This window comes from Stomoxys calcitrans, chromosome 1 (assembly GCF_963082655.1).
Source record: "Stomoxys calcitrans chromosome 1, idStoCalc2.1, whole genome shotgun sequence".
Classification (NCBI taxonomy): Eukaryota; Metazoa; Arthropoda; class Insecta; order Diptera; family Muscidae; genus Stomoxys; species Stomoxys calcitrans.
Genome location: NC_081552.1, coordinates 216773411 through 216898408, shown reverse-complemented (window position 1 = coordinate 216898408; position 124998 = coordinate 216773411). Strand labels below are relative to the sequence as shown.

The 124998-nt window shown below is 38.7% G+C and overlaps 3 protein-coding genes and 1 long non-coding RNA gene across 5 annotated transcripts in view; 1 reads left to right on the top strand and 3 right to left on the bottom strand.

Moving 5' to 3' along the window:
* Positions 1–8428: 8428 nt before the first annotated feature.
* On the bottom strand, positions 8429–28954 carry LOC106086184 (uncharacterized). The gene is made up of 3 exons (XM_013250750.2): positions 28790–28954; positions 13569–13652; positions 8429–9176 (listed from the first exon to the last, which is right to left on the bottom strand). The coding sequence occupies exons 1-3, from the start codon at positions 28833–28835 to the stop codon at positions 9016–9018; spliced, it is 291 nt and encodes a 96-aa protein (XP_013106204.1). The 5' UTR covers positions 28836–28954; the 3' UTR covers positions 8429–9015.
* Positions 28955–34398: 5444 nt separating this feature from the next.
* Positions 34399–56255, bottom strand: LOC106086177 (uncharacterized; the record flags this gene model as incomplete). Its single annotated transcript, XM_013250731.2, has 2 exons — positions 34399–36763; positions 56112–56255. Coding segments are annotated over 2 exons (2463 nt in total), but the record flags the coding sequence as incomplete, so codon positions are not given.
* A 49051-nt stretch (positions 56256–105306) lies between these two features.
* The window catches only part of LOC131994171 (uncharacterized), a 113151-nt gene continuing 93459 nt past the window's right edge, over positions 105307–124998 (top strand). Inside the window, exon 1 of the long non-coding RNA XR_009396506.1 lies at positions 105307–105407. This is a non-coding gene — a long non-coding RNA (uncharacterized LOC131994171). The remainder of the gene's footprint in view (positions 105408–124998) is intronic.
* The window catches only part of LOC106086176 (dynein axonemal heavy chain 3), a 430123-nt gene continuing 416831 nt past the window's right edge, over positions 111707–124998 (bottom strand). For both annotated transcript variants that reach the window (XM_059360617.1, XM_059360618.1), the window contains 2 exons: positions 122511–122721; positions 111707–112190 (listed from right to left, as the gene is read on the bottom strand). In XM_059360617.1, coding sequence (XP_059216600.1) covers positions 111864–112190; positions 122511–122721 — 538 coding nt within the window. In that variant the 3' untranslated portion in view covers positions 111707–111863. The remainder of the gene's footprint in view (positions 112191–122510; positions 122722–124998) is intronic.

Sequence of the window (124998 nt, the reverse complement as noted above, 5' to 3'; positions counted from 1 at the left end):
CATAAAGTCTTTTGTTACTACTTGCAACCTATAAAAACCGATCTCCAGAGTTGACTTGTCAAGAACCTGGAGAGTGCAGTTTCTATGTGATGTAAATACAATTTTAGTTTCAGCTTACAAATGTATGAAATTCAAAGAACAACAATTCCTTGGTGGAGAGTGTATAAGGGCAATCAATTTTGGAGCAGAAATGGTATTAAATACGCACACTATCCGTCCAAATGACGTGCAAACCAATTTTAAACAAGTAAAGCGTGCTAAGTTCGGCTTGGGAACCCACCACCATGGATTCTGCTTAAAATTTATACAAACTAAATTTGGTTGAAGGGCATAATTTTATTCTACTAACCATACTTCTGTCAAACCAGCAAAAAATTAAAGCTTCTGGGAACCGGGCAAGGATAATCGAAAGACCGGACCGTACATGGCACAGTTGTTGGAAGTCGTAACAGAACACCGCATGCTCAATTTCAAATTGCGGCTTGTGAGGACTGAAGAAGTCAATTCGGGAGATCGGTTTATATGGGAGCTATAGCAGGTTTGAACCGTACTTGGCACAGTTGTTTTATATGGTCGATTTATCCATATCTGAGCCAATATGGCCCATTTGCAATCCCCAACGACCAATAGTAAGTATCTGTGCAAAATTTCAAGCGGCTGGCTTTACTCGTTCGACCGCTATCGTGATTTCGACAGACAGACGTACAGGCAGACATGGCTAGATCGATTCAGAATGTCGAGACGATCTAGAATATATGTAGTTTACTGGGCCTTAGACGAACATTTCGAGGTGTTACAAAGGGAATGACTAGATTAGTATACCCCCATGGTGATAGGTTTACAAATTAATTAATCGACTTCTGCGATGATGTTAATTCCGAATATATCAGGTAATCTGGAAATCCAAATTTGTTAGAAACGTTTAGAGTCGGCTAATGCTTTCGATTTGGCATTTTTTTTTTTTTCATTTTATGTCGTCAAACCCAAATCTCTTTTCTTCCGACAATCAAACAAGTAAAAGGCATTAAGTTTGGCCACCATTCCCCATCATCCGGAGGAAAATGCATCATTTATGAACCCATGGCTGATATATGCAAATATGGTCCGATTTCGACCAAATTCGACATGGACGTGGAGTGGTATAAAAAAAAATACACTATTCAAATTATTAAAACAGAATATTGGTCAATATGGCTGCTATATCCAAATATGGACCGATCGGAACCATTTACACATGCTATCACTTGCCTCACCGATTTTGCATAAGTGAGCACGTAGTCTTATGTGTCCCGTTAAGACACCAAAAGCTATATGATGTCCTTCTTACTTCCTTTCAGTAATAGACTCGTCCTCTCACCCCATAGGACTGTTTCGCTGTTCCACAGGGTTGCATGCGCATTCGTCGCCCACACCCTTAACTTGGACTGCATCGACCCGAAAGGCTTCGGGTTAACCAACTTTATTGACGGCAGTTCTCTGACCTTCAAATCCGCATCCAAACTTTGCGGATTTTGCTATCCTCAGAGAAGGCGTTAATCTCCTTCTTACACTGCAAGACTGTTCGTGACCTTACCCTCCTGGCTGTTATTGCCCTTATGGCCATTTTGCCAAATCAATCAGGTCATGCAAACTTTACTTGAAAAGTACTTCGAAACGCTTACAATAAATACGCTTGCAAAATAAATTCAAATTTTGCCCATAAACATTCCACTAAGGAACAAGGGCAAACTTCTCACATATCAATGAGTGCAGTCCCATTCATTTTTATAGCAGAGTCCGAACGGCGTGACTCATATTGATATCTGAGAGCCACTTGAAACTGAGCTTTCGTGAAATCATTATCAAGAAGCTATTAAGAAGTAACTGGTGTTCAAGGAATTCAACTTTTCGATCAGTAACGAATTTTGATGGAAAGAGAAAACAAGTAAAAACGTGTTAAGTTCGTTCGTGCCGAACTTTGGATATCCACCACCAAGGATATAATAATCATCAACCACTACTATATCAATAGTTATATCTAAATAGGGGCTGGTCTCGATCATATTTTATTCAGATCCCAAGAATTCATATTCAACTAACAGTTTCAGCGAAGAAATCAGCTATTTATGGGATTAAGACCCAAAATTAGAAGATCGGTATGACAGCTATATCAGTATAGTCTGATCTGATTCAAATTTCGGTCGGATGTCGGGAGGCTTAAAACAACTGACTGTTTCAAATTTCAGCGAAATCGGGTAATAAATTCTGCTTTTATGGGTTCCAGATCATAAAATTCGACATGACATAATTTTAAGTATGCGAATTTGTGAATTTGTATAAAACACCAAAAATGTCCAGCTACGCTATTGCGCTTGGCTAGTTTAGTCCACGACTACACCTCCAAAAATCCATAGGTCCTGAAAAAGAACAACATGAAATGCCTCTGCCAACAGATGGCCATCCGAAGCGGCTAAAAAATGGTGGAGATTTATCTGCAGAAAACGGATCATAGTCAGGATTCAGATTTTTCATCACTGTTGCGTTAGCCTCCTCTTCTGAGTGCCGGGTCTTAACTCAACGGCTTCCCTTCTTTTTCTGATCGTGACATGGGGATTAACTATTACTACTTAATTTCCCCTAAACATTCCATTTAGGAACAGGCGATACTTTTCTCTTATCAATGAGTGCAGTTCGATTGATGTTTAAGCTCAATGATAAGGGGCCCCCTTTTTTATGGCTGGTCCGAACGGCCAATTCGAATAAGAATTGTGCTCTTTAGGGGCTTAAAAAGTAAAATGGGGAGATCTGTTTATATGGGTGCTGTATCAGGCTATAGACTAATTCAGACCATACTTGACATGTGTGTTGAAGGTCATGAGAAAAGCCGTTGTACAACATTTCAGCCACCTCGGATAATAATTGCGCCCTCTAGAGGCTCAAGAAGGCAAGATTCCAGATCGGTTTATATGATATATTAACCATATTTGGCACAATTGTTGGAAGTCATAACAGAACATCGTATGCAAAATTTCAGCCAAATCGGATAAGACATGCGCCCTATAGAGGTTTAAGAAGTCAAAATCTAAGTTCGGTTTATATGACAGTTATATCAGACTATGACCCGATATTAACCATATTTGGCACAATTGTTGAAAGTCATAACATAACACGTCATGCAAAATTTCAGCCACATCGGATCATAATTGCGCTCTCTAGAGGCTCAAGAAGTCAGGTTATGGACCGATTTAACTCATATATGGCAGAGTTGTTGAAAGCCATAAAAAACAAGTCATGCGAAATTTCAGCCAAAGCGGATAAGAATTGCTCCCTCTAATGGCTCAAAAAGTAAAGGTTCAAGATCGGTTTATATGGCAGCTATATCAAAATATAGAGCGATAAGGCCTATTTACCATCCCAACCGACCTACATTAATAAGAAATATTTATGCAGAATTTTAAGCGGCTAGCTTTACTACTTCGAAAGTTAGTGTGCTTTCGACAGCCAGACGGACGGACGGTCATGGCTAGATCGACTTAAAATGACATGACGATTAAGAATACAAATACTTTATGGGGTCTTAGATAAATATTTCGAGGAGTTACAAACGGAATGACAAAATTAGTATACCCCCATCCTATGGTGGAGGGTATAAATGTTAAGCCACAAATAATGTACTAGGTATTTGGAATTTGGTAACGTTTCATTTTACCCCCTTGTTATTGTTAATAGCAAATACCTTTTTAAGTAATCTAGGTGTTTCTCATACCTTATATACCTGTCATGTGGTCTAATTGTCCTACAACCTTTCTCTCTTTATTTTCACCTCATTAAACGACGACCTCTCGATAACCGACATTTGGTTAATATTTAATGCTCTTTCACTTCATCTGGCCGTATCGCCGACCTAAATGATGAAAATCGTCTTCCCACCTACTCACCTGCCCACCTACATACCCACTACACCTGAGTTAAATAGAAAACTTTGATGTTGCATTGTTGGCATCGAAGCCCATAAGGTTAAGCAGAGTTTGTTAATTAAACATTTACAGTGTGCACAAAGGGATGAAGGAAGAACTTTTTGCCTCAAAAACAAGAAGAAAAAGAACTTTGAAAAGTCGTCATCCCACACATACCAGGGTATTACAATAACAAAATTACCAAAACTCAATTTTAAACAACAGGAGAGAAAAAAAAATAAAATAAAGTTAATTTTTGTTGTTTGTTTCAAATTACAAAAAGAGAGCACGAATATTGAAGAAGTTCACACAACGCAACACAACAGAACAGAACATGGATGTGCTTTTTGGCCTCGTTGGCTTATCTTGGGCATTGGCCTTTATCCTGTTTCAGAGCAAACGATGAACTTTTCGCAGAAGTTCAACATTAAACTGTTCGACCAAAAGTTATGTTAAAGGATGCCTTGAAGGTAGAACTCACCGACAGCTTATCGCAATGAAAGAAAAGTTACCTCTTGCTGCAACTACCACTTGCTTAGAGCAAATGATAATCACCACCTGGTTGTTGATGTCAAGCAACGGGAAGGCTACTGAAATTATTTCAAATTAAAAGCTTTACAATAAATTGAAATGTTTTATAACAATACTAGCATTGGATGGGGATATGTATAAACATTTTGTAATTTTGTTTGTCAAGTTAGGAAATATTGGTTTGTGACAGTTTAAGGTTGATCCTTGAAAAACTTTTTGGAGTAATCGGTGTGCCTGTCAATTGAAATCATGTCTATCAATGATGCTTTCTAACAATGAATTGCTGCAATCGCAGTATTGTAGCATCCTATAGTCATGCAGATCAAATATGGGCTACCTCCGACTATAGGCTGTTTTCGACCCGGCGACCCCTTATTTTACTTACAAATCAGTAATCAAATAAAATCAGGTGATGTTCATTCTCGTGGTCATTAGCTCGAATCAGTCCCCTTTGTGTGAAATAACGTGAGGTATAATTCATTGACCAGTCGTGATAGGCAACCGTGATAAATCAGACAAGTAAAAGCGTGCTAATTTCGGCCGGGCCGAATCTTGGGAACCTACTACCATGGATTCTGTAAAAATTTTATACAAAACAAATTAAATTGAAGGGCATAATTTTATTCTACATACAAAACTTCTGACAAACCACCAAAAATTAAAGCTTTTGGAATCAAATAAGATACTAAGTAGACCAGTTTACATTGGAGCTATATTAGGTTATAGACTGATTTGGACCGTATTTGGCACAGTTGTTGGTAGTCATAACAGAACAACGGACAAGTCAGCCACATCGGACAAACATTGCGGCGTGTAAGGACTCAAGAAGTCAAATCGGATGATCGGTTTATATGGGACATATATCAGGTTATAGACCGATTTGAACACTACTTGGCACAGTTGTTGGAAGTCACATGCAAAAATTTTGCAAAATCGGACAAAAATTGTGGCTTCCACGGGCTCAAGAAGTCAAATCGGGAGATCGGTTTATATGGGAGCTATATCAGCTTATAAACCAATTCGGATCGTACTTGACACAGTTGTTAGAAGTCAAAACGAAACACCACATGCAAAATATCAACCAAATCGGACAAAAATTGCGGCTTGTAAGGGCTCAAGAAGTCAAATCGGTAGATCGGTTTATATGGGAGCTATATCTAAATCTGAACCGATATGGCCCCCGACGACCTACATCAATAATAAGTAACTGTGCAAAATTTCAAGGAGCTAGCTTTATGCGTTCGACCGCTGTCTTGATTTCGACAGACAGACAGACGGACATAGCTAGATCAACTCAGAACGTCGAGACGATCAAGAATATATATACTTTATGAGGTCTTAGACGAATATTTAGAGACGTTAGAAACGAAATGACCACATTAGTACACCCCCATCCTATGATTAAAGCGTGCTGAGTTCGACCGGGACGAATCTTGGGAACCCACCACCAAAATTAGTTGAAGGGCATAGTTTTATTCTACATGCCAAACTTCTGTCAAACCAACAAAAATTAAAGCTTCTAGAAACCGAACAAGGATGCTCGAGAGACCGGTATATATGGGAGCTATATGTGATTATAGACCGATTTGGACCGTGCTTGGCACAGTTGTTGAGAGTCATAACATAAATTTTCAGCCAAATCCGATAAAAATCGCGGCTTGTAAGGGCTGAAGAAGTCAAATCGGGTGATTGGTTTGTATGGGAGCTATGTTAGGTTCTTGACCGATTTAAACCGTACTAGGCACACTTGTTGAAAGTCATGTTCAAATTTTCAGCCAAATCGGACAAAAATAGTGACTTACAGGGGTCAGGAGTCAAATCGGGAAATCAGATTATATGGGAGCTATATGAGGTTGTAAACCGATTCAGATCGTACTTAGCTGATCTGAAACCGATATGGCCCATTTGCAATCCCCAACGATCTACATCAATATTAAGTATTTGTGCAAAATTTCAAGCGGCTAGCTTTACGCGTTCGAACGCTATCGTGATTTCGACAGACGGACGGACACGGCTAGATCGATTCAAAAAGTCGAGACGATCAAGAATATATATACTAGTTGGTGTCTTAGACGAATATTTCGAGATGTTACAAACGGAATGACTAGATTAGTATATCCTCATTCAATGGAGGTAGGCATAAATAGATATTTGATCCCATATTTTCCCAATCGTGTGTATATCCATTCGGTGTGGTTTGGGCCGTAATGGCATTGTAACGCACGTCTTGGAACGCATTTAGCAGATGTCCTATATACAGAAAAAAATCTCGAAATATTTTTCAATTAACAAATTTATTGAAAATTAAAATGTTTTCAATTAAAAAATTTATTGAATCAATAGTTTTTGAATTGAATCCGGATTTATTTTTTAATAACGGTCGTTATTGAAATTTAGGCAAAATTCGGGCGCAACCGACAATACAATACCCTACACCTAACCTACAATTATAAATTCGGGCAATAGGTATATGTATATGAGAGCTATATCTAAATCTGAACGGACTTTTTTTTGAACAGATCGGTTGAAAATTTAAGTTACTATGGCCATTTAAGTGCAAATCATCCGATACATAATGGGAGCTATATCTACATCTGAACCGATTTTGATGAAACTTTGCAGATGTATTAAAATCAACTATTCGTGCCAAATTTTGTACGGATCGGTTGAAAATTGTAGTTACTACGGTCATTTAAGTGTAAATCGGGCGATACATATATATGGGAGCTATATCCAAATCTGAACTGATTATAATGAAATCTTTCAGATTGGTTAAGATCGGAAACAAAACAATCTGTGCCATATTTTTTGTGTGCAAAACGGTTGAAATTGTAGTTACTACGGTCATTTAACTGGAAATCGGTCAATAAATATATATGGGAGCTACATCCAAATCTGAACCGATTTTGATTAAACTTTGCAGAAACAGTAAGAAGTTTTATACCTCATAACACAGGACACAAATATGGTTCAGATCCGACTATATTTAGATATAGCTGTCATATAGACTATTCTGCCGATAAAGGGTATAAAGCCCATAAAGGCTTTATTTATTATCCGATTTCGCTGAAATTTTAAACAAAGGGTTATCTTAAGCCTCCTGATATCTGACATAAATATGGATCAAATCGGATTACATTTAGGTATAGCTGCCATATAGACCGATATCCAGATAAAAGGTCTAAAGCCCATAAAAGCCCGATTTTGCTGAAATTTGAAACAGTGGGTAGTCTTAGTTCTCCCGACATCCGTTATAAATATGGTTCGGATCGGATTATATTTAGATATAGCTGCCATACAGACCGATATCCCGATAAAGGGTCTGAAGCGATTAAAGCTTTATTTTTTATCGGATTTCGCTGAAATTTGAAACAGTTAGCTGTTTTAGGCCACCCGCCATCCGATCCAAATATGGTAAAGATCGGACAGTATTTAGATATAGCTGTCATATAGACCGATGTGCCGATTAAGGGTCTGAAACTCATAAAAGCTTTATTTCTTACTCGATTTTGTTGAAATTTGAAATACAAAATTCAACAGTGACTTATATTTATTAGACCACTCCATATCCGTGCCGAATTTGGGTCCATAAGTTATCCAATTTTCACTGGATTGTGACGAAAATGGGTTTTCATATATACCCGAGGTGGTGGGTATCCAAAGTTCGGCCCGGCCGAACTTTATGATTTTTTACTTGTTTTTTGCTCTTTTTCAGCTGCTTGGCTAATCAATTAGCATTCGCCTAGTTTTACTATCGTTTGGTACTTTAAACTAAAGCATTATATACCGTGTAAAAATTTACATTTTTTCCGCATCAAACCTACCTTTTGTATCATCTGATAGTATGTGGTGTTATTATTGCCGCCAGTTTTTATTACAACATTTTATATATAAAAAAATACAAACATATAAAATATAGAAATGAAGACACACATCCAATGTAAAAGATCTTAGATCTCAAATGGAAGTACGTTTCTATGTCAATGGATAAAAAAAAAGCAACAAACACATAAAAAGTTGACAAAGTTTTGCTGTTTGTTATTTTTAATAAAATAGTTTTATATTTTTTTTGTCTTTGTTGTCGTAGTCTTCTCATTCTGTTGCATTACTGGTATTGCCGACGTCGGTGTGATGGTTTATAGAAGTGGGGAGGATGGGCTTTGTTATTATTGTGATGTTTTTTTTTTTTTGGTTTTCGGCTTAAAAGGTCCTTACAGAGCATGGTGTTACTGTCTGCTTTTGGTTTTTGGTCGCTGCTGCTGGTTTTATTATCTCAATGCTCTTTGTGTTTGTTTGGCTAAAATGTTTCAGAGTTTACAGCAGGACATGCTGATGATATTGCTTAGATCCTTCTTTTCTATGTGTTGGATGTTGATTCTGCTGATGCTGCTATAACTGCTACTGTATTGAGTTGTCCTTCGTCTGTCTATCTGTATTTCTATTTGTGGTCTGTATTTCCATTCAGTGCCACCACCAACCGCCCGCTATTCGTTTACCATCTCTTACTACTTAACTTACATGCTGCAACTGCCCCTCACCCACACACCATTTATACCTCATTTGTTGCTGCTGGTGCATACGTATTTGTGGTCGGTTCATAGTCCTTCGTAAGAACGAATTTGTAGAGGACAAAGTAAAGTACGGCTCCAAGCAAAAGTTCACTAATACCAATCAGCGTAACAAGTGCCCAACCGGGTATGGCCAAGCCAGCTGCATACACCGCACAATGGCGAAGACGATGAGTTGGATTGAAGAGTAGCGGGGAAAGACAGTAGCGTTAAAGGAGGGAGGGGGGAAATAAAGAAAAGGAAATGTTTAAAGTTTAGTGTGGATGTGTGTACAATTCTAGGAGTTTTGCACTGGTTGTCATTTTCTAGCAAACAAATAACAAAATATTGAAATAGGACATATACAAAGGGTGTTTCGAAGGAATAGAAGGACTTTTGAATACTCATGACTATAGACTAATTGCGAAACTTATATACAGAGATATGGAGAATAGAAAACCATAGATTTGATATATTTTCAGCACAAGCGTTTTGTTGCCTAGACAACAATACAAGATAGTCCTATAATGTTGGACTTTCTGAGATTCAAGGTTCCACAAACTAACTAAACCGCCCCTACAACGCTGGTGGTTATAAAAATCAAGCAAAAAACTAGCATAAATATTTTGTCAAAGGAATGTTTAAGGATTCCATAACGTTACACACACACATACACACACAACAAAGAAACAAAATTGCTTCAGAAATGGTAATAATAAAATTGTCTAAATTGGTTTCGAAACTTATGAATGCAATTTAAAAAGTTGTTTTGGGGTAGTTTTTTCCAGTCAAAAAAAAAATGCAAAAATGACACAGCAATACCCGTTCTGGGAATTTTTGTGTTGAATTGCATGCAAAAGAGTGAAGGAAGTGAAAATCAGTTAGCCAACATTTGCAAAGCCAAATAAGGTCAATCGACAATACAAAATACTTCCGTTTTGTTGCTACTTTTTTTTTGTTTGCAACTTGGAAATGGCATCTCAGTAATGAAATTGTGGTCGCAAGGCAAATGTATCAAGTTTTTATTTTGGGTGTGCATTGACATAACAAAAGAAAAAGTTTTGAATAGTGTCAATATAAAAAACTTTCCTTCGAAAGAAGAAAAACAAGTAAAAGCGAGGTAATAGATTCTGCTAAATAAGAGAGCTATATCTGGTAATAGACCGTTTTTGGATCGTACACGACACAGTTGTTGAGAGTCATAACAAAACGCTATATGCAAAATTTCAGTTAAATTGGATAAAATTCGAGGCTTGTAAGGCCTCGAGTTATTGGTATTCATAACATTATTGGGAGTCATAACAGAGACTCAGGAAATCAAATCGGGAGATCGGTTTATATGGAAGTTATATCAGGTTATAGACCAATATAGACCGTACTTGGCACAGTTGAATGTCATACCACAACACTATGAGCAAAATTTCAGCCAAATAAGACAAAATTTGCGTCTTCCAGAGGCTCAAGAAGTCAAATCGGGAGATCGGTTTATATGGGAGCTATATCAGGTTCTTGGCCGATATGGACCGTACTTGACACAGATATTGGAAGTCATAACAGAACACTATGTGCAAAATTTCTGCTTAATTGGATGAAAATTGAGGCTTTCAGGGGCTCAAGAAGTCTGGTCGGGAGATCGGTTTTTATGGGAGCTATATCAGGTTATAAACCGATTTCAACCGTATTTGGCACAGTGCTTGGAAGTCATAACACAACACCATGTGAAAAATTTCAGCCAAATCAGACAAAAATTGCGGCTTCCAGGGGCTCAAGAAGTCAAATCCGCAGATCGGTTTATATGGGACCTTTATTAGGTTCTTGACCGATTTGGACCGTACTTGGCACAACTTCAAGCGGCTAGCTTTACGCGTTCGACCGCTATCGTAATTTCGACAGTCGGCCGGACGGACATAGCTAGTTCGACTCAGAATGTCGAGACTATCAAGAATTTATATACTTTATGGGGTCCTAGATCAAATTTTCGAGGTGTTACAAACGGAATGACTAGATTAGTATACCCCCATCCTATGGTGGTAGGTATAAAAAATAATGGAGAAAATTTCAAAATGGTTAATTTAAAGAGAAAATTCCTATCAACAATTTTTCGAATTCTAAGAAATTTTCACAAAAGGCAAAATTTCTAAAAAAAAATGGACTTGCTTGTATGTATATTCGATATAGAGTCAAAAACAGCTGAGCTTCTTTTCATGAAATTTTCACATATGGTGCAGAATGGACCCGTGGTGAAAATAGGATACTATATTTTTTGATACCTGAGGGGGGGGCGGAACCTCCCGCTTGCCCTTATTTTCAGAATCGCCAGATCTCGGAGATGGGTGGTGCGATTTAGGCGAAATTGTGTGTGCTCTCTTATAAAGTGTGATTTTTTAAGAGCTATAGGAAAGTTTTTCAAAGTAACACATACAATTCAGAAAAATGCTTCAAATCGTTAAGTGAATCGATAGTACGGTTCATTATTTCATGCAAATGTTGACAGTGACATTTCGGCCGGTATCTCACGAATAAATACTTCAATGTTGTCTTCCAATGCGTCAATTGAAGCTGGCTTGTCTGTATAGACATGAGCTTCACCATAGTCCCTCAAATAATGGTCTAAAGGCGTTAAATCACACGATCTAGGCAGCCAATTGACAGGTCCCGAACGTGAAATAAATTGTTCACCGAACTCGCCTCTCAATAAGTCAATTGTTACGCGAGGTGTGTGGCGTGTGGCACCGTCTTGTTGAAACCATATGTCATGCAAGTCAAGCTCTTGCATTTTGGGCAAAAAAAGTTGGATATCATCTCACGATAGCGCTCACCATTCACAGTTACGTTACGATTCGCATCATCTTTGAAGAAGATGGGTCCAATGATGCCACCAGCCTAAACTGCACAAAACTGTGACTTTTTCTGGATACATTGGTAGCTCTTGCAATGGTTCTGGCTGATTTTTACTCCAAAATCGACAATTCTGTATTGAGCCAAAAATTAGCTTCGTTGTAAAATGGAAAGCGCGCTGAACTTTTCTAACAGAGCACGCATTTTCATAATAAAATTCAATAATTTGGAAGCGTTGTTCGTTTGTAAGACGATTTATGGTTAAATTATAGTCACAACTGAAGATGTTTGACAATGAAACAAAACACGAAACGTGCGTGAGCTGTTTAAACCAGTGTTGCCAAAAAGATAATAGCTGAAAATTTTCCTTTTAATATTCAAAAAAAAAAAAAAAAAATTGGTATCCAAATTTCGGATAGGGCGCTTGTATATAAGTAAATGTATATATATATAGGCAGTATCAATTTTGAAGATTGCATAGCACAACAACTGCTTTGCATGAAATCACCGCACACATTTGTCGAGGCTTCAATTAGCCCGGGCCATGTGATAGAATGGTCCTCGTGGCACTGTACCTACCGAAGGCATTCGGCAAACTATTTGAGGACATCGCCAACACGTCCCTCCAGCCAGGCCGGAAACGCAGGGTCGCGAATTATCTGTGTGGTCACCAATCATTTGTGGAATTAAAGGATAAACGAACTTGTCTCATATTTCACTGCAAGAGAACAAATCTTCAGCCACATTGAACTGATGGTGATGGTAGATGGAGAAAAAATACCTGGGTTCATATTTGATAACTCTTAAACATTCACCCCACATGCCACAGCAATTTTCGATAAAGTCAAAAGTAGAAGCAAGGTCCTCAAGTCACTTGCCGGCAGCACTTGGGGTGCTAACAAAGAAACTTTGTTGACAACGTACAAAACAATTGACTGGTTTGTGGCAAGTTATGGAGCGCCAGTTGGGCCTCGTCTGTTTTGTAAAACACAGTGGAATAATATTTAGATCTGTCAGAATGCCGCCCTTCGAACTGCGACGGGCTGTGTCCTCAGTTCCATGTGCACCACCTCTATCAGGAGATAAAGATCCTACCAGTGCGAAGATATAACTACATGCTGTCTAAGCAATACCTTTTGGGCTGTTATCGCAGAGACCACCGCCCAAAAGGCTCTGGTCTCTTTTGAGAGGGGAATGTGGAATACCCATACATAACGCTGTCTGTTTTTGCTTGAAACAATTTCAGTGTTTCTATTTACTGAAGGAATACCTCCATTTCCAAGCTCTTGCAGTCTCCGACTATTTCCCCTGAATTTTCTACTCAAGGGAGAATTTTCAATATCGTAATAAGCAGTAATTTCCTATGTAATAGTGCTAAAGGATTGTTGGCATATCAGCAAATCTCTGGAGGAATCGACAAACGCCAAAATGTCTATTTCTTTAGCTAACGAGGCTTACAAGCATTGCCGATCTTCTTTAGACATGGGTTCCTGTCTATCTGACCTTACCTAGCTTCCTCATATATGTATATGCGGGAATTAGAAATCCTTGAATTATCCTTCATGTTTCGCTATTGCTATTAATGTCATTAATGTTGAAGAATTATATATAAATTTTCTAATAATTGAAAACCTTTTTTTTAATAAACAACACTCATTCTCTTACCGCCTCATATTAAACCCTTAGTAGCTAACTCATTTCCCCCCTTTGTACTTACAGAAATATCTGCGTGTCAGTGTTCGACGACCACGCATCACCCGACGCAATCCTTCCGTTTCCTGGGTGCAGCAGGTAAATATAACTAAAAATAAAAACAAAGAAAGAGAAAAAAGGAAAAAAAATTAAAAACAATTGATAAACGTAAAGTTATGTACGGAGAAAAAAATATTATCGGTATTCGTCTGGTTAGAGTAAACAATAGTGTTTTCAGCAAATTCGTCTCCAACCGCAAGAAAGAGAGACAAACAAAATCATAAAGTGAAGCCAAAAATAAGAAACCAGGAAAACAACTTTTTAATGATATTTAAATACAGGATGTACAACAATGCAGCTGGTGTCTCGAAAGGCAAAATATGCGATAGTTTGGTATATTCAAAGTTGTTGCATGCAAAAAATATTCCATAAGTGTATGTAATTATGTCCACATGAGTTGCTTATTTTGCCCCAACTATGCACAGGCATTGGTCACAGTACACAAGGCATAACACAAAGGGCTTGGGAAAGATTTTAACGATATACATATTTATAATGCATTACAGTCATCTCAAAGTAAGTGGTATAAACACATTGAACTTAAAGAAACAAAGTTAAAACGTGCTTAGTTCGGCTTGGCCGAATCTTCGGAACCCACCTCCATGAATTCTGCTAAAAATTTATACAAAATAAATTTAGCATAATTTTATTCTACAAATACCAAACTTCTGTGAAACCACCAAATATTAGAACTTTTAGGAACCGAACAATGATAATCGAGGAGCCGGTTTACAAGGAGCGTTATCAGGTTATAGACTGATTTGGCACAGTTGTTGGAAGTCAAAACCGAACAACTTTTGCAAAATTTCAGCCCAATCGGACAAAAATTGCGGCTTGTAAGCACTCAAGAAGTCAAATCGGGAGACCGGTTATATGGGAGCTATACCAGGTTATAGACCGATTCGGACCGTACTTAACACAGTTATTGAAAGTTGTAACGGAACACCGCGCGCAATATTTTAGCCAAATCGGACAAAAATTGCGCCTTGAAAGGGTTCAAGACGTCAAATCGGGAGATCAGTATATATGGGAGCTATATCAGGTTATAGGACGAATCGGACCGTACTTGGCACAGTTGTTGGAAGTTATAACAGAACACTATATGCAAAAGCCTTATGGGACAAAAAGTGCCGCTTGTAAGGACTCAAGAAGTCAAATCGGGAGATCGGTTTATTTGGGAGCTATATCAGGTTATAGACCGATTCGGACCCTACTTGGCACAGCTGTTGGAGACCATAATAGAACACCACATGCAAATTTTTAGTTAAATCGGCAAAAATTGCGGCTTGTGAGAGTTCAAGAAATCATATCGGCAGATAGGTTTATATGGGAGCTATATCAAGTAATGGATCGATTCGGACCCTACTTGGCACAGTTGATGAAAGTCGTAACAGTAACTCAAGAAGTCACAATAGAATGTTGGAAATCACAATAGAACACTACAAGCGAAATTTCAGCCAAATCGGACAAAAATTGCGGCTTGTAAGGGCTCAAGAAGTCAATTCGGGAGATCGGTTTATATGGGAGCTATATCAGGTTATAGACCTATTGGGACCGTAATTGGAACAGTTGTTGAAAGTTATAACAGAACACCACATGCAAAATGTCTGCCAAATCGGACAAAAATTGCGGCTGGTAAGGGTTCAAGAAATCAAATCGGGAGAACGCTTTATATCGGAGCTATATCAGGTTATAAACAGATTTGAATCCAACTTGACACAGGTGTTCAGCGAAATCGGTTTATAAATGCGCCTTTTATGGGGTTAAGAATTTAAATCAAGAGATTGGTTTATATGGCAGCTATATCCAAATCTGAGCCGACCTGGGCCAAATTGAGGATGGATGTCGACTGGCCTAAAACAACTCACTATCCCAAATTTCGGCGAAATCGGCCGATAAATGCTCCTTTTATGGTCCCAAGACTTCATCTATATGGCAGCCATTTCTAAATTTGGTCCGATTGTAGAATACGAATATCCAAATGTGGGATTAAGTATTTGGGACACAGCTCTTACCCCATAAACCCCCCATAGGGTAAAAATTAGCCGACCATGCCAATATGTGACTCAAATGATAGGTATTTGAGATTAGAAAACTAATTTGATAACCAATTTTGGGGCCAAATGTTAGGGGGACGCCTCACTCTATAAGCTCTAATTAAACCAATGGCAATATGGGGTTTAAATAAATAACATTTTTCACAAGATCACAGGGCCAAGTGTCTAGGGGAAAACACTCCTTAATCGAAAACACTTCTTAATCGGACATCATGAGAATGTCGGGCGGAAACAAAGTCTTTTTAGAATGGCATTAAACCCTCCGAGTGAATTCGTGGTCAAATAAAGATCATATGGAATTCAGATAAAGTCACTTACATTGTTATACTGTTAGTCAAGCGTTATGCATATACTATTCGTAGCATGGTATTTCACGAAAAAAAGTATTCAAAGGATAATTTTGTTCCATATAATGTAAAAGAAAACGCAGCGGATCGGGCCCGGTTCAGCTAGTAAATCAATAAGAACAGTTCATGCAAAATTTCAGGCGGACACCTTCATTCGTTCGAACGCTTAAGTGATTTCTCTTACGAACGGGCGGAAGGACATGTGTCAATCGACTCAGAATGTCTCGACGATCGAAAATATATTGGGTTGCCCAAAAAGTAATTGCGGATTTTTCATATAGTCGGCGTTGACAAATTTTTTCACAGCTTGTGACTCTGTAATTGCATTCTTTCTTCTGTCAGTTATCAGCTGTTACTTTTAGCTTGCTTTAGAAAAAAAGTGTAAAAAAGTATATTTGATTAAAGTTCATTCTAAGCTTTATTAAAGATGCATTTACATTCTTTTAAAAAATCCGCAATTACTTTTTGGGCAACCCAATATATACACACATACTTTATGCGATCTCAGATAAATAGGCATTAAGTTTGGCCTAGAAGAACTTTGGAGATCAGCTTCTAGGATACTTGTTGAAATCTGGGCTCAAGAAGTCAAAACTTAATATCGGTTTTTGTGAGCCCTTATTAGTTGGTATTTGAGAATTTAGATCGGCAAATCTTTTTCCAATATTGCCTGAGCAAAACTCGTATTGCAATATATGTTGTCATAGATTTATGGTCCTAAAAATGAACACATTTTTTAACGCATTCACATTTTAATATGAATTGAATCTTATCTTCTTTTTCCTCTATCTATATTTAATGGCCGTGCCACTCAAATGAGACAAGTCGAGGCAGCAGCAATAAATCAAAGACAACTATTTGCCTTTTACCGATAATCCATCAGCCCCTAATTGGATCAATTAATCAGGCACGATTGTGAACGTACGCCATAGAGATATGATCTATTGTCTAAAGGTGTGTCAAAGAGATCGGATTTCATTGAAGTTAAGCTTGCTATTCATACTTTATGGGCGCCATCCGCATATCACCTACATAGCTTTGAATTCTCGTGAAACAATCGTAACAAAAAAGATTATGATGCCTTCATTTGAGCATACATAGATGATTTTTGTTTTTAGTTTTTTTTTTTTTTTTTGGAAAAAAGCTTCATTCAAACGTCTCTTATAATTGATGGTTGATATACTACAATGATTATAATGTTGCTGTTAATCAACCCATAATTGACCACAAATGAAGATTTGGCAGCCCGATCAATTTTTCGAAATTCCGAGGTGACCAATTTGAGGGGCCTGCTAAGACGAGCTTAGACCACCTAGGCCCTGAAATTTTGAATTTCTAACACCTCAGCTCCATCCATTCCAAATTTCAAAGAGATTTCTCTACCCGTTCTCAAATGGCGTATTTTTTACAAGTTTTTTTTCGATTTTCTCCCACAGTGCGTTGTCTTGATAAAGCTTTAAAGACTTAACTCTGGCCATTTTGTAGACGTAGTAGAATGCGAAGAATAACTCTTGTCTTCATTCTCGGAATGCTCAATAAATTGACGATTGAACAACCTAGTACTTTTCTTTTAATTATTGTAGTTACTGCTACACTGCCATAGGTGACTGAAGTCCGAGTTCAGCTGCCGGATGCCTGACCTCCGCCTGCATATCCGGTCACGGAATGCGTGAGATGGTACAATGTAAACGCAATGAATTCGAGTGTGAATAACTTTACGAAGAGTAAGTGGGTCATTAGCGTTCTCTAAGTATGGACCAAAATATCAAAGAGAGCCTGATTGTAGAATGCCGCTATTTTAAATTTTCACCCATGAACATTCCTTCAATGGGTGCAGTCCGATTCAAGTTTAAGCTCTATGATAAGGGGCCTTCTTTTTATAGCCGAGTCCGAACGGCATGCCGCAGTCCGACACCTCCTTGGGGAGAAGTTTTTACATAGCATAGTACCTTACAAATGTTGCCAGCATAAGGAGGGGAAAACTACCGCTTTCAACTTTTCTTCTGATTGTCTTGCCACGATTCGAACCCAGGCGTTCAGCGTCATAGGCGGACATGCAAACCTCTGCGCTTTGGTGGCCTCCAAGACGCTTTAGTCTCACCTAACCTAAGTACAAATTCCAAGTCATTTTATGCTTCACAACCAAAAAAATAAAATGCGATTCATAATTCCAGCGCCTCATTTTTCGATGCCCTTACAACATCCTCGTTTGCAATTATTTGCATGAATAAATACAAAGTAAATGAATGTTTTGCCGTTAAACTAACCCGATTACAATCACCTACAAATATGATTATATTTTAACGCCGAATAATTTCCACGATATGCATGATATTTGGCAGTTCAATTATTTCCGTTTCCAAGCATACGTTATTGCAAGGGCCACTGTAAATAAACTCCAACTTATATCCTGTATATATGTGATATATGAATATATGTGTGTACTTATATACCACATGCCATAATGACTTCGCATACATACATATACACTGCCATACACACACACACACAAGCACTCACACTTCCTATTCGTAGTATAGACAAATGGGTGAGTATTGCACACATAGGACGTGTGCGTCGTTCTCGCACTCGCATGCATGATGAAGCACCTTAATTAATCACAACTTAATTAGTGGCAGGATATGTTTGTTTAACCTGCTAAAATTGCGTCAGGAATCTGGGTAACATAATATAACGAACAATTCTCAAACAAAACTATAAGTGTTGGAAATTGAAAAAAAAAATAAAATAACAAAAACATTTACCATAACGACCGGAAGTCAAATTTCCTTGTACGATACAGTGTTTGATAGCATTGCTATGAAATTCAATATCTGTTGAATTTTTTAAGAGAGCAGATGACAATTGTATTTTTCATAAACATGGAAGGAACATCTTAAACGTATGTCCGTGACATTTTTTCAGTTTCAATTTGAATTTTATTGAGTAACAAATTGTTTCCATACATAACAAATAATCCCCGCGAAGCCGTGGCTTGTATGCATGAAGCATATTTGTATACCCATCAAGATTTGATAGCATGGTAAACTAACTTAATAATAAGTTTCGTTTGTAACATATCAAAATAATCAATAGCAACCCTAAAAAGTATAAATATTCTAAAATTGCGTAGAATTCAAAGACGATCAAGCATTGTCAGTACATCTCTCGGTGGTAATCACGCAGTACAGTCTTTCAAAATGAAATCATTAAGCTAAAACTTTGCACACATAACTTATTATACCCACCACCATAGGATGGGGGCATACTAATCTAGTCATTTCGTTTGTAACACCTCGAAATATTCGTCTAAGATCCCATAAAGTAGATATATTCTTGATCTTCTCGACGTTCTGGGTCGATCTAGACATGTCCGTCCGTCCTTCCGTCTGCCGAAATCACGATAGCGATCGAACGCGTAAAGCTAGCCGCTTGAAATTTTGCCTAGATACTTTATATTGATGTAGGTCATTGGAGATTGCAACTGGGCCATATCGGTTCAGATTTAGATATAGCTCCCATATAAACCGAACTTCCGTTTTGACTTCTTGAGCCCCTGGAACCCGCAATTTCGTCCGATTTAAATAGCTAAAATTTGCCCATAGTGCTCTGTTATGACTTCCAACAACCGTGCTTAGTACTGTCCAAATCGGTCTTTAGCCTGTTATAGATCCCATATAAACCGGTCTCTCGATTAACCTTGTTCGGTTCCTAAAAGCTTTAACTATTTCTGGTTTGACAGAAGCTTGGTATGTAGAATAAAACAAGTAAGAGCGCACTAAGTTCGGCCGGGCCGAATCCACCATGGATCACATTTGTCGAAGTCTTTGCGAAGTATCTCTTTTTAGGCAAACAAACAATAATGGGTACATTGTTATGCTATCGGAGATATATCAAATTACAGTCCGATTCGGACCATAAGTCAATTGAATGTTGAAGGCAATAGTAAAAGTCATTGGCAAATAATTCAGTCCATTCGGATAAGAATTGTGCCTTGTAGGGGCTCAAGTAGCATAATCGGGGAATCGGTTTATATGGGAGCTGTATCAGGCTATAAATCGATTAAGACCATTTTGAACACTTATGTTGAAGATCATGGGAGAAGCCGTAGTACATTTCAGCTAAATCGCATAAGAACTGTGCCCTCTAGAGGCTTAAGAAGTCAAAACACCAATCGGTTTATATGGCAGCTATATGAGGTTATGGGCCGATTTGAACCATACTTGGCACAGTTGTTGGAAATCATAACAAAACAATTCATGCAAAGTTTCAGCCAAATCGAATGTGGATTTCGCCATCTAGTGGCTCAAGAAGTCAGGACCCAAAATCGGTTTATATGGCAGCGATATCAAAACATAGACCAATTTGGCCCATTTCCATTCCAAACCAACCTACACCAATAGAAAATATTTGTGCGAAATTTGAAGCGTCTAGCTTTACTACTTCAAAAGTTAGCGTGCTTTTGACAGACGGTCTGACGCACAGACAGACGGATGGACTTGGCTAGTTCAACTTAAAATGTCATGACGATCAAGAATATTTATGGGATCTTAGAGGTGTTTCAAACGGAAAGGCGAAATTAGTATACCCCGCATCCTATGGTGGAGGGTATGGTTATGCCCTTCAACTCAATTTATCTTATATATAAAAATCAATTTGTGTTTGTTTGTAGATTTGTTTGTTTGTTTGTATGTTTGTGTGTTCCTTATAGACTCAAAAACGGCTGAACCGATTTTCTTAAAATTTTCACAGATGGTGCATAATGGCCCCGTGGTGAAAATAGGGTACTACATTTTTTGATATCTGAAGGGGAGGTGGACCCTCCCCTTACTCTAATTTTCAGAAACGCCAGATCTCGGAGATGGGCGGTGCGATTTAAGCGAAATTTTGTGTGCTCTCATATAGACCCTAAAAATAAAAATTTGGTATACAAATTTTGGATGGGGTACCTAGGGGGGCTGCCCCACCCTAAAACCTACCAAACATTTATTTAGACCAATCATGACAATATGGGACTCAAATGAAAGGTATTTAGGATAAGAAAACGTATCTGATATCCAATTGTCGAACCAAGTGCTAGGGGGACCACCCCAAGACCCAAAACACCCCTAAATCGGACATATTTACCGATCATGGCAATATGGGACTCAAGTGAAAGGTATTTGAGAGTAGAATACGAATCTGATATCTAGATGTGGGATCATGTTTCTGGCGGTCCACCCCTTTCCCAAAACACCCCCAAACAGGACTTATTTAGTGACCATGGGAATATGGGGTTTAAATTAAAAGTATTTGAATGTAGAATACTAATCTGATATCCAAATATGGGACCAAGTGTTTGGGGGCCATCTCTCACCATAAACATCCCCCAAAGGGGAAAAAGTTACGACCATAGCAATATGGGGCTCAAATGAAAGGTCTTCGGGAATAAAGCAGAGGGTTTTTAAAATGGAACACGAATCCGATATATATTTTCAAGGCCAACTCATTGAGTGGCCGCCCATCCCACAAAACACCCCCCAAGCCGGTCATGTTTGCCGACTTTGGAAATATGGGGCTCAAATTAAAGGTATGTGGGAGTAGACCACGTATCTGATATCAACATTAGGGGTCAACTGTCTAGCGGACGTCCCACCACCAAAACAACCCCCAAGTAGGACGTATTTGCTCACCAAGACAATTTGGGTCTTAAAGAGAGTAGAACTAAATATTCATAGTTTTTAGGGCCAAAAGCCCAAACTGAACATATTTGCTGACTTTTGCAATTAGAAAACGAATTTGATATCTAATTTTGAGGGCAATGGCAATATAGGATTCAAATAAATGTTATATAGATATATGAGAATAGAGAACGTTACTGATATATCTTCCGGGCTTAGTGTTTGGGCGACCACCCCAATCCCCAAAACACCCCTTAATCGGGCATATTTACCGACCATGACAATGTGGAGCTTAAATGATAGGAATTTGGGGGGTAGAGCAAGAATTGATACCCATTTTCGGGACCAATTTTCTGGGGGTCTACCCCTTTCCCAAAATACCCAACATACAGCAATTTTTTAGTGACCATCGCAATATGGGGCTCAAATAAAGGTATTTGGGAATGGAATACGTATTTGATATCCAAATTTAGGACCATGTATTTAGGGTATCACCCCTTTCCCAAAACATCCCCACAGGAAAAAAAACCATGCCAATATGTGGCTCAAATGAAAGGTATTTGAGATTTGATAACCTATTTTGGGGCCATGTGTTTGGGGGACGCCTTATCCTGTTAACTCCTCCTAAGCCAATGGCAGTATGGGGTTTAAATAAATTGTATTTGAGAGATGATATTTTTTCAGGGCCAAGTATCTGGGGGACCACCTCTCCCCCGAAAACACAACTAAATCAGACATCATGAGAATATCGGGCTGAAATGAAGTATTTTAAGAATGGAGTACACCTTACATCCAAACTTAAATTCGTAGACCAATAAAGATTATGCGGGATTCAGATAAAGGCACTTATATTGTAAAACTGTTAGTCCAGCGATATACTATTTTCGTAGCATGGTATTTCACTAAAAACTCTTTAATTGTCAAAAATAAATATTCCAAGGAAACTTTTGTTCCATATAAAGTAAAAGAAGGCGCAGCGGAGCGGGCTCGGGTCTATCGGCCATAAAAACCATACGAAACGTGGAATGTTTTAATTGTAATAAGGTTTCCCTGGGAACTATTATTCGTAGTTTCATACGATTTCTCTCACTATTTGTGTTTGTGTGTGCGTTTGGTTCATCGCACATAAGCGAGAGGATAGTTCCTGTTTGGGTTTCCACCCTCTCGTTTGTTTTCTGTCCCGTAGGTTTTTTTAGCTCTGCTATGCGGTGGTATTCAAATATTTTTGCAATCTTCCCTGTATTAATAGTTGTTTGGCCAACAGTAACCCCTGAGGTGGGGGAGTTTCAACTCTATGGCAAATGGGGCTTTCTATAAAATGGGTAGAATGAAGGTGGTGGCTGCCGGCTTTTGATAAAAGTTTTGTACAAATATTAATAAAGCTAACCATGGAAACTTGGAGCGTATATTGTGAGGAGAGTTAGAAAAAAAAAAACAGATGTTTAATTAACATTTTTCCAACATAGTGTTTTGACTAACACACGAACATGAAAATAAGCATCAAATTCAATTGAATTACAGGGAATTTTATATTTGGAATATTTTTTTCACGACAATTGGCAGGGCTATTTATTTCAGGAGGCATTGATGAAATTATTAATTTTGGTAGTGTGGTTTGAACCATACTTAGTACAGATGTTGGAATTTATAAAAAAACACCTTATGCCAAATTTCAGCCAAATCGGATAAGAATTACACTCTCTAGATGCTCAAGAAGTTAAGATCCCAGAACAGTTTTTATGGCAGCTATATCAAAACATGATCGCATTTAGAATCCTACCTTACCTACACCGATAAAAAGTATTTGTGCACAATTTTAAGCGCCTAGCTTTACTCCTTTGAAAGTTAGCGTTCTTTCGACAGACGGACGGACATGGCTTCATGGGGTCTTCAAATTCAAATTCAAATTTTGCCGATTAACAATCCACTAAGGAACAGGGGCAAACTTCTCACATATCAAAGAGTGCAGTCCGATTCAAGTTTAAGCTAAATGATAAGGGCCCTCCTTTTTACAACCGAGTCCGAATGGCATGCGGCAGTGCGACACCTCTTTGGAGAGAAGTTTTTACATGCCATAGTACCTCATAAATGTGTCAGCATTAGGAGGGGAAGCCACCGCTGAAAACTTTTTCTGGTGGTCTCCCCAGGATTCGATTCCAGGCGTTCTGTGTCATAGGCGGACATGGTAACCTCTGCACTATGGTGGCCTATGGGGTCTTAGACGAATATTTCAAAGCGTTACAAACGGAATGACAAAAATATTATGCCCCCATTCTATGGTGGAGGGTATAAAAAGAGAATTTTCCAGTGGTCGTGATCCTTTCCTTATTCTGGCGAAATTGGTAAGTCACTACCAATTTCCTGACTCCTGACGTAGCCCCATATAAACTGATCGCCCGATTTCACTTCTTGAGCCCCTATAAGCCGCAAACTTTGTCCCATTTGGCTGAATTTTTGCATGTAGTGTTCGTTTTGACTTCCAACATCTATGCCACTAATGGCCCAAATCGGTCTATAACCTGATATAGCTCCCATGTAAACCGATCTCGCGATTTGACTTCTGGAGCCTCTGAAAGCCGCAATTTTTGTCCGATTTGGCTGAAATCCTTTATGTAGTGTTCAGTTATGACTTCCAACAACTGTGATAAGTACGGTCCGAATTGGTCTTTAACCAGATATTGCTTCCGTATAAACAGGTCTCTCGATCATCCTTGTTCGGTTCCTAGAAGCTTTAGTTTTTGCTGGTTTTACAGAAGTTTGGTATGTAGAATAAAATAATGCCCTTTAACTAAATTTATTTTGTATAAATTTTTAGCAGAATCCATGTTGGTGGGTTCCCAAGATTCGGCCCGGCCGAACCTTTTACTTGTTTGTTCTCGCCAGGATTCGAGCCCATGCTCTTAGCGTCATAGGCAGACATGTTAACCTCTACGCGGATCGCTAATTATCCCACCACCGAAGGATGGGGGTATATTAATTTAGTCATTCCGTTTACAACACATCGAAATATTAATTTCCGACCGTACAAAGTATATATTGTATATTTCGGATCGTCGTAATATTCTAAGATGATTAAATGATATCCGTGTGTCAGTCCGTCCGTCTGTTGTAATCACCATACAGCCTTCTAAAATTGAGCTGAAATTTGGCACAGATACGTCTTTTTTATGCTCGCTGTTCTTGAACGTTCTCAAAGGGTCAAATCGGACATGGTGGAGCCCATAAATGCTTTATTTTTTATCCGATTTTTCTGAAATTTGAAACCGTGAGTAGTTTTAGGCCTTAAGACATCTGACATAAATATGGTTCAGAACGGACTATATTTAGATAAAGCTGCTTTATAGACCGATCTGCCGATAAAAGGTCTAAAGCCCATAAAAGTTAATTCTTTCATCAGATTTCACTGTGAATCAATGAATTGTTTAAAGCCTCCCGCCATCTGAGCTTAATTTTGTAAAGATCGGACGAAATTTAGATATAGCTATTAAGGGTCTGAAACCCCGATTTCGTTGAAATATCCGACCCAAATATGAATCAGATCAGACTATAGAGATATAGCTGTCATATAGACCGATCTTCTAATTGTGGGGCTTAATCCCATAAAAACCGTATTTCTTGCCTAATTTCGCTTAAACTGTTACTTGTATATGAGTTCACGGGAACTGAATAAAATACCAGATCTCGGAGATGGGTGCACTGAGCGAAATTTTGTATGCCACCTTATGGTACCCCAAAAACACGAAATTGGAATAAAATTTTTGGTTCAATTAACCTGGGCAGACGCCCAAAACCCACCCGGACGGACATGTTTACCGATTGGGACAATATGGGTATCTAATGAATGGTATTTAAGAGTAGAGTACGAACTTGGCATAAAATATCGCCCAAAGTGTTCGAAGGGTCCCCCACCCCCAACAAAAATCTTTTATCGGTTTGGGCAATATGGGTATCAAATGAAAGGTATTTAAAAGTAGAGTACAAATCTGACATAAAAATTTATTTCTTGGTGGAACTACTTTGCGACCGCCCCACCCGAACGCCCGCCAAATGAAAATTTAAACCAATAATGACAATATTAGGCTCAAATGAAAGGTATTTAAGGCAAGTGCACGAATCTTATACTTGGGGGTCCACCTAACACCCAAGAACACCCCCATACCGTACATATTTATCGACCATACCAAAATAAGTCTCAAATGAAAGAAATTTTGGAGTAGAGCACCAACATAATATCCACATTGGGGTAAAATATCCGAAAGGCCGTATCAGCACCCCCAAACAGGACTTTTTGCTGATCATGCCAGCATAGTGTTCATAAAATAAGAGAGTAAAAGAAGCGCAGCGGAGCGGGTCCTGTCCAGCTATATAAAATTCGATTTGTGTTTGTTTCGTATAGACTTAAAAACGGCTGAACCGATTACCTTGAAATTTTCACAGATTGTGTAGGCTGGTCTCGAAACATAGGAAACGTAGGCTATATAATTTTTTGATATCGGGAGGTTGGCGGACCCTCCCCCTTACCCCAAAAGCTCTACCCAAAAATGAAAGTGGACCGATCGGGACAATATGAGATTCAAATAAAAGGTATTCTAAGTACCTGAGGGGCCGCCCCAGTCCCAAAACCTCTTAAAATAGGTTTATTTGACGACCATGACAATATGGGACTCAAATGAAAGGTATTTGGGAGTAGATTACGAATATGATCAGGAAGGACAAATGTGCTTTATAATTTGTTGATATCGGAAGGGGCGGACCCTCTCCGCTACCCCAAAAATACCAACTAAAATCAAAAGTGGACCGATAATGACAATATGGATATCAAATGAAAGGTATTGAAAGGTAGAACACGAATATGTTATAAAAAATTGGGTTCCCAAGAAGTTGCCCTAACTCCAAAATGTCTAAAAGTAGACAAATTTGTCGTCAATATCAATATGGGCTTAAATGAAAGGTATTCGGGAGTAGATTACGAATCTGGCATACAAAATCAGATCGAAGTAATTTGAGCCCCAATGGGCATATGACCCATCATGACTATATGAGACTCGGTTTGTTTTTTTGTTTTGTAGAATCAAAAAGTAATGAAAAGAATCCTTCAGTAGATTACAAATATGGCATAAAAAATTAGGTCCATGTAATGGACCACCCACCCCAAATACCCCCAAAATGGGCATATCAGACGACCATGGCTATATGGGATTCAAATGAAAGATATTTGGGATTAGATTAAAAATATGACATTAAAATTTGCGTTCAGGTCAAGGTGGCGCTTTTCCTCCTAAAAATACGTCGAATAGGTTAATTGACCCATTATGGCAAAATGCACCTCAAATGAAAGGTATTTGAGAGTAGAAAACGAATTTGATATCCAATTTTGGGGGTACGCCCCAAATCACCCCTTAAACTGAAATTTATTTGCGACTATAGCAATATGGAGCTCAAATTAACGGTATTTGGAAGTAAAGAACGAATCTATTTCCAGGGCAAAGTGCCGGTGGCCGCCCCAGCCCCAAAGCAGCCTCCAAATGGTTCTTACCATTGGGGCTCAAAATAAAGGAATTTGGGAGTGGACACGAATTTGATATCCATATTTAGGTCGAAATGTCTCCCCCAAAAAGCATTTCTTATTACACTAATTCCAAAAATACCAAATCACGGAGATTGGTAATGCGTTTGTTCGACCAATCACGACAATATAGAGCCATGTGTTTGGGGAGCCGCCCACCCCAAAATACCTCCTTATTATATAAAAGATATTTGAGGTGGAAATTTATTGGCCGTCAATCACAACTTATTTACCGATCATGCCATTATGGGACTCATATGATATGTTTCGGAAGGTAGAGCACGAATCTTATATTTACTTTAATGGCCAAGTGACCACCCTCGAAATACCCCCTAAACCCGAAATATTTTCCAATACGGTAATATGGAACTCAAAAGAAAGGCATTTGGAAGTAGAGTAAAAATTTACCCAGAAACTGAGCAGGAGAAACTTCTCACACATCAATGAGTGCTTTCCGATTCAAATTGAGTTTATCAACGATAAGGGACCTTTTTTTATAGCCAAGTCCGAACGGCGTGCGGCAGTGCGACACCTCTTTGGGGAGAATTTTGTACATGACCATTCATGGCATGGTACCTCGCAAATATCGCCAGCATTAAGAGGGGATAACCACCGCTTTAAATTTTGTTCGAGGTTCCTCCAGGATTCGAACGCAGGCGGTCAACGTCATATGTGGACATAGGCTACATTAGTACGAATTCGATATCCACATTCAGGGCGAAGTGTCCCCACCCTTAAAAGATATTAAAGAGTTAAAGAAGCCGCAACAGAGCAGGCCCTGTCCAGCTAGTTTATAATAAAATAGGATTATTATTATATCTTTGGTGGTGGGTATCCAAAGTTCGGCATGGCCGAAACGTTTTTACTTGTTATCATTCATTTATTTCTGTTTATTGCGGTTAAGTTATTACAGTTCTTCGTTCAGGTTACCTTTGCAAACATTTTCTTGTTTTGGCTTTCATTATTTATGAATATAATTTCCTGTCCGATTTATTTGGTTTGAATCATCAACACAAAATACAGATGATTAATACAAAATACAGATGTACACTTTGCCATGAGTAACTCGCTTATCTTATCTTGTGAGGAAAGTATTGCCATAGGCATAACTTTAAGATAAGCAAAAGCCCCCTTTTGAGAGTTTTCTATCGCCGCATTGTTCTTGTAAGTCACAAATTGGTAAGCAAAAAATTTTTTTTAATTTTGTAATGACACAAAGCATTTTGTTGTATACATTAAGGGCCTTATTCACAAAACTAAATGTTGATTTGATATAAGGCTTACTTGACAGTTCTGTAAAAAAAATGGATCAAATAAAACTATTTCAAATCTACATTAAATTTTGTGAATACCTATGTAACTCTATAAATGTAAATTACTGTAAGTCTATAATCTAAATTTGTCTATTTTATAGTATTTATTTAATTTCACTCTGCATCCACAAATAAACCTGTAACTTTTTGGTAGCTTCCATTAATTTTAACTCCACATATTGAATGTCACTTCAGTCTATTATATGATATGATAGTTTTAGATTCATTTAGTTTTAGCCTTACTAAGGAGGATCACCAGGGTTGTTGAGCTATTCTTGATCAATTTCATTTTAAATGATATAGATTAACTGGTAAATGTTGCAATTTGCTTTTTGTTAAATAAAAAATGTGTCGTTCGTTTTGTTGGCGGTAATTGTAGCCGATTCAAAGTCGTTGTAATACTGAGCACTTTAGATATGCGTACAGTTCTGTGTCTTCATTTTCTTATCGCTGTATACGTTCCTAGTCTTATCTTCATTGAGATAAGATTAGATATTGTTAACTAGGTAAAAGCGTGCTAAGTTCGGCTGTGCCGAATCTTGGGAACCCACCACCATGGATTCTGCTAACGATTTATATAAAATAAATGTTGTTGTAGGGCACAATTTGATTCCACATACCAATTTCTGTCCAAACAACAACAATTAAAGCTTCTAGAAAGCGAACAAGGATGATCGAGAACGGTTTACATGGAAGCTATATCAGGTTATAGACTGATTTGGACCATATTTCATAAATCGGACAAAAATTTCGGTTTGTAAGGGCTCAAAAAGTAAAATCGAGCGATCGGTTTCTATGGGAGCTATATCAGGTTATAGACCAATTTAGACCGTACTTAATTTCAGCCAATCGTGCAAAAATTGCGGCTTGTAAGGGTCAAGAATAGTACACAGTTGTTGGGAGCCATAACTGAATACTACAAGCTCAATTTCAGCCAAATCGGACAAATATTGCGGCTTCCAGGGGCTCAAGAAAGCAAATCGGGAGATCGATTTATATGGGAGCTATATCAGGTTACAGACCGATTTGGACCTTACTTGGCATAGTTGTTGGATGTCAAAGTAAAACACCATGTGCAAACTTTGAGCCAATTCGGACAAAAATTGAGGCTTTCAGGGGCTCAAGAAGTCAAATTGGGAGATCGGTTTATATGGGAGCTATATTCAAATCTGAACCGATATGGCACATTTGCAATCCCCAACGACCGGCATCAATACTAAGTTTGTGTGCAAAATTTTAAGCGGCTAGCTTTACGCGTTCAACCTCTATCGCGATTTGGACAGACGGACGGACGCACATGGCTAGATCGACTCAGAATGTCGAATCGATCAAGAATATATATACTATATGGAGTCCTAGATCAATATTTCGAGATATTACAAGCGGAATGACTAGGTTAATATGCCCCCATGAATGAACTACGATATCGGTTGAGTTGACCATTCCATCTCCAAAATTTTAAGCGGCTAGCTTTACGCGCTCGACCGCTATCGTGATTTCGGCAGACGGACGGACGGACATGGCTAGATCGACTCAGAATGTCGAATCGATCAAGAATATGTATACTTTATGGGGTCCTGGATCAATATTTCGAGATGTTACAAACGGAATGACTAGGTTAATATAGCCCCACGAATGAACTACGATATCGGTTGAATTCACCATACCACCGATGGACACTGGTCCTTGATGAAGCTTATTCGCCTAAAAGTTAATTGAGTCCATCGATGCACTGTTATTGAGAAAATCCATGTCGAAAGTTTAAAAAAAATAATCGCACGAAAATGTTTACGATTTAATTCCATTTTTTGGGCAAGATGAATCTTTTATGTTACTGTAAACAACATGAATAGCGCTCGTATGTCAAAATGTTCTGAGTACGTATAACCTCAAAAATGTCTAGCTTAACGATAGAGCTGTCAGTTGGCAGATTGTAGCTCAAGTTTTGTCCTATCCCGAAATAGAAAAGGCAACCCTCGTATTAACAAGTATTTAAAAGCGTGCTAAGTTCGGCCAGTCAGAATCTTATATACCCTCCACCATGGATCGCATTTGACTTTTTCAATATATATATGAGCTACATCAAGTTATTGACTGATAGGGACCGTAGTTTTCATGGCTGTCAGAAGTCATAGATTGGGAGATCAATTTATATTGCAGCTAATCAGGTTATCAACCGATTAAGACCATACTTGAAACAGTTGTTGTTGTCATACCAAAATAACATAAGCAAAATTTCAACCAAATTGGATAAGAATTGCGCCCTCTAGAAGCTCAAGAAGTCTCATCGGGAGATCGGTTTATATGGCAGCTATATCAGGAATTAATATTCTTATTTATTGTAAGTTAATTGTATTTTCATGAAGATTTGAAATAAATGTAATGTTTTAATTAAATAGACGTATCCCCTGAAGATGTCAACAAAAATTGACGAAACTTTGGGACAAATGAAATAAAAAGGAATTTTATTTACGGAACTTATGGCTAATGAGCTTAAGATAAAATGTAATGCTTGTGCAAAATTTCAGCCAAATCGGATGAGAACTGCGGCCTCTAGAAGCTTAAGAAGTCTAATCGGGAGATCTCTTTATATGGCAGCTATAGCAGGTTATGAACCGATTTAATCCATACTTAGCACAGTTGTTGGAACTGATTCCGAAACACCACGTTGAAAATTTAAGCCAAATCGGATAAGAATTGCGTCCTCTAGAGGCTCAAGAAGTCAAGTTCCAGGTCGTTTTATACGGCAGCTACATCAAAACATGGACCAATTTGGCCCATTTACAATCCCAACCGACTTACACTGATAAGATGCGTTAGTGCAAAATTACATGCGGTTATCTTTACTCCTTCAAAAGTTAGCGTGCTTTCGACAGGCAGACGGACATGGCTAGATCGACTTAAAAAAAATTTTATGACGATCAATATTATATATATCTTATGGGTCCTTAGACGCATATTTCGAGGTGTTTCAAACTGAATGACGAAATAAGTATATCCCCATCCTATGGTGGAGGGTATAAAAAGGGTCATCGTTATTGTAAACAATAAACAGCGCACATGCGTCGTAACCATTAAACAGGTATGCATACTTATGCGGTATTTCCCTGAATAAAATACCTTTGCACTGATGTTGTTCTACTTTACTACACACGGAAAATGAATTAAGGGGAAATATCAGAAAAACCAAACAAATGGGAAAATACTTTTTCATGCATTGCACACACACTTAGGTAAACCAAAAAAATTGTTGACACAGCCAGATTTAAGAAAGTTTTTGAATGAGATATTGATCAATACGCAAATGGAGATGTGTGTCTCAGTGGCTGTTTGCATTCCACACTGCTTTTTTATACCCACCACCGAACGATGGTAGTATAGTCATTTTGCTATTCCGGTTGTAACACATCGAAATATCCACTTCCGATCCTATAAAGTAAACGAGCATATATTCTTGATCGTAGTAAAAATCGAAGACTGAAGACAGACATAAATAATAAAAACAAAGCATTTTTCATTTCAGCAGATCTTTTTCCAGTATTTTAGCAGATTTTTGTAATTAAAACAGCAGGTTTTATTGGCTGAAATAGCAGTACGAAATGCTTGCGTAAACAGCAGCACTATCTTTGCTGGAACAACAGTAATGTCTGTTTCACTTTTTTCAGCAAAAACAAGTAAAACCGTGCTAAGTTCGGCCGGGCCGAATCATGGGACCCACCACCATGGATTCCTCTTAAAATGTACCTTTATCAACCGAGTTTAAATTTAAATTATTTTGGTCTCAAGAAATCATATCATCGGTACTTAGGGAGGCCTATATCACCATATTGACCGATTCGGATAAAACTTGGCACTGATTTTGTAAGTCAAAAGATAGGGTTTTAGGCCAAATTTCAGCTAAATCAGGAGAAAATGTTGGCTTCTAAGGTTTGATCCGGGGATCGGTTTATATGGGGGCAGTAGCTGTTTATAGACTGATTCTGATCAAACTTGGCATGGATGTTGGAAGTCATAATTCAAGTCTTTGTTCTAATTTTCAGCAACATCGGATGAAAGTTGAGGTTTCTAAGTGCTCAAGAAGTCAAATCCGGGGATCGGTTATTATTCGGATCATATTTGGCATGGATGATGAAATTGTCATACAACAAGTCTTTATTCCAAATTTCAGCCAAATCGGATGAATGTTGAGGTTTCTAAGGACTCAAGAAGTCATATCCGGGGATCGGTGTATATGGGGGCTTTATCTGGTTAAAGACCAATTCGGATCATACTTGGCATGGATGTTGGAAGTCATAATTTATGTCTTTGGTTAAAATTTCAGCCAAGTCGCATGAAAATTAAGGCTTCTAAGGGCTCAAAAAGTCAAATCCGGGGATCGGTTTATAAGGGGCTTTATCTGGTTGAAGACTAATTTGGATCATACTTGGCATGCATGTTGGAAGTCGTATCTTAAGTTTTTGGTTTAAATTGCAACCAAATCGGATGAAAATTGAGGCTTCCAAAGACTCAACAAGTCAAATCCTAGGTTCGGTTTATATGGGGGCTATATCTGTTTATAGACCGATTCGGATGATACTTGGCATGGATGTTGAAAGTCATAACTTTAGTCTTTGGTTTAAATTACATCCAAATTGGATGAAAATTCTAGGTGCTTAAGTAGTTAAATGGGGGGGACCTTTTTATATGGGGTCTATATCCAAATCTGAACCAATATGCCCCATTTGCAATCCCCAATGACCTATATCAAAAATAAGTATCTGTGCATAGTTTCTAGCGGCTAGCTTTACACGTTCGACCACTATCGTGATTGTTATCCCCTCCTAATGCTGTCGACATTTGTGAGGCAATATGCCATGTTAAAACTTCTCCCCAAAAAGGTGTCGCACTGCGGCACGCCATTCGGACTCGGCTATAAAAAGGAACTTAACGTTTGAATCGGACGGCACTCAATGATATGTGAGAAGTTTGCCCCAGTTCCTTAGTGAAATGTTCATGGGCAAATTTGCATTACAAATGGTATGACTAGATTAGCATACCCTCACCCTATGGTGGTGGGTATAAAAAGTTATCAAATCCATATTGGGAAACCCGATATATCTTCTCAGACAACCCGGCCATTAAGTCTCGAAAGAATATATTTCTAGATTCGAAAACTCCCCTCGACTATGGCAGATTTCTCGCATCCCGGGCTTCAGAGATATCCCAGGGAATTGAAGAACAGACGGGCTTACGAGAATAGAGAGACTACCTTATACATTCCAATGGAACTTAAAGCTGTTGGTATATCTTTAGCGACATCATGTAAGCTAGGATCAAACCCGAATGGCAACCAATGACAAATGATCACAAAGTGAGGGTTGTGAGCTCTTAAAAATTATGTGGCTCAATTTAGACTTGAAGACTTTGCTGTCGCTGGCTAGAAGAGACGTCTCAGTCATTATCTCTGTCATAATAGGTCAGTCTGATCGGAAAACATGCTGCCAGACTGAAGGTTGCAAGTAACGACTTCTGAAGAAGATGAGAGGAAATCGAGGAAAAGGGTACTATAGAACATCTGCTGGGAGGCACAAGGAGCTCCACTTTAAGCTCTCATTTCTTTTAGAACATATCTAAATGAACGCTTGAGGATCTTGATGATTTGATAATAGGAAGGGAAGGCATCTTCCCTCTCCTGTTCCTATGGTATCACAATGGATGAAAACTTCTTAGTGAGTCTCATTGCAGATTTCCACATAAACCTAACCCATTAAATTTCCAAACACCTATTATTACAATTCTTTAGGTTATTTTTTATTATTTACTTGAGGTAATTCAATACGTCTTTCATTTCAGTCAGTTCTCATTCATTTCTTTCCTAATTGACTTAAAATTAATTCAACAATTCCTATTTGGTTAACACTAATGGCGTCTATGCTTAAGTCTGTGAACAGCCTTGTAACGATAACCATCATCGGCTAACACCGAGGTCTCCTCGGGCTCTGGGACCACACTGATGAATTCTTGGGTTTGGGCTTCGGTGGGGGGCAAATATTTGTTGAGGGGAAGTTCGCTAACATCACGACGATAACGGTACCGGATGCGGCGGAGAGTCTTGTAGCGATAGCCATCATTGGCCAAAACCGCGCTGTCTTGGGAGGCAGCTTCAATGGGGGCAGCTTCTTCTACAACAACGGTTTGTTCAGGGGCAGCTTCAACAAAAACTTCTTCTTGTTGGGTGGCAGCAACTGGCGGCAAGTAATCGTTGTTCACCAATTCACTGACATCACGACGGTGACGGTATCTAATGCGACGCACAGTCTTGTAACGATAACCATCTGAGGCCAAAACGGCACTATCTTGAGAGGCTAAAGCTTCGACGGGAGCTTCAACAGCAACAGCATATTGCTCTGGGTCTGCTTCTTCTACCACGGTTGTCTGTTCGGGAACAGCTTCAACGGTAACTTCTTGTTGTTGGCTGGCGGCAACAGGTGGCAAGTATTCGTTGTTAACCAATTCGTTGACATCACGACGATGACGGTATCTGATGCGACGAACAGTCTTGTAACGATAACCATCATTGGCCAAAACAGCGCTATCTTGAGAGGCCACTTGAATAGGTGCTTCGGAAACAAGGACATCTTGTTCGGGAACAGTTTCAACAACAAAGGAAGCTTGTTCGGGGGATGCATCAACAACTACCTCCTGTTGTTGGGTGGCGGCTGCAGGGGGCAAGTATTCGTTGTTCACCAGTTCATTGACATCACGGCGGTGACGATATCTGATGCGACGCACAGTCTTGTAACGATAACCATCAGAGGCCAAGGCAGAGCTCTCTTGAGAGGCAGCTTCAACGGGAGCAGCTTCTTCTACAACAACGGTTTGTTCAGGGGCAGCTTCAACAACAACTTCTTCTTGTTGGGTGGCGGCAGCAGGGGGCAAATATTCGTTGTTCACCAATTCATTAACATCACGACGGTGACGGTATCTAATGCGACGCACTGTTTTGTAACGGTAACCATCGGCGGCCAAAACAAAGCTCTCTTGGGAGGCAGCTTCGGCAGGTACTTCGACATTAGCAACTTCTTCAATAACATTGTTTTGTTCTGGGACAGCTTCAACGACAACTTCTTGTTGTTGGCTGGCGGCAACAGGGGGCAAGTATTCGTTGTTCACCAATTCATTGACATCACGACGGCGACGGTATCTGATGCGACGCACGGTCTTGTAGCGGTAACCATCATCGGCCAAAACAGCGCTCTCGCTCTCGTGAGAGGCAACTTGAGCGGGGGCAACAGATTCAACTTCTTCAACAACTGCGGTCTGTTCTGGAGCAGCTTCGGCTACAACGTCTTGTTGTTGGCTGGTGGCAACAGGGGGCAAGTATTCGATGTTCAACAATTCATTGACATCGCGACGGCGACGGTATCTGATGCGACGCACGGTCTTGTAGCGGTAACCATCTGAGGCCAAAACGGCACTATCTTGAGCGGCAATTTCCACGGGGGCAACTTCCTCAACAACGGCGGTTTGTTCTGGGGCAGCTTCCACTACAACTTCTTCTTGTTGGGTGGCGGCAGCCGGGGGCAAGTATTCGTTGTTCACCAATTCATTGACATCGCGACGATGGCGGTATCTGATGCGACGCACGGTCTTATAGCGGTAACCATCATTGGCCAATACAGTGCTATCTTGAGAGGCAAATTCCACGGGGGCAACTCCCTCAACAACGACGGTTTGTTCAGGGACGGCTTCAACAGCAACTTCTTCTTGTTGGGTTGCAGCAACTGGAGGCAAATATTGATTGTTAACTAATTCACTGACATCACGACGGCGACGATATCTTATGCGGCGCACGGTCTTGTAACGATAACCATCTGAGGCCAAAACAGCACTGTCTTGAGAAGCAGCTACTAGGGGAGCTTCAACCATCACAGAGTCTTCTGTAGCTGCGGGTGCTTCCACCACTACAGCTTCTTCAGCGGAGGGAGCAGCTTGAGCTGGTGGCAGATATTCGCCAGTGGGCAATTCGCTGACATCACGGCGATTTCTCAATCTGAGCTTACGCACAACTTTATAGCGATAGCCATCATCGGACAAGGGTGCTGGTTCGGCGCTGAAATCTGGTGGGATATACTCCTTTGTTAGCAGGCTATTATCCTCAACCGGAGTCAAATATTCACTGGATATAGAAGCTGCAGAGGCAGCTGCTATGGCAGCAAAGGCAAAAACGAAAAATCTCTGAAAAATAGAGAGGAAGGGAAAGTAGGGTTTTTTAAAACAGTAAGGAAGGTTTAGTTTTAAACAAAGCCTTGGTAGTGGTCTTTTCTATAGTAGTATTAAACAAGGAGTTCAAAAGCGGAACTAGCATATTTTTTATACAGCGCCATCTGTTAGAGAGTAGAAATGAAACAAATTTTGTCATTATCACTAGTTGACTACTAAAATCATGCAACTTGAATTTTTTGGGAACCTTAAAACGTTGGCAGGCTGACTATTAATGTGGTCGTTAAGATACTGATTAAGCAGAAGATAAAGGACTTAAAAAATCATACTTACAACTAAGAAGGTTCTCTTAAGGTTTTGATTTCACACATACAAAATGAAGCCTTGGTAGATTGATTTCATATAAAGATCTTCCGGCACTGATGATGTAGAAGACAGTAGATTTTAAACTAGGACTTTGATTTAACACAAACAAAGCAAAACTTTGGGGAATTTATTGCAAATATAGCCCCAGAATTTGTGATCCTTTTGAATCACTCCATAATTAAATACGACATGCATTGAGTTGTCGTTGTTGCAAGCATGTTAGCCTTTGATACTGAACACGCGATGATTCTCTTACAACCCAATGCGTTATAATCGTTTGAATGAGTCATGAAAAACTCTTCAAGAATATCATTAGACAATCCATTGCGTGTGCGGAAGTTTTGGCAACCCTTTGCGACTATCAGAAGATTTGTTTATAAATTGCCTGAGTTAACTTTTCGCGATTGCTTTTGTTTTCATGACTGCTGCGTTTAGGACTTGTATTGAATTATGTTATTCGATGTTTTGTTTTGAGTGAACAACTTTCACAACACCAAACAGAATTCTCACTTGGTTTATATGCCCATTGGTACTTAGCATGAGATGTAATATGAATTTTTTTTTTTAAGTTTTCCCATTGTTATTTTGTTTTCGATGAGAAAACAAATCTTGATATGAATTTTCAGAGGTTAGCACGTAGCCCAGAGGTTAGCATGTCCGCCTATGACGCTGAACGCCTGGGTTGGAATCCTGGCGAGACCATCAGAAAAAATTTTCAGCGATGGTTTTCCCCTCCTAATGCTGGCAACATTTGTGAGGTACTATGCCATGTAAAACTTCTCTCGAAAGAGGTGTCGCACTGCGGCACGCCGATCGGACTCGGCTATAAAAAGGAGTCCCCTTATCATTGAGCTTAAACTTGAATCGGACTGCACTCATTGATATGTGAGAAGTTTGCCCCTGTTCCTTAGTGGAATGTTCATGGGCACAATTTGCATTTGCATTGATATGAATTTTTAGATCTTCCATGCCAATAACACGCAACTGTTAATCTTTCTATTATATAACAAGTAGAAAAGCACTAAGTTCGGCCGGATCGAACTTTGAATAACCTCCACTTCGGGTATATATGTTGTTTAAATTTATAAAAATATACTTTTCTTCTCTGCTTATAATAGTGGGAGCCAGCGTTGACTGTTCACTGTGAGGCCGCGCAGAAAGTTTAAATTTCCCAAACATACTTATTTCAAATGGTTAGAGTTGTGTATGTTTTCCAACCTTTTACGACTCATGTTTCCATAATCGATATTTAATAGAATTTTAATCCTAGGAATTTCCCGTATAAATATCTCAAAATGAATTATAGCGTGTTTGCGTGCTGCATATCATAACGCGAGACGATGAAAAGGGCTTATTGACCCACAAAAGACATATCCACGAAGGTCAAAACCATTTGGAAAAGGTCACTGCAATCTAGCCTTATTTTCTGTTAACCCATTTTATAGAAGATAAGAGTTGCTAGCTTGGGGCTAGGCTAAGAAATAGTTTGTAAGATAGCAAGTAAGAAAGAATTATTACCAAATAAATGTAGTGTGTCATTAACCGCAAAGCAGCGCGCATCTCATTCTTAATATATGTTAACCACCTTTCGCCGCAATTCGGAGAAAACTGCATCACTTATAAACCCATTGCAGCTATATTTAAATATGGTCCAATTTGGACTAAACTCGGCACGGACGCCCAATGATCTAATAAAAACAATTCACTATTCAAGTTGTTAAAACAGAATAATGGTCAATAAGGTAGCTATATCAAAATATACACCAATTTTAACCATATAGGGCACGGATGTCGAAAAGCTTAACATAAGTCACTATGCCAAATTTCAGCAAAATCGGGTAATAAATGCGCCTTTTATGGGCTCAAGGCCTTAGATCGTAAGATCGGTCTATATGACAGCTATATCCAAAAATAAACCGATGGGGGTCGTTTTCAGCTACTTTTGCGGATCCAAGGACTTAAATCGGCAATCGGTATAAGTGGCAGCTACATCCAACTTTAGACCGATTCGAACCATATAGGAAACGGATGTCAGAAAGTCTAACATGGATCTTTGTGCCAAATTTCAGCGAAATATAGGCCGTTGGGGAACATACTAAACAACGATGTTGAAGGGTCTAATACAGCTTATGCGCCTTTTATGGGCTTAAAAACCTAAATCGGGAGATGGGTCTATATGGCAGCTATATCCATATATAGACCGATCTTACAGTACGAATGTCGAGGAGCCTAACGCAAAACACTGTACCAACTATCAGCGAATTCGGATAATAAATGTGACTTAAATGAGCCTAAAACTTTAAATGGGACGATCGTTCTATGTGGGGGCTATATAAAGATATAGTCCGATATAACCCATCCTCGAACTTAACCTGCGTATGGACAAAATAAGAATCTGTGCAGAGTTTCAGCTAATTATCTCAATTTTTAAGGCCTGTAGCGTGATCTCAATAGATAGACAAGGAGACGGACGGATATTTCTACATCGTCTTAGATTTATACTACTATCAAAAATATATATACTTTATCGAGTCGGAAATGGATATTTCGACTTGTTGCAAAAGGAATGACTTAATGAATATGACCCATCCTTCGGTGGTGTGTATAAAACTGGCTTTGTTTGTTTGTTTCGAATGGACCGAATAGCTGCTGAACTGATTTTCATGACATTTTCACAGATGGTAGAGTTAAGCCCCCGGTGAAAATAGAGTACATCGTTTTGTGATATCAGCTAGAGGAGCAGACCCTCCCCCTAACCACAATTTTAAAAAATGCCAGATCTCGGAGAAAGATCTATCGATTTAAGTGAAATTTTGTATGGCATCTTATGGTAACCCAAAAACAAAAAATTGGTATAAAACTTTGGGGTCATATAAGCGTGCGGGACGCCATACCCCAAAACCCACCCAAATGTATATGTTTACCGTTTAGGCAATATGGATATCAAATGAAAGGCAATTGGAAGTAGAATACGAAATTTATATAAAATGTGGGGTCAAGTCCAAGGGGGCCGCCCCATCTAGAAAAATTAAAGTTTCTAGGAACCGAACAAGGATGATTGAGACCAGTTTACATGAGAGCTATATAAGGTTATAGACTGATTTTGGCCGTATTTGCCACAGTTGTTGAAAGTCGTAACAAAACATCGCATGCAAAATGTCAGCCAAATCGGACAAAACTTGCGGTTTCCAGGGTCTCAAGAAGTCAAATCGGGAGATCGGTTTATATGGAAGCTATATCAGGTTATAGACCAATTTAGGCTGTACTTTGCACAGTAATTGGATGCCATAATAGAACACTACATGCAAGATTTCAGCTAAATCGGACAAAAATTGCGGCTTCCAGGGTCTCAAGAAGTCAAATCGGGAGATCGGTTTATATGGGAGCTATATCAGGTTATAGACCGATGCGGACCGTACTAAGTACAATTGTAGGAATTCACAACAGAACTCTGCTTGCAAAATTTCAGCTTCATCGGACGAAAATTGCAGCTTGAAAGGACTCAAGAAATCAAATCGGGAGATCGGATTATATGGGAGCTGTGTCAGGTGATAGACTGATTTGGGGCGTAATTAGCACCATTTTTGGACATCACAATAGGACACTACGTGCAAAATTTCAACCAAATCGGACAAACATATCGGCTTATAAGGGCTTATGTAGTCAAATCGGGAGATCGGTTTATATGGGAGCTATATCAGGTTATAGACCGATTGGAAGTTATAATAGAACACTATATGCAAAGTTTCAGCCAATGACAAAGGATTGCAGCTTGTAAGGGTTCAAGAAGTCAAATCAAGAGATCGCTTTATATGGAGCTATGTCAGATTAGAGACCGATACCGACCGTAGTTGTTGGAAGTCATAACAGAACACTACTTGCAAAATTTCAGCCAAGTCGTACAAAAATCGCGGCTTGTAAGGGCTTAAGAAGTCAAATCGGAAGATCGGTTTATAGGGGAGCTATATCTTAATCTGAACCGATATGGCCCATTTGCAATCCCCAACGACCTTCATCAATATAAAGTATCTGTGCAAAATTTCAAGCGGCTAGCTTTACGCGTTCGACCGCTATCGTGATTTCGACAGACGGACAACTTCCAACAGATGCACAGAATCATGTGTATACCGTGGGAGTAGTGTAATTTGTGTAGACAACAAATCTACCATTACACAAAAACACATGCATTGGGAAAAAGTACATCTAATAGACAGGGTTGTCGAGCGTGGTTAATATGGTATTTATATCATACAGGCGTTTTCGCAATAAATTCGGTATAAGTACAACATACCAACGTACGGCTCTTAAAGTCTTTACACCTAATATGGCTGATGAGTAATTATAAACCAAATTACGAAACGCGTTCCATAGTGGTTGGTGTGTATTGCGATCTCTGGCCCTTAAGCTCTTACCTCGAGCTAGTTATTCGAGATAAGAGCTTAGGGGCAATAGATAAAACATATGGTCATAAATTGTGTGCCCAACTTTTGCGTCCGTCATGACAGTTCACTGCCGTATTGCTGATTCACATGCTGATGGACTAAACGATGACAGTAATGGTTTCTGCAGAAGTTGTGAGAACGTCGATGTAGAGGAAACTGTTGAACATCTGTTGTATGCGTATTCCGCACTGGCAAGCAGTAAAGAATTCCACTTTAAGTGGAACCTTAAAACCAAAATAAAGGAGATGTAAAATCTCAGGGTGTTGTTACATTCCTCGCCGGACTTAGAGTCCCTTTAAGTTGTGTATTGCCTTCCTATGCTATGAAACAAGGGTGTTGGGATTTCAGAGCACTGCTTGATAAGACCATCATTGCAGTTGCTTGCATTCTAAAGCAGACCAATCTTGTTAATATTGAAAAGTCTTTTAAGGCTTTCGGCAATATCAAGTTTTATCCCCGATCTGGCCATTTGGGGTAAATCCGGTACTTTGGAGATTACACCATAATGGTATATGCATTGTTATTACATTGCATCATAATGTTACATGCAAAATATAGAGCCTGTACGAATCCAGAGGCCACCGTCAGCATGTCCGCCGAACGCCTGGATTCAAATCCCGGCGGTAACATCAGAAAAATGTTCAGCTGTGATTATCCTTAACTAATGCTGGCTACATTTGTAGGGTATCCTGCCATGTTAAAACTTCTCTGCCAAGTGATGTCGCTATGCGGCATGCCGTTCGGACTCGACAATGAAAAGGAAGCTCCTTATCATTGAAGTTAAGCTTAAGTCGGACTGCACGCATTGATATGAGAGAACTATACCCTGTTCCTTAATGGAATGTTCCTGGGAAATTTAGTACGAATCCAAATATCAGAATGTAAATATTTAAGGGGCTACCTGACACCAGGTTAGCAGACGATCCAATATTCTGAGGAAACATGTTTCCATTCGGCGGCATAGTTAGTTTTTTTTGTTCCTCAATGAAATGATTGTTGATAAATATGCATTGCTTTATCAGTAGTTTTCAACGTTCCGACATGTTTAAAGAACTAATGGGAGCGGTTGTTATATTTGACAAAAGTTATATTTTAATTTTTTAAACTTCACATATGAAATAAAGATGGCGCTTTATGGAATTCTTTGTATTGTTAACCACTTATTAAAGTACTCTTTGAGCTATTGGCATAAACTGATTTGATTTTTAATATTGCACTTCTGAATATTGTCCACTTTTGGGTTCTCCTTACACTTTTTTTATAATTCTTGTAAATATTTTAAATTTTCTCTTAAATTTTGTTATATTTGTTTTATTTATGTTTTTTCGTTTAATATATTCCTCTACGTACCATCCTATTGAGATTGAACAACTTAAGCAATGAAAGACGTTTTGTGTTATGATTTCCCTAACGCATAATCTTAAATATTTATACGCAAATTTTTTTCGCTTTACATAGAGCTCAATTCCCAAACGATTTCACATTTTGATCGATTTAAAACCGGCTGCTTCATTAATTTGACAGCAGATATCTTACCACAAAATTTGGCCCAGTGAAAAAAAAAATCGCCAATCATCAGACAATCACCAGCCAAAAACAACGAAGATGTCCATTTAAAAATTTTCTATAGTTGTTCAATAAAGACAGACGGACAGACAGACTTTACCAAACAATATAAATCGCAATGTTTTTGTTAATTCTTTTCATACCGTTCTTTGTTTTTCTTTTTCTGACGTTTTGATTTGGTTTAAGCCAAGTGTGGGTCTTCCTCATCGTCTCGTGGGCTATTGTCATGTTTATGATGGTGATGAATTTTGTGCTGCCGATCACTTATGAATGATGGTTCCAGACAGATACTTTCAATTATAGCCGGAAATCAAATTCGTTTTTATTTATTCGAACACTTTTCATTCATACCAAAAAAACAACAAAAATTTTACAAATGTTTTCAAGTTCAAGTGCGTTCTTTGTCTACTGTATTTTAAAATTAGCCATTCGATTTTTTCTATGAACGATGGATGTTTAACTGCGCATGGATTTAAGCTTTTATAAAAATACGATTTCATAAAAATAAATAATCTAAACATGGTGTCTTTGAACTTTAATATAGTATTACTAAACAGAGGTCTAGAAATTTTGAAAATTTATAATTTAGTTGATAATATATCTTTGCAACAAACTGTTGGGTTAAAGGCTTAAGTAAATAAATAAAAACAAGTAAAAGCGTGCTAAGTTCGCCCAGGCCAAATCTATTGTAATATACCCTCCACCATTGATCGCATTTGTCGAGTTCTTTCCCGGTATCTCTTTTTAGACAAACAAAGGATATAAGAAAAGAATTACTATGCTAATTGAATTGAGTGTTCGAGACCAAAGTAGAAGTCTATATATAAAATGTCAGCGAAATCGAATAAGAATTGGCCCTTTTAGGGGCTTAAAAAGTAAAATAGGGAGATCGGTTTATAGGGGAGCTGTATCAGGCTGAAGACCAATTCAGACCATATTTAACACGTATATTGAAGGTCATGGGAGAAGCCGTTGAACAAATCGGAAAACAATTACGCACTCTTGAGGCTCAAGAAGTCAAGATGCCAGATCGGTTTATATGGCAGCTATATCAGGTTATGGACCGTTTTGAGCCATATTTGGTACAATTGTTAAAAGTCATAGCGAAACACGTCAATTTCAGCCAAATCGGATAGGAATTGCGCCCTCTAGTGGGTCAAAAAGTCAAGATCCAAGATCGGCAGCTATATCAGGTTATGCACCGATTTACACCGTACTTGGCACAGTTATTGGACGTCATAACGAAACACCGCATGCAAAATTTCAGCCAAATCGGATAGGAATTGCGCCCTCTAGACGCTCAAGAAATCAAGACTCCAGATCGGTTTATATGACAGCTATGTCAGGTTATAGACCGTTTTGAACCATAATTGGCACAGTTGTTAGAAACTATAACAAAACAACCCATGCAAAATTTCAGCCAAATCGTATAAGAATTGCGTCCTCTAGTGGCTCAAGAAGTTAAGATCCCAGAACGGTTTATATGGCAGCTATATCAAAACATGGACCGATATGGACAATCCCAACCGACCTACACTTATAAGAAGTATTTTTGCAAAATTTTAAGACGGACGGACATGGCTAGATCAACTTAAAATATAATAACGAGCAAGAATATACATAAATACTTTATGGGGTCTTTGACGAATATTTAGAGGAGTTACAAACAGAATGACGAAATTAGTATACCCCCATCCTATGGTGGGGGTATAAAAAAATATTTTTGCATCTTTTAGTTTAGTTTAGTGCGGAGGAATGGTTCGTGGACTAAGAATTCCTGGATTTAAACTACTCAAGGGCACGGGCAATGAAAGACATAGATACCGTATTCTTGCAAAGAGAAGTCTAAATGTTTTTCTTCTCTAGTCGATAAGCACTGAGGGATCAGTAGCACCCAGCCTTGAAATAAATAAGTCTCATTACTGGCTGCCTTTCCTATATATGACACACGATTCAGAGATGCCGGCTTGAAGCCTTAAGTTGCTTGTTGACGCCGCTTCAGCAGGGACAAGGAGCCTCATTATAGGTATTGATGCTAACGCACATCACCAGATATGGGGAAGTTCGGGTATCATCGAAAGGGGTGAGCTGCTTATCGAATATATTATAAGTTGCAATCTGGCGATTTGTATTAAAGGAAATAGACCGACCCTTATTACCAGGAAGATAAAAGCCGAAGGATATTTGACTGGGAAGTGTTGGATGATCACAGCTTCTCAGATCTTCGTTCTTTTACTTTCAGCCTTGGCGAAAATACTGCAGAAGTGGTCCCTAGCTTAAACGGAAGAAAGACGGATGGGATACATTTCGGCACACATTCTGTACGTCCTAAACCAGGAAAGGACGTGGAAACTGCGGAGGATATGGATATAATGGTCCAGCGGATCACGAAGGCCCTGAATGACTCGCTTGTGTCAGAATGTCCTAGTGCCAAGCCAAGGGGCAAACAGCGACCGCCATGGTGGACCCCAGAATTGGGTGATCTTAGGAAGAATTGCAAAAAACTCTTCAGCAGAGTAAAAGCCACAAGAGCGCCACACCATTGAGACATCTATAAGGGTGAGCAGAGAAAGGCTCAGAAAAAAATTCTGGGTAGAATTCTGCAGCTCCTTTTACGGTGGGATATATTCAGAAGGCCACCGCAGCGCAGACGTTAGCATGTCCGCCTATGATGCTTTACGCCTGAATGAATATTTTCAACGTTGGTTATCTTCTCCTAATGCTGGCGACATTTGGGAGGTAATGTACGTTTTGGTATGGCAGCCGTGTAAAAACTTCTCCACAAAGAGGTGGCGCACTGCTGCACGCCGTTCGGACTCGGAATTAAAAAGAAGGCCCATTATCATTGAGCTTAAACTTGAATCAGACAGCACTCATTGATATGTGAGAAGTTTGCCTCTGTTCCTTAATGAAATTTTCATGGGCAAATTTGCATACGCGTATTCAAAAGTCAGAGAATGTATGTAGAATCTGTAGTGAGAAAACACTAGTACTACTCGTCGATACACATTTTCGGGGAAACTCTGCTACAGAAAACGTAAAGCCTAAAGAGGAAGTTCTCTGGTATGCATTTGTCGGAGGTTATTGAGGAAATTGTGTTTGAGTCGAAAATTCTTTGGACGATAAAAAGTTTTGACTCCCTTAAATTGCCACGCGCCGATGGTATATCACCAGTTGAATTTATGCTGAAGATTCCTGAGAGGTTGATAGAACCATATAATAGAGCAAAGATCCCTGGAGATATCCCTTGTGGCAGAACTATGCATATAGCAAAGGCAAATCCATTGAAACAGCCCTTCACGACCTAGTTGGTTACATAGAGGGTTCTCTCGCTATCAGGGAATGGTAGCATTTCTCTCGACATTGAAGGTGCTTTCAATAATCTAAAACCGACGTCAATCATGAAAGAGTTGGAGTATCTAGGCATCAACTCTGCCGTAAGAAAGTTTATAAATAACTTACTTACTGAAAGATGCATTACGGCAGGCTTGGGATCGGTGGATCTAAAAAGATGGGTCAGCAGAGGAACACCTCGAGGAGGTGTACTGTCTCCTCTACTTTGGAATATAGCCAACACAATATATCATTGTCTCTGGAAGAAAATGGCCTAAAAGCGGACGCGTTTGCTGATGACGTGCTACTCTACTACTATTCCTGATGGAGCCGACTGGAACTACGATATATCTGGTAAAAGAAGTTATGTAGACTTCAATATGGATGGTTCCAAACTAAACGACTAAGTGGGCTTCGGGGTGTAGAACACCTTTAGAGACTTAAGATCTAGAACTGGTCATACCGAAAACGTTACCCGACCACTGCAGTGTGTATCAAGCGAAGATTCTTGCAGTTAAGGAAGTGGTGAAATGGCTAAGATATAATGTCATAACGAGGCATAAATATCTTCTCAGACAGCCATTAAATCCCTGGAGAACGTATTTTTGAAAACAAAAAACCGCCCAACGAGATGGCTGAACAGTAAAAAATTCACCTGTTCTGGGTGCCAGGCCACAGAGATATTCTAGAGAATTGTAAAGCGGGCGAGCGGGAAAATATGCTGACAGACTGAAGGTTGCCAGCAACGACTTTTGTAGAAGCTGTGAGGACATGACTGCACTGGCAGTCAGAAGGAGTTTCACTTTAGGTTCTCATTTCTTTGAGAACCTGTCTGAATTAGCGGATGTGAACATACACAAATTGTTGTGCTTTTTAAAGCGAAATGGATGGTTCAACGGTAGGAACTAGAAAGCATCTTTCTTCTTCTGTTTCTGTGGTATCACAATGGACGAAAACGTCTAAGTGAGTCTAATGGCAGACTGCCACTTTAACCTAGGCTAACCTTATATCAAAAGTGTATACTCAATAGAACATTAACATCCGAACTTCCCTATATCTGGTGATGTGCATTAGCATCACTTTCTGCAATGAGCCTTTTCTTCCCTACAGAACCGCCTTCAACCAGCGACTTAAGGTTTGAAGGCGGCATCTCTGAATCGTGTGCCATATATAGGGAAGCCAGCCAATAATGAGACTTGTTTATTTCAAGGCTGACTACTACCAAATCGTCAGTGCTAAGCGACGGAAGAGAAAAAACATTTAGACTACTCTTTGCAAGAATACAGCCTCTGTGTCTATCATTCCCCGTACTCTTGAAAAGTTCAAATCCCGGAATTCATAGTCTACGAACCATTCCTCCACACACCCATGGTTCCTGGATAAGAACCACGTAGTATCGCCGAAGCGGCCTTACAATGGTGGAGATTTATAAAGGGTGATTTTTTGAGGTTAGGATTTTCATGCATTAGTATTTGACAGATCACGTGGGATTTCAGACATGGTGTCAAAGAGAAAGATGCTCAGTATGCTTTGACATTTCATCATGAATAGACTTACTAACGAGCACGTGATCTGTCAAATACTAATGCATGAAAATCCTAACCTCAAAAAAATCACCCTTTATGTAGAAACCGGACCATAGTAAGGATTTAGAACTTCCACCACTATTGTATTAGCTTACCTTCAGACTCCACCAGGAGTTCATCCTCACAAGATTCGTTAGAAGTTGTCATGATGAGCTTCCGTACGCATCCAGGGGCAGAGACCACACTTCCTCAGGACACTGGGCACTTGCGCTGTGGACGATTTTTCCTTAGATTCTTCACTAACTGCTGCTGTCGAAGTACTCTCTGAGTTCAGTGCTTCCCCGCTGGCGCACACTTCGAGCCCAGTCCAACTTTGTGACTCACCCACATAGGGCTTGTCAAGTCCCGTTTCGATGACATCTTCCTGTCTCGATTGTGGCAGGAAGATTTTCTGTCTCCTGCAATCCGACAGACTTTAGCGATGTGGTCGATAGTTCCTCAGGCAAGTGTTCAGCAACAACTGCTGAGTCGTCTCCTGATTCCCCAATCCCACCGCTTCTAAAGAAATTCTGTTTCAACTTGTTAAATCCGTAGGATACAACCCCTTCAGACTTGTTTAAGTCTGCGAGACAGCCGGAGTTTAGTACGAATACTGCATGTCTCCGGTCACCATCAGCCTCACCCAATCTACCAATCTTCCAGTCGGTGGTTGAAATATGTGTATTACATTCCCTTATCTTCTATCGATTCAGGATCTGAGGGAATCCTTGGTATCCAAGCATGCGCCATTGGTCAAGAAGGAATATCTTCCTTCTTGGCTAAATCTTGTGCTGCACATGACCAGATCTCACCAAACTTTTTTAGCGCACAACGTTACATTTCAATTGAATTTTGATCCCCAAAGGCAATTAGTCTGTATCGGCCTCGATTCCAGCCTGCATCGTCACAAACTGGGGAAACCTGGAAAATTCCTCAAGGACATCGGAGTTTACTGATGCAGTCCATTGACCATCCCACTCCAATTATTCCTAGGTATGCAGCCCTGTTCTTCTCCCTTGTCATCACCAAACTGTCCCTAGCGACATTAGCAAAGGTTCTTGGAACTATCTCACTGATGTTCACCCTAGTTCTTTTAGGCATGGGATGCCCTCCAGGTGACCGCAGCCTTTTGGCCGACTGCGGTGCAGTTTCCGAATCTAGACGTGTAGTCTTTGGGGTAGCCTGTGCAGCAAATTCCCGAGCCCAATTTAGGGAGTCTCTCTCCCGATTAGTGAGAGTCTTAGGGCCATTCGCACCAAGTCTCTCAATAAACCTGAGGACGATACGTCTTCTATTATTCCATCCTCTTAAAGAGCATGTTGGTTTGCCGGAGAAGGCCGATGGCCTAGGCAAATTATAGGCAAGCGAAGAATGAATAGGTTCGGCCTTGTACTTGAGACTCGAACCAGGTGTCTTCGTCAAAAGCCTCTTCTGACAACAGTCGAGGTTTCAGTAGCAGACAACATGCTACGGCCTGAAACCACCACCGCAGCTGTTGGGTCTTTGGAGTCCATTCAAAGCCTACTCCCGGGCTCTACACCTGCCGCTCCACTGGAAACAGACGCAGATGATCAACCGCATAATGGATGCCTCTATCGCAGCTATCTTTGAGTGGCTTACATTTTTCTTCCAAAAATAATGACCTATTACGAATTACAGGAAAATTCTTGTGGTGTGAAATAACAATACTTCCGCTCCACTCAACGGTTCAAAGAAGAAAACAACAAGATATAAACACCTAGTTTATATTGTAGTTCAAGCATTTTAATACAAATGTAATCCTTATTATTTTTTATTTAGATTACTATGTTCATAGTATAGAATGAATTGTAAATGTTGCAAATTGCCTAAATAATTTGCCTCAGCGCCTATTTGGCCTGAGGCGTAACTTATAATGATTTAATCAAACAAATAAATAATAAATTCTTAAAATTAATATCGAACGATTTGATATCACTTTCTCTTTTTAAGTCCCAAATGCATTCCAGTCTCAGAACGCATAACTATACCAAGTATGGGGTCAACATCGGGTCCCAATGGCAGCAATTCATATTGACGAATAATTTTGCTTAGTAAAACTTTTATTTCAAACATGGCAAATTTCTGGCCAATGCAATTTCGCGGACCAGCACTAAATGGTATGAAAGAGTAAGCACTGCCAGTGTTTGTTGGTTCATGGCGTTCTGGTATAAAATCGGAAGGACTCTCAAATACTTGGGGATCTCTCAAGCAATTGAAAATGGATATGACAACTTGGGTGCCGGCAGGCAATACACCACTGCCTACACACAAATTTGCTAAAAAAAAATTGTTAATTCTTGATGCAATTCTTAATAACGTATTTGAAAATTTTATAGTTACTATATTTGAAATCTTCGGTGATTTCACGCCCAATTAGCGGTACCGGGGGGTATAAACGCATTGATTCCTTGATAACATGCTCCATATATTTTAGTTCGTTTAGATTCATTAAAGTAAAGTCGAGGGAATCATGATCACCATAAACTTGATTTAATTCATTTAAGACTTTCTGCTGAACTATGGGGTGACGAGCCAACAAGTGCAATGTAAAGCTGAGGGCCGTTGAAGTTGTATCATGACCTTCGAACATAAATGTGTCCACTTCCTCACGAATTTCCTCATCTGTCAAGGGCTGGCCATCAATGGAAGACTGTAGCAAAACATCTAATAGGGCTTTGTGTTTTTTGCACCCAATATCGTCTACATCATTCGCATGGGCAACTGTATCCTGGGCACTTAAACTATTTTCTAAGGTTTTACGCCTTTCCTCTATAACTCCTAGGGTAAATCTGTGCATAAGTTTGATAAGTTTGGTCTGACGTAGTTTTTTTAACGGATATATAATGGAGAATATCAAATCACTGTGCAAGTGCACATGAAGGAAGCGCCACGACATCAGCTCAAGCATTCTGCGAAACAAATAATTTTCTTAAAAAAATTATAATATTATTATCATTATTTTCTCACAATCTTAATACTCACTCTTTCACTGCTGAGGTATATGGAAAATTTTTGTCGACTTGTGCATTCACCTTAACTCCCATAGCTGTTTCTGCTATGATGTCCAGAGTTGCCGAAGATATATAGGGTAATATATTGAAATGCGTCTTTCCATCGGCTTTCTCACTTAAACTCTCCACCACTATCGATGATTGTCTATCAAAAATCTCAAGAAATTTCTCCAATATTGTAAAGTGAAATGTGGGCGTGATTATCTTTCGACGTGCATGCCATTTAGTGCCGCTACTTATTAGTAGACCCGTTCCCAGCCATGGCTTTAGCATATCGTACAACTTATCTTTTGTGATAGCTCTGGAACTGGCAAGCAATTGTTCATTAAATGCAGCATCCGCAGCAAAAACACAGAAATGGTTTATGAACCACGCTTTATGTATAGATCCATATTTGATATGGCATTCGAAGCTGCATTTCATTAATTCTAAACAAACAAGTAGAAAGGAAGTAAGGAAATGCAAAAGTCGTGCGGTGCCGACTATATAATACCCTACACCAATCCTATGAGTGGAAATTTGGAGCTTTATCTCAATCTGCAAGGTTGAAAACAATCCCTATCACATTCGAGCAAATGTGTTCAAGAGTGTAATTGCAAGGCAAATTTTCAATAAAATTGATTCAACAATTATTTCGCCAAATTTATAATCAAATGTTTTCTAGAAAAAAAAGTTCAGTGAAAAATTCTTTAAAGGCAAAACTTGGCCTATGCCCGGGCTGCCTCGACAGACATTATTTTTATACCCACCACCGAAATTATAGACACATGTTGGAATATTAAATAGAACGCCTTGTGCAAAATTTTGTAAATATCTGACCAAAATTGTGGCTACTCTAGCCTTAAAAGACCATATCGGAAGAAATATATATATGGGAGCTGTATCTAAAACTGAACCGATTTTGATCAAATTATGCACATGTTGGAACATTGAAAAGAACGTCTTGAGCAAAATTTTGTCAAGAACCAAACAAAATTGTAGCTGCTAGAGCCTAAAAATAGCATTTCGGAAGAAAGAGATATATGGGAGTTATATCTAAATCTGAACCGATTTTGATAAAATTATGCACACATGTTGCAACATTAAATATAATGTCTTGTGCTAAATTTTGTGAAGATCAGGTAAAAATTATAGCTACTACAGCTTAAAAAGGTCATATCAGATGAAATATATATGGATGCTGTATCTAAATCTGAACCAATCTCGTTTAAAATCAATGTCGATCGTCCTTGCATCAAAAAAGTGACATGTACAAAATTTTACTATAATCGGATAACAAATGCGACCTGTACCTTGATAACAAGAATATCGAATATCGAAAGAACAGGAAAACAAGTTAAAGCCTGCCAAGTTCGGCAGAGCCGAACTTTGGATACCCACCACCTCGGGTATATATGTAAACTACCTTTCGTGATAATCCGGTGAAATATGTATAATTTGGCAAAATCGGATAATAAATGTGGTTTTTATAGACCTAAGACGCTAAATCGGCCGATCGGTCTATATGGGGGCTATATCAAGAATTAGTCCGATATAGCCCATCTTCGAAGTTAACCTGCTTGTGGAAAAAAAGAATCTGTTCAAAGTTTCAGCTTAATATCTCTATTTTTAAAGACTGTAGCGTGATTTCAACAGACAGATGAACAGACGAACGAACATGGCTAGAATAGCTAGCCGACTGTCCCAAATTTCAGCAAAATCGGATAATAAATGTGGTTTTTATAGACCTAAGACGCTAAATCGGCCGATCGGTCTATATGGGGGCTATATCAAGAATTAGTCCGATATAGCCCATCTTCGAAGTTAACCTGCTTGTGGAAAAAAAGAATCTGTTCAAAGTTTCAGCTTAATATCTCTGTTTTTAAAGACTGTAGCGTGATTTCAACAGACAGATGAACAGACGAACGAACATGGCTAGAATATATATACTTTATAGGGGCGGAAATGGATATTACCATGTGTTGCAAACGAAACGACAAAATTAATATACCCCCATCCTTCGGTGGGTGGTATAACAAGTAAAAGCGTGCTAAGTTCGGCCGGGCCGAATCTTGGGAACTCACCACCATGGATTCTTCTAAAATATGGGAGCTATGCCTGGTTATAGACCACTTTGGACCGTACTTGACATAGTTGTTAAGAATCATAACAGAACACTATGCGTAAAATTTCAGCCAAATCGCACAAAAATTGCGGCTTTCAGGGGAGATTGGTTTATATAGGAGCTATATCAGGTTATTGACCGATTTAGACCGTTCTAAGCACAGTTGTCGTCTGTGCTTAGTCATAACAGAACACCATGTGCAAAATTTTAGCCAAATCGGATGAAAATTGGGGCTCAAACAATTAAACCGGCAGATCGATTTACTATTTCTATTTAATTATTTCTGGTTATACACAGATTAAAACCGAACTTGGCACAGTTGTTGGAAGCCATAACACAACACTACGTGCAAAATCCCAGTCAAATCGGACAAAAATTGCGGTTTACAGGGGCTAAAGAAGTCAAAAGGGGGGATCGGTTTATATATATGCAGTCCCCAACGATCTACATCAATACTAAGTAATGCAAATGCAAATTTGCCCATAAACATTCCATTAAGGAACAAGGGCAAACTTCTCATATATCAATGAATGCAGTCCGATTTAAGTTTTAAAGCTCAATTATAAGGGCTCTCCTTTTTATAGCCGAGTCTGAACAGCGCGCTGCAGTGCAACACCTTTTTTGAAGAAAAGTTTTTACATGGCATAGTACCTCACAAATGTCGCCAGCAATGGGAGGGGATAACCACCGCTGAAAACTTTATGGTGGTCTCGCCAGCATTCGAACCCAGGCGATCAGCGTCATAGGCGAACATGCTAACCTATGCACTACCGTGGCATCCATCTATACTTAGTGTCTGTGCAAAATTTCAAACGCCTAGCTTTACGTGTTCGACCGCTATCGTGATTTCGGCAGATGGACCGACGGACGGCTAAATCGATTCAGGATGTTGAGACGATCAAGAGTATATATACTTTATGAGGTCCTAGATCAATATTTCGAAGTGTTACAGCTATATGTGATATATCAGGTACATAACCTGATATAGCTGCCATATAAACCGATCTGGGATCTTGACTTCTTGAGCCTCTAGAGGGGGCAGTTGTTATCCAACTTGGCTGAAACTTTGAACAACGGCTTCTCCTATGACCTTCAACATACACGTAAAATATGGTCTGAATCGATCTATAGCTTGATACAACTTTTCCGATTGTGTTTCTTGAACCCCTACAAGGCGCAATTCTTATTCGAATGGAATGAAATATTACACAATGACTTCTACAATGTGCAGCATTCAATTTATTTATGGTCCGAATCGGACTATAACGTGATATAGCTCCAATAGCATAACAATTCTTATTCATTATTCTTTGTTTGCCTAAAAAGAGATGCCGCGCAAAGAACTCGACAAAGCTATCCATGGTAGATTCCGCCCGGCCGAAGAAGAAAAGTTGGATATCATTTCACGATAGCGCTCACCATTCACAGTTACGTTACGATTCGAATCATCTTTGAAGAAATACGGTCCAATGATGCCACCAGCCCTTGAACCGAACCAAACTGTGTCTTTTTCTGGATGCACTGGTGGCTCTTGCAATGCTTCTAGCTGATCTCCACTTCAATATCGACAATTCAGCTTATTATCGTACCCATTGAGCCAAAAATAAGCTTCTCCGATGGAATGGAAAAAGCGCGCGATGAACTTTCTTAACAGAAAACGCATTGTGAACATAAAATTCATTAATTTGCAAGCGTTGTTCGTTTCATGGTTAAATTATAGACCAAACCGAAGAGGTTTAACGATGGAACAAAACACGAAACGTGCGTGAGCTGCTTAAACCTGTGTTTACAAAAAGATAATAGCAAACAAGTAAGAGCGTGCTAAGTTCGGCCGGGCCGATTCTTATATACCCTCCACCATGGAACGCATTTGTCGAGTTCTTTGCGCAGTATCTCTTTTAAGGCAAACAAAGAATAATGAATAAGGACGGAGGAGGAGGAGCTATATCATGCTATAGTCCGATTCGGTGCTCAAGAAGCAAAATCGGGAACTCGGTTTATATGGGAGCTGTATCAAACTATAGATCGATTTAGACCATATTGCACACGTATGTTGAAGGCCATGGGAGAAGCCGTTGTACAAAATTTGTGCCAAATCAGATGAGACCTGCGCTCTCTAGAGGCTCAAGAAGTCTAGATCCCAGATCGGTTTATATGGCAGCTATATCAGGTTATAGACCGATTCGAACTATACTTCGCCCAAATGTTGGAAGTGATACCCAAACACCTGCAAAATTACAGGCAAATCGGATAAGAATTGCGCCTTCTAAAAGCTCAAGAAGTCAGGACCCAAGATCGGTTTATATGGCAGCTGTACCAGGTTATGAACCGATTTGAACCATACTTAGTACAGTTGTTAGAAGTGATATCAAAACACTAAGAAAGAATATCAAACACTATTTCAGTCAAATCGGGCGAGAATTGGACAATCTAGAGGCTCAAGAAATCAAGACCCAAGATCGGTTTATACGGCATCTATATCAAACCATGGACCGATTTGGCCCAACCGACCTACAATAATAAGAAGTATTTGTGCACAATTTCAAGCGGCTAGCTTTACTCTTCAAAAGTTAGCGTGCTTTCGACAGACAGACATGGCTAGTTCAACTTAAAATGTCACGACGATCAATAATATATATACCTTATGGGATCTTAAACGCATATTACGAGGTGTTACAAACACAATGACGAAATTAGTATACCCCCATTCCCATGGTGGAGGGAATAAAAATCACCCTTCATTATGCTCCCATTTTGGATTTAACCAAAATGTTGTAATAAATCCGCCTTTTATCAGCTTAAATCTTAACGAATGAAGAGATTGAGCTGAAACTTTGTACAGATTTTTATTTTAGCATATACCGATCTTCCGATTCTGCATTTGGAATTTTATTGGGATGCTTAAATTCCGTAAATTAACTTATTTACTTTTTGGTGTTATAGCCAACGACTCACCCACACAACCCAGCACGGGTACACTCCAGGGTCCCGGAATGTGTTTACATGCTCTTCGCAAATGTTTTGTACACGAATCAATGTGGTAACCGACAATAAACAGAAAAACAATGAAACAAAGAAAACCGAATATATCGCAACGAATTAGTTAAGTAGTGAACTTAGTCAATGTTTTTATTAGACTGATTTTAATTTTAAAATTGTTTAGAATATGAGTTGGCAACCTGTTTTAATACTCGTATATTCAAATGTCAATCAAATGCGTTGTCTGAGCAATAAATCAAACAAGTATCTCAATAATAAATTACACAGAAAAAATGTTTAAGGATTTTTTTCATTATTCCTTTCACAATTAATTTTGTATATATTATTTATTCACCAGTTATGTCGGGAATGATAAGAGCAACCTTTGTGCAAACTTTCATCGGAACCGATTGAAGAATGACGATATTATTCATAAAATCTGACGAACATATACATGGGAGCTATTTATTAATCCGGACTGATTTTTTTTCAATTTTAATAGGCTTCGTCTCTAGACCGAGAGACTAAATGTGAAGACGATCTGACGCAAATTGCGACCAGTACATTGTACAGAAATTAATATGGACACACAGACGGACATAGCTAAATCGAATCAGCAAGTGTATCTAAGTCGATCGGTATACTTATTATCTCTCTTCCTTCTGGGTGTTACAAACAAATGCACTAAGTTATAATACCCTGTACCATAGTAGTGGTGTAGGGTATAAATAGGTAGTAAAAATAGGGAAAAGGGCACTAGGATCGTCCGGGAACAAACTTTTATACCAACCACCATGGATGAAAAAGCCGCCTTTTTTAACCCAAGAAATGTATTGGGTAGATCGGCTTTTACACAGCTTATACATCGGGCAAGAATGTTGATAAGTCCATAACAACTCATTGCTTCTTATTTCATCGAAATCGGTTATTAAATACGTCTCTCATTGACTTAAGACTTTAAATGGGGAAGTCGATCTATTCAGCTGCCATATCCAAATATGGGCCGATCAGGATTATATTGTGCTCCCATTTCGGATTTATCCAAAATTTTGTAATAAGTGCGCCTTTTACCAGCTAAAGTCTTTACGAATGAAGAGATTGAGCTGATACCTTGTACAGATTATTATGTTACTATAGGCCGATCTCCCGATGCAACGTCTGGATTATTTTTTGCAACTTTTTTGGGCTGCTCAGATTCCTTAAATTAACTCACTTTTTGGTGTTATAGTCAACGCCTCACCCACACAACCCAGCACGGGTACACTCCAGGGTCCCGGAATGTGTTTACATGCTCTGCGTAAATGTTTTGTACACGAGTCAATGTGGTAACCGACAATAAACAGAAAAACAATGAAACTCAGAAAAACAAAATACATCGCAACGAATTAGTTAAGTAATGAACTTAGTCGTTGTTATTTTTAGACTGATATTATTTTTAAAATTGTTTAGAACATGAGCTTACAACCTGTTTTAATATATTCATACGTCAAGCAGATGTGTTGTCTGAGCAATAAATCGAACAAGTATCTCAATAATAAATTACACAGAAAAAAATAGTTTTTCATAATTTCATTCATAACTAAATTTGTACATATTATTTATGTATCGAAAGTAGAATACATGGACAAGTTCTCATATTAATGGGCAAGGCAGTATTTTTCCGAAAATATGTATAAATTTCTAAAATCGAAAATCATGTTTATACCCACCACCATAGGATAGGGGGTGTATTCATTTAGTCATTCCCTTTGCAACACTTCGAAATATCAATTTCGGACCCTACAAAGTATATATACTTCGGATCGTCGTAAAATTCTAAGACGATTTAACGATGTTTGTGTGTCAGTCCGTCCGTCTGTTGTAATCACTCCACAGCCTTCAAAAATTGAGATGTTGAGCTGAAATTTGGCACAGATACGTCCTTTTGATGCATGATACGTCTTTTTGATAAGGGGCCTGAAGCCCATAAAAGCTTTATTTATTACTCAATTTCGCTGAAATTTAAAACTGTGAGTGGCTTTAGGCCTCCCAACATAGGCCTGACCCAAATATGGTTCAGATCGGACTATATTTAGATATAGCTGCCATATAGACCGATCTGCCGATATAGTGTCTGAAGCCATTTACCCAATTTCGCTGAAATTTGAATCAGTGAGTTGTTTTAAGCCACCCGCCACTTGACCCAAATATGGTAAAGATCCGACTGTGTTTAGATATAGCTGTCATATACACCGAAATGCCGATAAAGGGTCTGAAGCTCATAAAAGCCTTATTTATTAGTTAATTTCGTTGAAATCTGAAATAGTGAATTGTTTCCCGACATCCGGCCCAAATATGAGTCAGATCAGACTATAAAGATATAGCTGTCATATAGACCAATCTTCCAATTCGGGGTCTTAATCCCGTAAAAAGCAGATTTATTGTCTGAAAATGTTACTTGTATATGAGTTCTCGGGACCTGAATAAAATGGGGTCGAGGCCAGCCCCTATTAGGATATAACTACGGATATAGTAGTGGAGTTATAATAAAATAGGATGATTATTATATCTTTGTTTAATTTGATTCATATCGGTCCACATTTGGTTATAGGTGCCTCATAAAACGATCTCTCGATTTAAAGTCTTGGCCCTATAAAAAGCGCATTTAATAACCGATTTCGTTTGAAATTTGACGCAGTGACTTATGTTAGGCTTTTCGACTTCCGTGTCATATATGGTTCAGATCGGTTTATATTTAGATATAGCTGCCAAAAAGACCAATATTTTGTTCAACAAAATTTAACAGTGACTTATATTTATTAGACATTCAATGTCCGTGCCGAATTCAGATACATTAGTTATCCAATTTTCACCGGATTGTGACAAAAGGGATTTTACATATGTACCCAAGGTGGTGGGTGTCTAAAGTTCGGCCGGCCTAACTAAATGCCTTTCTACTTGTTTTATTTTTTCATATCCACAAAACAAGTTTTGTACTTTGCCCACAGACAAAGACCACTTGAATGGTGGTGGTTTTTATACCTACTACCATAGCAACACATCGAAATATCCATTTTCGCCTCTACAAAGTATATATGTATATTCATGATCATTGCAAAATTCTAAGATGATGGATTTGCGTGTGTCTGTCCGCCCGTCTGGTCGACCGTCTGTTGTAATCACGCTACAACTGAAATATTGAGGTAAAATTTGGCACAGGTCCGTATTTTTTCTACATATAAACTTGAACGGGCTAAATCGAACCGTATTTGGATATAGCTCCAATATTGACCGATGTTCCGATCTAGGGTCTTGAGCCTATATAAAGCGAATTTATTATACGATTTTGCTAAAATGTGGAGCAGTGAGTTGTACTAGGGCCTCCGATATCCGAACCGAATATGATACATATAGGCTCATATTTACATATAGCTGTCATATAGACTGATCGGGCCTCCGATATCCGAACCGAATATGGTACATATTGGGTCATATTTACATATAGCTGTTATGTAGACTGTTAGATCATGAATAATGGCTTGCAGTAGGACACCCTTGCTGCCATATAGACTGATCTGCGGATTCAGGGATTTGAAGTTGGCAAACTTCGATTTTTTCGATATTGCTAATAATTAATATAGATAATATCGATACTATTGTTAATATACCATCACTTATAATTCAAACGAAAATTAGAAGTAAAAATCAAGCGATCGATTTAAATAGAAGCAATATCAAGGCACAGACCAAAGAAAACCAAATGTAATAAAGTCAGTTGAAAGTCATAAGAGTAATTTTTGTAAACAAACAAAAGCGAGATAAGTACGACCTGGCCGAATCTTATGTACCCTCCACCATGGATCGCATTTGTCAAGTTCTTTGGCCGATATTTTTTTGTAGACAAAGCATAATTGATAGGAATCGCTATGCTATTTCAGCTACAGCAAGTAATGAACCGATCGGGGCCCTACTTGGTTTGGTTGTTAAGGACCAAATTGGAATTTATTTAGCAAAATTTCAGCCACATCGGATAAGAATTGCGCTCTAAAGTGGGTCAAGAAATAAAATTGGGAGATCTGTTTATATGGAAGCTATAACAGACCGATTGAGGCCATATTTTTCCAATCGGATAAGAATTGCACCCTCTAGAGGTTCAAGAAGTATAATAGGGAGATCGGTTTATATTGCAGCTATATCAGGTTATGAACCGATTTGAGCCATGATTGGCACATTGCTGATGGTGAAACCAAAACACTTCAGCCAAATCAGATAATAATTTCACCCTATAGAGGCTCACGAAGTCAAGATCCGAGATCGGATTATATAGGAGCTATATCAGGTTATTTACCGATTTGAGCTATACTTGGCACATTTGTTGGTGGTCACTTCGTGCAAAATTTCCGACAAATCAGATAATAATTGCGCCCTCTAGCGGTTCAAGAAATCAAGATCCGAGATGGGTTTATATGGAAGCTATATCAGGTTATCAACTGATTTGAACCATACTTGGCAGAGTTGTTGAAAGTCAAAATAAAATATTGGGTTGCCCAAAAAGTAATAGCGGATTTTTTAAAAGAAAGTACATGCATTTTTAATAAAACTTAGAATGAACTTTAATCAAATATACTTTTTTTACACTATTTTTCTAAAGCAAGCTAAAAGTAACAGCTGATAACTGACATAAGAAATAATGCAATTACAGAGTCACAAGCCGTTGAAAAAATTTGTCAACGCCGAGTATATGAAAAATCCGAAATTACTTTTTGGGCAACCCAATACTTGGTGCAAAATTTTTAACAAATCGGATAATAATTGCGCCCTCTATAGGCTCAAGAAGTCAAGATTGAGATCGGTTTTTAGTGGACTATATAAGGTTATGAACATGCTATCACTTGACGCACCGATTTTGCATAAGTGAGCTCGTTATGATACCAAGAGCTATACTGACCTCCTTCATACTTCCTTTCAGTAATAGCCTCGTCTTGTAACGATCTGGATCTCCCAATAGGATTTTTGAGTCCTACCAACCGTTTCGCTGTTCCTCAGGGTTGCATACGCATTCGTCGCCCGAGCCCTTTGCTCGGACTGCGTTCACCCGATAGGCTTGGGGTAATCAAATTTATTGACGGCATTTCTCTGGCCTTCACTGCCAAGTTGTCTGCTTTTTCATTCCCAGTTACTCCGCTATGGCCCGGCTCCCAAATGATGCGGATCGTGCCATCTTCGGAGAATGCGTCAATCTCCTTCTAGCATTCCAACACTGTGCGTGATCTTACCGTCTTGGATGTTATTGCCCTTATGGTCTGTTTACTACCCTCAGAAATTTTCATACTCGACGTCCTCGCGTTAACAGCACACCACCTGACGCCTTCCGTGATCACCCATATCTCCGCTTGCAGGACAGTATTATGGTCAGGCAGTCTAAAACGGATCTCAGTCCCTTGGTTCTCAGGCCCACTCTAACCTCTAGCTTTGATCCATCCGTATAACATGATCCTCCAAAAGGCGATGCTAGGGTTCTGTCAATCCGATACTGTGGTGCTAACAGCAGTGCCTCGCACTCGACCTCAAGTGTGGTCTCAGGTATCCGATCGGAAACCTCTTCCCTTCCTTCCAGGTTTTCTATCGTCGCCTCGATTATACCGCGTTGATATGGCCTGCTTCTATTCTCTATCCATTCTCCCATCGCCTTAAGTCTCATAGCTGCAATTGCTGCCTCACACTTAATATGTAAGGATGGGATAATATGTATGGATGGGATATTTTGAATGGTCTCCTTGCCATAAAAGGAGTGGTCGTCATCGCTCCGCCTATGCCAAGACAACATGTTCTCTGAACCTATTGTATAATCATAACGTTGCTCTATTTCTCCATAGCAGTCGACCAAACTATTGAGGAGTAAGTAAGTATTGGTCTAATCACGCTCCTATAGAGTCAGTGGACTACCCTCTGAATCAGGCTCCATTTCGAGCCTACGGCCCGTCTACATAGCGCCCAATGTCTATGAGCCTTCCCAGTACTCCCTTGAATGTGACACCTTCAATTCAGTTTCCTGTCCAAGATCACACCTAAGTATTTGACCTTGTCAGATATTAGCATCCGTTAAAAGTCATACCAATAGGTGTGGCGATAAAATGCCCCTCTGTGGCGTGCCTTGTGTCACATTCTCCCTTATATTTATGTCATACGATACAATTTATCCACCTGTTCCTTAGCATATAGTTTATCCAGTCTCTAAGGTCCGGATTCACCCGGTACTGGTCTAAGGATTGGATTGGTGTGTCGGTCCGCACATTGTTAAAAGCTCCCTCGATGTCAATGCATACCGCCAGTGTGTATGTTTTGGCAGTTTGGAGGGCAGTCTCCACCGACCTTCCGTTGACATAGGCATGCTTTTTGTATTCGAGCAGTTCGCTGGATGTCCTACTTTTGGCTTAAATCCTTCGAAAGTTAGCGTGTTTCGGCAGACAGACAGTCTTGGATCGACATTTCGATGTGTTACAAACGGAATGACGAAATTAGTATACCCCCATTCTATGGCGGAGGATATAAACATTTTAGTCCAATCGGATGAAAATTGCGCCCTCTATAGGCGCAAAGTATCTTATAGGATAAATTTAGTGTCGAATCCCTTATTTTTGTTCAATTATGCCAAAAATTTAACTTTACCGTTAGTATCGGACCATATTTGGATGTAGCTGCCATGTAGACTAAACTATGGATTCAGGGTCTTAAGTCTATAAAAACCGCATTTATATCCCGATTTCGGTAACATTTTAAACAGTGTGTAAGGTTGGGCCACCCGATGGATGGATGGATATAGCTGTCATGTAGACCGATCTGCCAATTTATGATCTTAAGCGTTTAAAAAGCCGTATTTATTATCCGATTTCACTGAAAATTGGAAAAGAGAATTAGATTTCGCCACCCGATATCCGAACAGAGTATGCTCAGTAGCAAAACTTATTTAAATATAAGTGCCATATAGACCGATCTGCCGATTTAGGGTGTAAAACATATAAAAAACGCATTTATTACTCGATTTGTCTCAAGTTTGAATATCTAAGGTTTCTCTATAACTGAAAAAAATATCATCCACATCGACCCAATATGAATAGAGTTGAGTTATAATACAAGAGGATAGTAACTACATCCATGGTGGTGGGTACCCAAAAATCGACACGGCCTAACTTAATGCACTCTTACTTGTTTTGTTTATGTTGTTAGTGTGTGTGTATAACTGATAAGCAAAACAAACAAGTTGCAATTTGTCTTTCGCTTAGAATAGCTGAATAAAGAAATTAAAAGATGAACAAGTCATTCCATGAAGAACAGGTTAAATATTTGGTAAATACAACGGACAATAGCAAAATAAAGAAAGAAACACCAAACTAATTGCAAACAAAATACAGGTTATTTTACTCATTCACTAACTGGTCAAACTCTGATGGAATACTACAAAAATTATATAGGGTGATCTTTTAAGAGCTATCGGAAAGTTTTTCAAAACAAAAAATAACACATAAAATTCACAAAAATTCATAAATCTTTACCTTAATTTAAGTTTTGTTTAAGTTTACCATATAATTTAAGTTTTGAAGATTATTTGATGCAAATGTTGACCTGACTGCACCTCAAATGGTCCATCCGCTTAGTCTAATTTTGGCATACTCTTTCCAACATTTCGCCCGGTATCTCACGAATAAATGCTTCAATGTTGTCTTCCAATGCGTCAATTGAAGCGGGCTTTTGTGTGCATAGACATGAGCTTTAACATAGCCCCACAAAAAATAGTCTAAGGCGTTAAATCGCACTATCTAGACCGCCAATGGACCGGTTCTAAACGTGAAATGAAATGTTCACCGAACTCGCCTCTCAATTAGTCCATTGTTACGCGTGCAGTGTAGCATGTGTCACCGTCTTGTTTAAACCACATGTCATGCAAGTCAAGCTCTTGCATTTTGTACAAAAAAGTTGGATATCATCTCACGATAGCACTCTCCATTCACAGTTACGTTAACGATTCGCATCATCTTTGAAGAAGTACTATCCAATGATGCCACCAGCCGATAAACCGCACCAAACTGGATACATCGGCAGCTCTTGCAATGCTTCTGGCTGATCTTCAATCCAAAATAGATAATTTTGCTTATTATCGTACCCATTGAGCCAAAAATGAGTTTCTCTCTTTTAGAGCATGCATTTTGATAATAAAATTCAATATTTTGCAAGCATTGTTCGTTTGTAAGACGATTCATAGTTAAATTACAGACCAAACTGAATATGCTTGACAGTGAAACAAAACACGAAGCGTGCGTGAGCTGTTTAAACCAGTGTTTCCAAAAAGATAATAGCTTAAAAACCACCCTTTATATACTTTGTAGGGTCGGAAATGGATATTTGGATGTGTTGCAAGCGGAATGACAAAATGAATACACTATTCTCGGAGGTGGGTATAAAAATTCTGAAATAAATGTAAATTTTTCATGCTAAGTAAAATTGTCTTTTGTTACATGCTCGAAACAGTTCACATTTTACCTTTCTGGAAGTACATGTATACTATGTACACGTTCGCATTTCCATATTCTCTTTCTCTCTTGTAAGGACGCATTGTATTTGGTTTTATGAACTGCTGAAATCCGAACATCGACAACACTTTATGAACACAATTTAAAAAATACATGAATTTTTTTCGGTGTATATGAAAAAAATAAATAACTATCGGTCTAAGCAAAGGCAAAAACTAAGAATTAATTAAAACCACAAAACTGGTGTAAACGGTTAAATTCGCCGTGGCGCATGTTACACGTCTCAGAATTCAATCAAAATATCTTTTATAGAAAACTAGTTTTATAATTTGAATTGATAACGAATCATTAAAAATTGGTCATAGTTATGTTGGATGTAAGTTATAGGTGGTTTGTGTTGAACGGGAGCGTATTCTATTTGGAGAAGAGCGAAACAAAAATTAAGTTCCAACTTCCATTAAAGGTGTAAACTTGTTACTCCTGAGCGAAACCCAAATGGAGAATTGATACGAAAATTAGAAAAGGAAACAAAAGTGTTAGGGTGGCAAATAAAGCAATTAATTTTTAGTTTCAACAAACCACCATCATAGGATGGGGGTTTACTAATCTATTCATTCCGTGTGTAACACCTCGAAATATTGATCTAAGACCCCATTAAGTATATATATTCTTGATCGTCTTCACGTTCTGAGTCGATCTAGCTATGTCCGTCCGTCCGTCTATCGAAATCAAGATAGCAGTCGAACTCGTAAAGCTGGTCGCTTGAAATTTTGCATAGATACGTCTTATTGATGTATGTCTTTTGGTATTGCAAATGGACAATATCAGCTCTGATTTGGATATAGTTTCCATATAAACCGATCTCCTGATTTGACTTCTTGAGCCCCCGGAAACCACAATTTTTATCCCATTTGGCTAAAATTTTGCACATTGTGTTTTGTTAAAGCTTTCAACAACTGTGCCAAGTATGGTCGAAATCGGTATATAACCTAATATACCTCCCATGTAAACCGATCTCTTGATTTGACTTCTTGAGACCTTACAAGCCGCAGTTTATGTCCGATTTGGCTGAAATTGTGCATGTAGTTATCTGTTATGACTTCCAATATCTGTGCTAAGTACGGTGTTAATCGATCTATAACTTGATATAACACCCATATAAACCGAACTCCCGATTTGACTTCTAGAGCCCTTACAAGCCGCAGTTTACGTCCGATTTGGCTGAAATTTTGCATGTAGTAATCTGTTATGACTTTCAACAACTGTGCTAAGTACGGTCTTAATCGGTTTATAACCTGATATAGCTCCCATATAAACCGATCTCTCGATTTGAATTCTAAAGCCCTTACAAACCGCAATTTTTGTCCGATTTGGCTGAAATTTTGTGATGTTCCGTTATGACTTTTGTGATGTTCCGTTATGACTTCCAACAACTGTGCTTATATACGGTCCGAATCGGTCTATAACCTGATATAGCTCCCATATAAACCGATCTCTCGATTTGACTTCTGGAGCCCTTACAAGCCGCAGTTTATGTTCGATTTGGCTGAAATTTTGCATGTGGTGTTCCGTTACGACTTCCAATAACTGTGCTTATATACGTTCCGAATCGGTCTATAACCTGATATAGCTCCCATATAAACCGATCTCCCGATTTGACTTTTTGAGCCCTTACAAGCCGCATTTTTTGCCCGATTTGGCTGGAATTGGGCATGCGCATCTGCGCAAAGTACGGTCCAAATCAGTCTAAAACCTGATATTGCTCCCATGTAAACCGGTCTCTGCATCGTCCTTGTTCAGTTCCTAGAAGCTTTCATTTTAGCTGGTTTAACAGAAGTTTGGTGTGTAAAATAAAATTATTCCCTTCAACGAAATTTAGTTTGTACAAATTTTTAGCAGAATCAATAGTAGGGGGTCCCCAAGATTCGGCCCGGACGAACTTACATGCTTTCATTTGTTTACAGATGAAGTTGAACAAAAAGGTAGTGCGGGCATGTCTGTCGTAAGTTATTCGTTGGTTTGATAGATTGTCAATTGTTTCGTTAAATGTATGTGCATCAGATCCTAGTTAGACGGAGAGGGGTGAGTGAGAGTAAATGGTGTATTGGACCATCAATCTGTGACGTCACGATAAGAATTCCCTCAGTGAAGTAAGTGGACTGTATAGGCGGTTTTTTTTGTACTTATTCTTCCTCATAGGAAGAGGAATAATAAGTTCAATAGGAGTAGATGTAGACCAAAAAAGAAAGAGGAAATAAAAAGACGATAAGTTTTCGTTTGATACAAAAGTACAAAGTTTGCTATTTATGGGGATAGAGAGGAGAATAGAGTGTGCTGCTCACCTTGCCTGTGGTTGAAAAGTAGGTTAAGTGTTGCAATTCCAAAACAAGAGGAATAACGATAAGTACTAAGATTCTAATTTGACAAATGATAAATTATCTTATCATCGTATATTCTAAAGCGTGATTTTTAGCTATTGTCTTTTTGGCAACACTGGTTTAAACGCTTCGTGTTTCGTGTTTTGTTTCCCTATAAAACATCTTCGGTTTGGTCTATAATTTAACCATGAATCGTCTAACAAACGAACAACGCTTGCAAATTATTGAATTTTATTATCAAAATGCGTGCTCTGTTAAGAAAGTTCATCGCGCTCATTTTTGGCTCAATGGGTACGTAAATAAGCAGAATACTCAATTTTGGAGCGAAGATCAGCATTGCAAGAGCTACCAATACATCCAGAAAAAAGTTTGGCTGTGGATTTGTGGTTAGTCGGAGACTGAAACACCTTGTCGTCAGCTCTACTCCGGTGGATGAAAGGCTAGCCACAATCCTCATGATAGCCTAATACTTCAACATCTTGTCTCCAGCTCTCCTCCGTGGATGAGGTTTAGGCTGATAGATTTCGCCGCGGTAAAAAACATAGTAGGTAGTAGCACCAGATTTCTACATAAAAACATTCACAAGGTCACATGGCTGTCACCCGATCAAAACACGAGAAACCAAATTGATCACTTTGTGATAGATGGAAGGCATTCATCCAGCGTGTTAGATGTATGATCGATCCGTGGAGCGAATATAGATTCGGATCATTACCTTGTTGCAGCAAAGGTTTGCACCCGTTTGAACATGGCGAGGAAAGTACGATCTGACATTGCACGGAAGCTGGACATTCGAAAGCTGCAAACACAACAAATGGCAGCGGCATACTCCACTCGACTGACCCAACTGCTTGATGAAAGCACTCCCTGTTCCGATAATGTAATGGCGCAGTAGCAAACTATTGCCCACTCCATGGAAAATGCCACGAAATCCGTACTTGGGTACCGGAAGCCTCCTCCAAGAAACCCATGGTACGACCAAGAGTGTCAAGATGCTACTGAAGCCAAGAATGCGGAATATAGAGCAACCCTGCAATCAGTAGCAACGCGCCAGATGAAGGAGAGGTATCGGGAGAAAAGGAGAGAGGATAATCGTCTATTACGCAGAAAGAAAAAGGAAATGGAAAGACGTGAGTGTGAGCGAATTGAGATGTACAGGAGTCAGAATGAAGTCGGGAAATTTTACCAAAGAATTAAATATCAAACCGATGGCTTTGGTGCATGCACATCCTGCAGAGGCAAAGAAGGAAATCTGGTAACTGTCACAGATAACATGCTGAGGATATGGAAAGAATATTTTACCCATCTGCTAGTGTCCGATGTTGGCGGCAAAAAGGATACCGCAGAACCAATCCCTGATGATGGTATAGAATGTTTACCTCCTAGTCAGAATGAGGTCCAAGTAGCAGTGACCCGACTAAAGAACAACAAGGCAGCAGGAGCCGACGGGTTACCCGCTGAACTATTTAAGACCGGAGGCCACACGCTGATAAAGCGTATGCATCAGCTTATCTGCGCAATCTGGCTAGAAGAACGCATACCCGATGATTGGAACCTCAACATACTATGTCCCGTACACAAGAAATGAGACAAGACGGAATTGCCAACTACAGAGGAATAAGTCTCCTCCCCATCGCATACAAGATACTCTCGAGCGTACTGTGTGAAAGATTATAGCCCAAAGTCAATGAGATAATTGGGCCCTATCAATGCGGCTTTAGACCTGGTAAATCCACCCTAACCAGATATTCGCACTGCGCCAAATCCTGGAAAGACCCGAGAAGGACAAATCAACACCTACCATCTCTTTGTTGACTACAAAGCCGCCTTCGATACTCCTTTACGTTCAAAGGTATTTCAAGCCATGTCTGAGTTTGGTATCCCTGCAAAATTAATAAGACTCTGCAGGATGAAAATTACTGATACGCGTTCCTCAGTAAGAATAGGAAAGAATCTCTCGGAACCATTTAATACCAAAAGAGGTTTCAGACAAGGAGACAGCCTATCGTGTGATCTCTTTAATATCCTGTTGGGGAAGATTAAACGAGATGCAGATGTGAATAGATATGGCACACTAATCACAAGAGAACACATGCTACTCGCCTATGCCGACGACATCGATATCATAGGTCGGTCACCGGAAGTAGTAACTGCAGCCTTTGAAAGAATCGAGAGAGAGTCAGTGAAAATGGGTCTGGCAGTTAATGGACATAAGACGAAATGGATGGTTTCAACTCACAAAAAGCCTTGCACAACCAAGCAGATAAAGAAAATGGAGAAAGTTGGGAACCACAACAGTCAGTAACTTTATCTACCTCGGTACCGCCGTAACACCATGACACCAGTTTTGAGATTAAGCGAAGAATAATACTGGCAAACATATGCTACTTTGGACTAAGAAAGCAGTTTAGAAACAAGGCCACCTCTCGACAGGCGAAGATTACACTATACAAGACACTGATACTACCCGTGCTGTTGTATGGTTCTGAAGCATGGGTACTTGTTAAAGCAGATGAGACAGTGCTTGGAGTATTTGAGAGAAAGATTTTTCGTAAAATATATGAACCGTTTGCGTTAATGGAGAATATAGGCGACGTATGAACCACGAGCTGTATGACGACGATAGCATAATTACACGCATCAAAATACATTGGCTGCGATCAAGTTGTGGGAGACACCTCGAATCTTGGTTCAGAGATTTTAGAATGAGCGCAGAAGATCGAGGCGATTGGAACGCTATTCTACGTTCGGTTAGTGGAACAAATATTTTGTCATAGCCAATTAAAGTAAAAGAAAGTAAGGAGCTATGTTAAAGCTCATGTCTATACAGACAAGACCGCTTCAACTGACGCATTGGAAGAAAACATTAAATCATTTATTCGTGAGACACCGGCCGAAATGTTGGAAAGAGTATGCCAAAATTGAACTAAGCGGATGAATCATTTGAGGGGTATTATGGACCGTACTATCGATTAAAGTAAAGATTTCATGCATTTTTTATACCCTCCACCATAGGATGAGGGTATACTAATTTCGTCATTCTGTTTGTAACTCCTCGAAATATTCCTCTGAGACCCCATAAAATATATATACATTCTTGTTCGTCATGACATTTTAAGTCGATCAAGCCATGTCCGTCCGTCTCCCTGTCGAAAGCACGCTAACTTTCGAAGGAGTAAAGGTAACCGTTTGAAATTTTGCACAAATGCTTTTTATTAGTGTAGGTCGGTTGGAATTGTAAATGGGCCATATCGGCCTATGTTTTGATATAGCTGCTATATAAACCGATCTTGGATCTTGACTTCTTGAGGCACTAGAAGGCGCAATTCTTATCCGATTTGGCTGAAATTTTACATTAGGTGTTTTGTTATGATTTCCAACAACTCTGTTTAGTTGAACCAAAATCGGTCCATAATCTGATAAAGCTGTCATATAAACCGATCTGGGGTCTTGACTTCTTCTGACTCTATAGGGCGGAATTCTAGTCCGATTTGGCTGACATTTTGCGTGAGGTGTTTTGTTATGACTTTCAACAACTGTGCTAAGTACGATTCAAATCGGTCCATAACCTTATATAGGTGCGATATAAACCGATCTTGAATCTTGACTTCTTGAGCCACTAGAGAGCGCAATTCTTAATCGATTTGGCTGAAATTTTGCAAGAAGTGTTTTGTTATGACTTGCAACAACTGTGCTAAATATGATTTTAATTGGTTCATAACCTGATATAGCTGCCATATAAACCGATCTGGGGTCTGGATGACATTTTAAGTCGATCAAGCCATGTCCGTCTCCCTGTCGAAAGCACGCTAACTTTCGAAGGAGTAAAGGAAACCGTTTGAAATTTTGCACAAATACTTTTTATTAGTGTAGGTCGGTTAGGATTGTTAAAGGGCCATATCGGCCTATGTTTTGATATAGCTGCTATATAAACCGGTCTTGGATTTTGAGGCACTAGAGGTCGCAAGTATTACCCGATTTGGCTGAAATTTTGTACAACGACTTCCCTCATGAACTTCTACATACGTGTCAATTATGGTCTAAATCGGTCTATAGTCTGATACAGCCCCCATATAAACCGATCTCCCTTTTTACTTCTTGAGGACGCAATTGTTATTCGCTCCAATTTCATAGCAATTCTTTCCTTTTGTCATATGTTTACCTAAAAAGAGATACCGGGAAAAGAACTAGACAAATGCGATCCATGGTGGAGGGTATATAAGATTCTGCCCGGCCGAACATAGCACTCTTTTACTTATATATGTCTTTTTTTTTTTGAAAACCTTTACTATACTTGTAGCTCTTAAAATGTATAATTCGAGTATATGCATACGTTGCATCAACAAAAAAACTACAAACATCAAGTTAAACTTTTTCAGTTATTTGGGCATGATAACCGGTCACCACTAAAGTTCAAGCGGATGATTTAGCTAACCATGCTAAATTCACTACCCGTTTTATCAAGTAGTTGATGATACAATGCAAATTTTTTTTATTTCGTTTCCGATTAAAATTAGAAAATTTTAATGGTGTTTATGAAGTTTTTGCATATTTGTATTATAAATGAATTAGAGTGAATTGAATTCAAAATTGAGCTGTATTATACCCACCACCATAGGATATGGGGTATATTCATTTAGTCATTCCGTTTGCAACACATCGAAATATCCATTTCCGACCCTACAAAGTATATATATTTCGGATCGTCGAAAAACTCTAAGGCGATTTAACAATATCCGTATGTCAGTCTGTCCGCGTGTCCACCAGTTGTAATCACGCTACAGTCTTTAAAAATTGAGATATTCTACAAACTAGTATTTCTTCTATACGCAGGTTAAGTTTTTGAATGGGCCAAATCGATAGATATAGCTGCCATACAGAGCGATCTGGCGATTTAGGGTCGTACGTCCGTAAAAGCCGCATTTTTTGTACGATTTCGCTGAAATTTGAAACAGGCAGGCATGGCCCATATCAGACCATATTTACACATAGTTGCTATATAGATTCATACGCCAGTTTAGGGTCTTTAGCCCGCAACGGGCGTTAAAATTTTAATCTGTGAGTCGTTTTAAGCCTCCCGACATCCGACTCAAATATTGCTCAGATTTAGCTGCCATATAGACGGATCTGCTGATTTAGGGTCTTAAGCCAGATTATTCGATTTCGCTAAAATTTGAAATAGTCAGTTGATTATTTAATATCCAACTATATCCACGATATCCAACTCAAATATGGTTCCGATCGGTCTGTATTCAGATATTGCTGCCATATGGAGCGATCTGCCGATTAAGGGTCTTGAGCCCATAAAAGCTTCATTTATAACCCGATTTCGCTAAAACTTAAAACAGTGAGTTGTTTGAAGCCTTCATCACACCTAAATATGGTCCAGATCGGACTGTATTTAGATATACCTGCCAAACAGACCGATCTGCCGATTGAGGATCTTAAGCCCATTAAAGCCGCAATTATTATCCGATTTCGCTGAAATTTGAAATAGTTAGCTGATTAAAGCCTTCCGATATCGAACTCAAATATGGTTCAGATCGATCTTTATTTATATATAGCTGACATATAGACCGATCTTCCAATTTAGGGTCTTAGTCCCATAAAAAGTGGGGTTATTGCCTGATTTCGCTGAAAATGTGACTTGTGTAAGAGTTCTTGGGATCCATACCAGCTCCCATTTGCATATTATTATGGATATGGTAATGGACTTTTTGTAAAAGAGAATGGTTAATTTATCCATGGTGGTGCGTATCCACGTTTGTAATTGTTATAATTTTAGTACTTTAATGTTTTCTATATCTAAAGCACTCGTATTATATGAGTATATGCATCAACAAAAAAGCGACCACCATCAAGTTAAACTTTTTCATTTATTTGAGCATTATAACCGGTCACCACTACTGTTCAGGCGGACGCATTGGTTAATCATGCAAAATTTTTTTACTTGTTTTGTCAAGTAGTTGATGATACAATCCAAATCATTTTATTTTGTTTCTGATTAAAATTAGATAATTTAATGGTGTTTATGAAATTTTTGCATACATGTATTTAAATGAATTAGAGTGAAATGAATTCAAAATAAGGCTTTAATGTACCCACCATCACAGGATGGGGGTATACTAATCTAGTCATTCCGTTTGTAACACCTCGAAATATTGATCTAGGACCTCATAAAGCATATACATTCTTGATCGTCTCGACATTCTGAGTCGAATTAGCCATGTCCGTCCGTCCGTACGTCTTTCGAAATCATGATAGCGGACGAATTCGAAGAGCTAGCCGCTTGATTTGCACAGATATTTTATATCGATGTAGGTCGTTGGGGATTGCAAATGGCTCATATCGTTTCAAATTTGGATATAGCTCCCATACAAACCAATCTCCCGATTTGACTTCTTGAGCCCATGGAAGTCACAACTGTTGTCTTATTGGGCTGAAATTTTGCACGTAGTGTTCTGTTATGACTTTCAACAACTGTGACAAGTACGGTCCAAATAGGTCAAGAACCTGATATAGCTCCCACATAAATCGATCTCCAGATTTGACTTCTTGAACCCTTGGAAGCTTCAATTTGCATCCGATTTGGCTGAAATTTTGTACATGGTGTTCTGTTATGACTCGCAACAACGGAGCCAAGTACGGTCCAAAGCGGCCTATAACCTGATATAGCTCACTTCGTGAGCCCCTGGAAGCCGCAATTTTTGTCCGATTTGGCTGAAATTTTGCACATAGTGTTTTGTTTTGACTTCCAACAACTGTGCCAAGTACGGTTTAAATCTGTATATAACCCGATATAGATTCTATACAAACCGATTTTACTTCTGGAGCCCTTGGAAGCCTCAGTTTTCATCGGATTTGGCTGAAATTTTGTACATGGTGTTCTGTGATGACTCCCAATAGCTGTGTCAAGTACGGTTCAAATCAGTCAAGAACATGATATAGTTCCCATATAAACCGATTTCGCGATTTGACTTCTTCAGCCCCTACAAGCCGACATTTTTATCCGATTTGGCTGAAATGTTGCAAATAGTGTTCTATTATGATTCTTAACAACTGTGCAAAGTACGGTCCAATTTGGTATATAACTAGATATAGCTCCCATTTGTTGCAGAATCCATGGTGGTGGGTTCCCAAGGTTCGGCCCGGCCGAACTTTGCACGTGTTTACTTGTTATATATAAGAAGATATGTTCAAGCGAAATGACAACATTAATATTTCTCCGTCCTTTGTTGGTGGGTATTCCAAGAAATTCAATTTATTGAGTATAATTCATTGAATATTTCAAGAATTTTCTTAGACCTATAAAACTTAAAGTAAGCTGTTAAACACAGTTAAACATTGATATAGCGAATAATTAGTACAGAATCAAATATAGAGTATCGATAGTATGTTAAAATATATTCAGAATCCACAGATCCTTCTTGATTTAACATCCGTCATTGCATTTCAATTGTATTCGCTAATTCTCTACCTAAACAGGTTTATAATTTAATGTTTTTTCCTCGAGTGTATTATCAAATGTCTTGGAGACAATAAAACGAAACAAATTTATACCATGGAACACTAGTAACGTTCGCCTAATCGGATGGCATTAAAACGCATTCACACCATTCCTACTCGCTTGGCCATTTTTTTGAATTCGCCTTCTAAGTTGTGGACCATGAATGTGGATAAATTGTACAACTAATGGGTGATCAGTGAAAAAACATTCATATTTAAATGATGTTTATATTTGTGGGTATTATAGCCTTTGTCTGGCCCACGAAGAGAACAATGGCCTGTCCGACTGAGACTCAGCAACGTGACCATCCATCCAACGGCGGCGCAACCATTCATCGAAGCACCACTACTCACTATACCACCGGCAAACGGTATGCCATCGAATGTTTGAAACATAATAAACTGGTCTTAACTTTTAAGTGGCAACAAAAGACAAATAACATTAAATTTTGTTATGATTGTTATTGTTTAAATGTTTTGTATTGTTTGTCTGACATTAGAATTAGAATGATTCGTTTTGGCTGTGAAATATGCCATAGTGGCACATCGTATCGTTTTAGGCAGCGTTAAGTGTTAAGTTTACCATACAAGTGTAGCCATAAAAGAGTTTATTATACCCCCACGTCGCCAGTTCGATAAATGGATGATTAAACCTTTGGTGTAGACAGGAGGAAGTCATAAAGTGTTTGGAATGATTTCCGCCCGCCCAAGTAATTGTTTCCACTCTTAAAAATCCACTTAGGCCAAATAAAGAGTTTTTTGAATAAAAAAAAAACGCCAATCAATTTACTCTGTTACAATTTCTACAACCGATGGTGATGGAGATAATTTGCCTCACGGGAGTCCTTTGAAACGAATTGATGAATGAACACGGAAATTTTAAGCAGGGCATTTTTTATTTTTTTTCCTGTCAGTAAAAATGTTTACTGGGCAGACAATTTATGTTAGCACGTGATTTTTGGAAAATTATTCTCTTGAAGTCTTTTTCTATGGGTCACGTATTTTCAACCTGAAACTTGTGGAATAATTCATGCACCAACTGATGCTCAATAATAAAAAATATTTTCTATGAATTAGTTTCGCAGAATGACACCTCTCTTCTGATTGGCTATAACGTGGCAAAATACAGGCTAATCTTGGTTACTCCTTTATGTTAAATGTGGATACTAACCTCGCTATCAGCCCAAGAAAATCCCTGAATGACCGGGGAGATTCGCAATATTGGGAAAGAGGTCCGCAGACATTTTTAATAGAGCACGTCGTAAAAAAGCGGAACTTTATTGGGATGTGTATTACACACTGCTCAAGGAATAGAATAAGATTACTAGAGCGGCAACACGTGCCTACTGGAAGCTTTTCTGCGATCACGTCGATAGCGTTAAAGACGCTGCCAAAATAAAAAAAGTTTCTCTCAAAAACCCATGTCCAAACTAAAACTTTAGTTGACAACATGAGAATGAGAGTAGAGTCAACGGAGGACATGTTGAGGCTTTTGATGAAACCCATTTTTCACAGGATACAACGAGACTCACGGAGACACCGGAATCTTGGAATAATGACGTTGATCGAAGGTTTATAATTACGGAATTTATGGAGAAGGAATCCCTGAGGAACTTCAAACCATTTAAGTCGCCCAGATCAGATGGAATTTTTCCGACGTTACTACAGAAAGAGGCAGACATCTGGCCAATATTTTCACAGCGTGGATAGGACTTGCATATACTCCGAAAGTCTGGCAGGAGGCAAGGGTGGTATTTATACTCAAGCCCGGCAAGTCAAGTTATGCGACACCAAAGGCCTACAGACCCATAAGTCTTACATCATTTCTATCATTTCTAGTAGGACATCAGCGAACTGTTCAAATACAAACAGCTTGCCTATGTCAAGGGAAGGTCGGTGGAGACTGATATCGAGGGGGCTTCCAATAATGTGCGGAGCGACACACTGATCCAATCCTTAGACCAGTACCGGGTGACCCGGCCCTTAGGGACTGGATAAACCATATGCTTAGGGAGAAAGGGATATAAGGGAGAAAGTGAAACAATGAACGTGTTAAATGAGATACCATATACTTGTCTGGCAAAGTCAGATACCCGGTCTCTTTTACGCAAACCAAAAATGTATCTAGTTCCTATGAGTTACATCACAACCGTAAAAAACCTCGCAAGAGTATAATAAATGTCCTAGCCAAATGCATTCTTATTGACAAAGGGGTACACTGTCGGCTCATATATAAGTTTCGTAAAACACCGTAGGTCCTCTCACTGTCGTACTGACATGATTCTTCCATGAAAGTCTATCATCAAACTCCAACCCAAGGTTTCTTGCAGATGAAACAATCTCAATTGGGGCTCCAGCAATTGCCATATCAAGATTGGGCGGCATTGTCACCCGATTCCTACCTATTACAAGGCACTTTGTTGGATTGGTTTTAAAAGTAGTGCGTTGGCGTTTACCCATGTGTTTATCCTATCCAAGTCACTATTAAGGCGAAGTACGCCATCGATCATCCTCTCCGGCGAGGAGCTCACATACAGCTGTACGTCGTCGGCATACATATGAATATCATAGTTGCGCAACTGTCCAGGAAGATAATTGCTCTATAAGGAAAAAAGGAGTGGGCCCAATACAGACCCCTGTGGAGACCTCTTGAGACAGGAAGATAACTGGAACACCGGCTATCAACACAAATTGATTGGCTTCTATTTGAAAGATAGGAGAATATAAGATCCGTTGTTCTTTCAGAAAATTTAAATAAATGTTTCAGTTTAAGGCAAAGTATATTGGGATCAACGGAATCAAATGCGTTCGAGTGATCTAAAAGAACAAGAAAGGTAACTTCATCGCTGTCAATATCACTCCTTACATCTTCAACTACTTTCAAAAGTGCAGTAGTGCAACTATGCTTTGGCCGGAAACCAGATTGAAAATCTGTTAGCAGCCAATTATTCGCAATAGATCCTGATATTTTCCGGTTGACTAGAGTCTCAAATGTCTTAAAGATGTATGGAAGTATTGCTATTGGCCTAAATTCCTGGTTATTCTTTGGTCTGGGAACTATCCTTGCCCGTTTCCAAGACTATGGATAGCAACTCCTTAAAATAATATTGTTAAAAAGATGGCACATATACAGAAGAATAAAGGATAGAATTATCCTAAAAATCTCGGGTCAATACCATCAGAACCAATGGCATTAGACTTAATCGATTCTACAGCGCTAACGATATCGCTTTGTTCAAAACGCTCAACAGCAAAACGAAGGTCTGGTAAGGTGTTGTTACTACTATGGTTTACGTTACTAAATTCACTTTTGTAGAAATGTACGTTTGGCTCAGGAAAAGATATGTTCAAGAAACTCTTATTAATCTCATCTAAATCAACGATGTTATAATACTTCTAAGGCGTAAGGATGCGAACGAGCAATGTAGAAGGGCCGAAAGGGTCTTGCATATGGCATATGACTAGGCTAAACCCGGAGGTCTCAATGTTAAACCAGAGAAGACAGAAGGTGGGGAATTTAACGCAACACGTTTCCTTAATAAAACGATTTTGATATCTGACAAGGTCAAATACTTGGAGTGATCTTGGACAGGAAACTGAATTGGAAGTGTCACATTCAGAAGCGTACTGAAAAGGCTCACAGATGTTGGGCACTATGTAGACGGGCCGTAGGCTCGAAATGGGGCTGAATCCGAAGATAGTCCACTGGCTCTACAGGAGCGTGATAAGACCAATACTAACTTACGCCTTAGTAGTTTGGTGGACTGCCATGGAGAAATAGAGCAACGTTAGGATTCTACAACAGGTTCAGAGAACCTGTTGTCTTGACATAGGCGGAGCTATGAGGACCACTCCTACTAGGGCATTGGAGATTATTCTAGATATCCGACCCATTGACATACATATTAGATGTGCGGCAGCCACTGCGGCTATGAGACTTAAGGCGATGAGAGAATGGATTGAGGATGGGAGCAGCTAATACCATCGTGGTATAATCGAGGCGACGCACAGTGGGAAGGGGAAAAAATAAGTGTAAATAAATATGTCATTTTGGAACGGATAGAGATATCTTCATGAAATTTAACATGGTTATAGCTGAGGTGTTATCCAGTTTGCAACATTTGCAAAATTTCAGGACAGCAGAAGTCCCAGGGTCCCATGGGTGGGTCTTCAAAGTTGTTCCCCTCGGCCCAACATAATTTTGTCAAAAACTCATTTATGGTCCGATTTTCAAGTTTTTGCTCGAAAAACTGGCTTAAGTGTGTGGGATATCTTTTATATTGTCCAAGAAATTTTACTGGCTGGCCTCTTATTTTGTTGCTTGCATGTGAATGCGTTCGTCAACCTAATTCCAATCTTTTAACTGATTTGAAAAGCTAATAAAATTTACTATTTTTTGTCGCATTATATGCCAAAGTCCGATTCTTCACTACACTTTTGTGAAAAATAAAATTCAAATTGAACATATCATAACACCAAAACTGCTTAAGATATCATTCTAATTTTTCACAAATTTCTAGATGAATATCTTTTTAAAAAAAATGAGTAAAAATTTTGGCCACATTTCTTGATGAAAACACTCAAAATTCCCAGACTGGGGATAGATGTTTGCAAAATTGGCATTTTTTAGTTAAATATCCGTAAAGACCTCAGTCCTTGGATGGCGTAAAGAATTTTTTTTGCATACAATGAGTTATTGCTTGGGGCAATGAAAATAAAGTTGGGGGTCTCAGCTTTGCGTTTTGAGAACTTGAAGGGTTTTCCCAGTTTTTTTGTAAAAAAATACCAATATTGTACTTCACAGATCTCCGATACTTTATAAAAATTGCACTTAATGCATCTAAATTAAGTCTTCTTTAAAATACAGTAAACAAAATTGATGGTGCCCGGCCAAGTTTTATATATAAGGGCGAAACAATGATATTACATTTTTTACGAAAAAATGCCAAAAATTTACTTTTTTCACATCTTTATACCCACCACCGAAGGATGGGGGCATATTAATTTTTTCATTCCGTTTGCCACACATCGAAATATCCATTTTCGACTCTATTAAGTATATAAATTCTTGATCAGCGTAAAAATCTAGGGTCTTAGGCCCATAAAAGCCACATATAATATGCGATTTTGCTGAAATTTGGGACAGTGAGTTATGTAAGGCCCTTCAACATCCTTCTTAAATTTGGCCCAGATCGGTTTAGATTTGGATATAGCTGCCATATAGACCGATATCCCGATTTAAAGTCTATGGAGCCAATCCGATTTCACTGAAATTTGACACAGAGACTTATGTTAGGCTTTTCGACATATGCGTCGTATATGGTTCAGATCGGTTTATTTTTAGATATAGGTACTAAAAAGACCAATATTTTGTTATACACAATTGGACAATGACTTGTACTTATTAATATTTGGTCCAAATCGGAACATATTTGGATATAGCTTCTATGGGGCATAGGGTATGCATTTTTTACCGGATTTTGACAAGTGGTGGTTTCATATGTGGTGGGTATCCAAAGTTAACTTTTTACTTGTTTGATCTGTTACTCGCATAACTTTTGACTGAAGAATCGGACCTTAGCATATCTTGCAAAATGGGACCATAAATGACATAATTGACAGCCCGAACAAAATTTTGTAGGGCCGAGATGACCAACTTTGAAGGCCCACCAAAATGGGCCCCTGGGACTTCTAGAGCCCTGAAATTTTGCGTATAAGCTGCATATATCCATCCCACTGTCCGACGATAGGAAATCTGGAAGGAAGGGAAAAGGTTTCCGATCGGATACCTGAGATGAACCTTGAGTGCTTGGCACTTGAAACACCAAACGTGCTTTATAAGCCTTACGTCCTTTCTACTCAAAACCATGGAACGTATTGTGGACACCATGATAAAGAGTAGGACATCCAGCGAACTGCTCAAATACAAACAGCATGCCTATTTCAAAGGAAGGTCGGTAGAGACTGCCCTGCACGAGGTTGTGCATAAAATGGAAGAATTTTTCGATGCCAAAACGTACACACTGGCGGTATGCATTGACATCGAGGGGGCTTTTAACAATGGGCGGACCGACACACTGATCCAATTCTTAGACCAGTACCGGGTGGACCCGGTCCTTAGAGACTGAATAAGCCATATGCTAACGAACAGGTGGATAAATTGTGTGTCTCATGCCATAAATATAAGGGAAAAAGTGGCACAAGGCACCCCACAGGGGGGCATTTTATCACCACTCCTTTGGGTGACCACCATAAATGACCTATTACGGATGCTGACTGAGGAGGGATTTGAACCCGTCTGCTACGCAGCTAGCTATGAAGAAGGGGTCTTGCATATGGCATATGACTGGGCTAAACCCAGAGGTCTCAATGTTAACCCGGAGAAGACTGAAACTTAACGCACCACCACTTAACACACCACGTTTCCTCAATAAGACGATTTCGATATCTGACAAGGTCATATACTTAGGTGTGATCTTGAACAGGAAACTGAATTCGAAGTGTCACATGCAGGAGCATACTGAGAAGGCTCACAGATGTTGGTCACTATGTAGATGGCCGTAGGCTCGAAATGGGGCTTAAATCCTAGGATAGTCCACTGGCTCTACAGGAGCGTGATTAGACCAATATTTACTTACGCCTCAGTAGGTTGTTGGACTTCTTTGGAGAAAAAGAACATAAGGACCATACAACAGGTTCAGAGAACATGTTGTCTTGGCATAGGCGGAGCGATGAGGACCACGCCCACTAGAGCACTGGAGACTATTCTAGATATCCGACCTATTGACATACAGATTAAGTGTGGGGCAGCCACTGCGGCTATGAGACTTAAGGCGATGGAAGAATGGATTGAGGATGGGAGCAGCTCTTACCATCGCGGTATAATCGAGGCGACGAAAGGAAACCTGGAAGCAATGGAAGAGGTTTCCGATGGAATATATGAGATGAACCTTGAAGTCGAGTGCGAGAAACTGCTGCCATCGGCACAATCTTGGATTGATGGAACCCTAGTATTGCCATCTGGAAGATCATATTACACGGTTGGATCAATGCTAGAGGACAGAGTGGGCCTGGGGTGCTAACGCGAGGACGTCGAGTGTGAACATTTTTACCGACAATAAAATTGCCATAAGGGCAATAACAACCAGGACGGTAAGGTCACGAACAGTCTTGCAGTATAAGAAGGAGATGAACGCCTTCTCTGAGGATGGAAAAATCCACATCGTTTGGGTACCGGCCATAACGGAGTAAAGGGAAATGAAAGGGCAGACGATTTGGCGGTGAAGGCCAGAAGCCTTTCGGATCGACACAGTCCGAGTTAAGAGAGTGGGCGACGAATGCGCATGCAACATTGTGGAACAGCGAAAATTCTATGGGGGGATCCAGATCGTGAGAAGACGAGGCTATTGCTGAAAGGAAGTAAGAAGGCCAGTATAGCTATTGGTATCATAATGGGACACATAGGACTACGAGCTCACTTATGTAAAATCGGAGCGGCAAGTGATAGCATTTGTGGGGCATGCGGGGAAGATGATGAGACGTTGAAGCATTTCCTTTGTCATTGCCCGGCTATCGCGTGTAACAGATACCGGCACTTAGCTGGAGACACAATACCACACATAAACCAACTTAGAGGAGTGGTATGAAAACAATTAATGATTTTGTAAGTAGCACGGAATTCCTAACTTAACATTTTCTTGTTAGAGGTTTCTTTATAGTTTTTAGAGTGCACGACAAGCCGATTACTGGCTTAGCTGTGTGTCCATAGTGGCATAGGGCGATTAATATCTGTACCCCCTTTTGAACCTGTCCTAACCTAAGCCTCCAAAAGAGAGTTCGAATTGCTGTTTTAGTTACACATTGCCTTCGTCGCTGCCTTCCACTCCCAATGAAATGTAGTTTTGTGAGTTGAGCATGATAATTGATATTTATCTATTTACTCAAGTGCCACCAACCATCCAATATTTGCATAAATTATCTAAATAAAATTTTATTTTCAGTCTTGCCTAAAAGTATGTAACACAAATATGCGATAGAAAACGCTGGTGATAAGCATGAGAGGATATAATGCCATAGTTTGGTAACGCAGTTTATATGATGTTGCACCTAAACTTATGCTTTAAAATTGGAATGCCGATCCTAATGAGTCGGAGTCCGTGCCCATTTCACGAACCAGACCATGAAAAATGATGTAATAACTTTGTACTCCAATTCGCAAAAAGAATACAAAAGCCGTGCAATATTTTTATACCCTCCACCATAAGATGGGGGGTATACTAATTTCGTCATTCTGTTTGTAACTACTCGAAATATTCGTCTGAGACCCCATAAAGTATATATATTCTTGATCGTCGTGACATTTTATGTCGATCTAGCCATGTCCGTCCGTCTGTCCGTCCGTCCGTCCGTCTGTCTGTCGAAAGCACGCTAACTTCCGAAGGAGTAAAGCTAGCCGCTTGAAATTTTGCACAAATACTTCTTATTAGTGTAGGTCGGTTGGTATTGTAAATGGGCCATATCGGTCCATCTTTTGATATAGCTGCCATATAAACCGATCTTGGGTCTTGACTTCTTGAGCCTCTAGAGTGCGCAATTCTTATCCGATTGGAATGAAATTTTGCACGACGTGTTTTGTTATGATATCCAATAACTGCGCCAAGTATAGTTCAAATCGGTCCATAACCTGATATAGCTGCCATATAAACCGATCTTGGGTCTTGACTTCTTGAGCCTCTAGCGTGAGCAATTCTTATCCGATCAGAATGAAATTTTGCACGACGTGTTTTGTTATGATATCTAACAACTGTGCCATGTATGGTTCAAATTGGTCCATAACCTGATATAGCTGTCATATAAACCGATCTTGGGTCTTGACTTCTTGAGCCTCTAGAGGGCGCAATTCGTATCCGATTTGAATGAAATTTTGCATGACGTATTTTATTCTTACTCTCAACAACTGTGGTATGCTAGGTTCAAATCGGTTCATAACCTGATATAGCTGCCATGTAAACCGATCTGGGATCTTGACTTCTTGAGCCTCTAGAGGTCGCAATTATTATCCGATTTGCCTGAAATTTTGTACGACGGATCCTCTCATGACCATGAACGTACGTGTTTATTATGGTCTGAATATGTCTATAGCCTCATACAGTTCCCATATAAATCGATCTCTCTATTTCATTTCTAGAGCCCCCAAAGGACGCAATTCTTATTCGAATTGGCTGACATTTTACACAGGTCTCTAACATATAATATAATTGTGGTCCAAGCCGGACCATATCTTGCTATCCCTCTAATAGTAGAGCAGTTCTTTCCTTTTATCCTTTTTTGCCTAAAAAGAGATAACGGGAAAAGAACTCGACAAATGCGATCCATGGTGGAGGGTATATAAGATTCGGCCCGGCCGAACTTAGCACGCTTTTACTTGTTGGGTATTTTTTAGTTCGTAGATTTTTTTCTGGTACTATGTTAGTCGATTGATGAATAAGAACAACAGCATTGATGAAGATTTCGTATGTGTGCATATGTATAGGTTAAAAATCTTATGCAAAATTTTTTTAAAAACAATAACATCCAATGCCGTCTTGCGCTCGTCTTTGTCAACCTTCTTGTCATCTAATCTTTTTTTAATTTATGCTTTCAGAAAACCATGCGTTTTTGCATTCATAATCAATAGTATTTAGTTATATATAAGTGTGAAAATTAACTTAGGTACTTACAAGAAAAGTGTAACACAAACAGAGTTTGCCATCATTCACTTAACATATACTAAAAATTCACTTTCTGCTGAATTCCACAGATCATGCACATTTATAGGGTTTGGAATTTATAGGAGAACCATGGACGAACTTCTTTTATTCCAAGCTTTTTCTCTCTCTCTTAAAAGATTCTGTAACGCACGAAAATCTAACGGCTAAACACAACCACGAACAACGAAAACCAAACGGCTCAACCAACACAACCACGAACAACGAAAATCGAACGGCTAAACTCAACCACGAACAACGAAGGAACTTCGCGCAGCAAAAGAAATTTTTCACCAAAACACAGAGCATAAGTCTTATTCTTTAACACTTTAGTCTTTAGTCTACATTAACTCAACTTTGAGAAATTTAATTAATTTATTTGATTTTTAACACTTTCACTGATATTTTTTGCAAACATTCGAAGATGTTGAGATTTAGCACACGACCCGTTTAACTTTCCGACGGTTACTGAGGAATAAGAAAACTAATTGGAAAGGAACAGCAGGTGTCTAGTTGAAACAGTGTTGACAATTGAGGCGTTTTGATCAGTTGCAGTAAATTTGTATTAGTTATAACACACAGTGCTATTGCAATGCTTAAAGGTCGACTGAACAAGGCCGAGAGAACCATGTACGTAACTTTTCTATTTCTTTCTTTCTCTATCCTCTCTCTTAAAAAAAATCTTCAACGCACGAAAATCGAACAGCTAAACACAACCACGAACAACGAAAACCGAACGGCTAAACTCAACCACAGCAACGAAAGAATTTCACGCAACAAAAGAAAGTTTTTATTAATGAATTACCAAAAAGAAACACGACTCAAGTAGAGCATATGGCTTATTCTCTAACACTTTAGTTGACATTGACTTAAAGTTGAGGAAATTTAATTTTTAACACATTCACTGAAATCTTTTGCGAACTTTCGAAGACGTGAGATTTAGCACACGACCCGTTTAACTTCCCGACGATTACTGAGGTAGAAGAAAACTAATTGGAAATTAATAGCCATTGTCCAGTTGAAACAGTGTTGACAATCGTAGCGTTTTGATCAGCTGCAGTAAATTCTTATTAGTTATAAACATAGTTTTGGGAAAAACTGATTACAGTTTTTCCCAAAACGTACGCCTCGATTTCTTGTTTTCTTTGCTTTTCTTAACTTCCCAACAAGATGTTTGCTTCCATTTATGTACAAATTTAGTTTTTCGGGATCTGGGTATACTCCAAAACTGCACCAAATGTTGTGATTTTAATATAGGGTTGCAAAATGTTGTCTTCATCTTTTCCCGTAAACTTTAGGTGCTTTTTTATCAGAATATGTGCGACAAATGGCATGTGGATAAGATGATAAGACTTTGGAAAGTACGCAATATTAATGCTCAGCTTTCGCGGCTAATATACTGTGGCACTTAAAGCCTAGTAAGGACTTCATTCGCACCGAAAATGCCTAATAAATTATTGCGATATCCGAGGGACTGTCTTCTTTGTCAGAACACAAATAAAAGTCAAACAACAACAAAAACAACAGTATTAAAGCAGAGTTGATTCGGCGCATTTCGTGAGCATTTATTTACATTTGCAATTAAAATTGTGCGATATTTATCCTGATGCAGCGACATGTCGCTGCTATTCCTCATAGAACTCAGCGCCACTTGTACGGAATGTGTTCGCATTATCTTTGTCACCATTTTTCTTATAGTAAGTTTGACAGTTGGTCATGTGAAAAAGTCAAAGTCAGTACTAGGCTTAAGTAGGGATACGATACCAAACTTGAACCAAAATAGATGCATAGAATGCAGAACGGTTAGGTATTTTATGAGCAGCACGGAACCAAAATGAAAAACCTTTGAAAATATTTTAAATTATACCCACCACTAAAGAATAAGTGTATATTCATTTTGTCATTCCGAAATCGAATTATTCATTTCGGAAAATATATGTTCCTGATCGTCGTAAAAATCTAAAGACAGAAACAGAAGAAGCGCGTTGAGCTTTGTTTTTGAGCGTCGCGTTGCAAAAATGCAAACCCTGCACATAAATTCTAGGAAAGTTAGAAAATTGTTCAACTTTAACGCTTGAAAGCGTTCGTCTTTCTGTGCTGCCACACATGAAGTAGTCGTCAAAGGTAAACATTGTTTATCTTTTGCGAGTGGATTTTTTGACATTTGTTTGCAGAATTGCATTTTTCAACGCGACGCTCCTCAACGCGCTCATTCTGCTTAGGGCATAAGACGATGTCCACCCGTCTGTCGAAATAAAGCTACTGTCTTTAAAAATATAGACATTGCGCTGAAACTTTGCACAGATTCTTTTTTTCTCCATGGGCAAGATACGTTCGAAAATGGGCTATATTAAACTATATCGTGACATAGCCCTTATATAGACCGATCTGCCGACTTAAGGTCTTAAGCCCATATGAGCCACTTTTATTATCCGATTTCGTTAAAGTTTGACGCAGTAAGTTGTGTAGGCCCCTTAACATCCGTGTTCAATACTGCCCAGATCGGTATTAATTTGAATATAGCTATCATATATACCGATCTCCCGGAGGCCACCGTGGTGCAGAGGCTAGCATATCGGACTATGACGCCGAACGCCTCGGTTCATTCTCTTACTATTACTGGCTACATTTGTGAGGTATCCTGCCATGTTAAAACTTCTCTACCATGTAGGGTCGCTATGCGACACGCCCGGTATAAAGAAGTAGGCCCCTTACTATTGAGCTAACTTTAATCGGACTGCATACAAGAGATAAGTATGCCCTGTTTCTTAATGGAATGTTCATGGGAATTTTAGTAGTTTAGATGGTAGTTATGTACTGATCTCCCGATTTAAGGTCTTGGGCCCATATAACTCGCATTTCTTATCCAATCTTGATTAAGTTTGGCACAATGAGTTGCATTTGGCCTCTTGACTTCTTACCGAGCATAGAAAAGATGGAAATGTATGAGGTTATAACTGCCATATATGTCAATCTAAGATCTTGGGTCCATTCAAAACCCATTTTTAGCCCATTTTGCTGCAATTTAGCACAAGGAGTAGTGTTAGAGCCCTCAACGTCCGTACCGGATATGGTCCAGAGTGGGCTTTATTTGGTTTAAGTTCTTTGGCCCATAAAGGCAACGTTTATTATCCGATTTCGGTAAAATTTAGCACAGTCAGCTGCGTTAGGCAACTCGACATCCGTGTTCAATGAGGCACACATCGGCAGATATTTGAATATAGCTGCCATACATACTGACCTCCCGATTCAAGCTCTTGGACCCATGAAAGGCGCATTCAGTATCCGATTTCGGCATAGTCAGCTGTGTAAGGCTTTTCGACATCCGTGCTCAAAACGGTTCAGATCGTTCTATATTTGAATATACAGTGATGGAAAAAATAGTAGGGACAACAGTTACTAAGAATATTATTGAACAAAAAGAGTAAGACAACGTGACTGCTTCAGTAAAACGCTGAACCTGGTTATTCGTAGATTTGTTGAGTTTTTAATGGTGAACTTAAATTATAAATTAAATCTCATTTAAATCATGGACGCTCGTAATTGTGATTTTTCACGGTAAATTCACTTGGAAAACATAATAGGGACACTTATCAAAATGTTGTAATTACTTATGAATAGAGATGGGCGATGGGTAAATACCCAAAAGATATTTACCCGGTACATACCCAGGTATTAACCCATATATACCCAAAGGCTGGGTATTTATAATTTTGCATATATCTTGGGTATAAAAACATTTTCCAAACAATGTTTGAAGATTTCTTATTCTTTGTATATAAACTGATCTTATAAAATCGGAATTTAATTATATATAGCCGCTATATAGACCGATCCCCAGACTGAAAATCTTCAGGCAATAAATTGATCATTTTTCATCCGATTTCAATAAATTTTGGAACATTGAGTTAAGGTAGACCCCCAGATCGGATCAGACCATATTTGGATATAGCTGCCCTATAGACCGACCGCACGTTCTCTTGATATAGGGTATTAGGGCCAGAAAAATCAATTTATTAACCGATTTCGATGAAAACTGGCACAGTATTTAATGTGATACATATATATGTCATATAGACCGATCTCCCGATATAGTGTATTAAGCCTGTAAAAAGAGCCTTTTTCATTCAAAGTGAAATAATTTTGAAGCTTATACTTAAAAGTTGTGGCATTTGGAATATTTCTCAAGTATATTGAAAGGGAGTTCCTGAGACGAATCATACACACAAAAAACTGTCTATCAGAGACTAGGTTGCGACTTCTGAACTGTTTCAAGTAGTTTGTTCTCAAGGAATGTTTGAATATCAACCAACCAGAAAGATATTCTGGTATAGGTTTAAATATTATCTTATGCAAGGCAACCAAACTACCCAGATCCAATATCCTTGCAAAATCCATGTTGTAAAATTGACACGCTTCTGAAACGGTTTACGTTATATACCAATCTGACAATAATGTACTTTAAATTTATTCTAGTGGGCATAATCACAGTGAGCATACAATTCACTGCAGTACAATATTTTTTGGCAGAAGGAAGATTTGGCGATAATGCATCTAATTGCCTGTGGTATAAAGTATTGTATATGTCATCATACCGTAAACTTGTCCTACAGCGCTATTAGTATGTTTATTTTAAGACAAAGAATTGTCAAATATTTATAAAACCTAAATTCGGTGTCATTCAAAATGGAAGCGTAACATAAAGTATCCATGTTATTTCTCGATACAACTATGCATTTTTTTTGGATGGGTTGGTGCTAAGCCATTCCCAGAAGTCCATCTGTAAATGGTCTCCAGACTAACACTAATTTGATCTACATAACGATAAGGAAATTGACAAGATTGATAATAATATTGCATCTGATGTTTTTCGAAACATCGATTAGAACAATGGCATAGCTACGATCAGCTCGGAAGCTAGACTGTCGTTCAGTTAGTAGCCTTCCACTTCTTCGAGGAACAACTTGCATGAGCCTTTCTAATACTTTCGATAAGTAGGGTAATATCGCAATCGGGCGGAATTCGTTATTTTCGCCCTCTTCCAACTTTTTGAAAAGTATGATGTCATTAAAACATGGTTAAAAATGTGCGGGGCAACAAAGAAGTTATGAGAGGTTATTAAAACGAAGGACTAATATCGTCGAGACCAATAGCAGAAGACTTGACACTGGACAAAGCTTGAAATAGAACACATTAATAAACACTATCGATACTGAAAGATATATTAAAGCCTACTTGACCAGAAATTATCTAGCTGTCACTTACTTCTATTCTAGCATTCCCTACACATTTACACTAAATGCAACTGGTGACAGCCTTAAAATGGCAAAGTTAAACAAACACGCTACAAGTGTCAACACTGTTCTAATTTGATCACCTCTATGTTTTTCTCATTTTGCTTTTCATGCGTAAGTGTTTTCTTAGCAATCATCGACCAATTTAATTTGAAAGTTTGCGTGGGAAATTTCAAAGTCTGTTTTATCTTGGAAAAACAAAAGGTGAGTGATTAATTGATGCGAATAATGCAAAATTCAAATTATTTACATTGTCATAAAGTCCTTAAACTAACAACAAGTTACTAGGTGTTAGTTTTTACAAAATTGTAAAGGTATGTCGACGGAAAATACCATTTCTTTAATTTGTTTTTTTGCTTTGTTTTTCGTTGGGAGCTTTCGGTCGATTGTGAGAGCAAATTTATGAAAAATGGAATGTAAGGCCGGCCACTCACAAACAACTGTCGCAAACTATAACTGTTTTGAATAACTAGAAGACAACAAGTGGTTCGTAGAAACGTCGAAGGTCAACAAATGCATTTAAATCTGTTGTCAAAAGGTAATGAAAAACGGTGGCATGCCCTTAGATCTGTTAATGATTGTTTTATATTTGACATAAGTCATTGAAGAAATTTCTAATTAGTTTACTTAAATTTATCGGGAGTGAGGAAGTTTGAATTTTTCAATTGTGCACTTTTTCAAAGTAAGCACGATTGTGAGAGCAAATTTATGAAAAAGGGAATGTAAGGCCGACCACTCACATACAAATGTCGCAAATTATAACTGTTTTGAATAACTAGAAGGCAACAAGTGGTTCGTAGAAACGTCGAAGGTCAACAAATGCATTTAAATCTGTTGTCAAAAGGTAATGAAAAACGGTGGCATGCCCTTAGATCTGTTAATTATTGTTTTTTATTTGACATAAGTCATTGAAGAAATTTGTAATTAGTTTACTTAAATTTATCGCGAGTGAGGAAGTTTGAATTGAAAAGTGAGCACGATTATAGTCTTCAAAAATTGAGATATTGAGGTGAAATTTGGCACAGATACGTCTTTTTGATGCACGTTGGTAAAGTTCTTGAACGGGCCAAATCGGACCATATTTGGATATAGCTGCTATATAAACCGATCTGCCGATAAAGGGTGTAATGCTCATAAATCCTTTATTTTTTATCCGATTTCGTTGAAATTTTAAACAGTGAGTAGTTACACGCCTCCCAACATAGCGCCCAAATATGGTTCAGATCGGACTATATTTAGATATAGCTGCCAGACCGATCTGCTGATAAAAGGTCTGAAGCCCATAAAAGCTTTGTTTATTACCCAATTTCGCTGAAATTTGAAACAGGGGGTAGTTTTAGGTCTCCCGACATCCGTCCCAAATATGGTTTGGATCGGACTGTATTTAAATATAGCTGCCATTCAGACCGATCTCCCGATAAAGGGTCGGAAGCTTTATTGTTTTTTTATTCAATTTCGCTGAAATTTGAAACAGTAAGTAGTTTTAGGTCACCCGCCATCCGACCCAAATATGGCAAAGATCGGACTGTATTTGGATAAAGCTGTCATATAGACCTATATGCGCCTTAAGGGTCTGAACCTTTTTACTTGTTCTTTTATAACAATGTGACAAAGGTAAGTGAGCTGAATTGTTTAATCAGTTGGATCACAAAATAAATAGAATTTTGTTTAAAATAAATAAAATACAAATAAAAACGGCACTGCCAAACTTTGGATACCCATCTCCATTGAAAATATATAATCCAATTTAATATTACTGCACTACCATATCGATAGTTATGTCTAGATAATGGCCGATTTGAAATATATATTTGGTTTAGATGCTGAGTAAGCTTTTAAAGTCCCAGTTTCAAATTGCAGCGAAATCGGTAAAAAAAAACATTCGCCTTTATGGTTTTAAGACCCTAAATTGACAGATCGGCCTACATAACAGCTATACCTGAATAATAGTCCGATCTGGACTTTATTTGCTACGGATATCGGAAGGCTCCATACAACTCACGATATTAAATTTCAGGTAAAAACCCTAAATCAGCACGCCGGTCTACATTGCAACGGTCCGTCATAGGCCACACCTTCTTAGGACCGGTTGCTACCTTTATATCCGGCCGTGCTCACGGAAATGGGATGGTGATCATGGTCATAGAATATATGTAAGGCCTATAACAAAAACCCAAAATTAGGTAGCATAAACCTTGATGAATAGTAACGACACATAACCAGTAGATAATGTAAACTTAAAACAAAAAGTAAAAGAAGGGATAGATATTGTTTTCCTCTTTTTTCATTACCCTCCCACCTTAGTTATCCTATTTAAGCAACATTGGATAACCCTTGTATATTGCGCTACTTTGATTTTTAATCCCTTTCATATTATAACAATAAAGAAACACTCTAGGAAAAGTGTAGATAAATCATAAGTTATATAACAAAGTGTTAAAACTTGTACTTTTTTTTGATAAAAACATAAAAAAATAATAAATTGTATGTTACTCTTGGTGAATAATAAGCTATTAAACATGAGTTATTAATAATTAATAAAAAAATGAGTTGAGTTTTTAACAATAAATATTACGATATTTAGGGGGGAAAAATGATTTAGCAAATTTAATGTGTTCAGAGTTTTTCTGATGAATAAATACTGCAGGCCTGTTGTCGTATCTTGATCATAATAAAACCTTTAAAATTTCCACTCTAACAAGGTCAGGTTAAGTTAAAACTAAATATGAATGATGCTGAAAGATGAAAGTGCTTAGAACTAGGTTAGGTTAGATTACGTTGAATGGATTGCACACCAAAGGTGAGTTCACTCGGAGTTTTGCCCATTGCGGTACCCTGGAGAGAAAAGGAAGATGTAAGACTTCGGACTAGAGGTTATAAACGAATAAAAGAAATACAGGTAGAATGGAGAACCCGAGCGGAGGGCGAAGAAACGCCCGTCCCCACGCAAGCACGGAAGTACCTACACCGGAACTTATTGCGCCCCCCGTCGGAACCATCCTGTTTCTTAAACAAACCTCAGGAGACATACAAGAGGTACGTTCGCAAGTTCACCCAGATCACAGAAGAAACGACTCCCCAGAAAGGAGAGCCTACGTCTCTGCTGACCCGGACAAGAACACAGAAAGTGCTCAATAATCTACCCCTCGTCAAGGCAACTCCTACAGAAAACATTGTGCGGTATTCCCATGCGCGCCGCCATGCGGCCTATGGCACAATGTCCGGTTATGACCCCTGTCAAAGTACTCATCGACTTTTATCGAATGCCAGCAACTCCCTCGTCCTCCACCGGCCAATAACCGCCCATAGCGCAATCGTAATCTGGCAACCATCTACCGTGTCCCACCTCTCCGCCGACGCCGCCCTGGCCATCCCCTCTTCTGTGTTCAGTAGCTCGACAAATGGCACGTAGGCAAGACCGATGACTGCTCCGCCCGGAGCAGACGCACCCCTCCTGGCGCACTCATCCGCTCTCTCATTCCCTGGAATCCCCTCATGCCCAGGAACCCATGTCAGCGTCACATTGTGGACCTAGAGCCTTTCCAGGGACTCCAAACAAACCGCCACGCATCTCGACCTTACCATCCTCTACCCTAAGGACTTGCGCGCCGTCATACTGTCCACATAAAGACTGAAACTCGAGAGCGGTAAATTCCTTAACCATAATTTCTCCTGGGGTCACCGCAATGGCACAGACCTCTGCCTGAAAGACTGTGCACTCGTCCGGCAGTCTCAGAGACATACTGATATTGAGTGCATCAGAGTAGACCCCCAATCCAGTCCCTGACTCCATCTTGGAGCTATCTGTGTAGATAGAGGTTTCATACTGCTCAAGTACACCATTCGCCTTCCATTCGTCCCTCTCAGGAAACCGAATCGCGAATGCCCTCAGTCCAGTCGGCACTGGTGCCAGGTATTCGGAGATCCTCTTCCGTTTATCCTCCTCCGCATCCATAACACCCACAATCGAATTATGGCCGCAAGCATGCCCCTTCAGCATGCCGAGCTACCTCTGCCTAAGCGCGACCCTGGCGGCACAGTTCCAAATATAGGCTGCACCTCCAGCATTGCCACCAGGTCTGCCTGCGGTGCAGATCCCAGTGCTCCTGTGATCCCGACGTAGGCCAGTCTCTGTACCTTCGTGAATTCCCTCTCACGTGTCCACTTCCCTACAGCATTCCATCACATCAGTCCCCATAGGCCAGTACTGGTCTCACGATGGCCGTATACATCCAATAAACCATATTGCGAGCTACCCCCCACTTCCTACCGAACATCCTCCTGCAAAAGTAAAAAGCGCACAGTGCCTTACGCCTTCTCTCCTTGGTGTTCCTCTTCTAGAACAGTTTCGAATCGAGGACTATGCCTAGGTACTTCGCCTCCTTCGACAGCCGCAGGTTGACCCACCCAAGGAGGGGAGTCCGAACTCCGGTATCTTATATCTACGTGTGAAAAACACCAGCTCCGTCTTCCCTGGGTTGGTCCTCAACACATTTCTGGTAGCCCGTCGCGACAACCTCCTCAGAGACCATTCCATGGTCTCGCTGATAGTCAACAGAAACCTGCCTTGGGCCAGCAGCACGACGTCGTCCGCATAAGCGATAATCCTCTTGCCGTCCACACCGAGATCCATCAGGATTTCATTAATCACGAGGTTCCACAGAATCTGCGAGAATACCCCTCCTTGGGGGCGTTCTTCTGTTCTTGACCTTTTCTTAACTTCACACCCTGACAAGTATGAAGTCAATGTTCTTGCAGCTCCTGGTAACTCGGATCAATGCCTGTAGAATCCTTGCGTATCCTAACGGTAGTGCTAACCACGGTCTTCTGCCGATCCTGTAGAATCCTTTCTATCCTCGTGGGAGTACTTACCACCTTCTCCTGTCTATACTGTAGAATACTTGCGTATATTTACGGGAGTACTTACCACGGTCTCCTGTCTATCGTGTAGAGTTCTTTCATATCCTCACTGGAGTCTCTTGCTGTGGTTTTCCTCATTGTCCTTGCTTGAATACTTACCAAGGTCTATTGCCGTAGTTTTCCTCCTTGTCCTTGCGTGAGTACTTATTAAGGTTTCGAGTTGTAGCATTCAACCCTAATGCTCACAGATGGACCCCACGTTCCCTTGGTTACCGCTGCTTGAATTGACAATCGCCGAGTCGTGGAACACCGCTCCCTTTCCGTGTCCTACTAGAATACTTTTCAAGGTCTCTATTCCCGACATCCCCGAGAGTTCCACCATGAACCCACCGAGAGAGGCCCTCCGAGATAGATTACTTACCAAGGCCTCTATTGCCAATCTCAGGACATCCCAGGAAGAACGCCTACCCAGTTATCTCGGAAGCCTGGATCAACGCCCTACAGATTTGTTCTATATTTTCTCCTAAAAATAAGTAGCCTTAAGTCATCTCACACCAATCAAGATTAAGTTTAAAACCAGCCCTCTCTCGTCTTTCTCTTATGGTGATTTCGATTGTGAAAAAAAGTGCAGCATTTTTTCGACATGTTGCACTGAGATCGAAATTTTGTGTTCGATTCTCCAAAAAAGTGTAACCCCACCACCGGGTAAATGTTCGTTTGTAATGGTGTTGCCCACTGAAAGTGAAAAAATGCTGCATTTTCTACACCGTGGCTAGGCTAGGATGGAGAATGCCGCACTTTAAATCAGCTGCTATCATCTCATGTGCATGCCACCGTTCAAGCAAATTTTGGTTGAAAAGAAGAAGAAGAAAACAATTTGTAGAACGTTTGGCAAAATATTAAAAAGAAATACATAAAAAAAGGAAAAAGTAATCGCGTTTTATTTAGCTAACGGCATATTAGATGCATTGCTACATTTTACAGCATTATTTGGTTGAAATTACAATATACGGGCATATTAACATGTTCGATTGAAAATGTAAAAAGTGTAAAACTATGAGAGGGATAAGGCAGCATTCCCAAAATGTTGTCCCGTATAAGTGCAACATTAGTGTAACATTTTTTTTCAGAATCGAAATCACCATTACTGTTTCTGTGACGAATCCTCGGTCCCGGCGAGCTTACCCCAGCGCTAAGGGAAACCTGTCGTTACAGTCTATATCTTCGAACTTAACCTGTCTATGGACGAAAAAAGAATTTGTGCAAAGTGTCAGCTCAAATTCTCTATTTTTAAAGACTGTAGCGAGATTTCAACAGACAGATGGACATGGCTAGATCGTCTTAGATTTTTTCGACCATGAAGAATGTATACACTTTAAAGAGTGGGAAATGGATATTTCGATGTGTTGCAAACGGAATGACAAAATGAATATACCCCTATACTTCGGTGGTGGATATAAGAAAGGCATCCTCCTTCTCCTGCAGTATCACAATCGACCAAAATACCTTGGTAAAGGTGACATTAGACGATAAGACATGTCATATGAGCTGTCACTTATTGTTTCGTAGGACTTGTCTTATTTACGTCGAATATGAATAGAGCGTTTTTAGAATTACATATGACATGTCTTATCGTCTAATGGCAGCTTAAGGCCGGTTATCTTGTAGAAAACCGAAGTTCGTGTGAACTAACCGGAACATTAATTTAGCGTGAGGATAAACCACCTGTTAACGAATTTGGTTTTCTCGTACACTTTTAAAGTAATTTAGAAGATATGGTAATATTACGCTGCAATCAGTAATAAAAGTGTACGCTTACTTAAAAATTTTCACAAATTTTTATTGAAAGTCGTTCGAGAGAGCGTAAAACTGAAAAACAATTGGAAAGTTTTGCAAATTTCTCCTGCACATTTTTACTGGCAAATTGTTACTAGAAATCTATGTGAACACACCTAATATTGCGCTGCATTCGGTGAATAAATTACAGCTGATTGTATTCATGTACCATCTATTTGAATTTGTCGGAACGATAAGTCACTAACCGGAACGCATCTGCCGGTTAAGCATATTCGTTTGGATATGCAATACGCATATATTCAGAAAAACGAAACACTTTATAAAGAAGATTATCGATACGATAAATTGTAACCGGAGAATTTGAATCCCGGCCTTAATCTGATTCCGTTTGAAGCAACTGTTGGTATTTGACGAAGTTCAATCTTTCTCTCAATTCTAAACGATTTTTATATTCGGACACAAACGACGTTACTATCAACAAAACCGCTACAAGTGTCAGCATTGGTACTAACAAGATCGTCACTATTCCTTTTCACTTAGCCTTTCGTTTTTTGTTCATTCCTCAGTTGTCGTCGGGCACTTAAATGGTTTGCGTGGAAAATCTTTTTGTCTTCTTTATTTTATTGCTAAAAGTGGAAATAATGCGAACAAATTAAAACAATCCAAATGCAATAAATCCCTAGTCAAAAGCAATAATAATTTGCTTTTATTTTTTGTGAATCTAAAGTGGAAATTCTTTTTCTAATTGGCAAGAAAATTTTCGTTTTTGTTTCGGCGTTCGGTTCGTGTGCGCGTAAAGCTTTGAGAGGATGGGAGAGAGTAAGAAAAAGTGAGTAGATAAAATCGTTACTTCTCTGCCGCTGCGGCTACAGCTAATAAGAAAAAAGAGAATCTTGGGTTTAGCCTTTCATCCAACAAGTGTTTCATTGGAAATGTTGTGGTTTGAAGGCTATGTGGCAATGAGGCAGGCAAAAAAAGCAACAACAAATTCATGGAAGCCTGCAGTCATATGCAGTGATGCCAACAATTTAGAAGCAAAAAGCGTAACAAAAATTTTAAACAGGGTGAAGAAGAATAAAATCTTCTGTAAAAAAGCACTATCCTCGATTTTTAGAAAATTTTACAAATATAATATATATATTTTTATTTAATTTTAACAAAAAATATTTATGATGGTGGATTAGAATTTGAATAGCTTTTGGAGTAGGCCAAAAGGCATGTGTGAATTTGATAGAAAAACTCAAATTTCAAAAGGGGTAAAAAGCATTAACTAAGAATGCAAAAAGCATCCACTTAGTGCCTTTTTATACCCACCACAGAAGGATGGGGTTATATTCATTTTGTCATTCAGTTTTCAACACATCGAACTATCCATTTCCGACCCTATAAAGCATATATATTCTTGATCGTGAAAATCTAAGACGATCTAGCCACGTCCGTCTGTCTGTTTAAATCACGCAACAGTCTGAAAAAATAGAGATATTGAGCTGAAACTTTGCATAGATTCTTTTATTGTTCTTAAGCAGGTTAAGTTCGAAGATGGACTATATCTTGATATAGCCCCCATATTGCCCGATCCGCCGATTTATGGTCTTAGGCCCATAAAGTCACATTTATTATCTGATTTTGCTGAAATTGTGGACAGTGGGTTGTGTTAAGCCACTCGTTTTGGCCGGTCAAGATTTGGATATAGCTACCAGATAGACCGATCCGCCGATTTAGGGTGTAAGGCCCATAAAAGGCGCATTTAATGTCAGATTTTGCCAAAATTTGGGATTGTGAGTTTTGTTAGGCCCTTCGACATTCTTCTTCAATTTGGTCCAGATTTGGATATAGCTGCCATATAGACCGATCTTTCGATTTAAGGTCTTGGGCCCACAAAAGGCGCATTTATTGTCCAATTTTGCCAAAATGTGGGACAAATCTTTTCGGATTTGCATATAGCTGTCATATAGACCGAACTCTCGATTTAAGGTCTTGGACTCATTATGGTTTCGATTTCGCTGAAATTTTTTACAGTGAGTTGCGTTCGACCCATCAATGGATATGGCTACAAAAAAATACCATTATTTTGTTATGCAAAATTGACCAATGGCTTATACTTATTAGACCACTAAATGTCCGTGTCGAATTTGGTCCAAATCGGACCATATTTGTGTATAGCTGCTATGGGGGCATAAATTATGCATTTTTCACTAGATTATGACGAAATGTGGTTTACATATATACCCGAGGTGGTAATGTGGTTTACATATATACCCGAGGTGGTAATGTGGTTTACGTATATACCCGAGGTGGTAATGAGGTTCTTGCGGAAGAAAAAAAAAACCAAACGTCAGATAATCGTTACATTTAGAACCATTTTTTGGCGAGAGGGAATGTTTATTTAGTTAAATCTACCTCTGTAGTTTGAGTTTGCATATTTCGTCTTTATATTACCACAATGTATACCTATCTTTTGATGTAACTTCTTTCGCGTGTAAAATGCGAATTTTTTACTCGATTTTTCTTGCACATTATATGGAAATAGGTGTAAACCCTTTGGCATCTATGCCAAATATTTTATGAAATCGAAAAAATAAATAAAAAATATCTGCAGTTTGAAAATGGGTAGAGAAAACTTTTTGAAATATTGAATAGTTAGAGCTGGGTTGAAAATGAAATGACGTACAACATTTTAAGGCCTGAAAAAATGATATATTTCCAACAAACAATTTATGGACTTAACCCATCTCCGCCAATAATTCAAATGTTTAACACAATTGTTCCCAAAGTCCATTGCAATTTTGCAGCAAAAATTTCATAGAAAATTGCGAATGGTCGCTTCGAAATGAAACGTTAAATAAAATGACTATATAGTAGACTTAATTTCACCTAAATAATTATTTAATTTCTTATAAAATTACTCATAAATCCATGGAAGACATGTCAGCACATGTTAATTAATATTTAAAAATTTTGGTTTATAAATACAGTATGAAAAATAAACCATTTTACAAAAAAATTATTCAAAAGGAGAAAAACTGAGTGCAAGTGCCTATTTTGTTTGTAGTGTTTTATGGTGCGGACTTTCCTTTTTTAGTAATTATTATCAAAACTTTATAACTGTAAGAGAATTAAAATGAAAAAAATGGTTTGCTCCATTATTTATTTTATTTACATTCGATAGCAATGTAATAAGTGAAATATCCACTCGGTTTACTTCCAATTGAAGTAGTGTTAGAATCGCATAACGGTTGGAATGTCCTCTTTGATTTATAAAAGATCTACTCATTGGTAAAGTTATCATATGGAACGATTTGCGATTTTCGATCTTGAGTCCATAAATGACATATTTATTACAAGAATACGAAGAAATTTGTGAATAATTTTGTAACTTTGTCGATCGTCAAATTTGGCCATGGCTACGGACCCGTATTTATTAAAACCTTGAGACAGTGCGATTTGTGTAACAAACTCTCTGAATATGGTTTGCATCGTATTATATTAAGATATCCAAAGTTCGGCCTGGTCAACCTTCAAATTTTGAGTTTTTTTTCTTTTTCAAACAATTTTTTTGTTTAAAAATTATTTTTCTTTGTTTTGATTTCCTTAAAGCTCAATTTTTGTTGCTAAAAATATTGTTATATTGCTTAATATAGCATAGACAAATGGTTTTTAATGCTCATGACATTAAATCAAACGCGTAGACATATATAGTAGGATTATCGCTAAACAGCTTCCAGAAATCTCACACCCAAAAATTTCACAATGTTTTTTTTTTTTTTAATTTCAAATTTTTTTCCTGTTGGGCGAAGATCATTAAATTTCACAATTTTTGGAAAAGGAAAGCCAGAGATTGCAACACCCGCTAACCACTAGAGGCCTGTTCCGTCTTTGGTTAGAAGACTTTTCTACCATATTAGGCATGATGGCTTCAAGGGCCGTATGTTGATTGGTTGCATTTGTATTGTATTTGATGCGAAAATTACTCTATGATACAAATACCCATTAAAGTTTTTTTTTTAATTGTTATCTTTGTAAAATTGCAGACCTTTGGCTCGACAAATTTTCCCCAATACAAGACATTTTATGACGAGAAAAATTTTATTTCAATATTGAAAACTGAAATTTATGGCATAACTTGTATTTTTAAATATCTTAAAATTAGCTATCGATTTTACTCTATTTAATCTTTTCCTTTTTCTACTTTCAGTGACGAACGTAATTGCAATCACAACAAACACGCTACAAGTATCAACACTGTTCTAATAAGATCGTCACTATTCCTTTTCACTTTCCACTTTGCCTTTCGTTTTTTGTTCGTTCTTCAGTTATCGTCGGGCACTTAAACGGTTTGCAAGAAAAATCTTCGCGTCTTCATAAATTAATTGCTAAAATTAGTTAGTCAATGGAAAACTTCATAAACTATGCAACTCAATACGGTCGTGGAGCTAATAACAATTTACGGTTTGTTGGTTTAAAGAATAGAAAGTAAAAATCCTGAAAAAGAACACAATTTCCAAAAAAAAACTGTTTCGTTTCCGTTTTTTCGTTTTGCCGGTTGCTTCGGTATGCGCGTTAGGTTCAGAGAGTAAGAGAAAATGAGCCTTTACATTTCTGTCTACTATTAAGAGAGCAAAGTGAATGAATTGTTGTGTTTAACTTCTGATAGACAAGTGCTTTGTCGAATGCAAAGTTGAAAATGACAACAACAACAAATACATGTTAATGGAAGTTTGCAGAATAAATGTCGTTTCGTTTCCGTTCTATCATCTTGCCGGTTCGTGGTATGAGCGTAGGGTTTAAAGAGAAAAAAGTCGTAACATCTCTGGCTACTAATAACAAAGCAAGAAAATGAATTCTTGTGTTTGGCTGCTGGTAATGAAGTAGTTGTTTGTGAAATTTGTACGTTGACTGCAAAGTGGCAAAAGACAACAACTACAAATACATGATAAAGTGAAGTGTTTCGCACTAAATTGCTGATTAAATGTGGTTTCGTTTCCGTTTTATCGTTTCGCCGTTTGTTTCGGGATGTGCTCGTAAAGCTCAGAGACAGAAAGTGAGTGAAAGAAAAAAACAAAAAACTACTACTCCCCCCAAAACGTCACTACAAATAAAAGTGAGAATAAATGAATGAATGTAGTTTGGATTCGCAAACTACTGACTCATTATAAAGTTCGTGTTTTGAGCGCAGGGTGGTGAAACAAAGCATACAAATAAATGTATGGCAAAGAACGTATGACACAGAACAAATGCTTGGCAAAACAAATGCAAGGCCATCTACATTGAGCCGTCTTAAGGTATGGAAATTTGTGTATTGGTGCTTTTTTCTTCTATTTTTGATGGATTGCTGTCGCTTTTTTTGGGCTTTCGAATGAATTTTCCCTTTCAAAATGATGTGCTGGGTGGCTGAATGGAATGAATGGAATACATCAATAATTTTATGAATCGTTTGTATAAATTCATGCTGAGAACACAACTTTAAATAAATTTTAGTAATATTTAATATTAAAGTTTTTGAGAGAGGCCAAGTATTTAGGGATCCGCATAACTTTTGCAAATAACCAAGCGAATGGTAGCTTCGGAATGAAGCGTTAAATTAAACAACTAACATATTGTTGTTTAGCCGTATATAACGACCCGAATTCGTGGAACCTTGAGACAGTGCGATTTATTCAACAACAAACATCCTTGCTTAATATTGTTTATATTGGACTATATTTAGATATCCAAAGTTCGGCCAGGTCAAACTTAAGATTTAGATTTTTTTTGTTTTGGTTTTCTAAAAGCTGAGTTTTACTGCAAAAAATATAGTTATATTGTTTAATATAGCATAGAAAAGTGGACTTTAATGCCCATGACATTAAATCTAAACTGTAGCCTGTATAGTGGAATTGTCGCCAAACAGCTTTCAGAAATCTCACATCCAAAATTTGTCAAAATGTTTTTTGTTTCAAAGTTTTGAGCCTTGTTAAATTAGAGACCTTTGACTTGACAAGTTTGGAGACGAGACCAATTTTATTTAAATATTGAAAACTCAATTGAGACACCACTTAACCCCTATATAATTTTTAAATAAAAAGCAAATTTTGAAACAGGAACAGGGACATTTTTTATAAACGCGAAATATTATTAAATGTTTAAAGAATATGTTATACGCCAGACAAATAATTATATGCGCATTGTGTGAAACTGCGCTAAAGAATGAAAAATATTTTTCTTAAATTTTTATATTTTTTGATTTTGTTTCCTTACTTATTTAATATTATCACATAAAATTTCAAAGCATTTGGATTTTTTTTTTTTTGATAGAAAAAAAAAAATAATTTCAAAATTTGTTTCACAGAATATTTTTTATATGCACATCTAATTTTTTTTATGTATCGCCATATATCTATAAAACCTTTGCAAATAGTATGCCCAAGAGATCTTTAACGTGATTTTTTGTCAAAAATGCAAAAAAATATAAATCTATTCCCAATTTTAATAAAAAGTAGGTTGATTCTCGAAAGTAGGTTGATAATCACTGAAAAACATGAAAATTGTTGGCTTTTTAGCTCCTAAAACTTAACTTTTTAAGAATGCACATAAAAATATTTTCTATGGAAATTTCAAACTTTCACAGAAATTAAGAATAACGGTACCTTGAATAAAGTTGATACAGAGCATCGGTTATGGAATGAAAGGTGTTCCAGAGAGTGATAATTTTGTCTTTGAATTGTTGTTCAATTATTGGTCTCATTAAGGGTTGGTCGGAATAGCCGCTGAAATTTGTAATTGTTTCGCGAGCGAAATTTGACAGCAATCAAATGTTCTTTTTTCCAAACCAAAACACATTTCTATGCCCACCACCATAATACGTAACACCTCGAAATATTGATCTGAGACCCCATAAAGTATATATATTCTGGATCGTCTCGACATTTGATTTGATCTAGCCATGTCCGTCCGTCCGTTCGTCTGTCGAAATCACGATATCGGTCGAAGGCGATAGCGGTCGAAAGACCGCTTAAAATTTTTCACATTTACTACTAATTGACGTAGGTCAGTGGGCATTGCAAATGGGCCATATCGGTTCAGAGTAGGATATATCTCCCATATAAAACGATCTCCCGATTTGACTTCTTGAGCCCCTGGAAGCAGCAATTTTTGTCCGATTTGGCTGAAATTTAGTGTGTGTTCTATTATGACTTGTGTATGTTCTATTATGACTTGTGTATGTTCTATTATGACTCCTAACAACTGTGCCAAGTATGGTCTAAATCGGTCTATAACCTGATATAGCTCCCATATAAACCGATCTACCGATTTGACTTCTTGAGCCACTGGGAGACACACAATTTTCGTCCGATTTGGCTGAAATTTTGCATGTTGTGTTATCACTTCCAACAACTGTACCAAGTACGGCCAAAATCGGTCTATAACCTGATATAGTTCCTATATACACCGATCTGCCGATTTGGCTTCTTGAGCCCTTACAAGCCACAACTTTTGTCCGATTTGGCTGAAATTATGACTTCCATGTGGTGTTCCGTTATGACTTCCAATAACTGTGCCAAGTACGGTCCAAATCGGTCTATAACCTGATATAGCTCCCATATAAACCGGTTTCTCGATTATCTTTGTTCGGTTCCTAGGAGCTTTAATTTTTGCTGGTTTGACAAAATTTCGTATGTAGAATAATATTATCCCCTTCAACTAAATTTATGTTGTATAAATTTTAAGCAGAATCCGTGGTGGTGGGTTCCCCAGATTTTGCCCGACCGAACTTAGCATGCTTTTACTTATTTTTGTCTGCATTTATTGTTTTCTCATATACTTTTTCTCAAATAAATAAAGCAAAACGAACCACTGAAACTAATAAAACAAACAAAACTGATGCCGGCAATAGTAGTTCAAGTATTGCCACTATAGTAATTTTTTGCCATTTTCCTCACTAGAAGCAGAGTACTAAGCATTCCACCTGAAAAGGTAAACAGAATACTCTGCTTTAGATGGAAAATAGCAAAACTTGTTTGCACATATATTTTTTGTCTGTGGTATCTATCCAAAATCTATAAGTTATCTACAGATTTTACTTTATTTAATTTTTTGCTTTTTTTTATTTTCAGTGACAAACGTAGTTGCAATCAAAACAAATACGCTACAAGTGTCAACACTGTTCTAATGAGATCGTCACTATTCCTTTCCACTTTCGTTTTCTGTTCGTTCTTCAGTTATCGTCGGGCACTTAAACGGCTTGCAAGTAAAATCTTCTTGTCTTCATAAATTAATTGCGAAAATTAGTTAGCCAATGAAAAACTTTATAAAATATGCAACTCAATATAGTCGTGGTGTTAATAACAATTTACGGTTTGTTGCTTTAAAGAATATAGAGTAAAAATCCTGAAAAAACCTCAGTTTCCAAAAAAAGGTTTCGTTTCCGTTTTTTCGGTTTGCCGGTTGCTTCGGTGTGCGCGTTAAGCTCAGAGAGTAAAAGAGAAAATGAGTCATTACATTTCTGTCTACTAATAAGAGAGCAAAGTGAATGAATTGTTGTGTTTAACTTCTGATAAACAAGTGCTTCGTCGAATGTAAAGTTGAAAATGACAACAACAACAAATACATGTTAAGGGAAGTTTGCAGAATAAATGTCGTTTCGTTTCCGTTCAATCGTTTTGCCGGTTGTTTCGTGGTATGAGCGTAAGGTTCAAAGAGAAAAAAAGTCATAAAATCTCTGGCTAATAATAACAAAGCAAGAAAATGAAATCTTGCGTTTGGCTGCTGGTAAGCAAGTAGTTGTTTGTGAAATTTGTACGTTGACTGCAAAGTGGCAAAAGACAACAACAACAAATACATGTTAAAGTGAAGTGTTTCGCACTAAGATTGCTGAATAAATGTGGTTTCGTTTCCGTTTTATCGTTTCGCCGGTTGTTTCGGGATGTGCGCGTAAAGCTCAGAGACAGAAAGTGAGTAAAAGAAAAAAACAAGATATTACTTCTCCCCCCAAAACGATACAACAAATAAAAGTGAGAAGAAATTAATTCTTGTAGTTTGGCTTCGGCAAACTACTGACTCGTTATGAAGTTCGTGTTTTGAGCGCGGGGTGGTGAAACAGAGCAGCCAAATAAATGGATGGCAAAGAATATAGTAGAAAATATGACAGAGAACAAATGCATGGCAGAGAACAAATGCAAGTCCAACTACATTGAGCCGTAATAAGGTATGTAAATTTGCATATTGTTGCTTTTTGTTTTGTATCAGATGATGGATTTGTATTGCTTTCGAACGAATTTCTCCTTTCAAAATGATGTGATGGGTTGTTGGATGGAATACACCAATAATTTTATGAATTGTTTGCATGAAGTCATGCTGAGAACTTAAATTTCATTAAATTTTATTAATATTTGCTAATCAAATTTCAAAGAGAGCCCAAGTTTTTGCGGATCCGCACACCAACTACATTCAACCAAGCGGGTATGTGGTCGGGTTTAAAAATTTTATGGGACTTATGTACATATGAATGTCATTTGGGAGTAGAGGGCAAATATAACTTGAACAAGTAAAAAGGCGTTAAGTTCGGTCGGGCCGAACTTTGGATACCCACCACCTCGGATATATATGTGAACCACCTTTCCTCAAAATCCGGTCGAAAATTCATAATCGGTTTTTATGGCAGCTATATGCAAATCTTGATCGATCTAGACCAAATTGCAGAAATATGTGGAGGGGCTTAACTTCACTCTTTGTCCCAAATTTCGGCAACATCGGACAATTAATGCGCTTTTTATGGCCCCAAAACCTAAAACCGAGAGATCGGTCTATATGCAGCTATATCCAAATCAGGACCGATCTGAGCCAAATTGACGTAGGATGTTGAAGGGCCTAATACAACTCACTGTTCCAAATTTTTGCAAAATCGGATAATAGATATGGCTTTTATGGGCCTAAGACCCTAAATCGGAGGATCGGTCTATATGGCAGCTATATCCAAATCTGAACCGATCAGAGCCAAATTAACGAAGGATGTCGAAGGGCCTTACACAACTCACTATCCCAAATTTCAGCAAAATCGGGTAATAAATGTAGCTTTTATGGGCCTATGACCCTAAATCGGAAGATCGGTCTATATATATTCAAAGCTATATTCAAATCTGGACCGATCTGAGCCAAATTGACGAAGGATGTCGAAGGGCCTAACATAACTCACTGTCCCGAATTTCTGCAATATCGGATAATAAATGTGGCTTTTATGGGCCTAAGACCCTAAATCGGAGGATCGGTCTATACGGCAGCTATATTCAAATCTGGACCGATCTGAGCCAAATTGACGAAGGATGTCGAAGGGCCTAACATAACTCACTGTCCCGAATTTCTGCAATATCGGATAATAAATGTGGCTTTTATGGGCCAAAGACCCTAAATCGGAGGATCGGTCTATATGGCAGCTATATCCAAATCTGAACCGATCTAGGCCAAATTGACGAAGGATGTCGAAAGGCCTAACACAACTCACTGGCACGAATTTTAGCAAAATCGGATAATAAATGTGACTTTTATGGGCCTAAGACCCTAAATCGGAGGATCGGTCTATATGGCAGCTTTATCCAAATCTGAACCGATCTAGGCCAAATTCACGAAGGATGTCGAAAGGCTTAACATAGCTTACTGTCCCAAATTTCAGCAAAATCGGAAAATAAATGTGGATTTTATGGGCCTAAGACCCTAAATCGGAGGATCGGTTTATATGGCAGCTATATCCAAATCTGGACCGATCTGGGCCAAATTGACGAAGGGTGTCGAAGGGCCTAGCACAAGTCACTGTCCCAAATCTCAGCAAAATCGGATAATAAATATGGCTTTTATGGGCCAAAGACCCTAAATCGGCGGATCGGTCTATATGGGGGCTATATCAAGATATAGTGCGATATAGCCCATCTTCGAACTTAACCTGCTTATGGACAAAAAAAGACTCTGTGCAAAGTTTCAGCTCAATATCTCCATTTTTAAAGACTGTAGCGTGATTTCAACAGGCAGACGGACGGACATGTCTAGATCGTCTTAGATTTTTACGCTGATCAAGAATTTATATACTTTATAGGGTCGGAAATGGATATTTCGATGTGTTGCAAACGGAATGACAAAATGAATATACCCCCATCCGTCGGTGGTGGGTATAAAAAGTATGACCATGTTTTGGGTGATGGACTATGGGTGGAAATGAGAGAGGGAAAAAATTTAATTTTTATATCCTTCACCATAGGATGGGGTATACTAATTTCGTCATTCTGTTTGTTACACCTCGAAATATGCGTCTGAGGCCCCATAAAGTATATATATTCTAGATCGTCATGTCATTTTAAATCGATCTAGCCATGTCCGTCGGTCTGTCTGTCGAAAGCACGCTAACTTTCGAAGGAGTAAAGCTAGGCGCTTGAAATTTTGCACAAATACTTTTTATTAGTGTAGGTCGGTTGGGATCGTAAATGGGCCAAATTGGTCCATGTTTTGATATAGCTGCCATATAAACCGATCTTGTATCGTGACTTCTTGAGCCTCTAGAGAGCGCAATTCCCATCATTTTTGGAAGAAATTTTGTACCTCTGCTTCACTCATGACCTTCAACATACGTATCTAATATGGTCTGAATCGATCAATAGCTTGATACAGCTCCCATACAAACCGATCACCCGATTTTGCTCCTTGAGCCCCTACAAGCCGCAATTCTTATCCGAATGAACTAAAATATTACACAATGACTTCTACAATGTTCATTATTAATTTATGGTCCGAATCGGACTATAACTTGATATAGCTACAATAGCTGAACAGTGCTTATTCAATATTCGTTTTTTGCTTAAAAAGAGACACCGCGCATAGAACTCGACAAATGCGATCCATGGTGGAGGGTATATAAGATTCGGCCCGGCCGCTCTTACTTGTTTATGTTAGTTATTAAGTAAAGGGTGATTTTTTTGAGGTTAGGATTTTCATGCATTAGTATTTGACAGATCACGTGGGATTTCAGACATGGTGTCAAAGAGAAAGATGCTCACTATGCTTTGACATTTCATCATGAATAGACTTACTAACGAGCAACGCTTGCAAATCATTTTCAGTGAATGGGCCCTAGAAAAGTTGGCAGAAAATCCGCTTTTTTATCGACAAATTTTGTTCAGCGATGAGGCTCATTTCTGGTTGAATGGCTACGTAAATAAGCAAAATTGCCGCATTTGGAGTGAAGAGCAACCAGAAGCCGTTCAAGAACTGCCCATGCATCCCGAAAAATGCACTGTTTGGTGTGGTTTGTACGCTGGTGGAATCATTGGACCGTATTTTTTCAAAGATGCTGTTGGACGCAACGTTACGGTGAATGAACACATTTCGAACCGAACACTGATTTTGGTAATAAAATTCAATGATTTGCAAGCGTTGCTCGTTAGTAAGTCTATTCATGATGAAATGTCAAAGCATACTGAGCATCTTTCTCTTTGACACCATGTCTGAAATCCCACGTGATCTGTCAAATACTAATGCATGAAAATCCTAACCTCAAAAAAATCACCCTTTATTTTAATTTGTATAGTTATATGAAACAATAATATTAACCAATAAACGCCGTATAGGTTAAAAGATACCAATATATCCACATCCATAATGAGTCTCTTAAAATTTTAGAAGATGGAATTTAGAGAAAACGGTTCAGGTTTAGATATAGTTCCCATATTTATACTTTGCCCGATTTTCTAGTGCCTTCTGGTCTAGGCCAAAGAGAATAGAAACAACCGAAAACTTTAAGTTATCTCAAAACTTGACAGCAAATATCAAGCTTGTAGGTGTCGTTTATTATTTTATTTTTCTTCGAAGCAAGGTCTGCCGAAAGATTAAAAAAAAAAATAAAATTTACAGCAAAAAGAAAATAAATAAACCATAGTTTCCTTCATGGGAAAGAAAATAATGGATATTTAGTAAACGCAAACGACGCTTACAGCAAGTTCTTAGGTAACTCTCATTTACCTATATTCACAAGCGCCACCAAACAGTCTATGTGCGAACTTCAAAATTTTTTCCTATCTATTAGTTATCTATGCGAAGTGTTGCTAGTTGTAATTTGACAATTTCCTTGGATAGTTTGGCATTTTCTGGCAAAATCGTACTTAAATGTTTAGATGTACGACATCATTTGTAGTGACTCGAAAAAATTAATTTGGCAAAAAATGGAATTAACCCGTCAACTTCTTCGGTGCGATCATTATTCACACGATTATCGTTATTGACCGGCCAAAACGTCGAATTGATGGGTCATCTGTAGAGATGTGTTTCTACCGGATAAATACCCAATGCTTGGGTATTTATTGGCTAAATACCTAAAAAATACCTTTTCTGGGTATTTATTTGGATGTTTATAATTTTGCAGATATCTTGGGTATAAAGACATTTTCCAAACAATTGTTTATGATTTCGTATTCTTTGTACATAAACCTGACCTTTTGATTTCATAAAATCGGAATTTTGTTATATATAGCCGCTATATAGACCGATTTCTAGACCAAAAGTCTTGGGGCAATAAATTGGCCATTTTTCATCCGATTTCGATGAAATTTGGCACTGTGAGTTCTGGTAGACCGCTACCTATTTTTGTCAAGTATGGTCCAGATCGAACTATATTTGGATAGCTGCCATACACACCGATCTCCTGGTATACAGTATTGAGCCTTTAAAAGGAGCATTTTTCATCCGATTTCGAATTTGGCACAGCGCGTTCTGGAAAACCCCTCCACCTATTTGTTGAATATGGTCCAGATCGGACCATATGTGGATATAGCTGCCATACAGAACGATCTTCCGATGTAGAGCGTTGAGCTCACACGAGGAGCCTTTTTTGTCCCATTTCGATGAAATTTGGCACAGTGAGTTTTGATTAACATCTACACCTTTTTGTTGAATATCGTCTAGATCGGACCATATTTGGATATAGCTGTCATATAGGCCGATCTTCAGATATAGGGTATTGAGCCCATAAAAGTTGTGTTTTTCACTGGCTTATCAAAGTAAAAATTTGTGGAAAAATGGTAACTAAGTGGAGTAACATTTTTTGTTAATTCAAAACTTTTTATTTAATAATTTAAATATTATGAAAATATAATTTGAGTGTTTTAAAATTAGCAACAAGGACTTCATTTTTTTCAAATATTTTTTTTAAATTTTCTGTAAAATTTTCATTATAATTCGTAATTTATTTTTTCATAAAATTTGATGTTGTGAAGCGTGTTACACAGTTATCCCTTGCCGGGATACACAGATACCTTCTATTGATGTTGGTCGTTGAGGATTGCAAATGGGCCATATCGATTCAGTTTTAGATATAGCTCCCATATAAACCGATCTCCCAATTTTATTTCTTAGGCCCCTAGAAGAATTTTTGTCCGCATATAGTGCATATAGTGTTCTGTTATGAATTCCAACCACTATGCCAAGTACGGTCCGAATCGGTGTATAACCTGATATAGCTCTTATATACACCGATCTACCGATTTGACTTCTTGAACCCTTAAAAGTCGCAATTTTTGTCCGATGTGGCTGAAATTGTCATGTAGTATTCGGCTAAGACTTCCAACAACTGTACCATGTACGGTCCTAATCAGTCTATAACCAGATACAGCTCCCGTATAAACCGGTGTCTCGATTATCCTTGTTCGGTTCGTAGAAGCTTTAATTATTGCTGGCTTGACAGAAGTTAGGTATTTATAATAAAATTATGCCCTTCAACTAAATTTATTTTGTATACTTTTTTACCAGAATCCAAAGATTCTCGTGGTATTTTGGTGAAAATTTGCTCGTGGTATTTTGGTATTACTTCATAACCTGATATGGCTGCCATATAAACCGATCACCCGATTAGACTTCTTGACTTTCTAGAGGGCGCAATTCTTATTCGATTTGGCTGACATTTTGCACATATCGTTTTGGTGATGACTTCCAACAACTGTGCCAAGTATGGTCTAAATAAGTTCATGGCTGCCATATAAATCGATCTCCCAATTAGACTTCTTCAAGAAGACGCAATTCTTATCCACTTGGTTGAAATTTTGCACATGCTGTTTTGGTATGACTTCCAACAACTGTAAATCGGTTGATAGTCGGATATAGCTGCCGTAAAACCCAATCTCCCAATTTGACTTTCTGAGTCTCAGAAGGGCGCAAATATTACTCGATTTGCCTGAAATTTTGGATATGGTGTGTTTTTATTACTTCTAACAGCCATGACAAAAACGGTCCGTATCGGTCAATAACTTGATAAAACTCATTTATATATGAAAAAGTCATTCAAAGAACTTGACAAATGCGATTCATGGTGATACCCTCCACCATCCCGAATGGGATGGATTTGGGTATTGGATTCGGCCCGGCCGAAATTAGCAAGCTATTACTTATTAATTGTTCAAAATTATTTTAACTTTTGACTACTATTTAAATGTATACATTAAACAAAAGTATGCAATTCAAAATACAGTTGATATCATTTTCAAATTTTTAACAAAAAATATATTTTATTGTTTTATACAAAAAGCAAAATATATGATACAAATATATACATATACGTATAAAAACCAAACCGAATTGCATAAAAGTCAAACCAATATATATCAGCCTTGTCAGCTTGGTTTGTTTCTTAAAGCTAATCATCCAATTGACACAAAGAAGCAGCACCCCGATTAATCCAATGAATTTGGTTGTTGGTACATGGCAAATTCATGTACATAACGAAATTTGTCGAATGTCCAGTTGTTGATAAAGTGCCACGCCTTTCACTTGTCTTATAAACAGGACACTCGTAAATTTGTTTGTCATCTCTATTGGCACTGACATCCTTTGGAGGCTGACCTTCAGCTTCAATGGTGGGCATAATACAAATAACAGGTAAGGTATCAAAGAGAATTTTCGCAAATGATTCTTCAATAGCGCATTTGTTGCGGTCCCAGCGGCAACCCTCAAGAAATAAACCCTATGAATGATGGGATAAAGTTAATATTATAATTTATTTTGGATAAAAGTTAATGTGTGAGCTTGTGGAAATTTCTTTAAAGGAGTGGCTTTAGGTGCAGGTGGACTTATGTTATCGAATGTGTGTTCTAGTTGTGTGGTTTAATAACTACTTGCAAACAGTTTGATGTAAAACTTTTTTTATAATAAAGAATTTGGATTTGTTTTTATACAGAGACTAGCTGGACAGGGCCCGCTCCGTTTTGCCTTTTTTACTTTATATGGAACAAAATTATCCTTAGAATATATATATTTAACAATTAAAGAGCTTTTAGTGAAATGCCATGCTACGAAAGTAGTATATGTATATAGTTTGAGAAACAGTGTAAAAATATAAATGCCTTTATCTGAATTGCATATAATCTTTATTCGTCTATGAATTCGCTCCGAGTGTTTATGGTTATTTAAGTTTGGAAGTTAAACACTTATTTTAGCTTAAAATACTTTATTGGAGCCCGATGTTCTCATATGGATTTTGGTGGGTTAGGGGAGTGGTGTGGATCCCCAGAAATGTGGTCCTGTAATTGGATACAATTTCGTGCCCTACTCCCAAATACCTTTCATTTGAGCCCCACATTGCCAATATCTGTAAATGTCCACTTTACCCTGAAAAAATGTTAGCATCGTGCTCTACCCTCAAAAACCATATTTTTAACCCCGTATTGCCATGGGTCTTAAGGGAGTTTATGGGATGAGGCGTCCCCCAAACACATTGGTCCCGAAAGAAGGTATCAATTTCGGTAGAAGGTAGAGCAACTCCCCAATACCTTTCCATAGACAAACTTAACGATTTTGGGGTCTGTTTTGAGGGATTGGCCCTGAAAATATATATCACATTATTGTTCTACTCTAAAATACCTCATATTTGAGCCCCATATTGCAATTGTGAGCAAATACGTCCTAATTGGGTGGTTTTATGAGCGTGGGGTGGCCAATAAACACTTTTCCCGAATATTGATATCAAATTCATGCGTTACTCCCACAGACTTTTCATTTGAGCCCCATTTTAATATAGTCGTAAATTTGTCCTCTTTGAGGAGTGTTTTAACGGAAGGGATGGACCTTTATAAACTTACTCCCACATTTGGATATCGAATTCGTAATCTACTCGCAAATTCAAATTCCATTCATTTTAATCCTATATTGCTACTGTCGGAAAATATGTCCGATTTAGGGGTGTTTTGGGGGTTGGGGCGGTCCCCCAAACACTTGGTCCGACAATTGGATATCACATACATTTTCTACTCTTAAATACCTTTTATTTGACTCCCATATTGTCATGATTGGTCAATATATATATATATGGTAGGTTTTAGGGGTGGGGCGGCTCCCCTAGGTACCCCATCTGAAATTTGGAACGAAATTTTTTGTTTTTGGGTTACTTTAAGAGAGCACCCAAAATTTTGCTTAAATCTCCGAGACCTGGCGTTTCTGAAAATTAGTGTAAGGGGGAGGGTCCGTCCCCCTTCAGATATCAATGAACGTAGTACCCTAGTACCACGGGATCATTATGCATCATCTGTGAAAATTTCAAATTAATATAGTCGTAAATTTGTCCTCCCCATATTAATATAGTCGTAAATTTGTCCTCTTTGAGGAGTGTTTTGACTGAAATGATGGACCTCCAAAAACTTACTCCCACATTTGGATATCGAATTCGTAATCTACTCACAAATTCAAATTCCATTCATTTTAGTCCCATATTGCTATTGTCGGTAAATATGTCCGATTTAGGGGTGTTTTGGGGGTTGGGGCGGTCCCCCAAACACTTGGTCCGACAATTGGATATCACATACATTTTCTACTCTTAAATACCTTTTATTTGACCCCCATATTGTCATGATTGGTCAATATATATATATGATAGGTTTTAGGGGTGGGGCGGCCCCCCTAGGTACCCCATCTGAAATTTGGAACCAAATTTTTGTTTTTGGGTTACTTTAAGAGAGCACACAAAATTTCGCTTAAATCACACCACCCATCTCCGAGATCTGGCGTTTCTGAAAATTAGGGTAAGGGGGAGGGTCCGCCCCCCTTCAGATATCAATGAACGTGGTACCCTAGTAACACGGGATCATTATGCACCATCTGTGAAGATTTCAAAAAAATCAGTTCACCCATTTTTGACACACAAACAAACAAACCAACAAACACTAATTGATTTTTATATATAAGAAGAAGAAGATATATAAAACTGAATCTTTTCAAAGTTATTTATGTCGCATGCCCTTATTATTTCCCATCGCAGATGAAGATCGGTTATTAGTCGCTTTTCGTGCATAGATCTATTTATGGCACTGGTCACAATTGAACAAACTGAATTTATTGTTGAATCGGGCCATGATTATGTAAAACTTCACTCAAGGTGGATACGAATTGGGTCCTCTAGGGAATTAGGTTAGGTTGAAAAGAGAGTTCGGATATTAATCCGCTCCATGCCACTATGAACATGCACCTAAGTCAGTAATCGGCTTGTGCGCTCTAAACTCTAAAAAAGTAAAAGAAACAGAAACTTTTAAGTTAGGAATTTCGTACTATTTACAAAATTCTTAATTGTTTTCCATGCTACGCTTCTAAGTTGCTTCATGTCTGGTGTTGTGTCCCCATCTAAGTGCCGGAATCTGTAAGACGTGAAAGCCGAGAAATGACATAGGAAATACATAAGTAGCCCACTTATAGTCCTATGTGCCCCGTGATGATACCGAGAGCTATTCTGACCTCCTTTTTATTTCCTTTCACTAATAGCCTTGTCTGGATCTGGATCACTCCATAGGATTCTCGCTGTCCTACCGACCGTTTCGCATTTCCACAGGGTTGCACGCGCATTTGTCGCCCACGCCCATACCCCGGACTGCGTCGACCCGAAAGGCTTTGGATTAATCAAATTTATTGACGACAGTTCTCTGGCCTTCACTGCCAAATCGTCTGCTTTCTCATTCCTAGTTACTCCGCAATAGCCTGGCAACCAGACGATGCGGATCATACCATACTCAGAGGCGTTAATCTACTTCTTAAATTCCAAGATTGTTCTTGATCTTACCGTCCTGGTTGTTATTGGCTTTGTGGGCTGTTTACTGTCCGTAAAGATGTTCATACTCGACGTCCTCGTGTTAACAGCACACCACCTCACGCATTCCGTGATCGCCCGGATCTCCGTCGGGCATTAAGAAATCAAATTGGAAGATCGGCCCGCTTTGTAGTTGTCCATTTTTTAGTTCCATTTGCTCTAAGGCTAAGTATTTACAACGTTTTTGTAGGCTGTGGTATTCTGTCGAGATTGAAGATTCCAGAAGTTAAGATATGTGTTAACGCTGACGTCCTAATTATATTGTTTACAAGTTACCAAAACTATTTGTCTGTGAAAATCCGTGCCGAATATGATGAATTGTATTGGACCCCTTCACACCCTTACCAAACTTGGTTCAGTTGGAATAATAAATATAGCTGGCATTTAGACCGGAGGCCACTGTAGCACAAAGGTTAGCATGTCCGCCAATGACACCGAACGCCTGGGTCCAAGTCCCTACGTGAACATCAGAAAAAATTTTCAGCGGTGATTATCCCCTCACAAATGCCATATTAAAACTCTTCTTACAAATGGTGTCGCTAAGCGGCATGCCGTGCGGAGTCGGCATGAAAAGGGATTGCTAAAACTAATATAATTGAATAATTATAGCTCAAATAATTGAGCTAAAACTTGAGAAGCTGCTCTCTTTGAAAGGAGAGAAGTTTCCGGTGTTCCTTGATAGAATTTTCATAGGAAAACATGTATGTATAGACCAGTAGTGGGTATACAAAGTTCCCGGCCGAGCTACATATGTTGCATACATTTAGTGACAAAAAGTTGGTCGAAAATTTTAGTTTTTCCCTATTTGAAGGACTAGCAATGAAAACGACCCAAAAATAAAGATGTTATCTTTAAATTCAATTTAAATTTCCTATTGACAAACGGACCAGTTCATCGGCTTCAAATTTTGATCGCTGATTGATTCTTATTTTACTTTATAGATGATTATTATTTTTTGAAAAATTCTTTTTTATAACCACCAGAATAGGGGGTATATTCATTCAACCATTCCGTACGAAACACATCGACATATCAATTTCCGACCCTACAAAGTACATAAAGAGTGATTTTTTAAGAGCTCTAGGAAATTAAAAAAAAAAAAGTAAAAAGCATTAAGTTCGCCCGGGCCGGGAACTTTCTACAGCACCTTTCTTCATACTCCGGTAAAAAGTGCATAATTTATGCCCCCATAGCAGCTTTATCGAAATATGGTCAGATTTGGACCAAATTCGGCACGGAAATTGAGTGGTCAAATAAGTGCAAGTCATTGTTCAATTTTGTTTAACAAAATACTGGTCTTTTTGGTAGCTATATCCAAATATAGACCAATCTGAACCATATACCCCATTCTTCGGTGGTGGGTATACAAACACATAAAATTCAGAAAATTGCATGAAATCTTTATTCGAGTCGATAGCACAGTCCATATATTTTAATGTTTGAAGATTATTTCATGTAGATGTTGACCGTGACTGTGCCTCAAATGGTTCATTCGCTTAGCTCAATTTTTGCATATTCTTTCCGGATATGTCACGAATGAATGCTTCAATGTTGTCTTCCAATGCGTCAGTTGAAGAGGGCTTGTGTATAGACATGAGCTTTAACATATCCCCACAAAAAATAGTCTAATGGCATTAAATCGCCCGATCTAGGCGGCCAATTGACCGGTCCCGAATGTGAAATAAAATGTTCACCAAACTCGTCCCTACATAAGTCCATTGTTACCAGGAAAATTGGTACAGGACTTTTTATCAAAAAGCGGCTAAGGTAAGTTGTAATCCACACTGTCTGGAACATCGGATATTATATAAAACATAACACAGTGTCCACAGCCGCCACATGACCAATGATAAAGCTCCCTTAACCTTACGGCAATGGTCGCTGCAGTTTGTCTAGCCACAATGTCCAGAGGTATAAGATGTAGCATTAAATTCAGTGCAACAGATGGTATCGTCCTCAGTGCGGCTGTGATGGACTAACACGCTATCCTTTGGATCCGGTTAAGTATTGAGCAGTAGGTGGACTTTTGAAGCGCCGTTCACCAGACCATATAGCATTATAGGTCTGACAACTGCAATATATACTCAATGCATGACACGCAACTCCCAACTTTTACCAATTGCTCTCTTGCAGATGTATAGGGCAAGAGTTGCCTTTCTTGCGCTTTCAATAAAGTTAAATTTGAAGTTTATTTTTCTGTCCAGCCAAACACCCAGGTATTTTGCGCTTTCTGTAAATGGAATATTCTCCCCTCCCAAGGAGACAGGTTCCACTGTAGGCAACTTGCATCTCCTGCTGAAAAGAACTACTTCTGTCTTGCACGGATTTATAGCCAGACCACTTTCGGTAGCCCAGTTTGCTGTTGCACGTATAGCTTACTGAAGAATATCTCTTAGAGTGTTGGGAAACTTTCCCCTAACTACAATTGCCACGTCATCAGCATACGCGACCACTTTGACACCTTTTTCTTCCAGAGACAATGATATATTGTTAATGGCTATATTCCAAAGTAGAGGAGACAGTACTCCTCCTTGAGGTGTTCCTCTGCTGACCCATCTTCTTTTTAGATCCACAGATCCCAAGCCTGTCGTAATGCATATTTTAGTAAGTAAGTTATTAATAAACTTTCTTACCGAACTGTCTCTAGCGACATCAACAAAGCTTCTTGGACCCATCTTACTATTGTTCGCCCTAGTTCTTTTAGGCATGGGATGTCCTGCAGATGACCGCAGCCGCTGACTGCGGTGCAGTAGTCTTTGGAATAGCCTGTGCAGCAATTTTCCGAGCCCAATTTAGGAAGTCTCTCTCACTATTAGTGAGAGTCTTAGGATCATTCACACCAAGCCTCTCCATAAACCTTCTATTATTCCAACCTCTAAAAGAGCGTGTTGGTTTGCCGGAGAAGGCCAATGGCCTAGGCAAATTTTTGGCATACGAAGAAAGAAAATGTCCCGCCTTGTCTTTAAAACTCGAACCAGGTGTCTTCGTCAAAAGCCCCTGCTGACAAGTCCTCTATCGGCTAGCGGAGCCTGGAGCAGCCGCTCCACCAGTCGAGGTTTCATGCTACTGCCTGATACCATCACTGCAGCAGTTGGGTCTTTGGAGCCCATTCTAAGCCTACTCCCGGGCTCTAAATCTGCTGTTTCACTGGAAACAGACGCAAATCATCAATCGCCTAATAGAAACCTCTTTGTTCGTTTGTAAGACGATTCATGGTGAGAAGTGAAAACTGATGATCTTTGACAGTGAAACAAAACACGAAACGTGCGTGAGCTGTTTAAACCAGTATTGCCAAAAAGATAATGGCTAAAAAATCACCCTTTATATTTCGGATCGTCGTAAAAATATAAGACGATTTAACCACGTCCTTGTATATGTCCGTCCGTGTGTCCGTCAGTGTTAATCACTCTACAGTCTTAAAAAATTTAGATATTGAGCTGAAATTTCGCACAGACTACTATTTCTTCTATACGCAAGTTAAGTTCTTGAATGGGCCAAATGAGACTATATTTGGATATAGCTGCCATATAGACCGATCTGGCGATTTAGGGTCTTCTAGGAGCTTTTATTACCCGATTTCGCTGAAATGGGACACAGTGACTTGTATTAAGCCTCCCGTCATTCCACCAGCATATAGTCCAGATCAGACATTATTTAGATACTAGCTGAACCGGGCCCGCTCCGCTGCGCCTTCTTTTACTTTATATGGACTAAAATTATCCTTTGAATATTTATCTTCGATAATTAAAGAGCTTTTAGTGAAATTGCATGCTACGAAAATAGTATATGTATATCGCCTAACTAACAGCATAACAATATAAGTGACTTTATCTGAATCCCATATGATCTTTATTGGTATATGAATTCGCTCGGAGGGTTTTGGGTCATTAGGACCTTTTCGAAAGACCTTTAATTTGAGCCACATTTTGCTATGGTCCTAAATTTGTTTTTAGGGGGGTGTTTTTAAGGAGGGGCGGCCCCCCAAACTCTTGGCCCTTAAAAAAATATCAGCATCATGCTCTTCTGTCAAATATTATTTATTTAAACCCCATATTGCCATTGGTTTAAGGAGAGTTGAAAGGATGAGGCGTCCCCCAAACACTAGGTTCCAAAATTTGGATATCAAATTCGTTTTCTAATCTCAAATACCTTTCACATATTGGTGTGGTCGGTAAATTTTTACACTTTGGGGGGTGTTTTGGGGAAGGGGCGGTGCCCCAAATATTCATGGTCCCACATTTGGATATTCGTATTCTACCCCCAAGTACCTCTATTTTAGGCCCATAGACACCCAGAAAATTGGTCCCGAAAGTGAGTATCAATTTCGTGCACTACTACTTCGCAAGACCTTTCATTTGACATGTTCGGTAAATATGTCCGATTTGGGGGAGTTTTGGGGAGTGTGGTGGTCTCCCAAACAATTGGCCCTGAAAATATATCACCATAGCCCTCTATTCTCATATATAGATATATGATTTATTTGAACCCCATATTGCTATTGGCATTGAAATTAGATATCAATTTCGTTTTCTAATCTCAAAGTCAGCAAATATGTCCAGTTTGGGGTATGGGCCATAAAAACTACCAATGTCGAACTCCACTCTCATTAATGCCAAAATTTTCATGATGAGCAAATACGTCCTATTTGGGGGTTGTAATGGGGGTGGGACGTCCTCTAGACAGTCTGTCCCGAATGTTGATATCAGATTCATGGTCTACTACCAAATTCCTTTCATTTTAGCCCCAAATTTTCACAGTCGGCAAACATGTCCGGTTTGATATGGCCTTGAAAATTTATATCAGATTCATGCTCTACTTGAGATACCTCTTATTTGAGCCCCATATTGCAATGGTCTGCAAAAACCTCCAATTTGGGTGGTGTTATGGGTGTGGGGTGGCACATATAGACACTTTTCCACAATATTGATATGAAATTCATGCCTTTCTCCGAAGTACCTTTCATTTGAGCCGCATATTGCTATGGTCCTCTTTGGGGTGTGTTTTTGATGGGACATCCCCCCAAACACTTGGCCCGTATTCGAATTCTACACTTGGGGTGGTCCCTCTAACACCTAGTCCGACAATTGCATATCAGATACGTTTTCTAATCTTAAATACCTTTCATTTGAGTCCCATATTGTCGTGATTGGTCTAAGTATATATTGGGTAGGTTTTGGGGGGGTTCCAAAATTTGGAACCATCTTTCTTCAATTTGGCTCTGATCGGTCTAGATTTGGATATAGCTGCCATATAGACCGATCTCTCGATTTAAAGCTTGGGCCCAAAAAAGGCGCATTTATTGTCCAATGTCGCCGAAATTTGGGACAGAGAGTTAAGTTAAGCTCCTCGACATACTTCTTCAATTTGATCCATATCAGTCCAGATATGGTTATAGCTGCCATATAGACTGATCTCTCTATTTAAGGTGTTGGTCCCATAAATGGCGCATTTATTGCCCGATGTTGGCGAAATTTGGGACAGTGAGTTGTGTTGGAGCCTTCGACATTTTTCTTCAATTTTGCTCAGATCGGTTCAGATTTGGATATAGTTGCCATATAGACCGATCTCTCGATTTAATGTTATGGGGCCATAAATAGCGCATTTATTGCCCGATGTCGCCGAAATTTGGGACAGTGAGTTGTGTTAGGGCCTTCGACATCCTTTTTCAATTTGGCCCAAATCGGTCCAGATTTGGATATAGCTGCCATATAGACCGATCTCTCGATTTAAGGGTTTGGGCCCATAAAAGGCCCATTTATTGTCCGATGTCGCCGAAATTTGGGACAGTGAGTTGTGTTGATCCCTTCGATATTCTTCTTTAATTTGGATCAGATTTGGATATAGCTGTCATATAGACCGATATCTCGATTTAAAGCATTGGGCCCATAATAGGCGCATTTATTGTCCGAGTTCGCCGAGTTATGCTCTTAGACATTTTTCTGCAACTTGACCCAAATCGGTCCAGATTTGGATATAGCGGCCATATAGACCGATATTTCGATTTAAAGGCTTTGCCCCATAAAAGGCGCATTTATAATCCGATCTCACTGAAATTTTACACAGTGACTTATGTTAGGCTTTACGACATCTGCGTCATATATGGTTCAGATCGGTTTATTTTTTCGATATAGCTGCTACGGGGCATAAGGTATGCGTTTTTCACTGAATTTTGACGAAATGTGGTGGTGGGTATCCAAAGTTCGGCCGGCCGAACTTAACTCCTTTTTTCTTGTTTTCCGTCGAAGTTAAACAAACTTTTGAGGCGTAGGTATGTATTGATCTTACCCACTGGATCTTTAGGAGATTGGTAGGCGCTATACTCGGATTCAGACCTCAGTTTTACCCAACTTGTCATGGAAACTTGGTCAAGGGTTGCTACAAGAAGAGTTCCTTCGTCCTTCTCCTACCTGTGGAAGACCTCCCATTTCGTTACGACCAAGATACCCCCAATACAAACCGATCCTACTTTTTGAGCTCTTAGAGACCTTAATTTTCGGCAGATTTAATTGAAATTATCACAAGGACTTGTGTTGAGTGCCAAATATGATCCCAATCGGTCAACTGATATACCCCCCATAGAAACCGTTTCCCGGATTTGACTAATTGAGCCCCTAGAAGCCGCAATGTTCATCTAATTTGGCTGGAATTTTGACAAAAAGACTTCTGATATGATTTCCGGCATCCGTGCCCAGCATGATCCGAACAGGTCTGTATACTGATTTAGACCCCTTTTATACCGATTTTACTTGTTGGTTTTTATTGTGAGCTTTATCGAAGTCTTTCACATTTCTGCTATCATCCTGCTAAACTCTGCTTTCGTTTTAGCTGCGATGATGGTTTATTTGATATTGAGGTAGTGTGATAGGTAGATTTTCTAGCTAAGTTACAATTTGATGCCTTCTATGGTTATAGAAAAAAATCTTGTCAAACTATTAAAAATATAATAACTTCCTTTGTGCAGTGCAGTGCTTTCTTTTCAAATGGCCAAAAAGTTTGTCTCTTTGTGACTCATATATCGACTGATCTTACTTGTATTAACTTTGTTTCGTCATTGATTTCCTTTCGTTTCTATCATGTTGGCATATTATGTTACGTGTTAAATAAGAAGAAAAAGTTGTACTTAGTAAAGTTCTTTAATTCTGTTTTATAATTTGTTTTTTTTTCCTTTACAAAGTGTTAAGTAAGTGGAAATGAAATGCAAGTAGTCGTACATACCCGTATATATGCCCCAAGTTGTGGCTCCTTATCAGCTTCCATTTCGTATTGCGTCACTTCGAAATCAATTTTCACCATATCAATCTGGAAGCGATTCTTTCTTGAATAGTTTTGCAGTACACCAGTCATAAAAGATTGGGTGAAATAAAATCCGGACAGCCAATAGACTATGGGTTCGCCCTTCTCAATCCATCGTTGAAAGAATTCCAATCTGTGAAAAAAGGCGCAATAAATACCAAAGAAGGAGTCAAAAAATCAGGGTGTGAGTACAACGGCTATGACGGTATGGGCAATGGAATGCATGCGAGAACAACTTGGCCAGATAAAAGTTTCAACAATTTCAACAATCCTACTTAGAGCAGTTTTGTTAAATTTAATTAGTTTTTCTCAGCTTTTATTCGAATTTCCTTTGATCTCAAGTTAAAAATAAAATTGAGTTTTTTTTTCTTTGCTGCTGGCCAGCCATAACGGCTGAAGGAGTTGGAATGCGGGCTGGTTTTATTGATGGGGTTTTCTTGTTGGCAAAAAAGTTTAATGAAAATTCACATAACTTAAATGTTTGAGCAGAAGTGAAGCACTACATACAAATATCTGAAAATCCTATATTCCACGCTAGGATTAAAGTAAGAGGACAGAGCTCTGCACTGAGTATCTATGGTTTTTGTATAGATGTATATTTATAATTTAGTTTTATTAAATGATTGCTCTTATTATTTTATAATTTTGACGAGGACTTATTCTTTGGTTGCCTTTGCAGACGTCACTGTTATCGACGACAGTGCCAACTTTGCTATGACTAAGTTCATCATTTCTTTTCTCTTCATAAAGGAGAAGGTTGGTTGCGAAGAATTTAAGAAGACTGCATTTTCCACAATGGCACACTACTTGTATAGAAAATATATAGATATACTCGTATGTAATATACACAACTTGTCTAAGTGGCGAGGTGGTTTGTTGAAACGAATTGTGTTTGATATGACGAGGCATCAGTTGGCTTTTGGTCGGCCAGAATATATGCTGCACTAATAAAAGTCGTAAAAATCCATATCACGCTAGACTTTCTATTAAAACTATTGTTAAAAGAAACAAAAGTCTGGCGTTGCCGACTGTAGAATGGCCTACACTTTAATTTTAAGAAACAATACAAAAATGAATTTGTGTTTGTTTATAGGGTTGTTTGTTTGTTCCGTATAGACTCAAAAACGGCTGAACCGATTACCTTGAAATTTTCACAGATTGTGTAGGTTGGTCTGGAAGGAAACATAGGCTTAATTATTTTTTTGATATCGAGAGGGGGCGAACCCTCCCTCTTACCACAAAAGTACTACCCAAAAATAAAAGTGGAGCGATCGGGACAATATGGGCTCCAAATACTAGGTATTTAAGAGTAGGGTACGAATTTCATAATAAAAGTTGGGTCCAAGTACCTGGGGTGCCGCCCCAGCCCCAAAACCCCTTATAAAAGGTTTATTTGACGATTATGACAATATGGGACTAATGGTACTAAATGAAAAGTATTCAGGAGTAGATTACGAATATGGTCAGGAATTGATTATAATTTATTGATTGATAACGGAAGGGGCGGATCCTCCACCGTTACCCCAAAAACATCACCCAAAATCAAAAGTGGACCGATAAGGACAATATGGGTATCAAATGGAAAATCATTTGATACCCATATCGAAGTATAGGGGGTCACCCACACCCACAAAAACGCCCAATATGAGGCCAATCACGGATTTTTTTCGGTATCGGAAGGGGTACGGATCCTCCCCTTCATGTCAAAAACACAACCCAAAATCAAAAGTGGACCGATCGGGACAATATATGTATCAAATGAAAGGTATTGGAGAGTAAAATACGAATATGGTATTAAAATTTGAGTCTAAGTACCCATCGGGCCGCCCCCAACCCCAAAACTCCCCCAAACAGACTTATTGGACGTTCATTTCAATGAACTCATTCAATGCTCAAATGAAAGGCACTTGCGAGTAGATTTCGAATCTGGCATACAAAATCATATCGAAGTATAGGGGGTCACGCCACCCCTCAAAAACGTCATTAGACCCATTATGGCTATATGATACTTGGCTGAACGGATTTTCTTAAAAATTTCATAGATTGTGTACGTTTATTTGGAAGGAAACATGGCTATATAATTTTTAGTTATCGGGTGGAGACGGATCCTCCCCCTTACCCCAAAAACGCCACCCATATCCGAAGGTAGTCCGATGGGCACAACAAGTATATCAAATGAAGGGTATTGGAGACCAGAAAACGAATATGGTATTAAAATTTGGGTCCAACTACCCAGCGGGGTCCCCCAAGCCCAAAACTCCTCTAAACAGATATATAACACATTTATGTCAATATGGGACTCAAATGAAAAGTATTCGGCATTAGATTACAAATATGGCATAAGAAATAAGTTCCAAGTAATGGGAGATCGCCTCACTCCCAAACACCACCAAATGGGCATACTATCTGA

Excerpts from the sequence above, each read along its gene's own strand:
- LOC106086184 (XM_013250750.2), bottom strand. The coding sequence starts at position 28,835 with ATGAAATTGATCAAGAATAGCTCAACAACCCTGGTGATCCTCCTTA. Across the intron at positions 13,653-28,789 it reads AACCCTGGTGATCCTCCTTA|TTATATTTACCTGCTGCACC; the intron begins GTAAGGCTAAAA and ends TTTTATTTTTAG. Across the intron at positions 9,177-13,568 it reads ACTGACACGCAGATATTTCT|CTGGCTTGGCCATACCCGGT; the intron begins GTAAGTACAAAG and ends CGGTGTATGCAG.